The sequence below is a fragment of the Peromyscus leucopus genome, chromosome 2, assembly GCF_004664715.2.
Source record: "Peromyscus leucopus breed LL Stock chromosome 2, UCI_PerLeu_2.1, whole genome shotgun sequence".
In the NCBI taxonomy this organism is placed as follows: Eukaryota; Metazoa; Chordata; class Mammalia; order Rodentia; family Cricetidae; genus Peromyscus; species Peromyscus leucopus.
In genome coordinates, this window is record NC_051064.1 from 147,476,730 (window position 1) to 147,585,820 (window position 109,091).

The following is a 109,091-nucleotide window of genomic DNA, read 5'->3' on the forward strand; positions in this document are numbered from 1 at the left end:
GAAACTGATCTGGGTAGTTTCGTTCGTACGTTATCGTTGAAGAGTTTAAGCTGTTTTATTGTGAAAGTAAAAAAGGACGCTGATCAGAGATGCGAGTGCTTGCTGTATTGTGTATTCATAGGGAGAAAATGATGAAAGAAAGCAGGAGTGAGGAGCATGAAGCCTGATTTTGTCTGACAGGAGTTTATCTGGATTATAGATGGTCTAGTCAGAGCTTTGCTTACGTGGAAGCAGCCGGTAAAGGTGTTTGGGATTGAGTAATGAATGGTCAGCAGGTTTAAGTACCGTGTGGCCGTTTTGAACGGTTGTGATGCAGTTTCTCATAGGGGGGGGGGGGGGGGGGGCGGTGTGCGATGAAGGTCGGAGACCAAGACGTCAGGACTTGGAATGCCAGCCAGACTGACTAGTTACTGAGGGACGGGGCCGCTGCCCTCGTTTAAATCAAGACAAATTGGCAACGAGAAGGGCGGTGAAAGGGCAAGCGTGCCTGTATCTCTGACATTAATGCGCAGGCAAATGAAGCAATCGTAGCCTGTGCTGCGTGAAAGAACTAGTTGCGTCCAACGTACCGACCGTTACTCAAAGAGTTGTGTGCAGCTACCGACGCGGCTGCTTCGGTATTACGTGCATGGATGCGTGCTCCTCTGACGGGAGTGCATTCAGGTTCCGACAGAAGAACGCGAGACGAATGGCTGGAGGAGGTGGGTCGACAGCATCAGGGAGCTGGCTTTTTGCAGGAGGTCTGTGGTGTTGCTTCCGTCAGGTACGCCGCGACGGTGGCTCACAGCCAGCTTTATTAACATCCAGGGGGATCTGATGCCCTCTCCTGACCCAAGGGCACTGGCATGCGACATTGGAGACACGACATACAATGCAGGTAAAAAATCATACAGCAAAATAAAAAAAAGAAAAAGGAAACTGCTTATGAGCGCAGATATAGTGGCAACCACGATGATGTCTAGCGATTTGGAGCAGGAGGCTAGGAGATTCCTTGAGTTGAAAAGGCCATCCTGTTTTCTAGCATAGCGAAATTCTCCACGGCCCCGCCGAGGAAGGTAGACAACAGGACGGAGAAAGAAAAGATACCCCCGAAAGGGGCGGAAAATAAAGGCCAAGGGGGAGGAGAAAGAAAGAAGCGGCCCCCTTAAAGACATAATAGCCTAGGCTAAGCTAGCAGAAGAGAGAAAAGGAAGAATAAAGAAGAAGAACAGACAAGGCCCAAAGATGAGGCCAGAAACAAGGCCCACAAAGGACAAAGAAAAAAGAAAGAACCAGCGGGGCAGAGAAAGCCAGGGCTAAACAGCCAGAGCCAGAGACAGTCCAAAAAAGACAAGAGGAAGAGAAATAAGGCCCCCCAGGAAGAGGAAGAGGAAGAGAGGGCAGGAAGGAAGGGGGCCCCCCCACAGGAGAAAAAAGAAAAAGGACCAAGAGGGCAGAAAAAAGAAGGGGCCGAAAGCCCCCAGAGAGCCAGAGGAAAGGAGATGTCAGCAAGGCCCCAGGCTGGGCTACATAGTGAGATCTTATCTTCAAAAAGAAAAGAACTGCAGAGACAGATATAGTCTGAATAATTCGTCTTGGTGACTGTCAGGTGGAAGTGTCCAGATATGCAAGGTGAACGGGGTTTTGTAGGGCCCTGTTCTTCCACCGGGTTGTGGAGTACACATTCCTTGCTGTGGTTTGTGTTTCCTTGTGAACTTGTTGAAGCTCTTTGCAGGGTAGATCTCTTAATTCATCAGCATCATTAGCATCCGGGTCAAATTAGTGTGTGAGACCAGCTGGCCTGAGCAGGGGTAGTGAGGGCCGGGAAGGTGGGACAGGGGAGTTTTGTTCTGAGGAGGCAGTCGGAGATTTGGAAACACTGACTGGTTGCAGGGTCCCCATTGGAACCCTGGCCTGCCCTAGAGCACAGAGGGCTGTGGATAAACAGTTGCAGCCCTGCATGGCTTTCCTGGGGAGAGTCTCAGCCATATCTCAGGGAATTAGGAGTCATCCGTGAGATGCTTGTGAGTGAGCGTCAATGGCAAAGCAAAGAAAGAGCCGGGGCCTCTCGCTGCTGCCGTTGACGAGGGAGAGCTGCAGTTGGGTCCCTACCACGGGGGTGTTGAGAGGACTCTTCAGACAAAACCCCCCACTCAGGCTGAGGAACTTCCCCAGGTGACCTCTGCTCCTGAGCTTCCTCCATACCAGTTGTGATTGATTCTCTGCTGGGGAGAAGGGCCCAGCTGGGTCAGTCAGCCTGCCTCAGCCTCCAGGGCTGGGCCAGAAGCTGCACCAGGCAGTCCTTCTCTCCCGCCATTCTGTGGTGTCCACAGCAGGGTGGCTCTTTGCTCTCTCCTGCCCTCATCTTCAGGAATGAGAATTTCCAGTTTCCGTCCTTTGCTGGCTCCAGAGACTGACACCCGAGATTCTCTCCTCACTCCCAACTGTGGGGGACCAGCCCTCACATGTATTTACCCCAGGGACTCTTGAGGAATGAGGGATAAGAGACTTAGAGGGAAGAGAAACAGAGAGAAACACAGAGTGGGCCTGAATCCTTATCTACCAGCCCAGAACTTTATTCCAAAGGGCTATTTTTAACAGTGCCAAGGGGCAGGGCAAAATGTAGACCCTTACAAACACCTGGTACCCAGGCCGTGGTCCAGTCAACCTCCCATGCAGTTCTGCTGGGTCCAGCCACCAGGAAACCTAGTGGGCCACAACACCCAACCTCCTTGATTCCTTTTCTTTTCTTTTTTTTTTTTTTAGTTTTCCGAGACAGGGTTTCACTGTGTAGCTTTACGCCTTTCCTAGAACTCGCTCTGTAGCCCAGGCTGGCCTCGAAACTCACAGAGATCCGCCTGCCTCTGCCTCCCGAGTGCTGGGATTAAAGGCGTAAGCCACCACCGCCGGCTCTTGATTCCTTTTCATACCTCACACTTAATCCCAGAAGCGGTTCTCAGCAGACAGTGGAAGTCACAGCCTGAGGCAGGCTGGAGAGGTTGGTGAAATCTCAGAGGAAATTGGACCCCACCCACCTGAGTCAGAGACACCCCAGTTGCTTGGGATGTGACCTGCAAACGTCAGACACCATCTTATGTACCCTCTGTGGGTATGCTGGACTCAGGGAAGAGCCTGTTCTGTTCCCAGAGATGCTGTAGCTCAGGGTGTGGCTCCTGCATCTCTGCTAGAGTATGTCCCAGTCGGGACGCAAGGAGAGCCAAGGCCAAGGACTTCTGTGACCCAGGGGCACTTTTACTTGCACCTTCCCAGCCTACAGCCAAATTCAGAGGGAGATTTCTATTTCCTCACCGTTGAAGGCGGGCCTTCCTACACTCCTGCCTGTCACCGTAGGCAGTGTTTAGAGAGTGGCGCAGGGACCTTGGGACCTTTGTTAGGTTTGCAGCGCTTGGGTCCACTGTAGCCAGAGCAGTGTAAGAGCTGCTGCTGCTGCTGGATGCCCTACCTGCTGCAGCGGGTCTCTGGGTGCTGGCTCCCGCTGCAGCACATTGAATCTACTACTAAACATCACCTTCTATGAAGGTCTCAGTGATAGAAAATCGAGCTAAACGGGCAACCTTTGCTGCTGCTGTTGGTGGTGCCTGGGACAGAGGCCAGGGTCTGTCCATGCCAGATTCAGGCTTTGCCACAAGCCACATCCTTACCAACACTGTAAGCATTAAAAAATTTGTTAAGCCGGAATGTGGTAGCACAAACTTTTATCCCCAGCATCTGGGAGGCAGAGGTAGGCAGAGCTCTGTGTGTTTTAGGCCAGCCTGGTCTACAGAGTGAGTAACTTGGGTCCACATGCTTGTAAGGCAAGCACTTTGGCAACTGAACCATCTCCCAAGTTCCCCTTCCTGTAGATTCTCCTGGGTCTCCTCACTGGCTGCGTGCCGTGCCGTGCACAAAGCCTAGGAACAACACCACAGCTTAATTCAGCTCCTTGTTTCTCTTCTCCCCTGCGGTGTCTCCGCTCGGTCTCCTGCCGCCCAGCCCTGGCCAGCTGCCTTCCCTCACCTGCAGGGCCAGGCAGGACGCTTCTTGCTTCTTCCCACATCCCATCCTCTGCAGTTCGTGTGGGAGAAGTCCTGGGGACTCTTCTCATCCTCCAGTCCCCCTGCTCTCCCTTGCAGTCATTTCCTGACATGAGACGCACAGTGCAGCTCTTCTGGTCTCACAGAGTCAACCTACCCCTGGTGACAGGTTTCAAGCCCATGAGCCCCTAAAGGGCCAGATCTGACTCTGCTGTGGTTAAAGCCACTATTGCCTTGTAGAAAACTGGGCCTCGATGGCTGGTGGTGGCACACATCTTTAATCTCAGCACTCGGGAGGCAGAGCCAGGCAGATCTCTGTGAGTTCGAGGCCAGCCTGGTCTGCAGAGCGAGTTCCAGGACAGGCTTCAAAGCTACAGAGAAACCCAGTCTCGAAAAACAAAAACAAACGAGAGAAGGAAAGAAGGAAGGAAGGAAGGAAGGAAGGAAGGAAGGAAGGAAGGAAGGAAGGAAGGAAAGAAAAGAAAGAGAAAGAAAGAAGGAAATTGGGTGGGCCTCTTACGACCCAGTGTCACAAACGTGCTTTTCATGGACAAAGTGAGTAACCACAGCTGCCTTTCTCTCCTTCCTTTGAACTCTTGATGTGGCCCTGTGACAGGTGCTCTGTCCACGGAGCCATCTCCCAGCCCCTTCTCTGTGCTCGTTAGTAAGAAAACCAAGCTCCGATTTGTGTGACTTAATTTATTGTATATTGCGTGTTTTTATTTTTATAATTCACACTGATTTAACACACATGGATGACACAGTTGGCTGTTTTAAAATGTGCAGGTGACTTTGATGTGGAAAACATTGCTCTTCTCAGTGAGGTGGGTCCAAGTCGCCTCGCCCTCTAGGGAAGAGGACTGGGATTCGCCCTAGAGGACTTTCGACTCTGGTGGAGACAGACTGTGGTTGACTTAACCAGGAAGGTGCTGGGCACCTAGCGTTCCGAGGGCTAGCACCGCGCGTTTCATTAGGAGGCCTGTTCTTTTTCATATTGCTTTCCGTTTTATGATGTTTTGCCAGCATGTGGAGAAGCACCAGGTGTGTGCTAGGCCCCCAGAGGCCGAAAGAGCGAAACACCAGGCTGCCTCCCCGGCCCCAGTGTTGAGTTTTAGGGGGATCGCTCTGAATAACTTGAAAACATTTTACACAGTCAGAGAGAACTGATGTGTGACTGAGCCTGTGGCTGGGGAAAAACTGAGGAGCGGTGACAAGGACTTCAGGGGTTCTCAACCTTCCTGACACTGTAACCCTTTAATACAGTTCCTCATGCTGTGCTGACCATAAAGTTACTAATTCTGCTACTGTTATGAATTGTAATGTGCACAGCTGATAGTGTGGGGGTCATGACCCACAGGTTGAGAACCACTGCCCTGAAGGATTGACACTGTGGATTCACTTCTGCTTGAGTTGAGCTAATGGCGGTTTGAGGAATTGCTAATGGGGGGGGGGGTCCTGGACTTATCTCCCAGTCTGGGAGGCGGCCTGAGAAGTCTGGTCCTGTCTGAGACAGATCTTACAGCCCTCAGAGGTTTGTGGAGGCTCCCTAAGTGGGCGCTTCATTCCTCCACTCCAGCACCTCCCTAGCACATGTGAGGCCCTGGGTACCAAACCACCTCTGCAAAAAGAAAGAAATGAAAGAGAGTCGCCTTTGCCCCCGCACCCACCCCATGCCGTTCTGCCAGGCAGAGCAGAATTTGCACAGTGACCTCATTCATCCCCAGTCCAGGCCTCCTGCCTCTTCTGCCCTCCTGCTCTTTTTTAACCTCACTGCAGGCCAGGCTGGGGCACGTGCCTTTAACCCCAGTGTTTGCTCTGTAGATCTAGCTGGCCTGGAACTCACTCTGTAGACCAGGCTGGCCTCAAACCCACAGAGGCCCACCTGCCTCTGCCTCTCAAGTGCTGGGAGAAAGGCGTGCGCCACCATGTCTAGCTTACATGAACTTTGACTTAGTGGACTCAGTGGTCCTTTTTTTTTGGGGGGGGCACCTGTTTAGAGGTCTCTGTTTATACTTCTGGGTCCAGATACCTGGTGGAATTACAGTTCCTCAGGCTTCGGCTCCTGACTGGTTCTGGCCCGTAAGTTCTGAGAAGCAATGGCTTGTGTATCTCTGGAGGGGGAGATCTTGCTTGCTCTCACTTGACCTTTGGTAGGGGAGTGGGCACATTTGTGTCGGCAGCTGCCTTGGCATGTTGGTATGAAGCTGCCCTCACTCAGCTTGGGCTCACTACCACACTTGGAGGGCACTGTCAACAGAGCCAAAGTGTTTGGGAGTGCAGATGCATTTTTATGTTTGTGTTCTGCCCAAGTCTTCTGAGAGCCCAGCATCTGCACCCTGCCTTCTGCATGGGAGGGGAAGACTGCTTGGAACACGTAACTCTGAGATGTTAAAGACCTGTGACATTCGGAAGGACCACAGATGGTCTGTGCTGAACAGAGTTTGTGATTGGAGACAGTACTCAGTCTGAGAGTGTGTCTTCTATTTTTACATATCATTATTAATATTATTGGTGTGTGTGTGTTTGTGAATGTGTGTGCATCACAGTGTACGTGTGGAGGTCAGAGGACAACGTGCCAATCAGAGGCTAACTTGCTGGAGCTGGTTCTCTCCTTCCATTGTGGTTCTTGGGCAGAAACCACAGGCTTGGCAGGCTTGGCAGTAGACGCTTCTATTTGCTAATTTATCTGTCTTTCTGTCTGCCTGCCTACCTTCCTTCCTTCCTTCCTTCCTTCCTTCCTTCCTTCCTTCCTTCCTTCCTTCCTTCCTTCCGAGACAGGATTTTTCTGTGTAACAGCCAGCTGTCCTGGAACTCATTCCGTAGACCAGGCTGCCTCTGCCTCCAAGTGCTGGGATTAAAGGTGTGCACCATCACCACCTGGCTTATTTTTATTATTTTAAATTATGAGTGTATGTGTGTTTGTGTGTGGGTATGTGCACATAAGTACAGGTGCCCAAGGAGGCCAGAGGTGTAGGATCACCCTGGAACTGGAATTAGGTTTGTTGTGAGCTGCCTGACTAAAGTGTTGGGAATCAAACTCAGGTCCTCTGAAGAGCAGTTCCTGCTCTTACTGGTGAATCCTGGGTGAGTCTCCAGCCCTGAGAGTGCATCGTTTGCATTTCCAGTTTGCAACTGTGCAAATATCCTGTCAGCTTTCTGTTGCTGGGAAAAATGCGTGAGAAAATCACCTTAAATGAGGAAGGGTGTGTTGGTTGTAGCCTGTGGTCTGTGGGCTCTTGGTTTTGGGCCTGTGGGGAAGGTACACCACTGCATGAAATGTGTAATGGAGGCCTCTCAGTGATGGGAAGCGGAGAGAAAATAGTGAGCAGGACAGAGGGAGTGGCCCACTATCCTGGCCACACCCCCAAATGACCTAACTTCCTTCCATCTGGTCCTACCTATAGCACCTCAGGTTGGTGAGCAAGTTAGGGCATCTTGGCCTTTGTCCAGACTGTACCAGCCTGTTCAGTGTTCTGGATTATGTTTTATTCTTCGTGCGTGAGTGTTGTTTGCATGTATTCTGTACACCATGTGTGTACCTGGTGTCCACACAGAGGTCAGAAAAGGGTGTCAGGTCCCCTGGAACTGGAGTTATGGATGGCTGTGAGCTCCTGTGGGAGCTGAGAACCGAACTCAGGTCCTCTGCAGGAGTAACAAATGCTCCTAACTGCTGAGCCGCCTCTCCAGCCTCACCCCTCCCCGTTCCAGTGCTTTTGAGGAAAGAATCAGCTAGAGACTTACTTTATTGCTTATTTTGAATATTTATTTATTTCTGACAGGTCTCACTATGTAGCCCTTGCTGGCCTAGAGCTCACTGTGTAGTCCAGCCTGACTGACCTTGAACTTGTGATCCTCTTGCCGCTGCCTCCTGGGCACGTGACACTGTCTAATTAGGAATTTTAAACCTAGTTAGTTGCCTTTTCCACACCTATCATCTTACTGGGGGGCTATTGATTCTCCTTTAGTAACCGGGGGATGGGCTAGAAGTTGTTTTTTATTTATTTTAACTTTTTATTCATTTTTTGTGGCTTTCACATGTAGAGATTATTATATATATATATATATATTTGGTTTTTTGAGACAGGGTTTCTCTGTGTAGCTTTATGCCTTTCCTGGAACTCACTTGGTAGCCCAGGCTGGCCTCGAACTCACAGAGATCCGCCTGGCTCTGCCTCCCGAGTGCTGGGATTAAAGGCGTGAGCCACGACCACCTGGCCTATTATTATATTTTTTAATCAAGCAAAATTTGAAGGATTCACACCCAAGCACCTGCTGCCACCTGGTGGCAATATCTCAGGATTGCAGGACCTTTCGATGGACCAGAATTCAGTTTGTTTTGAATTTTATAGGTTCAGTTTGTAGTCAGTGCATTTATTACAGATGTACAGCAAGACCAGCTTAGGTATGTGCAAGCCGGAGGCATACATCCAAGTCTTATTTGCAAACCATGAGTTTCTGCTTACAGAGATGTAGACGAGAAGGCTGTGCAGTGTGTGATCAACGGACAGCAGACTCTGTAGTGCACCGTGGGTCCTAGACCAACCTGCCAGCATCTCTTGCTTCTGTGACTGAGGCAGGAGAGCAGCCTTCTTTAGCTCACAGAATTGGGATGTACCTGGGACAAACCTTTCATATTTCAAGTTAACCCAGGCTTCACTGTTCATACTGATTTTTTTTTTAATGTGCATTGGTTTTTTGCCTGCATGTATGTCTGTGTGAGGGTGTCACGTCTTGTAGTTACAGACAGTTGTGAGCTGCTGGGTGAGTGATGGGAATTGAACGTAGATCCTCCAGAAGAGCAGTCAGTATTTTTTTTTTCTTTTTTCGAGACAGGTTTCTCTGTGAAACAGTCCTGGCTGTCGTGGAACTCACTCTGTAGACCAGGCTGGCCTCAGACTCACAGAAATCCACCTGCCTCTGCCTCCTGAGTGCTGGGATTACAGGCTTTTGCCACCACTGCCCGGCTGCAGTCGGTGCTCTTTAACTGCTGGGCCATCTCTCCAAACCCCCTCCTATTGATTTTTAAATCAAGTTTCTAATGATTAAATTCTGGAGTCAAAAATTATTTTCATCTGAAAGTAACTCCAAAAAAAACCCCAAACCAAACCAAAACAAAAAAACCCTACACTTACCGGTTTGATTGCTAGCTTTGCTGTTTGAGATGTAGCTGCATTTGATCTGGAGTGTAATGGTGTGAGTGTGGTGTAAGATCGTGCCATAGCTGATGTGTTCCTGGACGTACAACCTACAGTGTGTAGGACTGTGTCATGGCTGATGCATTCTTGGGCTTACAGCCTACAGTGTGTGTAGGACTGTGTCATGGATGATGTGTTCCTGGACTTACAGCCTACAGTGTGTAGGACTGTGTCATGGCCGATGCGTTCCTGGACTTATAGTCCATAATCTTCTGGTGGTTTTGGAGAGAGGATGATTACTAAAACATCAATCATTTGTTTCTATAAATGTTTCATAATGCAAATTGAATGTGATGAAATATTAAAAATATCATTCATTAATTATTGAAAAGTTCAGTCTCTGGAAATGGCCGTATTTCTCATTATACTGCCAGCTTAAAGGAGCAGTCGAGAAATTTTGGATTATAAAATTAGAATGCTGGGATGGTGGTGGAATGAATTGCCACAAAGTTATTTTCTCCTCTGAAACGTGTTAACCGTTTTCAGCTGCAGCCTTTCCGTTAGGGCGGCAGCAGGTCCACTCGGTTAGGACACGGCAGGTGCCCTGCGCTTTGCTTGGCTTCATGGTTTTGCATTCCTGTTGTGTTGGAAAAAACAAGGTGATGTCCTCATTTTAAGCCAAGAGTTTTATGGACTCAAATGCTGCAATAAAATTCAATTTTACTTTTCTAAGCTTGTAATTTTATTAGTAAAACCAAGTATTAATACAAGTTAGCATGAAATCTTACTATTACTTGCAAATCAGACTAGAAGTTTGCCTTGTGAAATGTGAGACTGGAGTATGATGCAGTGGTGTGCAGCTGTGATCCCAGCAGTTTGGGAGGCAGAAGCAGGAGGATTGAATTTGAGGCCAGCCAACCTGGGCTACATAGCCTGGCGAGGCGGGGGTAGGGGAAGAGAACACTAAAATTAGAGGTTGTTGAGAAGTGACAGGCTGTTCAGAGTTTGTGAGTAATTCACAGTGCCATTTGCCTCCCCCAGGTGTGGCCCAGCCTCCCTCCTAGTATGGTTTGTGTGAAAAGCTTGTGGGGAAGAGACCGGGATGTCGGCAGTGGGTGAAGCAGGGGCCCGGCCCATTGCGTGGCAGAGGTGCCCTCTGTTGGATGAACCCTGTGATAGCAGGCTGGCCGATGCCGCTTGTGAGCCTTCCTCCGTTCCATCCTGCTGCTGCCGTCGGGGAGGAGGGTGGGCAGGCTGACCTAGCTGAGTCCTCCTCTGTGTCAGAGCTCCTGCCCCAGGAGTAGCTTGTGGAGGGAAGGCGTCAATTTTTGTCTCTGTGATCTGGGTTAGATTTGATGTGGGGTCTTCCCATCATCAAGCCGCAGTTCATCTTTTCCAGAGGATCAATCTCTTTTGACCTTATTGATGTATGTGCCTGTGGCTTTTCTTCACATGCGCACATGCATGTGTGTGGAAGCCAGACCCATGTTCGTCTTCCGAGGCGGCACGTGTTAGAGCAGCCATCCGAGTCTCACCGGCATCTCTCTTTGTCCCCACGCAGTTAACAAGCACAAGCCACAGCTGGAGCCCACCTACCACGGGATAGTCACTGAGAACGACAACACAGTGCTGCTCGACCCCCCGCTCATCGCCCTGGATAAAGATTCACCGCTGCGGTTTGCAGGTACGGTGGCCGGCTGTTCGCTGTCTCAAGCTTGGCCTGCATAGGAAGCAGCTTACATCTGGCCGGATGACTGGACCTTCAGGAAGTGTTTTGGTAGCTGAGAGCTGCTTGTGGCTCCAGGCGCCACATGTTCTCCTTTTAATAGTCGGGGTAGCTGACGCGGAGCTGTTGTGCTGGTTGACAGGGAATGCTTAACTTAATTGCATCATTACGTGCTCTGCCCTGTGCAGATAGGCAGATACCGTCTAGACAAGGGCAGCCAGACAGAGCACGCCAGACCACGTGAGCGCTGTTCAGTCCAGTGTCCATGTGGAGGGCCGGGGACTCATATCCAGGGCTCGGACGGCTGCGTCGCTTCATTCCACGCACCCTTTGTTCCCTTGTCTGCACAGACTCACGAAAAGTTGAGCCGTCTCTGCGAGGAAATACTTTTGGCCTAGATTTACTTTCTTTTTCTCAGTCTTTAAATTTTACTGAATTAATTTTTTTCTATAGATTTATGTGTATGAATGTTTTGCCTGCATGTATGTGTGTGGAGCATGTGCATGCCTGGTGCCCACAGAGGTCAGAAGAGGGCACCAGAGCCCCTGGAACTGGAGCTGTGGATGCTGGGATTCAAACCTAGCTCCTCTGCAAAAGCAGCAAGTGCTCTTAACCACGGAGCCATGTCTCCTGCCCCTTTCTGTGGTTTAAAATCGTGTATGGTATTGTGTAATTTGAGGGACATACATTGCATCCTGAGCACAGTCTCCATTTGTGTGTGTGTGTGTGTGTGTGTGTGTGTGTGTGTGTGTGTGTGTTGTTTTTTGGGGGTTTTTGTTTGTTTGTTGTTTGTTTTTTGAGACACAGTTTCTCTGTGTAGCCCTGGCTATCCTGGAACTAATACTATAGACCAGGCTGGCCTCGAATTCACAGAGATCTGCCTGGCTCTGTCTCCGGAGTGCTGGGATTAAAGGCGTGTGCCACCACTGCCCAGTATTTGTTTATTTATTTATTTTTTTAACAGGCATGTACCACCATGTCCAGCTTACTGGATTTACTTTAAAAAAAAAAAAAAATTTACTTTTACTTTATTTTTGTGCATATGGGTGTTTTACCTGCGCACCACATGTATGCAGCACCAAGGAGAACAACAGCGACGGGTATTAGACCCCCTGGAACTGGACTTAGAGATGGTTGTAAGCGACCGTGCAAGTGCTGGGAACCAGACCCAGGACCTCTGCAAGAGCAGCCAGGACCCTTAACCACTGAGCCACCTCTCCAGCCCACTATTTTGTTTGTTTGTTTATTTGTTTTTGTTTTGAGACAGGTTTTGCTGTCTGGCATCAAACTTGTCATCCTCCTGCCTCAGCCTTCTGAGGGCTGAGATGGCAGGCATGCACAACATCTGGCTTACTAAAGTTAACAAATGTTTAATTTGAGTTATTTGGTAAGATTGTATCCTGTGTCTTTGCAGAGAAGAATCTGTAGGATAGTGCCAGCGATTTTGATCGTGTGATAACTTTCCTACGTTGCTGACATTTAGTGGCATTTTCTAGTCAGGTCTTTTCCGCAATCATGTCAGCCTGGACTGGTGGAGGGCAGGACTTTCTCAGTCCCAGAGTTATACAAACACTGGAATTACAACTGCATGTGTAAGGCTGTGTTCAGCTTTTAAAGTTTTCTTTTTTTCTTTTCAGTTTGTTTTTAATGCATTAGCGAGGGGAAGAGTGTTTATTTATTATTATGTATACAGTGTTCTGCCTGCATGTATACCTGCTGGCCAGAAGAGGGCACCAGATCTCATTATAGATGGTTGTGAGCCACCATGTAGTTGCTGGGGATTGAACTCAGGTCCTCTGGAAAAGCAGCCAGTGCTCTTAACCTCTGAGCCATCTCTCCAGCCCTCTTTTCAGTTTTTTAAAACTTTATGTATATGAGTGTTTTGCTTGCATGTGTGTGCAAGTGTGTTAGGCCAGAAGAGGGTGTCAGGTCCCCCGGAACTGGAGTTACAGGTGTTTGTCAGCTGCCATGAGGGTGCTGGGAATTGAACCCAGGTCCTCTGCAAGAGCTCTTAACCGCTGAGCCAGCTCTTCAGCCCTGTGTCCAGGCTTTCTTGTGGGTTCTGGGAATCCAAACCTTCGATCGTCAACTTCTTTACCCACTGAACCATTCTCCAGCCCAGGACAACCTTTTGCACATGAGTGCAGGTACCTGCAGAGGCCAGGAGAGAGTCTTGGATTTTGAAGTCGGAGTTCTAGGCACCCAGCTCCCCTGTGTTTTTTAAGTAATTACAGTTGTTCTTCATGTGGGTGACATTTAGAGCTACATCACAGTCTGAGTGTGGCTGCCTAGGATGTCCTTTGAGTGGATTTATACACACTCCTGCACACTTAAGAAGTGGTGTAGAGGCCTGAGGATATGGCTCAGTGCTTAAGAACACCTTTTGCTGTTGTGGAATATCAGGGTTCAGTTCCCAGCACCACATGGTGACTCACAACTGGAACTCCAGGTCCAGGGAATATGGGAATACAGTGCCCTCTTCTGGCCTCTGAGGGCATCAGGCATACACATGGTGCACAGACATACATGTAAGCAAAAACACTCTTATACATAAAATAAAAACAAAATGTTTCTAAAAGAATAAAATTTAAAAAAAGAGAGTAGTACTCGGACTGGGAATGAGCTTGCTTGCAGCACAAACCTTGAATTCACATCCCAGAGCCATGGAACATGTTACGGTGGCACATGCTTTCAGTTCCCTCAGCATTTGTGAGGTAGAGGCAGGAGGAGTCAGTGGTCAGGGGCATCCTCTGCTATGCAGTAAGTTTGAGGAAGTCCAGCGTGCGCTATATGAGACCCTCTCTCAAGACATAAACAATGAAGAAATGACTGCAGTTGTGGGTTCTGCATTGTCTCCTCCTGCCTTGATTTACCAAGTGTGGCCAGCTGTGTGCGGTCTGTCGGTGGGGCTCAGTCCTACTACACGGCTAATAATACATTTGCGCCTAAGCATCAAGAATAGATTCCAGGCACAACTCCAAGTGCTTTATAAATAAAAATCTGTATTTAATTCTCCACCACTTGAAGGAAGGATGTTTTCTGCCAGCCTCATTTTAAAGAGATGAGGTCGGGGGTTGGAGAGATGCTCAGTGGTTAAGAGCACAGGCTGCTCTTCCAGAGGAGCCTGGTTTATTCCCAGAGCCCGAACAGTAGCTCGCTCCCACCATCTGTAACTGGTTCCCAGGGATCTGATGCTCTCTTCTGGCCTCTGTGGGTCCCAGGCACACACTGGTGCACAAACATGCATGGAAAGAAACACACACCACATAAAATAACAAGAAGTGTTTTTAAAGAGAGAGAGAGGGAGTTGAGGCCCAGAGCAGTTAAATTGTCCACTCTGCTTTAGAGGTGAGCTTCTAACTCAGGCTGGGCAGCGAGCGGACACTTTGTCACAGTGATGCTTATAACTACAGATAGTCAGAAAGGGAGAGAGATAAACTAGACATCACATACTAACCGAAGGGAAGCTGATGTAAGACGTCTTCTTTTATTTATTGTTATTATTTTTATTTGGGTGTGGGTTTGTTTGTTTGTTTGTTTGTTTGGTTGGTTGGTTGGTTGGTTTTTATTTTTTGAAACAGGGTTTCGATGTGTAGCCCTGGCTGTCTTGAAAATCTCAATGTAGATCAGGCTGTCCTTGAACTCACAGAGATCTGCCTGCCTCTGCTAGGATTACAAGTATGTGCCACCAAGCCCAGTATGATTTAATTTTACTGCCAAGCGGTGGTGGCACACACCTTTAATCCCAGTACTCGGGAGGCAGAGGCAGGTGGATCTCTGAGTTCGAGGCCAGCCTGGTCTACAGAGCAAGTTCTAGGACAGGCAGAGCTATACAGAGAAACCTTGTCTTGAAAACCACCCCCCAAAAAAGATTTAATTTTATTGTATCATTTATCAAATGTATTTGGAATGAAGCAATATGGTTTCAGGGATCCTTGGTTATTTTTTTATTGACACATAAAAATTATAAGTTAAGATAAACTATTCAGAGAAGCAGTTTAGAACCAAACTGTGGTATGTGTAATTGGACTGACCTTCTGCAGGAGATATATATGTCGCCCTTTCTCTCCTGGAGATCTTCGGGAAGCACCATTATTTATAGATTCATTTTTGTTTTGAGAGGGGGAGGGGTCTCACTGTGTAGCCCTGGCTGTCCTGGAACTCACTTTATGTAGCCCAGGCTGGCCTTGAACTCTCAGAGATCCGCCTGCCTCTGCATCTTAAGTGCTGGGATTAAAGGCGTGTGCCCTACAGCTGATCTTTTTTCTTTTTCTTTTTTTAAACATGTAATTCATGTACCATAAAAGTCACCCTTTATAATTCACTGAATTTTAAAATACTATGTTCACAAGACTGTTCAGTCATCTCCTTCAAGAACATTTTCATTATTTCAAGAAGCAACCCTTGCCCCAATTAACAACCCTCCACAGTGTCCTCTTGGCCCCTGGCAACTGCCATGGGTTTCCTTGTTCTGGCTGTTTCCTATGTGGTTATCTCCGGTGTTTAGTAACTGCTACATTCTGCTGGTCCACTGCTGTGGATACCACTCTATATAAATAAAACACTGATGGCCAGTGACCAGGCAGGAAGTATAGGCGGGACAAAGAGAGAGGAGAATTGGGGAAACAGGAAGAAGGAGGAGAGACACTGCAGCCACCGCCAGGACAAGCAGCATGTGAAGACGCTGGTAAGCCACCAGCCACGTGGCAAGGTATAGATTTATAGAAATGGGTTAATTTAAGATAAAAGAACAGTTAACAAGAAGCCTGCCACGGCCATACAGTTTATAAGTGATATAAGCGTCTGAGTGATTATTTTATAAGTGGATTGTGGGACTGCGGGGCTTGGGGAACCTGGAGAGAAGCTCTCCAACAACAGTCCACTCATCCATTGGTAGACATTTGCATTATTCCACATTTTGGCTATTATGTGGATATGTACTATTGACTGCAGCATGGGCCTTGACCTTGTGCCTGAGGCCTGAGCAGGTGTGTGGTGTGTGGAAGGGAGCACCCGCCCAGCCATTCTCCCTCTTGGGTAGCCTTGTGCCTGTCCATCATGTCACAGAATGTTGCCCTGGTGAGGCTGAGCAGACAGGTACGTGAAGAACACAGACTTTAGAGCCAGTGGGTGGCACTTGAACCCTGGCCATGCTGCAGGTGGTTCTGTGACCTTCAGCCACTTATTTACTCCACAATTTTTTTTTAAAAATTTTTTTTAAATGAATTCTTTTTTTTTTAAGATTTATTTATTTATTATGTATACAGCATGTGTGACTGCAGGCCAGAAGAGGGCACCTCTGGAAGAGCAGTCAGTGCTCTTAACCTCTGAGCCATCTCTCCAGCCCTTTACTCCACAATTTTTATCATCTGTAAACGGATAGAAGTTTAATATACTACGGGATGGGGGCTGGTGTTAGCCCTGTCTCAAAAAAGCAGGGAAAAAAACCCAAAACTATTTAACACCCTTTGGTCTGGGGAATATGAGTTTGTCTATAGGCAGGCATCAGAGAGCTTAAATTCACAGGTGGTTTCTCAGTGGAAGAGCACCTGCCTAACGTGCATAAGGGTCAATCCTGACCGCCCCCCCCCCAATCCATACACTAGTGATAATAATAAAAACGAAACCCCATCTAAACCAGTGAAGCTGTGCCTGCTAGAGAGTGTTCTATGGAATGTCGGCTGCTTCAGTGTTAACAATGGAATCATATTTAACATATTTAAAAAATACGTTTTCATGGGCCAGCAAGACGGTTTAGTGAGCAAAGGCACGTACCACTAGTTTGGGTCCCTGATCTGTGCTGGAAGGAAGAAACGGACTCCTGAATTGTCCTTTGACGAGTGTGCTCACACACACACACACACACACACACACACACACACACACACACACACACACACCCAAACCCCCACACACAAAATAGATGAAATTTTGTTTTGTCTTGTTTTGGTCTCACTACCTAGCCCTAGCTGTCTTGGAACTCTCTCTACAGACCAGGCTGGCCTCAAACTAACAGAGATCCTCCTGCCTCTGCCTCCCAAGTGCTGAGATTAAAGGTATGCGCAATAAGTATAATTTTTAAAGATGTCAGTGTATATTCTTCAATTTAATATTCTGTGGAAAATAAGTTTCTGTCTTTTTACATAAGTCTTTGGTATCTGATATCCTCACACTTCTTTAAAATTATTTTTGTGTTAGAGCAAGGCCAGACCTGGAGACTTATTCTGGGATCGTTTTGGCAGTGACTCTGGGTTTGTTATAGTAACTGATTGAGATGGCTGAGGGGTGACAGCAGCTCACTCTCAGCAAGCTGGCGGTGCCCCAGCTTGTCCCGGGGCTCTTTGTGGGCCACTGATCCCTACCGCTTGCACAAGTCAGGTGCCAGCACTCCCACATTCCCCTGGTGGGGAAACTGGCCCCCAGTGTCATTCACGACAGCAGTGATGACCTTGTCCACCTTTGTCCTTAGTCCCCTAGCTAGGTCAGTACTTGGGACACACCCCATGTGTGTATGTGGAGGGGACAAACGAGTTTGTCTGAAGCCACACGTCACTAACACTGGAGTTGCTTTTCGGCCAGGCCGTCTGGCTGCAGCCTGGATTTGCTATGATGGCTCTCCGAGACGTTGTATTTCAGAGTTGGGGACATTCTGGTTTGTGTTCCCAGCCCCTTGTGGGGTATGTATAGGTAAGCGCTGAGCTCACTTGACAGAGCTCTGAAGCAGACACGTGTATGATATGGAGCATTTTATCCCCAATGCCCCTGGAAATGTCATCAGTGTCAGACGCTTGAGATCGCATGGCAAGTCCAGATTGTTTGCTTGGGGTGAACTAAGTTGATTGGAAGGACGGCAGTGCACCAGGGAGTTCGTTGATATTTGCTGCAGGGGTCCATCTCTTAGACAATGATGACTCTGATGACTCCCGTCTTTACCCTTCTTCTGTTTTTTTTAAGATTTATTATTATTTTATGTCTGTTTCTGGCCATTCTCAAGTCTCTTTCTCTGGTCTACAGTCAGGTGTGAGTGTTTTGCCTGCATGTATAAATGTGTACCACTTAGTGCCTGGTGCCCTCAGAGGTCAGAGAGGTCATCAGATCCCCTGGAACTCACAGATGCTTGTGAGCCACCATGTGGGTGCTTGGAACCAAACCTGGGTCCTCTGCAAGAGCAGCCGGTGCTCTTAACCACTGCATCATCTCCAGGCATCTGAACTCTGTTTGATTAAACATGTTTTACTTCACAAGCAGCTTATGGTCCAGTTTCAGAAGTTCAGAAATCCTGATTTACAAGGTAGAAGAATCAAAATGGGAAACCGCTCCCTTTGCTAGACCGGAAGGGATCTGAGAGCTGGTGACGAAGCAGAGGCAGGAAGAAAGCAGAGGCAGGAAGGCCCTGCCCGGGCACAGCATCGCAGGGCCTCATAGGTCTCCTCGGTGTCCTAAGCTAGCAGTTGGAGATTTTAGCTCAGGGGTAAAGCACTTGGCCTAGCGGACACCAGGCCCTGTGTTCAGTTCTGAACATAAGGGGAGGTGTGCGGGGAGGGGCGGGTTCCAGATTGCTGCTTCTAAGTCCCCATGCAAAAGAATTCTCTAGTCTGTGCTGGTGGAAGAGAATTTAGGAAAAGGAGGACAAAATGGAGCCCAGTCCTGTGGCTGTGATGACAGCCGGTTGATCCTAGGCTGGTACAACCAGATCTCCTGCTGGTTATGGGGTGCCTCAAGGCTGAGTGGGTGACGTGTGACTGGTGGTGCACAGTCAGGCCGAATAGCCAGGTGTAAGGCAAGCGGTGCGGGCCAGAAGCCCTTGCGGAGAGAGAAGACAAGTGTGGTGTCCAGGCACCTTACCCCATGTCCATTATAAGCAGTCTTTTTTCTTAATGTCCCCTGGCCCCTGTAGAGCAGTGTCCCCAGCCAGTCACCCATCTGGTGTGTGCACACGTTGAGCTAGGCTGAGTGATGAGCAGGGTGGCAGAGAGGATGGAGTTTGTGGACCTTTCCCCCCTGGCTGGGGGGCTCAGCTGTGGGTCTGTGGCCCTCGTACTATGTCCGAGCTGCCATGGTTTCTGGCTGTTCTCGTCTCCTTCTCTGGTCTAAAGTCAAGTCCATGGGTTCCCAGTGGCGTTTCAACCAATCCTCTTGAATACGCCAGAATGGATTCTGTTGTTCCTGAAGCCCAAAGCTGGCATCAGTGACTTCCAGGAAGAGTGGACGGACAGTTGGAGTGTGAGAGCAGGAGTCCCCGAGGCTTGGAGACTGCCCATTGAGGGAAGAGGGCTAGCGTTCCTCCAGACAGGGAGGGGCCACGGAAGGACAGTGGGCCCAGCTTGAAACTGGACTTCCACATAACTTGGGATCACCGGAAGTCAAATCTAGACTCTGTTGGGTTTGTCTTCTTTTTATATTTTGTCTTTAAAGAATTCTTTAGGGGGAGGCTGGAGAGGGTGGCTCAGCGGTTGAAAGCACAGGCTGCTCTTCCGGAGGACCCAGATTTGGTTTCCCAGCGCCCACATGGCAGCTCACAACTGTCTGTAACTCCAAGATCTGACACCCTCACACGGACTTACATGTAGGCAAAACACCAGTGCACATAAAATAAATAAATTTAAAAAAAAGAAGAATTCTTTAGGGAAAAAGGTTTCCCCTGGCACTTGTAGATAATCTTACTGTGGAATAAAGGGGAGAAAGAGATCGGTGGCGAGAAGTAGCTTAGGAGAATGATGGGCCTGGATGGTTCTGACTGGGTCCTAGGTTGGCATAGCTGGGGATCTGATTCTCCACAAGGAAGACAGGATTTGGGGAGACTTCCTGCTGCAACGCCATTGTATGGAGTCTGCATGGAACAGAAGGGGCCAGGGCAGAGAGGAAATGGCATGTGAGGCGATTCTGAGAGGTTCTCGCTGCAGTGTGTGAGGTCCAGGGAATAGCCGAGGGGTGGAGATGCCAGTGTGACTCCAGAGGATGCTGGTGACTTCTGTGCATAAAATGGAGGAAGGAAGGAGGCGAGAAGTCAGCGTCAACTAGACAGATAAATAAATAAACCAGCGGTTCTCAGCCTGAGGGTCGCCACCCCTTTAGGTCTCAAAGGACAGTGGGAAAACACAGACATTCACACTGCAACTCATAAAAGCAAAATTACAGTTGGGAAGTAGCAACAAAATAATTTTATGGTTGGGGATTCCCCACAACATGAAGAACTGTATTAAAGGGTTGCAGCATTAGGAAGGTTGAGAGCCACTGAAACAAATATTAGCTCCTGGGGGAGAGGAATGTGAGCGACGTAAGTCCGAGTTAGGGAAGGAAGATCATAAATCTTTGTGTAAAAGTCCAGAGACGGTAGCCATTGTCATTTGGCTGTGATAGACCCTTGTGGCTCCGTTAAACAGAGATAGATATTGAGTGTTGTGGAGGAAACCCTGTCATGCCTGGGATTTGATGTAAAATTCTCCATGCAAGCCCGAAGATGGTGAGGATAAATGATGTAAGCCAAGTCACACACACACAGACACACACCACACACACAGACATATCATGCACACACAGACATGTCATACACACACACACACACACACCACCCAGAGAGACACACAGACACAGACACACCACACACACTGACATATGTACACAGACATATCATATACATACATACACAACGGAGAGAGACACACACAGATATACCACACACACAGACATACACAGAGACACAACAGAGAGAAACAGACACAACCACACACATATACACAGCACACACAGACACATCATACACACACATATACACAACAGAGAGACACACATACTCAACACACATATAGACATACACACAACAGAGAGACAGAGACACACATAGACACACCACACACACACATATACACAACAGAGAGAAACACACACCCAGACATACCACACACACAGAGACACACATGTACACAACAGAGAGAGACAGACACACACAGACACACCACACACACACACATATACACAACAGAGAGACACACATACCCAGACATAACACACACAGAGAGACACACATGTACACAACAGAGAGACACACACAGACACACCACACACACATATACACAACAGAGAGACACACACACCCAGATATACCACACACAGAGAGACACACACACTCAGCATACACACAGAGCCACATGTATACACAACACACAGAGAGAGACACACACACTCAGCATACACACAGAGCCACATGTATACACAACAGAGAGAGAGACAGAGACACACTGAGGCCACAGAGCCGAGATCCTAACCCCAGACCTAACTTCTGTTTCTTCCAATTGGTCCTCCCTGAATGTCCCTAAGTACTTCCTGCTGACCCCGCCTTTATTAGGCCTTCTTACCACTCACCTCCAGGGCTGCAGGGCCTCTCACCGCCCACTTGCCTGCCTTGTGTCCATCAGATGGATCCAGCTACTTCATTAAAATCACCGCTGTGGGCTAGGTGAACAGATAACACTCATATGAGGTCGTCTGCTGGCTGCCTCTGCTGAAGCCCCCGACAGCCCAGCCTGTAAAAGGGTAAATCCCCTTCCCTGTGCAGCTGCTGAGGCTTCAGGTCATTGAGGCAGAGGCCCAGCAGACTAGCCTTTGAATAAGCTCTAGGAGGTTTCTAAAGCCGTTGATGGAGCCTGTTAAAGTAGCCAGCTGCAATACTCAGAATCAGTGGGGATCTGTGGGAAAGACAGTTACAGACTTTTGCTGGTCTCGTTACAAATGATCAGACCAGTCTTTTGGAGGGCAGCATAATGTGCTTACAAGTCTTTTATGTCCTTATGCTTGTTAACTGCCTTTGAAGGCACTCTTACATAACCCCACCCCCCATCACATTGCAGAACGCACCCATGTTTAAAGCTAACACACTAATTCCTAGTCTTCCAGACAGACCTTCCCTCCCTATACTTTTCCAAATCAGTAAAGGCTTAGTTTCTCAGTTACACCCTGACCCCATTGACCTTACCTTTAAAATTCTTCCTGTCTGGGGTTATAGCCCTTGAACATGACTGATCTCTTCTAAAATACCCCTGAGAGGCTGGAGAGGTGGCTTAGGTTAAGAGCACTGGCTGCTCTTGCAGAGGACCGGGGTTCAGTTCGCAGCACCCACATGGCTCACAACCTCCTGTAACTCCAGTTCTGGGGTTCCAACACCCTCTCTGGCCTCCACAGGACTGCACATGCATGGCACACATAAATTCGTGCAGACTAATATACATGTACATAAATAAAATTAAAACAAAAGCCTCTTCTCGAACGTGAACTTTGCCCACTCCTTGCCAGCTGGGTCTGGTCCCCAGCATCTCTTGCTGGGGTGAACCAGGTGACCATGTTTGCAGAGGCAGCCTTGTGTTACCAGAGCCAAGGAAGGCCCCTTCATCCAAGCGGCTGCTCATTTCCTTCTCTCTTGATAGAAATCCTTGCATCAGTCTGAGAGGATGATGCAGTGTCGCTTCCCAGCCTACTGTGGAGCCTGAGGCAGAGGATCGCTTGAGCCCAGGCGTTCAAGACCAGCTTGAGCAACAGAGTGAAGCCCTGCCTCAGTTTTTTTTTTTTTTCATTCCTTCTTTAAATGTGCAGCATTAGTGGTAGCACTGGAAATGTCATACCAGAGGTCCTGGTCTGTATTTACCGCAGGGCTAGTGGCCTTGCCAGGAACGCACAGTCCCTGTTGGAACACCAGCTCACGAGATACAGAGCTGCCTCCCTTGCCCTGTGCTCTGCAGAAACGTGAACTCCAGTCGGAAATTGGGACATTTACATTGAATGAAAGCTTGGCAGTTGGGATCATTTCACAACGTATTTTTTCAGTGCTGGAGAGATGGCTCATCAGTTAAGAGCACACACAATTCCCAGACCCGGTGTTGGGTGACTCACAGTCTCCTGTAACTCCAGCTCCCCTGGGATCGATGGCTCTGGCTTCTATGGCACCATTACTCATGTGCATATACACATACAAGTAAAAGTAATGAAAATAAACTATAAAAATAATGCTAATAATCAAAGTATATTCATAATACAGCTTATTAGCACATCCTAGGATGCTATTTGGTATCATGTGTCATCCAGCAGTTCTAACTTGGGACCATATCTCTAAGGATCAGTAAACTTTTCCTTGACAGGGAGTGTTTAGGTTGGGTGGTCCACAGGGTCTCTTGCAATAGTGTAAATTGACAGGAAACTTGGCCATCACAGTGAGGAAATGGCCCGAGACCTACGCCCATGAGCATGTTTGTGGTCCAGCCACACATCATTTATGAAGACCGATGTTTGAATTTTAGTATAATTTTCTCATGCTGCGAAACACCATTTAAAAAGGTAAGAATTAGCTAGGTGTGGTGGGGCACTGCTGTAATCCATGCACCCAGGAGCCAAAGCAGGAGGATCATGGACTGGCTTGGACTATAGAGTTAAGTTCCAGGCCAGCCTGGAGCTCGTAGTGAGACCCTGTCTCTGCCTGATGAAGTACTTTTAAAAAGGTAAAACCATTATTTAAGCACACTGGCCTTTCAAAAAGAGGGGCAGCCTGAATCTGGCCCAGACTCCACGGTCTGCAGAGCCAGCCCCTGCAGTAGCCCGGCCCCGCAGTAGCCCGGCCCCCCGCAGTAGCCCGGCCCTGCAGTAGCCACGCTGTGGTGCTGCACTGGGTTGTATTCTCTGTGCGGTGTTGTCAGCCTTGTGTGGCCCTTGTGACTGAGAAATTGAAGGTTTAATGTTATTTAATTTTAATGTGGATTTTAGTTTAATTTTTTTTTCCTAGACAGGGTTTCTCTGTGTAGCTTTGGAGCCTGTCCTGGAACTCACTCTGTTAGACCAGGCTGGCCTCGAACTCACAGAGATCCTCCTGACTTTGCCTTCCGAGTGCTGGGGTTAAAGGCGTGCGCCACCGCCGCCCAGCTGGTTTAAATTTGAACATCCCCCGTGGCCAGCATCTACCATATTGGGCAGCACTCATCCATGGAAGTCTTGGGCAGGAGACATGGGTGGAAATGCTTCCTGCCACGTGTTCCCAGGCAGCGAAAGGCCTGAAAGTGTGCCGTGTGCAGCGTGGAGAGTGCCTGAAGTAACAGCCATGTTTGCGGAGTGCTTTCTGTATGCCAAGCAAGGTCTGAAGCACTTTACAGGTTCCAACTCACTAGATTCTTACTGCCTGTCACTCAGGAGGACAGATAAGCCACAGACTCACACATTAGTGGGGACAAGTGAGCTCTGGGTCATGGGGTTGTGTGAAATTCAAGGCACAAAAACCATCTTCCATGCTAATGCTATCTTTAAAACCTTAAAGACAAGCAAAATGAAACAGTATTTTTTTTTTTCAGGGAAAATTATATGGTAAAACCACTTAAAAGAAGGGGCATTTCTGTAAGGCTGCAGTCCCAGAAATGGCATCTAGTCTGTGGTGGGCACAGGGTGGCAGGCTGGGTTGGTGCTGATGAGGTGACATCTTGTCAACACAGAGGTCCTCACGGCGTGGCTGACCTAGCATCTGTTTCCTGAAGAGGCACTTCTGCCCGTTGCTCTGCTCATGTACTTAGTCACAGTTTACCAGTGGGAGCAAAGACTCAAACCCCTTAGCTCCAGATTTTTGTTTCAGTAAAGCTAATGTTGAATGTTTCTAGAATCTTATTTAGAGAACAAGGTTTAAAAATAAGAATACAGGTCAGACATGGTGGTGCAAGCCCTTGATCCCAGTACTCAGGAGGCAGAGACAGGTGGATCTCTGTGAGTTCCAGGCCAGCCTGGGCTACAGAGTGAGACAGTGTTTCCAAAACAAACAAATGAGAATAGTAGGTTTACTTACTGTCACCCACGGAAAGGTCCTAAGGCCACCTGGGGTGTCGGAAAACCCTAACACATTCCACCAGTGTGTTCCCCAGAGTGAGTTCACGAGCAGAGTTACCTAATAGCTTATGGTAAGTAGGGTTCAAAGTGGCCGTGGGGTCAAGGACCAGGTTTCTCCTCCGTCACGTTCTGGCGGCTGTCTCCTGAGTGTGTGTTAGGGATGTGTCGAGCTTTTCTAAGGGATGTGTTACATCTTTGACGATTTCCTTGTTCCGTCTTCCGTCTTTCCTGAATTACTGACATGGGTTTATCTTTTCTCCCTTTAGAGAGTTTTGAGGTGACAGTCACCAGAGAAGGTGATGAAGGGCTCTTTGTCTTCCTCTCATGATATTAACCCACTAACTTGTTGATAAAATTGGGAATCAGCCGTTAAACAGAAGCAACTGCCATTTCCCCATTTATTCTCCTAGTTTTGTTTTGTTTTCTTTAAGTGTATTTATGGAAATTGTATGTAACCAGACCCTTGGTTAGAAATACCTAGAACTCAGACATCCATTTGAACTACGTGCACAGGACCACGTGTTTGTTTACGTCAGCTTGCCTGGTACCATTTTTCTATTCACTGGACTCATGGAAATGAGCAGTCTTATTTTTATGTGAAATAATAAGACCTATTATGTGCATCTAAACGTTAAACTTGCTCTCCCAAGGACAAGCATGGAGCCATGGATCTTTCTAATCAGGACAGTTTAGCTGTAGTGAAGTTCCCGGCTGGTATCCCTCTGAGGCTTGGTAAAGCCCGGAACTAAGGAATTCTAGCAGACCCCTCCCTCCCTGTAGTGGATGTCAGCTGTTGAAATGGATGCCTGAAAACTTGGTACTTCTACCCCTCTTTAGCAGTTTGTTTTGATTCCCTAATTTTAGCCAGGCTCATTGCACAGGAAGACTTGATCTTTTTTTTCCTTGACAGAATTTCTGTAATTATGATGCTGGTCCCACACGTCACACTTCTACTCTCAACGCTTAGCTGTGCATTTTACCCTCTCTCTGGTCCAAACCCGAAGAGCTGCCCAGTGCTCAGGTGGCCTGGGAGGCTGGTGTGCTCAGGCCGTGGCTGTTGCTTATGAGACTCTTTTCACCCTGAGCCGTCTAAGTGCTCCTGTGGAATGCCTGTCTATGTTCTCTCTCTTGTATCCCTGCATGAATGGATGCAAAGTAAACCAATTGCTTGGAAAGCCAGAATCCGCTTCTAATAAAGCCCCAGAACTCACCCGTGTTACAGCACAGTGCCCCCGCTTTGTCCACGGACCCTCCGAACCCCCTGGCTGCTAAGTGGTTGTTGTCTATTTTCTTTGGGGGTGGAGGGCATTGTGCGGAAGGTTCAGTGGCAGACACACTAACCTGTTCTGCTTTACTCCCCAGGTGAGATTTGTGGCTTTAAAATCCACGGGCAGAATGTCCCTTTTGATGCTGTGGTAGTGGATAAGTCCACGGGTGAGGGGGTAATCCGCTCCAAAGAGAAACTGGACTGTGAGCTTCAGAAAGACTACACCTTCACCATCCAGGCCTACGACTGCGGGAAGGGACCTGACGGCACGGGTGTGAAAAAATCTCACAAGTAAGTGGACTGGACGGAGGGCAAAGAGCACCGCCCAGGAGATGAGTGTGCGTGGGGAGCGACAGCGGACCTGGCCCCCGGGTGCTCCGTGTTTTGAAATGGAGGCGGAAGAGTTCTGCAGGGTCACAGATGGGTTGTGAGGGTCTTTGAGGGTGGGACTCCAGCCTGTGTGTCCTCTTTTGTGTCCAGCTTTTAGGAAGAGGCCGATGGGTAACAGGTTTCAAAAAGGAATGACTGGTTTTATCCCACTGAGTATTCTTGGTAAAGAAACCAAAGCTCCACCAAAACGGTGACCCGTCCTGTTACCAAGGCACTTGGAAGGCTGAGGTAGTCAAGGACAGCCGGGTAACGAAGCAAGACCGTCTCTCCTGGGGGCGGGGCTGGGGTGGGGTGGACATAGACAGACACACACAGACACTCACACTCACACTCCTATTCATGCATGGCCCTATAGTGAACTTTTTCCTGAGGAAAATGATTTTGTTACTCTTTTTTTTTTTTTTCCTTCGAGACAGTGTTTCTCTGTGTAGCCCTGACTGTCCTGGATCTCACTCTGTAGACCAGGCTGGATCTGCCTGCCTCTGCCTCCCGAGTGCTGGGATTACAGGCATGCACCACCACTGCTGGGCTGATTTGTTATTTTCTTTTCCTGTAAACTAGTGAACTCTGTTATTGTGTGTGGAATCCACACACCTGCCAGCTGAGAGCTTCTAGAACCCTCTCTGATGGCATGAGGTTCTCAGCTGGCAGAAGGGGTGTGGACTCCACACACAGTCACAGAGGGACACCAGCCAGGAACTTCACTACAGCTAAACTGTCCTGATTAGAAGATCCATGGCTCCATGCTTGCCCATGGGAGAGCAAGTTTAACGTTCAGATGCCTCTTGAGCTCTGAGATTACAGAGGCGCCACCACTGGCCTCACATTTTTGTGGTGCTGGGGCTCAGAACTCCATCTTCAGACTTGTGTGGCAAGTACTTCATCCCCTGAGCCTTCTATCTACCTCAGGATTTGGTTTAACTAGATAATGAGAACTTTTCTCTATTTTTTTAAAAACAGGAAGCAGAGAGAGAGAGAGAGAGAGAGAGAGAGAGAGAGAGAGAACTATATTTTATTTTTATGTGCGTTTATGTTTTGCCATGGGTGTTGGGGTCCCCTGAAACTGGAGATACAAACAGGTGTGAGCTGCCATGTGGTTGCTGGGAATTGAACTCGAATCCTCTGGAAGAGCAGTCAGTGCTCTTAACCCCTGAGCCATCTCTCCAGCCCCCCTTTTCTCTGTTTCTAACCCTTCTCCCTTTGGCTGTGAGTTTTTACAATTCTTTGATAATGTATCTTAACCTTATGACCAAGAGTAAGTACGTGTTTGATGACTTCCTCTTCCTCTTCATGCCCCGCCCCACTTTGAAAGAAAATTCAGTCTCTTTAGTTACATCACTGATTTTCTAAATCTGCTGCCTTACTTTTAGGGCATAGAAAAATCAGCCCAAGTCCCGGTTTTAGCTTCCCCGTGGCTCCATGCCAAACTAAAAGGAATGTAATTTCGTGTATATTTTGGCTTCGTTGTAGGAAGCTCATGAAACAGTATCAGGAAAAGGAAATTTAGAAATGGGCAGAATTGTCGCCTTTTGGGTAAAAGACAGAACCAAAGCCCCTCAACAGCTTTCCCCTTCTCGTCTAGAGCGACTGTCCACATCCAGGTGAACGACGTGAATGAGTACGCACCTGTGTTCAAGGAGAAGTCCTACAAGGCGGCCGTGGCAGAAGGGAAGCAGCATGGGAGCATCCTCAGGGTGGAGGCTGTGGACGCAGACTGCTCCCCTCAGTTCAGCCAGATCTGCAGCTATGAGATCCTCACCCCAGACGTGCCGTTCACGGTGGACAAAGACGGTAAGGACGGAGGGGCCTGGTGTGTCAGTGAGGCCGCTGGCCCGTCTAATGAGATCAGCAGTGACCTGGGCTTCCCAGTGCTCCCAGAGCATCAGTGCGTCTGCAGGCCGCCCGGGGCCCTGCCTAGTGCTGTGGCTCATGTTTGACTCGACTCCCTGGTCTGACAGCTTCTCTGGAAGTCTGGGCTCTTGGGAGCTCTTTCTCCTTTCCTACCCAAATCGAGTAAAGGCCTCGTTGGACACGAATCTTCTTGCTTTGATTTATGTGCAGCTGAGTGTGTTGTCCCTTTAGTTAGACGTGGTTTTAGTTCTCCGTTTGATGAGAACCTTTTGCTCCTCCGTGCTTTTGGTGATGCTGGGGATCCAGTCCAGGGCTTCGTGCATGTTAGGCAAATGTCCTCCCACTGGGCTACATACACCTTTAGCCCTTCTGCCCCATCTTAAACGTGAGTGTTCATTCATTCATTCTTCTTCTTCTTCTTCTTTTTTTTTTTTTTTTTTTTTTTTTTGGTTTTTTGAGACAGGGTTTCTCTGTGTAGCTTTGTGCCTTTCCTGGGACTCACTTGGTAGCCCAGGCTGGCCTCGAACTCACAGAGATCTGCCTGCTTCTGCCTCTCGAGTGCTGGGATTAAAGGCGTGTGCCACCACCGCCGCCGCCGCCGCCGCCGCCACTACCACCACCCAGCTCATTCTTTCTTTTAAAGAATTATTTTTAGTTCTGTGTCTCTGTGTGGGTGTGTGCACGTGAGTGCAGATGCACACAAGGCCAGAGGTGTTGGGTCCCCTGGAGCTGGAGTTAGAGGCAGTTGCGAGCCACTTGCCGTGTGGGGCACTTGGAATGGAACTGCCGTCCTCGGGAAGAGCAGTGCGTGCTCCTAACTGCTGAGCCGTCTCTGAGCCCTCGGTCATTTTTTTTTTTTTTTTTTTTGAGACAGAGTCTTCCTGTGCAGTGTGCAGCCTGGGCTGGCCTCACATTTGTCATCCTCCTGCCTCGACCCTCTGGTCACTGGGATTATAGCTAAGATGAGGATTTATGCCGCATACTTCTGCCAGGACCTTTATCCTGAGTAATTGACAGAAACAACACAGGAGCTCAGCTTCTTTGTGTGGCGATTCTTTGTTGTTGTTGGTTTTGTTGGTTTTCGAGAACAGGCTTCTCTGTGGAGCCCTGGCTGTCCTGGAACTCACTCTGTAGACCAGGCTGACCTTGAACTCAGAGATCCTCCTGCCTCTGCCTTCCAAGTGCTGGGATTAAAGGCATGCACCCCCACTGGCCAGCCCTGGTAATAACTTCTTAATGTCTCCATTACAAATTAGTGCACACTGCAGTCTTTGATGGAATTGTGGGTGTGTGAGGCTCTGGGGCTGGAGAGAGGGTTCTGTGGCTGCAGCACTTGATGCTGGTGGAGAGGACCTGGATTCAGTGTTCAGTGCTCTCATCTGGCTGCTTACGACTACCTGTAACTCAGGTCCAGGGGATCCAACCCCCTCTTCTGGCATCTAAGGGGACCAGACATGCATGTGGTTTACATACATACATACATGCAGGTACTCACACATACACACAAACTAAAAACAAATCTTAAAAAAAAAAAAGACACAATAAATAAATAAAGACATCTACACTCACATTAGAACAGAAGGATGCCTCTTTCTAAGCAAGAGGATCAAGGAAGGAATTCCCTCCCTCCCTCTCCCTCCTACCCCTCCCTTCCCCTTCTTCTCTCTCTCCCCCCCCCCTTCCTTTGGTGCTAGGATAGAATCTGGGGTCACAAATGTTAAATCTGTGTCCCACTGAGTCATCCCCAAGCCTAACCTTAGTTGTTTTCGATTTGTTTGTTTGAGAGAAGATGGAATTTCTTGTAGTCCAAGCTAGCTCTGAATTTGGCATGTGGCTCAGGATGACCCTGAACTTCTCATCCTCCTGCCTCGGCCTCCCGAGTGCTGGGATGACAGGCATGCACCAGCACCCCTGGTTTGGAGCGCTGGGGATCAAAACTAGTGCTGTCATTCACCAACCAAAGCAGATCCTCAGCCCTCAACTTTTTCCCTTTAACATAATTAATCTCTCAGCAGAAGTATTTAATGAAGCCTGGCCTCATTTTTAGTATTTGAGGTATTTAAACTGTTTGTCTTTTTTTATTCTTGCATGCAAAGTAGTAAATGTTACTATAAAATCAGGTCAGCAAAAGTGGCCCAGGCAGAAGCACCTGCCACGTAATCCTGATGACCTAATTTCAATCCCCAAAACAATGGTGCGAGGAGAGAGCTTAATTCTAAAAGATGTCCTTTGACTTCCACACATGTGAGGAAGCACATACGTACCCACACATACACCCGAATAAAAATGTGTTTAGAAAGCTGGCTGTGGGGCTGGAGAGATAGCTCAGTGGTTAAGAGCACTGGCTCCTCTTCCAGAGGTCCTGAGTTCAATTCCCAGCAACCACATGGTGATTCACAACCATCTATAATGAGATCTGGTGCCCTCTTCAGGTCAAAAGAACACTGTATACATAATAAATCTTTAAAAAAAAATTTTTTTTTTTTAAAGACCAGTGTAGAAACTCCAGGAGTAAGTGGCTGGCTGGCTATGTGGATTCAAACTGGGCTTGGCCACTTGAGTGTGGACTCAGTGAGGGAAGAAGAAGAGATGTTATGATCTCAGGTTGTGTCAGTCTTGCGTAGCACAAGTGAAGATGGTTCTCATCGTTGTTTCCTCTTCTGCCAGGTTATATTACAAACACAGAGAAGCTAAACTACGGCAAAGAGCACCAATATAAGCTCACCGTCACGGCCTATGACTGTGGGAAGAAAAGAGCCACCGAAGACGTTCTGGTGAAGATCAGCGTCAAGCCCACCTGCAACCCTGGGTGGCAAGGTGAGCTGAAGTCTTGCCTGCTCCTCTGTCCATTCTGAAAATGTACGTGCCATAAAAACATAAGCGTGAGCTGTCTTTTTTCCTCCTGCACCCATCCGTGGGCCCACACAGGCTGGAGCAGCAGGGTTGAATATGAGCCAGGCACTGGTGCTCTGGCCGTCTTCCCGAGCATCCACTTGGAGACCTGTGATGAGCCTGTCGCCTCAGTGCAGGCCACCGTGGAGCTGGAGACCAGCCACATAGGGAAAGGCTGCGACCGAGACACCTACTCTGAGAAGTCCCTTCACCGGCTCTGTGGTAAGGAGGTCTGGTGTCTGGAGCCCTCAGTCTTCAGGAAAGGCAGGAGCCCATAGGACCCTGGCCCCTGTGGCTTGGTCTGTAAAAAAATAAGCAGCAGAACAAACACAATGTTCTGAAGTGGTCTTTGCTGCCTTGCTGGCTGGTTTTCATTCAGGACAGGCACGAGGGAATGAGTATTCACCCTGCAGAATCTATTCGGAATGCTGTGTGTGTACACTGAAGAGCCCATAGTTTGAAGAATGTAAGATATCCAAGTATGAATGACATAAGAATAAGGAACTGGGCTTGGGAATGTGCCCTGCAGCCCAGCTACTCAGAAGATTGAAGCAGGGGATCATTTGAACCCCGGAGTTCTGGTCTAGCCTGGGCAACACAGGGCACACTGTTTCAAAGGCACATGATTTTGCTAATGCATGAGGCTCTGAGTTCAATCCCCAACACCAGGAAGAAAGAGCAAAATACTTAACCTGACAGCTGTAAAATCTCTCTATTCTTTTTTACATTGCATTTATTTATTTTGTATGTGTGGGTACCTGTGTGCCACAGTGGTCTGTGGAAGTCAGAGGGTAGGTAACGTGGTCATCGGTTTTTTCCGTCCTGGGGATTGAACTCAGGAGTCAGGTTTGGTGTCAGGTGCTTTTACCAACACTGGGCTGTCTCCCGGTCTCCCTTTTCCTGCTCTTTGACTCAGTTATTCCAACTCTAGAAGTTTATCCTGAGATGAGAGTCATCGCACACGCAGGTGCTCCCTGAGGAGAGGTGTGAGTGGGTAAGGCAGGGGGACGGTCAGCGCCCACCAGGGGGAGGACCAGGACGTTCCGTGGTGTCTGTGCAGGGACATGTTTAGCCGTCGCTTTAAGGTACGCTGCTGAAGGAGGAGGAGAATATATGTACATACCGCAGCCACAGCAGGACTCCAGCTAATTGAAAAATACTGTGTGAGCTGGAGGTGACTCGGTGGTTAAGCACACTGGCTGTTCTAGGTTTGGATCCCAGCACCCACATGGCAGCTGACTGCTGTCTGTAACTCCAGTTCCAGGGAGTTACGCCTTCTTCTGACCTCCTTGGGCATAAGGTATCCAAGTAGTACACAGACATACATGCAGAAAAAACACTTGTACACATAAAATCAAAACAAACAGACAACTTTATGGGCTAGACAGATGGCTCAGTGGGTAAAGCAAGTGTGAGGACCAGGGTTCAGATCCCCAGAACCCACTAAATGCCAGGTGGGGGTAGTGGCCCACCTGTAATTCTGGCTTAGTAGGAGACAGGTGATCCACAGAGCAAGCCAGCTATTGAGACTAGTCATGGGTAGCTCTGGGTTTGATTGAGAGACCCTGCCTCATTGAGTAAGGTATTTGGGGATGATTCCTCCACATGTGTGCACACCCATACACATTGGCCCAGACACATGCAAACATGCACACACACACAAGCACACACCACTAACAGATGAAAATGAAGAAAATACTTTATGTATTCATTAACAAAGGACTGAAGTGTTTATACACAAAAATGGTGTTTATTTGGGTGGGAGCATAAGTTACTTTGTTGTTGTTTGTTTGTTTTGAGACAGGGTCTCACTACATAGCTCTGGCTAGCCTGGCACTCACAGAGATCTGCCTCTAAGTGCATGGAACTGAGCCTCGTGTCTCTGTGGTTTCAGGGGCTGCTGCTGGCACCTCCGAGCTGCTTCCTTCCCCAAGCAGCTCCTTGAACTGGACTGTTGGCCTCCCCACCGACAATGGCCATGACAGTGACCAGGTCTTTGAGTTCAATGGCACTCAGGCGGTGAGGATCCCGGATGGCGTTGTGTCCCTTGACCCCAAAGAGCCCTTTACTATTTCTGTGTGGATGCGGCATGGGCCTTTTGGCCGGAAGAAGGAGACGATTCTCTGTAGTTCAGACAAAACAGGTTGGTTGCGCCGCTGGACCCTCTTCAGTGTCCCTTCCAGAGACTAGTTCCTCATAGATACTGCTATTTCATGCTGGGGACACTGTCCTCAGAGAGACAGCACCAGCCTGGGGGATTTATTAGTTTTACTCCGTGGATTGTCATGAGTTCTCAGTAAAACTCATGGGTGCTTCTTCCTAAATCCTGTCCTGGTCCAACTAGAGGATTCATTTATGCAGATAAACGTGTCTTTAAATCCATTCGGAAACAGTTCTTACTACCCCAGGGACGTGAAGTTGGCAATTTACCCATAGATGCTGTCTTTGCAGAAATGAACCGACACCATTATTCGCTGTATGTCCATGGGTGCAGACTCATTTTCCTCCTCCGTCAGGACCCGTCTGAGGAGAAGAAATACAGGCCTGCAGAGTTCCACTGGAAGTTGAACCAGGTGAGTAAATGGAAACCTGGCCAGGTGTTGTCATATCTAGGGATGTGACAGCCTGCAGGACATCATGCTTTGTGCATCTGTTGGTTACAGGATAGCAAATCGGGTCCACTTAACTCCTTCCCACCAAAGCCTACCTTTCCCCCGTGTGCACTTTATGAACAAAATAATAACATAAATATTACCTTCTTTTTGGGCCAGAAGAACTCACCAGGTGTAAGGGTCTTGCCACCGGGCTTGACAACCTGATTTTGATCCCCAGAATGCACGCCCATGATGGAAGGAGAGAACTACCTCCCACAAGTTATCCTCTGATGTGCACACACATACACATTTCAAATGTGAAAAAGAATATGTGTTTTAAACAGAAAATACAGTTATGATCTGTTGAAATAGAGTACTGTCTGGGGTGATGGCAGTGAAGCCCTCATGTTTAACTTACCCATCACTGTTAAACCTGCACCAAGGACTGCTAGGTTGAGTTAGCAGTTCAGAGGTACCGGGATGCCTTGAATATTCAAGTAGCTACAATCTTGGTATCTTTCAGATGCCACACAGACGGCTAGCTCAAGGTAGCTTATGGCTCTGGCAGAGACCACATAGCATTCCTCTGGTGATGTTGTGTAGGCAGAAGTTTCTGTGTCTGGCCAGCAACTCCCAAATACCTGGCAGCCGCTTCCCAAATAATTGATTCAGAGGCTTAATATTACTTATAAATGTTCAGCCAGTAGCTCAGGCTTATTACTAGCTAACTCTTACACTTAAATTAACCCATAATTCTTACCTATGTTTAGCTACATGGGTTGGTATCTTTTCTCAAAACAACATTCTCATCTTGCTTCCTTTGTGTCTGGCTGGTGACTCCTGACTCCGCCCTTCCTCTTCCTAGAATTCTCCTTGTCTGCTCATCCTACCTATACTTCCTGCCTGGCTACAGGCCAATTAGCGTCTTATTAAACCAATTCGAGTGACAGGTCTTTACAGTGTACAAGAGCGTTATCCCACAGCCATGTTGTGTCTTTGGGGAGCTGATTTTCCCGCATCCCTGTGACAAGCACTTGGGAGGAGGGCTGCTGTTAAAATGCCTCTGATAAGGACATGGAGCCAGTGTGTGCTGTAAACTGAGAATCAAAACAGCTTGCCAAGGAGAGTGACCAGAAGAGAAAGCTCTGGTCTTAGCTGAGAGGACCTGGCTCATGGAGTTAGGGGCAAAGGCTGACAGATCGTTAGATGGGCTGGGTTTGCTAAAATGGAACACTGTCTAAAACAGTTTTGAGATCCATAAAGGGCCAAGGTGTACATGAGACTGAAATACAACCTGTGATTTGTCTTTCTTTCTGGGGTGGCTTTTTATTTACATAAACAGTCCTTTCTCAGAAACTCTTACCATATTTTCCCCAAGGAACTAGAGAAAAGTATGCTGTAGAAAAAAATAATTCGCAACATACATGGGTTCAACAACCAGCCGCTCATCCCCCCTGCAAAAGAAAAAAAAAAGAGAGAGAGAGAGAGAAAGGGAAAGAAAAGGAAAAAGAACAGTAATTCTTAATATGCAGTCAATGTTCAAATTTCAAGTTGTTTTACAAGTATTTTTATTTGGCTCAGAGAGAGTCTCTATAGTTTGTTTGAATCTGGATTCCATAAGGAACAGACTGAGTTAGGTTGATATGTTCAAAGTGCCCATTCACCACTGTAAAAGAATTCAGTTTGCTTTGCCATGCAGTCTGAGTTACATTTCTTTTGTTTGTTTGTTTGTTTGTTTGTTTGTTTTGAGACAGGATTTCTCTGTGTAGTTCTGGTGCCTGTTCTGGATCTCACTCTGTAGACCAGGCTGGCCTCAAACTCACAGAGATCCTCCTGCCTCCTGAGTGCTGGGATTAAAGGTGTGTGCCACCACCGCCCGGCAGAGTTACATTTCCTATTCGTTTATTTAGTTGTTTATTTATTTATTTTATTTTATTTTTTTGGAGGCAGGGTCTGTGTAGTCCCGGCTGAACTTCTGTGTAGACCAGTCTAACCTCGAACTCAGAGAGCCTGCCCTTTGCTTTGTCCCCTCCCCTCCCCTCCCCTGGATTCATGTAGTCCAGGTTGGCCTCAAACTCTGGAAAGCCAAGGATGGTCTTGAACTCCTGATCTTCTGCTTTACCTCCCAAGGGTTTTCAGCAGGCGCCACTGTGTGGTTCTGTGTGGTTCTGGGGATTGCTCCCAGGGCCTTACGCATGGACACTTCCTTCCACCTGTGTGCTCCTGTTTGGATGAGCAGTTGACAGAACATGTACACTCCCTGTCACACGCCTTTTCCTGAGGCTGATGATGATTATCATTTTGACCCGGAAATGAATGACGGGTACTCAGGAGTAGAGGCAGATGTCACCGAGTTCTAGGACAGTCAGGGCTACCTAGTGAAACCCTGCCTCAGAAACGGGGCAAGGGAATAGCTAGTTGATAACCCCACCGAGTTTGAAAATGTCCAGCCTGCTGCTGGACAGACTTGTGCATGCCATGCTCATGGGGGATTGTGCAGCCCCTTGTTAGCAGTCCCTGGCCTGTGGATGGTGCTGGTGTGAAATGCCCTAGCCATGATGAAATTGACCTACCCCTTTCTGGTGGGATGTGTCTACAAAATACTTTGTTGCTAGATGTTTTTAAATCCTTTTTTTTTTTTTTTTTTTTTTTTAGGAAGCCATTCCTTACACATGACTCATTTTCCACATCCTGCTGCCACTCAGGGTTGTGTCTTTGGGTGAGCAGCTGGTTGACATGTCACGCTTCCTTTGCCTTGGCTAGGTCTGCGATGAGGACTGGCACCACTTTGTCCTTAACGTGGAGTTCCCAAGTGTGACTCTCTATGTGGATGGCGTTTCTCACGAGCCTTTCTCGGTAACAGAGGACTACCCACTTCATCCAACTGGGATAGAGACTCAGCTCGTGGTTGGAGCTTGCTGGCAAGGTAACAGTTGCTGGCCTCCTAGGAGGTGTGAGTTAGTTCCCACCTCCTGCTGTATTGTTACTGTATCGGGGATGAGATTCTCAGTAGCTCTCTTCCTCACCCACGTGTCCTTGTATCTGTGTGTAGCCTTTTAGAGGACAGGACTGGGGCTGGAGAGATGGCTCAGCAGTTAAGAGCACTGACTGGTCTTCCTAGAGGTCCTGAGTTCAATTCCCAGCAACAACATGGTGGCTCACAACCACCTATGAGATCTGGCGCCCTCTTCTGGCCTGCAGGCATATATGCAGGCAGAACACTGTATACATAGTAAATAAAATCTTTAAAAAAAAAAAAAAGGATAGAGGACAGGACTGATGTCATCCATGGTTGTTTAGTAAAGTTATGTTATGGACAACAGTCCACCATCACCCTTCCTGAACCTGAGAACAGTGACACACAGAGGGAAAGTATGATTAGGAAACTGCATATAAATCAGTCTGTCTATTGATTATTGATGTCTATAAAGCCAGAGGTAAGAGTGAGCCAAGATACAGAAATATAAAGGACACAGAAGTGTCCGGGCCTCTCCCATAGCTCTTAGCCCTTGACAACTTGGTAGGAACCTGATGAGTGGGGGAGCGTTTGGAGTGGACTCTGGAAAGCTTTGCTGAAGGATAATATAATCCCCATGGCCAAGTTGAAAACCACTGCCTTAAGCAATATATTGGTTCTTTGTGGGATCTTAGGGAGCCAGTCAAATTGAAATAGTGACCAGCATACTGAAGGATTGCCTCGGTAAACTTGTGCCACGATACCCCTGGTGCCCTGTCAATGGTGAGACAAAGCTTCAGTGGCAGGGCCAGAAGAGACCATAAATTTGAATGAAGAGCTTTGAGGTGGTGTGCGGACCCCTGCTCTGCTGTGCAGTGATGAGAAAACACCCATGATTCTGCTGGTGACAGGGTCACAGTTACCGCCCACTGCTGTGGTTTATGGTCTATATTTATAACCAAAGGAAATAAGTTAGTGGAAATAAACAATAACCGTTCTTGTCCAAGTTCACAGAGCACCAGTCTGCCTCAGAGGGTCATGCACCCTCCATTGGACCCTTGGACCCCCACGTCATTTCAGGTCACTGCACCATCACTGTGTGCTAGATGTCCAGACTTTAGATACATATTTCTCCCCATGGGAAGATAATAGCTTGACTTCGGTTAGAAAGGTATAAACGAATCTAATTCCCAAGACAGATTTGTTTATTTTAGGAGAATTTGGATTTTCTAGTTTCTAAACTCTTTCAGACACAAAGGAGTAAGCCAGCACGCTGGGGTGACCCTCTCCAGCGGGCCCCCACGGTTACTGGTGCTTCACAAAACTACCTGTGAAGACCAAAGGCTGGGTCTCAAGGCATGCAGGCAGCTTTCAGCTGATGCCCAGGTTCTTTTTTTTTTTTTTTTGGTTTCGAGACAGGGTTTCTCTGTGTAGTTTGTGCCTTTCCTGGAGCTCACTTGGTAGCCCAGGCTGGCCTTGAATAGCAAATGCCTTTCATCTTTCCTCTCTTTTGACCTCAGCTCTCGACTTTTTCAACCTGACAGCAATTTCCACACCAAATGAGCACAAATTCTTTTTTTTTTCTGATTTTTAACATCTTCTGTGTCAGGGATATTTTGACCTGTATGTACCAGGTGCATGCCTGGTGCCTGTGGAAGCTAGAAGAGGTCTGATCCCCTGGAATCCATGTCACAGATGGTTGTGAGCCACCACAGGGGTCCTGGGAAATGAACTCGGATCCTCTGGAAGAGCAGTAGTGCTCTTAACCACTGAGCCATACTTGAGCTTCTACCAACACAAGTATAAAATTCAGTTCATACAGAGGAAGGTGCCCTTTGCCTTTTGGTGAATGTGGAAACCTCCTCGCTGCTGACTTACAGTGGGAGGGTGGGCCATAGGCAGCAGTGTTAGAGAGAGATCCCAGTGGGTGCGTGTGGAGATGCAAAATGGCTTCACAGGTCTGGCCGCACCCCAAAACACATCTCCACACTTGTTGCATGGGAGATACCTGTAGTGGCCAGTTGCCAGGAGGCTTTCCTCCACAATGCCGTGCAGAGTATGCGGGCTCTGTGCACAGCCATGGTGTGCTGTCCACCAGCCAGGCTGCAGAGTCCGGGCCTCATCTGCAGCTGTAGAGACTGTGACTGGTGAGCGTCCAGACCTGCTGCAGGTGGTTTATCTGGGTGAGACCCTCAGCCAGCCTCCTCCTGACCATGCTCTTTTCTCTGTCATTTAAAATCCAGGAAGCACAGGCTCACGTGTTCCCATGTGCCACACTCTGGACCCTGGTACGGGCCGGCCCTCCCGCTCTGTCTGTGTGTTCTGCTTCCCTGTTTGGAGGGAAGAAGACGGTGGTCTAGGAGCTGAATGTTTATTTACGTCTGCTCCGGCACCACCCCCGGCCAGGCCTCCCGGGAGCGCACTATAACACGGGCTAAACAGATAATGAATGGTGTACCTGGTTTTGTCTTCATTTGAGTCTGATTTGTGTTCGGCAAGGAGAATAGGCGATGATGTATAAAAGAAAAACCCCAAAGGAAGCATTGGAGGGGGTCGCTTCTGGGAAAAGGTCATCAAGAGTAAGCGTGCATCCAGGTGAAACATGTCCCGGATGTCAAGAGGGACTTTGTTCTCTGGGGCTCGCGTTTGGCTCCCTCAGCATTTGACTGAGGTCCAGTGTGAAGGCCTAACCTCTTGGTCTTTTCTGCTGTCTCTGTCTTGCTTTTCAGAGTATTCAGGAGTCGAAAGAGACAATGAGACCGAGCCTGTGACTGTGGCCTCTGCAGGTTGCTGGATACCCCCCCCTCACTCCCCATTCACTATAGTGTTTCCTTTAAAGCTGAGGCATTGATTCATTCCACATGTCGCATGAGATGAGCAAATTGCATTTGATCTGGACACCATTTCAGCTGCTTGCCTGCATCGAGCTTCCCCATTTCCTCCTGGGACTTCCTTTCCTGCCCCTCTCGCCCTGCACACCCCCGTGGGCTGCACTTGTGGGATTGTAGTGCCTCCAGTCCCCCAAGTCCACTGCACGAGGCGCCTACTACAATTCCTCAAGCTGGGTTTGGGGGCCACTTCGTGGTGCTCATGTGGCTAAGCCATGGGACAGGAAAAGAGTTTCTGTGTTTTCTGATTGATACTAAATTCTGAACAGAAATAGCACTCCCCAGGGATGGCTTGCCATGCCAGGCCCTGTTCTTCAGTAATGTGAAAGCGAGCTCTAGTCTGTGACTCTTTGCTGTGGTCTGTCAAGGTCCACCGCCTGGGGTTACTTCTTCCCTGCCTGTCATCCTTGGAGACAGAACTCAACCAAAGAGCTTCCTGAGAGCAGAGTTGACTCCATGTGTGAGGTGCTCGCTGTGCGAGCTTGGAGAGGAGAGTTCAGATCCCTAGTTCCTATGTAAATGCCAACGGGGCCCGGCCCCCAATTGTAATTCTAGTGATTGGAAGGCAGACCAGATTGCCTGAGGACTAGCTAGCCAGCCAGCTCTGGGTTCACCAAGAGGCCTGCCTCAGTGAATAAGGTGGGAGAGCAGTGGAGGATGATTTCCAGCATCAACCTCAGGTCTGCCCACACACGTGCACACACACACGTACCCATACTTATATGAGCATGCGTATACACATGCATACTGTACACATATATGTGCACAGACCACATGCATATGCATGTGGATACTGTATATGTACAGTGTACACACAAATCTCCCTGGAAGGCCTTCAAGGCTTTTCCGTGGGGACTCTAAGCGGCTCAGAGTTCCTGCCATGCTTATGATCGAGTCTTCCCCCGGCCCCTACTCCTGTGTCCTCAGTCAGGGAGCATCCCACGGTGTGCTCAGCCAGGTAGGTGGTAGTGGTTGAACAGGCGGTGCTGAGGAGACGGTGTCTCTGCGCACCCTGCTGATAGTACTGGGTTAGCCTCCATCATCAGGGAGTGGCCGGATGTATAAAGAGGGGCCCCGGGCATCCAGGCTCCGGGTGAGGGAACCCCCACCCCAAGCTCCTCTCTTCTCCAGGCCATGTGCATGACCATAAACAATTTAATTTTTCACTGCACTTCCATGTAGACTGCAAGGCTAACAGGGTTTGCTCTGAACTAACGTGCATGTCCCTTCATCAAGCTGCCACCACTGGTAACACAGCCGTGACAGATACCCAGGAGCCCCTGAGCTATGAGCCTAACTTCTCTCCTCCTCCTGTTCCCAAGGCGGTGACCTGCACATGACACAGTTTTTCCGGGGTAACCTGGCTGGCCTCACCATCCGTTCTGGGAAACTGGCGGATAAGAAAGTGATTGACTGTCTGTACACCTGCAAGGAGGGGCTGGAGCTGCAGGTCCCTGAGGAGGGCAGCAGAGGCGTGCAGGTGAGCACTCGCCTGAACTCACTCTCAGCCTCGCCCGCTAAGAGTGGGGCTGGCAGGGTAAGGCAGAGATGGGGTGAAGGGATTTTTTGTTTGTTTTTGTTCGAGACAGGGTTTCTCTGTGTAGAAACCCTGGCTGTCCTGGAACTCACTCTGTAGCCCAGGCTGGCCTTGAACTCACAGAGCTCTACCTGCCTCTGCCTCCCGAGTGCTGGAATTAAAGGCGTGCGCCACCACCGCCCGGCTGGGGTGGGGGTGAAGGGACTTTACACTGTGTAGAGAGCCTTGTTCACGGGGACTGAAGAGCTCAGTGTTCAGTCCGGTCTGTTCACTGCACCCCTCTCATGGCTTTGGCTCCTCTCGGCTGGGACCTTGTTCCAACTCTAGTACGATGATTTCAGATCCACGCAAGCTCCAGTCACGCAGTGTTAACCTTGGAGGGAGACGATGTTGGAGAGCTGGATAAGGCCATGCAGCACGTTTCTTACCTGAATTCAAGGCAGTTCCCCACACCCGGCATCCGCAGGCTGAAAATCACCAGCACGGTCAAGTATGTCCTGATCTGTGGCAATGAATGTATTTCCACCCGCTGACCCTTGGGCAGAATGTGGGTGTGCCCTTGGATTTGCCCTCCCCTCTAAGGGAAGGTGAGTCATCACTTGATCTTGCAAAGCCTGAGTGAGGGATTAAGTTTCCCCGACCACAATGGGAAGTGCATCCCTGGAGTGGCCACCCTCTGTCCACAAGCCTCTGATAGGTGGCCGCCTCACAGCCCTCAAAGCCTTCAGCCTTCTCTCCCCGCCCCCCTCTTGCTTCCCTGACAGGTGTTTTAACGAGGCGGCTTGCATCGAGGTGCCTCCGGTTGAAGGCTACGTGATGGTTTTGCAGCCAGAAGAGCCCAAGATCAGCCTGAGTGGGGTCCACCACTTTGCCCGGGCGGCTTCTGAGTTTGAGAGCCCAGAGGGTGTCTCCCTCTTCCCTGAGCTTCGAATCATCAGCACCATCACCAGAGAAGTGGAGCCTGAGGGGGACGGGGCCGAGGACCCCACAGGTAATAGCTGTCTTGGGCCTGCCAGCCCCCTCATGGGCCCTTTTTCTCTGTGGGTTCTGGGAGTTGTAATGTTTTAGTACTTGGCTCTGTTTCTGGAACTTGACTGTGGATGGAGTCTCTACATCTCTTTGGTTGGACATCAGATTTTAAGACGTAGCTTGAGGGCCAGCCCACAGGAGGACAATGTCCCCACCATTCTTACTGGGGACTGACCAAGTACTATTTATTGACGGAGCTGTTTCTGGGACCTGGGCCTTCCGTATGCTAGCCATATACTCCTCCACTGACTACACTTCAGCCCTCCAGGGCTTGATGGTGACTCCTTGCTTCAGTCTCAGCCTTAGACTCTCTGAGCCTGAGATAGGGCTGGGCATTAGGGTTGACTGGCCTCTGCTATTTCTGGTTGACCATTTTTGCAGTTCAAGAGTCCCTGGTGTCAGAGGAAATTGTACATGACCTGGACACCTGCGAGGTCACAGTGGAAGGGGAGGAGCTGAACCCGGAGCAGGAGAGCCTGGAGGTGGACATGGCCCGCCTCCAGCAGAAGGGCATCGAAGTGAGCCACTCGGACCTGGGCGTGGTCTTTACAGGTGAGGGCTTGTAAAGCAGAGGGTAAGAAGGCAAGGTGAAGGCTCTTGCCTGTCTGCTGCCTGCAGATGTGAACTAGCATTCACTCCACACTGGTGCCTGCAGATGTGGACTAACATTCACTGCACACTGCTGTCTGCAGATGTGGACTAGCATTCACTCCACACTGGTGCCCTGCTGCACAAGGAGGAGGACATGGGGACTGGTGGGGAACGGGACATAGGCAGTGCTTTATGAGGGTGGCGTGGGCACATGATGACACATGCCCCTGGATGGAGAAATGCTCCTACTTGGTGGCTCAAAAAGCCACAAAGGCGTGGCCATTGGCTCAACTGACCCAAGTGCATGACTTTAGCTACCTGGGTCCCCTAGGCTCCAGACTTAAGCCTCTCACCTTCGACACCCTACAGGTGTGGACACCATGGCAAGCTATGAGGAGGTTTTGCACCTTCTGCGCTATCGGAATTGGCACACCAGGTCCCTGCTTGACCGGAAGTTCAAGCTCGTTTGCTCAGAACTAAATGGTCGCTACCTCAGCAATGAATTCAAGGTGGAGGTGAGTCCAGGGTGCCCACCCAACAGGGCCAACAGTAGAGGAAATCAAGTGTCCTGATCCCTGGTCCCCAAGGCTTCAGACATTCAACTCTATAGGCTCATACCAGGGGCGGCTTTGTCACACTGTGGTCTGCCGACAGGGTAGATGTGCAGGCTTGGAGTGGCTTGGAGACCTTGGAGAGAGGTGAAGAGTGAGTGTATGTCTTTAGGAGGGACAAGGTCGTTCCTTGGGTTTCATATGTGAAAGAACCCCCCAGGGAACCAAATGGTCTTCGAAGCTGTGTCCGGTCACCGGCGGGGTGTGCTAACATGGCCGAGGTCACGCTGAGGTCACAGCAGCTGGAGGACAGTGCACTCCGCTCTGAAACCTCCAGCAGCCTCCGCTGCCACCGCCGCCTTTATCGACCAGGGCCTCTGTGGTCTGGAGACTGGAGAAATGCGCTCAGCTGTTCTGAGCCGTCCACTGTCTCCACCATGACCTAAGTGGTGGGCCGAGGCTGCAGTTAGAACGCTGACAGTGTTCTACTTGAGCCAAAGGGTGGCTGGCTGGCTTGAAAATGGTGATTCGTGCCCTCTCTCCTCTGGCCAGGTTAGGGGGAAAGTGGTCTGTGCCGGGCATTTCCAAGTGATCTGGGTTTGTTTTCCTGGCTGATGCAATGTGTTCTTTTATAAGCTACCCTATAAATAAATCATTAGACAAGCACTGTTTGTGGGACGTGGGACACTGTCACACTGTTAGACCAGGTGACAGGTTCTCACTGTTGATTTTTTTCTGGTCACTGGCGTACCGTACCCTGTTTGTTCCCAGCCTGGAGGCCTTGAAACAACCAGCACGGCTTTGCCAGTGACTGACTCCATGGTCACCTGTCAGGTACACTTGGGACGCCAGCCTTAGCGATGTCTCTCTGTCCACTGCAGGTGAATGTGATCCACACAGCCGACCCTGTGGAACACGCCAATCACATGGCTGCCCAGCCACAGTTTGTCCAGCCTGAACATCGCTCCTTTGTTGACCTGTCTGGTCACAACCTGGCCAGTCCTCACCCATTCGCAGGTAGGGCTGTTGGGAAGAACGTGGTCAAGATGCTGTGGCGCCAGGTGGTGGTGGCGCATGTCTTTAATCCCAGCACTCAGGAGGCAGAGCCAGGCGGATCTCTGTGAGTTCGAGACCAGCCTGGTCTACAGAGCTAGATCCAGGACAGGAACCAAAACTACACAGAGAAACCCTGTCTCAAAACAAACAAACAAAACCAAAAAAATCTGCTATGGGATCCAAGTAGGGTCCAGATGGGTCCCCCCGCCCCCCGCCACCAAACCTGGCACAGCTCACAGCCACTGCCTGTCACCCTTACTGTCACATGTAGAAGGGCGTTCACCACAGCCACAGAGCAGGTGAGCAAACCCGGCTGCTGTGGTGTTTCCTCCTAGTCCCTGAGGGTCAGGTGCAGCACTCTGGCATGTTGATTCCGACCTCAAGTAGTTGAGGACGCCAGGGATGGGATTGCTGTCTGGATAAGCAGTGTCACAGAAAGTCCGGTCTCCAAATCTCTTGGCAGTGGTCCCCAGCACGGCGACTGTTGTGATTGTGGTGTGTGTCAGCTTCCTGGTTTTCATGATCATCCTGGGGGTGTTTCGGATCCGAGCTGCACATCAGCGTACGATGCGGGACCAGGACACCGGGAAGGAGAATGAGATGGACTGGGATGACTCTGCCTTGACCATCACCGTAAACCCCATGGAGGTAGGTCCAGAGGGGCCCCAGACTGCCAAGCGCCCGGAGACCTGTGGTGGTGGAGCCATGGCCGCTTGAGTCCTTGTACCTGTATCACATACTGTGCACACTGGGTCTGTGGGATTAGGGGGTCCTCTTCAGTTGAGGAAGCTGGCTGAAGGTCACACTGATTAGCATAAGTAGGCAATTGGTGCTCTCTGCTTCTTGACCCCAAGATGTTTCTGGTGTAACAGGACTAAGCTTCATCCCTCAGCATCGAGCGCCTCTCCCTAGCGCATGGATTCCGAGTTGCTGGTGAGCGCTTCACCTGCCCTGGCACTTTGCTCAGGCAGCTCCCAGTGCTGCTCAGCCCTTCTTGTTTTTTCCTCTGTGGCTTCTGGGAGGTGGACATTGGGTCATGGGGTCACCAGCTAGACTCAGACCATCATCTCTTTCCCAGACATATGAGGACCAGCACAGCAGTGAGGAGGAGGAAGAGGAAGAGGAGGAGGAGGAGAGTGAAGATGGGGAGGAGGAGGAGGAGGACATCACCAGCGCCGAGTCCGAGAGCAGTGAAGAGGAGGAAGGCGGCCCCGGGGACGGCCAGAACGCCACGCGGCAGCAGCAGCTGGAATGGGACGACTCCACGCTCAGCTACTGAACACGCGTGCGACACCTGCTCTCCAGAACTCTCTCCCAGCCATCTCCCAGCCCCACGGGTCCACGATGTACAAAATCATTTCGGCCAGCAGGTCTGCAGACCCCTCCCCCTCGCTGCCCATCCGCCTGCGCTTGGTGTGTGGGACCACAGGCTCCACCCTCCGCCCTCCCAGCCCATCACAGTTTTGCTAGGAGCTGGCACTTCCTCCCTGGCCACATCTGGGTGCAGTGGCCCCGCAGCACCTCGGACCCCATATGTGGCTGGAGTCCCCAGTCAGTCCAGGAGAGGACACCAGCGCCTCCAGCCTCCAGAGAGGCTGTGATGACTGGGCTTGCTGACCAAGGGTAAAAATTCCTCCCACCCAGTGATCATTTTTCTTCTTTATTTTTCAAAGTTTTTATTTTTCTCCAAACTAGTGCATGTATAAAGTGGGAGAATGGGGTTACTGTGTAGATGACCAACTGACTTTTTAATATTTTGTAAATAAACTGGGATTCTCTGTGTCTTCTGTGCTAGTGTAGGCCAGGACAGGAATGTAAAGTGGAGTCGGAACACAGGCCCAGGAGGAACTCTCCTCCCTCTCGTCCACCTTCCTCACAAGAATCCAGGTTGGAGAGGTCCAGGTCACTGGGGCCCTGGCTGGGGTCTCTGTACAGCCTGTGGCAAGGGGCCCCAGGCTCTGAGTGCTGCTTAGGGACCAGACCCGAGCACCAACCACGTTGGAGGCTGGGAAGAGCCGAGTGGCAGCCAAGGCCCCTGGCCTCCCTCACACTCCTGTGGCTGGCAGCCACCCTGCGTGCAGCCACGTGGTTTCTGCTTTTTAAATGTGTCTCCCTGTTGGTGCAAACCTGTCGTCATGGGAACTGACATCAGTTCTGCAAGACAGTCAGGCTCCACCACACTACAGCATCCAAAAGGAGATCCTGAGGCCCAAAGACAAAGTGCTAGAATGTTCCAAAACAGTCTGTTTTCTCTCCTCCCCGGAGGCTCCGTGGGATGCCCCCTTGCTGTCCTGGTGTGGGGTGAGACTCAAGCCCCAGTAGTTAGGAGTCTTGCTGCTTGGTGGAAGGGTTGGAGACGCAGTGTGACCCCACACAGCCCCCAGCTTGTCACTTACAATCACAGTGTGGACCTCTCCAGCTGCGGATCTCTGGCCCTCGCTGCTGGTGTGAAGGATGCCGACGGCTGTGCTGTCTGTGGGGGCCCCTCCCCCCGGCCCCCCATGTCCTGTCCCTGTAGCTGTTTTATTAGACGATGGAAAGAGGCTAATGCGGAGAGGGACATTTTCATGTGTCGGTAGCTGCAGCGTCTGTCTGTCCCCTTCAATACGTGTATATTGACGCTAGGTCGGGAAGTGTATGCACTATAATAAAGTTCTGGTTCTAACTCTAGCCTGAGTGGGATTTATTCTGTCACTTTCTTTTTTTGGGGGGGAGGGAGTATGGTTGAGACAAGATCTGTTATGTAGCTCTGGCAGGCTAGCCTGGAACTGGAACTTCCTGTCTAGACCAGGCTGCTCTCGAACTTACAGCAATCCTCCTGCCTCTGCCTGTTCACTGCTGGGATTACAGGTGCCGACCACACCCGTGCCACGATTTGTTTTGGTTGTTATGGTATGGAAGAATGTATCCAGCCTCACATCCCCAGGCCGGCCCTGCTTCTTTTTGAGCCGAGAATGTAAGAACATAAAAAGGCTTTTATTTCTTTTCACCTGTCTTTACCGATCATGTCAAGGTTGCACAAATGTCTCAGCCCACATCAGTGAAAGGAAGCCCACTTTCCCCACACAAACATGAAATGACTTAAAAAAATAGAAAATATTCTTATAGCCAGGTGTATAGACCATACACCCAACTCGAAGGCGGACCGCGTGCAGTCTGCAGCCACACCAGGGAGCACCTAGACTCACTTCAATAAATAACTTGATGCACGCACACGCTAGCACACACACACACACACACACACACTTCCTATCTCAGAGGTGGTGGGGCAGACAGGGTTCCAGCACTCCTGTGAACCAAGCAGGTGGTTTGTGGAGGTACAGACTGCTGCGAGCCCCTCAGCTCGTCAACACGGGGGAGCTGGCGCCTGGCCTCCTGGAACCGTGCTCGGGGTTCCAGGAGCAGCACAGCAGTGACGCTTCTCAAGTCTCAGAATGCTGCTGAGAGATCCAGGCCCTGAGGTGGCAGCCGGCACATCAAGATGTGCTCGGGACAGCACATAAGCACACGCTGTACCGTTGAGCTGTGTCCCCAGATCCCGGAGCGCACCTAGCTCTAGCCAGCGAGGCTTTGGGATGTCCGGGAGGAGGCTCAGACCTGCTTTTCTAGAGTCGCTCTGATCCATTCCTTTTCAAGGAAAAACGCCCCGGCTACTTTAATTTCACTCTTGCCCTCAACTTCAGAACCTGGCTCCCCAGCTGCCTTTCAAGGGCACAGCTCCAGGAGAGATCAGTCCTGCCCTTCATACAGCTGCCTTCGGGTACGGCTCACACTCATTGCAGAGGACTCCACTCCAGCTTGCCTTGTCTTGACTGGTGACCACACTGAGCTCAATCAGTCGCCGGTTCTTGAGTGTTTTGAGGCCTGACAACTATACATAGTGGGGTGCAGGTCCTTCTCCCCAGCTGCCGAGTTCTGTACATCGTTTGGCTATCATTTTCTTACCCGAAATAAAAGGTGAGGGTGTCCCCATATCCAAGAGGTCACTTCAACAGTGCAGAGCAAGTGTGCCTGAGTCTAGAGGGTGCCCTGGCTTCCTCGGGAGCTGCCGGAGGCTTGGTTGGTGGAGGTCGCCGAAGGTGGGCCACACAGAGGTGGCGGAGGTGAGCTGAGGATTGAGGTGTCCTGTCTGGATGGGAGGCACCAGGCTTGCTGCAGGCAGCCTGCTGGGGAGCCTGGGAAGAAGGCCCCAAGAGCTGTCTGCTGGGCCAAGATCCACAGGTTGGAAGACTTGGGGTGCAGTCCTCAGGGCACTGCCTACAGTGCTGACGGGTGGGGTGGGGGTGTCTCACGAGGACCACCCCTCCCCTCCACAAAGACAGTTCCGTTTATGGCTGTTCTGTTCCTTAAACATTTTGAGTCATAAATAAATAACCAGTGTAAACAAGAGGCAGTTGTGTGGTTCTTCCCCATGAGGAACAGTGCCGGTGTTGGGGCCTCCGATGACCACTGAGTGTGCCCTGTCCCCAGAACTGACAGTTTACCTCTAGTCCTGAGAGCCAGGAGGGAACGGTGAGGCGACCAGGAGAGGGCCCCTTATTGCCTGTTATCCTTGGACACATTGTGTGCCAGCCAGTTGACTTTGGTTTTCCAGCTCTCCCGTAGGGCTTCATTGAACTTCACCCGGAAGTGTTTGAGTGCCTCTTCCTCAGTCTTCCCTAGTGCCAGAGAGTCCTGGACAAACACCACAGCAGGGCGACACTGAGGGGCCCTGATCTCTCTCATATAATCTGTACTGAAGCCTAATGGGCTGTTAAATCCTCTCTGGAAGGGAAAGCTCTTTACTCAGACCCCAGGCCCACCCCATTGACTCAGATGCCAGAAGCCTTGGAGTGCTAGCAGGCCCGGATGTTCTGTGCCTTCAGAGAATGCCCTGGCTAGCTCTGTGGTCTGTCACCACCTCACTCTGCTCCACTTACCACAAACTGAGAATGTGGGAAGGAAGCATTTTCTAAGATGTGGAAGAAACCTTAGCTCACACAGATCACACACGAGTGTGTGTGTGTGTGTGTGTGTGTGTGTGTGTGTGTGTGTGTGTGAAGGCACCTGTGAGGGACATGTGGATTAACTAAGGAAGGACACCACATCTCAACCCAGCACAATTAAGCCCAGCAAACCGGACCACGCTGTGAAGACAAGGATGGCATGAAGCCCCCACGAGCGTGAGTACCCCCAAGAAGTCCACCAGTGGGGCCCTGCTAGGACCCAGACTGCCCAGGCAGGCCTTGGGAAACAGAGCCCGGAGTAGGTCCTGACTCAGCTCTGGCTTAATCTACTGTGTTGGTTAGTTTTTTTGTCAATTTGACACAAATTAGAGTCACCTGAGATGGAGAGATGACTGAGGAAAGGCCTCCATCAGGTTGCCTGTAGTTAAGTCTGTGAGGCCTTTTCTTAATCAAGACTGGTGTTGGATGGCCCAGCCCACTGTGAATGATGCCACCCCTGGGCAGGTGGTCCTGGATTGTATAAGAAAGCAGGCTGAGCAAGCCATGGCTTCTGCCCCAATGCTCACTTTATTTATTTATTTATTTTTATTTTATGTGCATTGGTCTTTTGCCTGCATGTGTGTCTGTGTGAGGGTGTTAGGTCCCCTAGAAATGGAGCTCCAGACAGTTGTGAGCCACTATGTGGGTGCTGAGAATTGAACTTGGGTCCTCTGGAAGAGCAGTCTGTGCTCTTAACCACTGAGCCATCTCTCCAGCCCCTCATTGCCCACTCTTGACTTCCCTTCATGATGGACTACAACTGTAAGCTGAAATAAATCCCTTTCTCCCCAAGTTGCTTTTGGTCATGGTTTATATTGCAGCAATAAGAACCCCATAAGGACGCCGGGCAGTGGTGGCGCACGCCTTTAATCCCAGCACTTGGGAGGCAGAGGCAGGCGGATCTCTGTGAGTTCGAGGCCAGCCTGGGCTACCAAGTGAGTTTCAGGAAAGGCGCAAAGCTACACAGAGAAACCCTGTCTCGAAAAATAAATAAATAAAAAACAAACAAAGAACCCCATAAGGACACTTGCCTTGAGATACTGGATATCTTTGGAGCAGCTAAGCTCAGGCAGACCTGCAGCACGCATCAGGGCAAAGAGATGGAGGAAGAGCAGCCCATGGCGCCGCAGGATGGTGTAGGCTCGTTCACAGTAGCCACGGAACCTGCAGGTGAGGGAGACGGGGCAGGTGAGGTCCCGGATTCTCTGTAGCACTCCCAGCCCGAGGGTGGGGGGGTGGGGGGTGTTTCCCAAGCTGCTGCTCCATGATGGCTATACAAAAACCCCCGCTGACCTCCTCACCCTGCCTCCTACAAAAGACCACCCCCCACGGGAGGCGCCAGGAGACAGCGGTCTCGGTCTCTGTCCCTGTCCCTTCACCTAGGGACCCTGTTGTCCAGGGTGGCAGCACCCTCACCTTTCAAATTTCTCACTATTATTAGTCTTCCCCTGCTGGATCACGTGGACAAAGTCATAGGTGAGGATGAAGGGGACTCGTTCCCGGTTGATTCCAAACTTGGTCTTGAAGTTCCCCAGAAAGTGGCCAAAATCAATGTGGAACAGCTGAAGGGGAGGGAAGGCACAGAATGAGAAGCCACAAAGGAGGAACTTGGGTGTGGCTCAAGAGTGGAGCCCTAGCCTAGTGTGAGCTGGTTCAAACCCCAGGAACCCAGGGAGGAGGAAAAAGCAGAGAACAGAGCTGCTGCAGTTCCTCAGAGTCCCAGGCAGAGGAGACACCTGGCGGGGCTCACGGCATCATCTGGGATCCTGAATACAGGGCAGAGGGGCCAGCAGGCCAGGAGCGGACGTTAGGCCGCCCATGGGGAGCCACCCACCCACACCTCCCTACCTGCCCACTCTCTCGGATCATGATGTTGTCGCTATGTCGGTCACCAATGCCCAGCACATACGTGGCCACACAGTAGCCAGCACAGGAGAGGGTGAATTCCTCGATGGCTCGATCCAGGGCCTCCCTGAGTGGGGAAGATTGAAGGTCATGACCACACCGTACTGCAGCTCCTTCCTCAGGAGGTAGAGTATGCTTCTTTCCTCTTTGAGTCCAGCCTTTCAGCTTGCTTTACTCAACAGAACGTAGAATACACCGTTCCAGAGCCTAGGCCTAGGCTACCTCCCTGATCTTGAACCTCTCTCACGAGCACCATGGGAGAAGCTGGGGGCTGACCTACTATGTGAGCAGAGGCCAGGAGGAGAGGTAGGGCTCCAGGCATTCAATGGAATCCATCTTAGACCCTCAGACCTTGGCAAAAGTCCCAGATGGTTTTTGAGTTGTCCCAAGCAACCAACGCATGTCGAATATCCCAGGTGAGTCCACTTGAGCCCACTCAGAATGGACGTCCTGAGGCCCTAAGCTTGAGTGGCGTCACACAGCTATCGGGAACCGGCACACGGGAACAGCCTGGCTGACTGAGACGCAGGCCGGCCCCACAGCTGAGCCCAAGGGAGAAGGTGGAAGTCCTCCTTCTTGCCTCGTCTCTGACAGGCTGACCCTTCCCACATCACACCTCCCAGGAAGGAGAAGACCTGAAGCCTACCCAGGGTTCTTGGACTTGAGCCAGTTGAGCAGGGCGTCCTTGTTGAAGGCAGCTGTGGCTGCCATGTTGCTCTTGTTCAGCTGGATGTTGGCAATGGTGTCCGAGTGAAGGACCACCTCAATGAGGCCTGTGCGGTCTCCAGTGGGGAGGCAGCCATAGGGCGTCATCCTACGTGCAGGGGAGGAGAGCCGGCAGAACGTAATGACCCCAGGCTGTCCCCGGGAGACAGTGGAAAGAGCCACAGGGGATGCCACACCCGGGTTGCTGAGGAGGGGAAGGACTTGGGAGGCTCCAGCGCTGGCCCCCAAGATGACGAGTGGGAAGAGACTGCTGCTTCCTAAGATGGCCAGGAGGCCAGGAAGTGCAGAGGGGGCAAGGCGGACGCTTGGGCAGCCTCCCCCGCCCTCTCCTAGCTTTCCGTTGTCTCCCTCTACTGAGAACAGTCCCTTCCCCAACTGACACAGCAATGGTAACTTTGGTGCCCTTCAGGATGGGCCCCCACCTCAGGTCCAGGCCCTCCTGCTTCCACAGGACGTCCATGAGCTGGATCATCTGCAGAGTCAGCATGTCCTGGCGGAGGTCTGTAGCGTGGGAAGAAGGGAGACCCCAAGTGTCTGGGAGGTTCTGCATTCCCTAAGGGTGTGTGGGCCCTTAGGTCCCAGGATACTTTCTCAATTCATTTCTCCAGGACCACCCCTCGGGACAGCACAGGGATGGGTAAGGCCTCAGCAGGGTCCCCAGCCCGCCCGCCCGCTCACCATCCCCGTTCTTAAAGATGATGCCCACGCTGCCGGCACTGCCCGCCTCCTCGCTGCTGTACATGATCCACAGTGGCTTCATCTTGGAGTCCATGAAGGTGCATTGCTCCACGCTGCGGGCCAGAGAGTGGGGTCCACAGGTGCTCCTCCGCAGGCCGGAGAGCTGGGAGGAGCCGCCCTGGTGGGGCCAGGCATGGGGCTCACCAGACTTCCTCCAGCAGGGTGCTGGGGTCCAGCGGAGACTGCAGGTGGGACAGGGCCTCCATGTAGGTCTCCTGGCGCATGCACATATGCATCATCTCCTTGGTCTGGGGCTTGGTGGTCTTCTGAGAGCTCACCTTCACAAAGTCGTTCAGTGCCTTCAGCTTGCTCAGTGCTTCCCCCTGGTGGTGAAAGTGGTAAGGCACTGGTAGGCGCCAGCCTCTCAGGTGGCAGGATGGTGTCGGGAGGGGGCCAGGCGCAGCATTCTAAAACCTGGACTTAGAGCCTGGCCAAGCCTTACCTGCTTCATCAGCACCTTCATGTGGTGGGTGCTGCCTCTGCAGTAGGCCTCCATGATGAGGCCAAATCGCAGGGCCACGGATGGTACATGCATCTCAGAGCTGGAAAAAAAAAAATGGTACCGAGTCTTGCCCAGTTCCTCACCACACGTCCCCTCCTCAGCCTGTGTGGCACCCAGGGCACCCAGAACATCTGGGCCTGCTAGAAAGGTAAGGTCAGCAAGCCTGAGGTCTCCCTTCCCTGTGGCCCTCATGGGGTTTCCAAGGAACAGGCTGGGGTGCATTTAGCTACCGGAGGTGCCAGAAGAGGAAGTGGCCGATCTTGCGGTTAGCCAGGGCTCGGTCCAGCAAGAATTTGGTCAACTCGCAGTCCAGGTAGGACTCGTATTTGAGCACCTGCACAAGCTGCAGAAGGTACTGGAAAAGTTCATCATCCCTGTGGAGAAAGGGCTGATGGTCTCCAGCAGGCAGGGGGCAGAGGCCAGGTTCATCCCAACCCAGTACCCACTTCTGGGTGGTTGGGACAAAGCTGCCTTCTGGAAGAGAAAGGAGTCTGTGTCCCCAGAGGCAGCCCCCAGCCGGGACTCACGTCAGCTTCCGCAGGGACTTGATGGCGAAGGAGCCCACGTAGCAGTCGGGAAAGCTGAAGTCCAGCAGTTCCAGGGCGCTCAGCACAGGCAGCTCGGGCCAGGAGCACAGCAGATAGAGCATCTGGGACAGCTTGGTGGTCAGGTGAGGGTGGGCGGCAGCTGTCCATCCGCCCCGGCCCTTTCCCCAGACTCCCCTCCCTACTCACCTGGGCCACATCCTCATGTTTATTCCACTTGGTGACCAGGAGCAGGCGGGCCAGAGCCTCTGGGAAACGCTCCTGGACTTCATGCCGCAGCTTCCACACCAGGTCCTTCTCATGTTCATACAGCTCCCCAGACCCCCTCCGCTCCAGGATCTCCCTCAGCTGCAGCTGCTGAAGGGTGCAGACTGAGGCCTTCAGCTCCACACTGGACCCCAGCTCTGCCCTCCGGGACCCACACTCACCTCCTCCTCTGTGACGCGCCCGCGCTCCCCGTGACGCCCCAGCTCCAGGATCTGCAACAAGTGTCCGCTGTCAACATCCTGGGCGTGGGGCAGCCCCTGCAGGGCCCCAAAGCAGGCCATCTACACCTCAGACCTAGCACTCGTCACTCTCATGTATGGTAACCGTCTTGTGCACTGCACAGCTCCACGAGCATCCTAGCTTGTACCCACACCACGCCAGGAGCATCTTTCCCACACCAGACGTTACCCGATGGCAGCCCACGTGGCTCTTGGAAACCCCTGAATTGGCATAAGACATATACCCTAGCAACGGACAAATCCCAGAGTGGCCAGGGTCTATTCTTTGAAGAACCGTGGAACTGGGGTGAGAAAGGTCTAGAACAATGGTTCTCAACCCATGGGTCACAACCCCTTTGGGAGATGAACGACCCGTTCACAGGGTCACCTAAGACCATCGGAAAACGTAGATATTTGTATTACAATTCATAACAGTAGTAAAGTTATGAGCAACAAAAATAATTTTATGGCTGGGGCTCACCACAACATGAGGAAGTGTATTAAAGGGTCACAGTGTGAGGCAGGTTGAGAACCACTGGTCTGGAAGGACAGGGCCCTCACTGACCTTCTCCAGGGCAGGGAAGTACACAGGATGGGGCGCCACCTCAGGCAGGCAGATGACCAGGGCCGCAGCACTTTCTGTGTTGGGGTTGCTACGCACTGTACCCGCAGGGTTCAACAGCTCTCCTTTCTCATCTGAACACAGGGACAGGTGGCGTTATATGTGTAAGGCCCCTCGCTTCAGGACCTCCACCCATACTAGCTGTCCCCTTGGGGCCCGGCCCACCTGGGACGGAGGGCCACATGTAAAGGCGGCATTCCCCAGTCTTGAGCTGGTCTTTGTAGTCGAAGAGCATGAGGTTGGCCCAGGCGATGGGGCAGTCCTAGGGAAGGACACCAGTGGGTTAGGGCCAGTCACAAAAGCTCCCTCTGCTGGTCGCAGAGTCGGACAGACCTGAAGGCCCCGTGGGAGAAAGGGACTGGGCTCCAAGGGAGGACTCCCAGGAGGACTCAAGGGAAGACCCTGTTTGAAAAGAGGGAGGACCACCTGCCTTGTCCTAGTGAGAAAACCTGCGTAGCCTGTGTCTGCTCCTGGCTCAGAGAAACCAGAGCCAGTGCAGCACCTGGCTCGGCTCCCAGGGCGCACCAGCAGGACGAGGGCCCGTTCACATCCTGGAAGTGTGATGGGGGACCCGGCCACTCGAGGCAACAGCTGCCCAGACCCTTTAGTTTCACTGAGGCCACTTTCCACCCAGACAGCTGCCTGCCAAAGCCCACGGACTCCAGGTCCAGAGCGGATGTTCCCAATCTGTCCCTTTAATAGGTAGGAATGCAGACTTAGCAGAGGCTTTAGTGTCTCCGGCCCCCAGGACCGCTGTCCTCAGTCTGCCCGCCTGTGGGGCACTGCAGGGGGGCCTAGGTTCCCCCAGTCAGCCCCACTCACCGCCTTCTTGGACTTCTTCTTCGTAGAGCGCGCCTTCTTAGCCTTCTCCACAACGGCATAGAGTGCGAAGCAGAGGCGGGCCATGCGCGGCAGGTCACAGACGCTGATGTCGAACTCCAGCCGCTGTTTCCACACGGGCTCCGAGCACACGCTCACCTCTGAGCTGGACACCGTCTTGCACAGCATCTCATTGCCATGGAAGAGCCCGGCCTGTACAACCAGCTGGGGGTGGGGAGGGGGGCCAGACACAGAGTAAGGGGAGCAGGGGCCCCGGGCCACCTCTTCCCTCTCCTCACCAGCTTCTCCCACCAATGTTCTCCCCAAATGTCCTCATTCTTAATTAAGTAGGTCTGAATCTACTTCCTCATGGAGTCGGGGGGAGGGTGTCCCTCAGAGGGAAAGCCACTGGCCAAACAGGACAAGAAGTCGTGGGGCATCACAGTGGTGGCGCACTCGGGAGGCAGAGCCAGGAGGATCTCTCTGAGTTCAGGGCCAGCCTGGGCTACAGAGCGAGATCCAGGACAAGCACTAAAACGTCATGGGGCCTGGGAGCTCACACAGACTGTGCACTGACCACTCAAGGCATTTCCCTTCCCACTCCAGGCCTCAGCTTCTTCAACAGGAGGTGGTAACTCCACAGCTCCCTGGCTCTTACATCCTGAGGCTCCCTGCCTTTGGGAATCTTATGGGCTCCTAGCCAGGTGCACCACCAGTTCATCATCCCGGGGACACAGGTACCCAGCCCTCCAAGCTTGTAAAACTATAGCACTAGGAAGGAAACCCAGGCTCTCTGTGGGCTTCCCGGTCCACAGAAGGAACAGTAACACCTCCACCTGAGGGCAGAGGTGAGGAAAGAGGATGTGAGGCTTGTGAGCATGTTTTAAAAGCCAAAGAGCGTGGAGCCCCTAACACTACCTTCACAACCCGAAGGGAGCTCGGGCCCCAGGGGATGAGACAGCTACCCGTCCATGCTCGCCCTGACCAGATGCAGCCAGCTCTTCCTTGCTCCTCACACCTCCCCAGACACCTCTTTCATCCCCACAACCTCCACCAAAGTCAAATACGCAGAAATCGGCTCTGCCCGGTTTCCACGAATCAGTCTCTGGCTGGCTGGCCCACCCCACTCCCCTCTTCCTGTTTTGAAGCGGCTTACAACCACTCCAGTCAGGGACGCTGGGTAATGTGGTCAGGTGGCTTTTCGTGTGACATCTTCCCACTCCCTCTTCCGCTGCTGCCTCCCCTCCTGGCCACAGCCACCTTGTTTGTGTAGAAAACAGCGGCTCCCTCCCCTGGCCCAGGAGTCCCTACCTTCATCCGCTCATCTGCATTCACTTTGCTGCCCTCGATCAGCTCAATGCAGAAGGGCTGCTCTAGGGACCACAGGGACACAGAGGAGGGCTGGGGAAGCAAGGAGGCAGGGTTGGTGGCGAGGCTCCGACACTTGTCCCCAACACTGTCTTTTACCAGAACGCCTGCTGTGCAGATGCACAAGGGCCCCCAGATCCACAAGGGGGCAATGGAGGCTCCCCACAGTTCACACAGATCCCAACAGGACACTGGTCACCCACCAAGGGCCCCTGAGCCCAGGTCCTCCTGCTGTGCCTCCCAGCTGACCGTGGGACACTGGGGAGGAAGCACATTGTCTCACCTTCTTAGCAGGGATTGGGGGAGGTTTGGTGCGTGGTTTCTGGACTTGGGGGGCAGGGTTGCTCTGCTCATCCCGCATGGCGAGGATGGAGGAGGAGTGGACCATGGTCAGGTGGGGGGTCAGTCCGCTGTGCAGGCAGCTGCAGATGTACTGGGATGGAGGTGCAGGGTGAGGTGATGACGGGTGGCCCCCTCTCATTTCCTGGACAACTGGCTACCAGGAACTCCCCAAGCTGATACTGCCTATCTCAAACCCCAGGAGGGGCCGCCTGTTGGTTCTCCCTAAAGATGGGGGTCCCTCCTCACAGAGGACCAGTTCAGCAAAGGGGATGTTCTCATGGTAACTACAAAGGCCTCCCTTGTCAGACTCAAGAGAGGCTAAATCCCGTTCCCCGTCCCGTGATGCTCCGGGGCCACATGCAGGTGGCAGGGAGTGCCACACCAGGGGCTCACCTGGAACTGGCACAGCGGGTAGCTGCCATAGAGGTACTCATGCCTCCCGTTCACCTGAAGTGCATAGTCTTCAGGCTGCTCCACCAGAGGCTGCCGGAACACTGTGGCCTTCTTTCGGAGGGCACAGGCCATCAGTGCCAGGGGCATGTCATTGGTGGATACCTGGAAGGTGAAGCTCTCCTGTAGGGAGAAGGGTGTCAGCCTTCTTCTGTGCAGTCCCTGTGGCTCCTGGGGCACAGAGGCAGGGCCGCCTATGAGAGAGCCCCACCTGTAAAACATGTCTGGGTGTTCACTGATCAAGGCATCCCAGGAAACACTGGGAGGGCGGGTGGCTGACACCATTGGGTCACTCTGCATTGTCAAATCTGTCTAGTGAGGGACAGGTCTTGGTGAGTATTTGCTGCTCTTGCAGAGGACCTGGGTTCGGTTCCCAGCACCCACATAGTAGCTCACAACCATCTATAACTCCACTTCTAGGGAATCTAATGCTGTCTTCTGACCTCTGTAGTCACCATACATGTATGTGGTACACTTACATACCTGAGGCAGAACATTCATACACATAAAATAGAGTAAAATAAATCCAAATTTGCCTGGTGAGACAATCAGCTAAGCCCTTTGGCATGCACGGGGACCTGGCGAATGCCATCTTATACTATTGGGAGAAGGAACAGGGAGCTTTGGATGACTAGGGAATTTTACAGGAGGAAGTCCCTCATGGGCACGGCAGGCTGGATGAAGCACCCCGGCTAGCTTTTGAAGTCACGGCTCACCTCGCTGCCCTCGAACTTCACATTGACCAGCAGGGCTCGGTGGGTGACGCGCAGTATGCCGGCCCGCCAGCTCCTTGCTGAGGGCTCCAGCTGCAGGGGGAAGCTGTATTGCAGCCAGTCCTCCCAGCCCAGCTGCTGGCGGTAGCAGCAACCTCTTCACAGAACTGGCGCATCTTAGTGCGGAAGTCGTTCACTTCCGGGTCCCGCAGGGAATCAAACTCATGGAGACCTTTGGGGATGCCGAGGAGGAAGTCAGCACACGCCGGCCACGTGGGGTCAGCCTAAGCAACCCCTACCCCCAGCAAGTATACCTTTGCCAATGAGGAGGCTGATCTGGGAGTTGATGAGCTTCTTGACGCGGTCGCCCTCTCGGGCCACCAGCCGCAGCACTGGCAGGAAGGGCTGGATGTCACACAATCTCCTCTGCTCATCCTCCAACTCCTGCTGCTCGGCTGTCTGGTTCACGCAGGTGAACACGTAAGCCTCAGGGCCACTGAGCATGTGGAATAGTGGCTCATACTGTGCACGATGCCACAGCACCTGGGAGAGAGGGTCACAGTCAGCCCCTACCAGACACCCACAGAGGCAGAGGGAGACCCTAAGCAAACAAAAGCTCACCCCCGAGACTGGCCACATGCCAATAAACTTCCTATCTCTACCCCCTGTGCAAGGTGTCAGAGTTTGCTGAGACTGGGGGGCTGGGCAGTGGGTCCTACATCTCCTCCATGGGGTTCATGGATGGCCTTTGACCACCCAGAGGGACAACCAGGTGTGACTTTTGAATACTCCCACCCAATGGTCCCTATGGATATCACTATGATCATTCACTTTGTAGACCTGGCTACTCCTCATTCCTCTGCCTCTGCTTCCCAAGTGCTGGGACCACAGGCAGGAACTGCCAATTGGAATGTTTTATATGATGTTTAGAGCCAACATCAAGCTGTTACAATGTCCATTCAGAAAGGAGAGAGAGAGAGAGAGAGAGAGAGAGAGAGAGAGAGAGAGAGAGAGAGAGAGAGAGAGAGAGAGATACAAGGGGGCTGGAGGGATGTCTCCGAGGTTAAGAGCACTTGTTGCTCTTGCAGAGGACCTGGGTTCAGTTCCTAGTACTCACATGGCAGCTCACAACCCCCCTGGAACTCCAGTTCCGGGGGACCCAAGACCCTCTACTGGCCTGTGTGAGCACTCAGCACACAGAGTGCACATACATATTTGCATGCAAAAAAAATCATACACATTAAAAAATCTTTTAAAAAAGAGAAAGATACAAAAGCTCATCATCAGAACTGTCCTAAGACTCAAAGAACAGGTCCAAACGGAGTTGGGGGCTGAGGAGACGGCACAGCAGGTGGACACGCTGTCACCAAGCCGACAACCTGAGCTTGGTCCCCAGAACACACGATAGGAGATGCCAGATCCTGCAAGTTGTTCTCTGATCTCCAAATGCATACCATGGCATACGCATGCCCACACACATACATGAAAGATACATACACAAACAAACAAATGTGAAGTTTTAATTAAAAAGTGAAGCCAGGAACTAGTCCAGGTGTTGACAGTAATTGCTTCATACGGCTCAATCACAGGCAGTTGGGTTTTTTTTTTTTCTTCTTTCTCTATTTTGAAACATCCTTTTATTTATTTATTGTGCCAGAGGAGGCCACTCTACTGGTGCAGATGTGGAGGTCAGGGGACAGTTTAGAGGAGCTGATTCGCTCCTTCCACCATGTGGGTTCTGGGGATCGAACTCAGATCTTCTCACCAGCCAGTCTACCTGCTTCCTTTCCTTTTTTGAGACAGGAGGCCAGAATGTCCTTGAACTCACTGTGTGGCTGAGGATGACCCAGAACTTCTGAACTGCCAGTCTCCCGGTATTGGGATTACAGGTGTGTATTAACACACCTGGCTAATGATGTGCTGGGAATTGAACCCAAGGTAGCATGCATTTTAGGCAAGCCCCTAACTAACTGAACTACACTCCCAATGTCCTTTTTCTTAGTTTCCAAAATTTTAATGTATCTACATTGTTTTCATAGTGGAAAAAATCAGTATTAAAGGAAATCTCTCAGGAAAGCAGGGACCACAGACTTCGACAGCTGACTTTCTATTTACGGCTTTTAAAATCCTGAGGCAAGATCGGGGTGTGGTGGTGCACACCTTTAATCCCAGCACTCAGGAGGCAGGTGATCTCTTTGAGTTCGAGGCCAGCCTGGTCTACAGAGTGAGTTCCAGGACAAGCCAGGGCTACACAGAGAAACCCTGTCTGAAAAACAAAACCAAACAAAAATTCTGAGAGAAGGTCTCAGCCTTTGGTAGCTCAAAACCTAACGCAGTAAACGCCACCGTACTTAGCAGGTCACATGAGCCCTTGCACAGTCAGACAGCGACTACCAAATGCAATCCAGATGGGTGTAATTCATTAATCCCCCGAAAATGATTCAATAACACCCAACGCCCTTTCGAACATCGGTGCTTACTGGCGTGGTGACAGCTGGGAACAGGAAAAGGCCATAGATAGAGTGGTTCCAAAAAATGACCACAGTCACGGGTGGAGGAGAGCCCAGCCAGAGGCCGCCTGGACACCGCTTGCGATCTAGCGATCTAGTGAAGGGAAGTGCACGCTGTCAGGGGGAAGCTGACTTTGGGATGATAAGTGGAGTTTAACCACAAGTTTTTAAACAATTCTCAGTCACTCTATCTTGTAAAATTCACATCTGAGGGCTCAGGGCGATAGCTCAGTTGGTAAATTGCTTGTCTTGCACTTTACTGAAGTCAGTCACTCAGAACCCACAATTGGGGGGCGGGGCTGGAGAGATGGCTCAGCAGAGAAGAGCATGGGCTGTTCTTCCAGAGGTCCTGGGTTCAGTTCCCAGCATCCACGTGGTGGCTCACAACCATCTGAAACTCCAGTTTCAGGGGATCCAAAGCCCCTTTCTGGCCCCTGGTGGGCACCAGGCATACACATGGTGGATACCCATACACATAAAATATTTTTATTTTGCTGGGCGGTGGTGGCGCACGCCTTTATGCACTCGGAGCAGAGCCAGGCGGATCTCTGTGAGTTCGAGCCAGCCTGGGCTACCAAGTGAGCTCCAGAAAGCACAAAGCTACACAGAAACCTTAAAAAAAAAAAAAAAAAAATAATAAAATAAAATATTTTTATTTTATTTATATATTTTATATTTTTTATTTTTAAGTCTTTTTTTGTTTTTTTTTTGTTTGTTTTGTTTTGTTTTGTTTTTTGTTTTTATTTTTTCAAGACAGGGTTTCTCTGTGTAGCTTTTGGAGCTTGTCCTGGAACTCACTTTGTAGACTAGGCTGGCCTTGAACTCACAGAGATCTGGCCACCACTGCCTCCCGAGGGTGCTGGAATTAAAGGTGTGAGCCACCAATGCTTGCCAATAAAAGTTAGTGTTTTGTTTTTTTTTGTTTTGTTTGTTTGTTTGTTTGTTTGTTTTTCAAGACAGGGCTTCTCTGTGAAGCAGTCCTGGAACTTCTCTGTAGACCAGGCTGGCCTTGAACTCAGAGATTCCCTGCCTCTGCCTCCTCAGTGCTGGGATTAAAGGGGTATGGTATCACCACCCGGCAAAGTAAGTAAATCGTAAAACAAAACAAAACTGGCAGCTGGGTATGATGACACCCTTCTGGAATCCCAAAGCTGAAGAGGCTGAGAAAGGTCAGCCAACCTAATCTACTCCAATGAGATCCTGTATGAAAAAACCAAAAGAAAACAAAAACAAGGTGTATGGACCCTGAGAAATGATAGCCCAGGCTACCCTCTGGCTGACACACATGCACACAGTTTACCCCCAGGGATTCTGTCAGGCACAGGGTTTGAGAACTGGCCTTCAGGTGGAGGCTGTACCTGCTTGATGGTGCTGAGGTTGGCATTTCGGGACACGGGGAAGTTCAGGTAGACCCCCGTGGGCAGCAAGAAGTCAACAGCCACGCTCTGGCTCTCCTCTTTGGTCCAGAAGTCCATGGGGCAGTCCACCCCAGGGGGCATTCTGTTGCCTTACTGCTCTGAGGCCTGTTCTCCTGAGGGAAAGGCAGAGACAGAATGAGCTGACCCTGCTGTGCTGGGCAAGGACTTTAGAAAGTGGGGTGGCCAGATCTGGGGACACACAGAGCTTCACACACACACACACACACACACACACACACACACACACACACACACACGAGGCCCCATCCTGTGGGCTGAGGTACCTCTCATTACAGGTGGAGTTGCCATAAGCCAGAGGACCTCATGATGGTAACAGATGACCCAGAGGGAGACAGGAAGAATGGCCAGACATCTGAGAGATGAAGACCAAAGTCTACAGTTCTTAGAAACTTCAAGTCAAAAACCAATTCCAATACCTGGGAGGTGAAGGGCGCTGATCAGGAGTTCAAGGCTAGTCTCAGCTACATAGTAAGTTGAAAACCTGCTTGGGGGTCCATGAGATCTCTCTCTCTCTCTCTCTCTCTCTCTCTCTCTCTCTCTCTCTCTCTCTCTGTCTCACACACACACACCACACACACACACACACACAAACGACTTTAAGATTTTATAGTATCTGTCATGCCAACCCCTCCGTCACCCCCTACCCCCACCACAGTATCACAGTACTAACAAAACTTTATAGATAACAGGACACAGGGTGTGTGTGTGTGTGTGTGTGTGTGCGCGCGCGCGCGCGCACCACCCACACTCCAAGTCACCAAATCCCTCCCCACCACCAGCAGCTTCTCCCTTCTAGGTCACCACAACCTGGAATCCAGCCACTTATCATTCTTATGCTTGTTTTTATATTCTTACTGCTAGTATGTATCCACAAACAATTCCTAGGATTTTCTGCATGCTTTAAACTTCCGGTTAGTGAGTCTTCGCGGCCTCTGGCCGCCCAGCCACAGTGACATGCTGCCAAACCCTGTCTGTGCACATCTTATGCAAGTAACCTGCTGCCACTGGGGGGTTCACAGATGCAGCGGCTGCGTCATATCAAGAAAGCATCATTTCACAACCTCCTCAACACTCTTGGGCTTTCACAGTGTTCTTGCTACCCCCACCACACAGCCTGGGGTGAGGGTGGGGGATGCTACAGATTTCCAGTTTCAGGCTGAGTAGTAAGCAGAAGGGTTAATGTTTATACAACCAAATTTGTTCATCTTTTTTTTTTTTTTTTTTTAAACAGGGTTTCTCTGTGTAGCTTTGGTGCCTTTCCTGGAACTTGTTCTGTAGACCAGGCTGGCTTCGAACTCACAGAGATCCCCCTGCTCTGCCTCCTGGGTGCTGGGATTAAAGGCGTGCGCCACCACTGCCCGGCTTTGTTCATTATTTTATGTGTTTTTTGGTTTTGTTTTGTTTTGTTCTGTTGAGACAGGGTCTCACTGTGTAGACCAGGCTGGCCTCAAGCTCACAGAGATCTGCCTGCCTCTGCCTCTTGAATGCTGGGATTAAAGGAGTGCACCATTGTACCCATCCAATTTTTATTCTTTTTTTTTTGTTTTTATTATTAATAAAATTTCTATTCATTTTACACACCAACCACAGATCCCCCTCCTTCCTGTTCCTGCCACCACAATTTTTATTCTTTAAAAAAAAAAAAAGTTTTGCCAGACAGTGGTGGCACACACCTTTAATCCCAGCACTTGGGAGGCAGAGGCAGGTGGATCTCTGTGAGTTCAGGCCAGCCTGGGCTACCAAGCAAGTTCCAGGAAAGGCGCAAAGCTACACAGGGAAACCCTGTCTCGAAAAACCAAAAAAAAAAAAAAAAAAAAAAAAAAAAAAAAAAAAATTCTAGGCTGAGAGTGTGGTTCAGTTGGTAAAGCACTACCCAGCGTCCACAAAGCCCTGCATTCAATTCCCAGCACCACATGAACAAACTGGGTTTGGTTGTGTACAATGTTACTACATTGCAAGTTCAAGGCCAGCCTGGACTACATGAGACCCTATCAAAGAAAAAAGAAAAGAAAAGAAAGAAAGAAAGAAAAAGAAAAAAGAAAAGGAAAGAAAAGACAAGACTTCTGAGTTGGGGCGTGTGGCTGAGGAAAGGACACATGTTTAGCATGCTTGAGGCCATGAATTGGAGCCCAATACCAAAACAAAACAGAACATTTCCGTGCCTACCACAAGGTCACATTCTTCTGGACTGAAATGACATGTTTCCGAGGGTGGTACTCACTGGGCGGGGCCTAACTCACCGGACAGGACAGCGGCAGCCAGCATCTGCTCCATGCATCAAGCTGCCTCCTGCACCCCACCCCCCCCACACCACCACACACCACACACACACACACACACACACACACACACACCCGCTGCCGCTGGTAGTCACTTCCTCTGAGTGCGAAACCACGTCCTACTTGGGGTTCCTCTTTCTGAGGCCAAAGTCTTCCTTTTTTATTTAAAATGGGGGAGGGGGTGAGGTCAGGAATCTGAGGGGTTACATCTATAATGCTAAGCATTCTTTCCAAGCTTGGGAAGTCAGGGTGCTTTTGGTCACATGAACACAGAGGCATGCGTTTCTGAGGACCCTGAGGTCTGGGTCTGAGGAAAGCGAACACTTTGCTTTCTTGCCCCTCAGCCTTGTGGAAAGGAAGTTTCAGCTGCATTACCCAGATGGTGGTAGAGCATTAAGTCTATAAACAACCTCATTCAACCATGGGGAAGACCCCGAGGTGTGCATGGCCCATCATCGAGACAGGAGAAAAGGGGAACCCCTTCTCTCTTCCTTAGAAGAAGTCTAGAACCTTCCCTTTCCAGTAGGATGTGACAGAGAGAAGCAGGTCCAGGGATGTTAGAACTACCCCAAGAATTCACACGGTACAGCCACTGAGGCAAACTGTTGGGCTTTACTCAAGTGGAACATGCCTGTACCCTGGGACCAAGCCAATTGTAGTCTATGCCCAGGCACACACCCAACAGAACTTGAGTACAGACATTGCCAAAGATACACATATGGTTTTAAAACTGTGGTGATATTTTGTGATCTAACAAATAAAGCTTGCCTGAAGATCAGAGTGTGGAGCTAAGCCACTAGTTAGCCATAGAGGGCAGGCAGTGGTGGCTCACACCTTTAATCCCAGCACTTGAGATCTCATGCCTTTAATCCCAGCACTAGGGAGGTAGAGACAGGAAGTGATATGGCTGGGCAGAGAGAGGACTATAAGGTGGGAGGAGACAGGAGCTGTGGCCCTTTTGGCTGAGGATTTCGTAGAGGTAAGAACTAGCGGGTCTGCTTCTCTAATTTCTCAGCATTTACCCTGATATCTGACTCTGGGTTTTCATTATTAAGACCACTTAGGATTCATGCTACATGAAGCATCATTGTACAGTCACCCACAGGACACCTCTCAGGTACAGATCAGTGGCAGAATGCAAGCTATCCTTTCCCAATGGACTATGGTGGCAGCAAAGAATCTACAGATATACACCGTGATGACGACACATCTCATGGACAGAAAGCTGAGCAAGAGAAGCTCGGAATGAAAACCAATACACGTTCAAGGCCAGCTTGGGACATATGAGACACTGTCCCCCCAAAAAAGATGATATTCACATCACCCAGGCTTGCCCTCCCATGGAGTCTGTCCTCCATCATCTCTATCTCCTGAGTACTGGGTTTGGAGGCAGGCACCATCATTCCCGTTTCTGTAACGATGGGGAGGGAACTGAGGGTTTCTCCCTCTCTCTTTTTGAATATTTTTGAAATATGGGTATTGTGCATGGCTGTGGTGGGTATGGACACATGAGTGCCTATGCCCTTGGAGGGCAGAGCCACCAGATTCCCTAGACCTGGAGTTACAGGCAGCTGTGAACCATTCGAATGGGTGCCGGACACTGAACTTGGCCCGATGTGAGACAGGATTCACTTAATTGCTGAGTCAGCTCTCTGGCCCCCAGCACCAACCCTCCAGCCCCGACCCCAAGACACCTTTGAGCCTCTAGATTGAGCCTCTCAGCCACATTAGCAGCCAATTCTGTTTCTTTCAGGGGACCTGTTTTAATTTACAGCATTTGAATTTTTTTTTTTTTAATTAGCCAGAAGGCAGAGGTGGATGAATCTCTGAGGAGCATTCAAAGCCAGCCTGGTCTACATAGCAAGTTCTAGGCCAGCCAGGTAGACACAAGGAAAGCCTGTCTTTAAGACAATTAATTACACCAGGCAGTGGTGGCGCACGCCTTTAATCCCAGAACTCAGGAGGCAGAGCCAGGCGGATCTCTGTGAGTTCAAGACCAGCCTGGTCTACAGAGCAAGTTCCAGGACAGGCTCCAAACTACAGCAAAACCCTGTCTTGAAAAGACAAAACAAAAACCCGGAAAAGTGATTACATTGCTTATTTATTATCTGGTCTGGTGTTCTGTTGCGCTGCATTACCAAGCACCATGGTGAGGGAGCCCACAGCCACTTCCGTTTCTCCTCCCCCTCCTTCCAGTTCCCACTGCAGGCCACTTTTCACATGGCTTCCAGGGACCCAAACTCAAGGTGTCAGGCTCACATGGCTGTCACTCCTGCCCACCAGACCATGCCGACCACACGTAGTCGGTTTCTCTGATCCCTCCTCCAGAAAGTATCTTTTTCCGTGAATGAAGCAATACCTTCCCCTTTCACTGTCCATGTCTAGAGAGTTCCTGCCTTGCAAGCTGGCTGCCTCCGACAGACAATCTCTGCCCCCTGTGCCGTCATTGGGGGAGGAGCCAGAAGGGTGGGTGAAACAGCTTAGACAAAGGGTCAGTGGCGGCCAGGACTGTCCCAAGTCACCGGGAGAGGAGCCATTGCCAGACAGCAGGAGCAATTCGCAATCCTCAGACAGTCCTGGCTTCTCTGTCTACACCTAAGTCCCTCAGGAGCGTCCGGGAAATCTTCACAGGACCTGGCTCCGTTCTTTCAACCTCTCCAACTGGTGCCACAGGAGCCACAAAATCAGCTATGGGACAGTGCTATGGTAGATCTCTGAGTCTCCCATCAACTTGCCCAGATGTCCCAAATCAGTTTTCTCTAGCCCAAAATGGACATGTAGGATCTGACCTCTGAGTCCTAAAGATCCAACAGAGATGGGATCTGGGGAGAGGCTCAGCTGCCTTACAAGCCTGAGACCCTGAGGCCTCCTCAGACCCAACAGCAAAAGCTGAGCACAGCAAAAACTTGTAATACCAGAGCTGGCAACATGGGGCAGGAGGAGCGGCAGCGAAACCTAGAGCTCACTGGTCAGCTGGTGAAGTCACCTGGTGAAGCTGCTGGTGGAAGCCTTCCTAGAGAACAACACCCGAGATTGTCCTCTGACTTCCACACACATCTGTGTACATGTATACATGTGTGTGGACACAGGTACAGATCCAGGAGAATTTTCTCCAAAGACTTTAACAGACATATCTGGTCTACTCTCAGGATTCAGGATGCTTCAGGGGCCCTAGGAGGCTTCTAGGAGACCTGCAAGCAAGGATTGCCCTGGGCCGGGAGCCCTGCTGGCTGGAGTCTTGGTCCAAACTTGGGACTCCTGGGGAGTTCTTTGCCTTTTGAGGGGAGGGGGGTTCAAGTCAGGGTTTCTCTGTATAACAGCCTTGGCTGTCCTGGAACTCAATTCTTTGCCATGTTCTCTGCGTCTCTTTTGAGACTCTCAGTGGCCAGAATCTCTGGACTATTAACTCCACCTCTTATCCGGGTCCTTGGCCAATATACCCACTTTTCCCCAGTCTTTGTCAACATAAAGGCAATTTTTGGGGTCCTGCAGTCATGAGTCCTGGGGAATGGCTTCCTACCAGAACACATGAGTCACTTCGGCAGGCCACATTGGGGACAGGCAACAAGGAGAAGAAGGGAAGTGGCCTCCTGCTTCTCTGGGTGATAGCCATCTTTCTCCCTGAGGCAGGGAGCCCTGGGAAGGCTGTCAGGCTCCTTCAGGGCGGCTGCATCGGGGACCCAGAGTCACTTCAGAAAGAGTTCTAGAGTGCAAAGACTCCCCTGGGAGCCATCCCTACGTGTCTGTGGAGAGATAGAACACTCATACTCCGAGCCCACAGATAAACCATCTGTCCAAAGCCTGGATTTCAGAGTCAAAATGACAATTTAATTAGTCCAAGATCTGAGCCACAGAAACTTCTAGAAGGTGAGTACGCATAAGTTAAGTGTCCATAACCCTCAGACTGAAGATCTAATTCTGGCATCCACCTCAACCATGAATAGAGAAGGCATCACACAAAGACACTTGTGCGGCAGGGTCCCGTGGATGCTGAGCCCAGCAGCGTGGGCAAGGGGCCGGTTTGCAGGAGCCCCTCAACCTCAGCAAGCCCCTTCAAATCCAGGCGCCCATTTCTCAGTCCCATCAACCTGTACGGACAACCAGCACAGGTGTGCACATCAGAGCGGAGTCCAAAAGTGTGGCCCCTTTTACCCAAAAGATCACCTCACAGCCAGTCCCTAAGGACACTCCCTAAGAAGGGACATCCTTGAGACAGTTACCCTGCTGTGGATGCCCACACGGCCCTGGAGGCCCCCGGACGGGGCCGTGAAGAGCTACCTTTCTCCATTCATTTACACTGAGTTTATTTTCACAGGTCCTGCAGACAGCTGACGGGCATCATCGAGGCTCTTATGGTAATTTTAGTCTAATGGAAGGAGATGGAAGGAAATAGAGTGAACAAGATGGTTTCATGGAGCCAAAGAGCTAGACTGAAACAAAAAGGGACTTGCAGGGAGGTGTCCTGTAGATGGAGGGGGGTGGAATGATCCTTGGGTGAGCCACATTAACGGGAAGGCTCCAGTGAGTGAAGGAGTCAGGATGATGGGTCAAACAGAGACCAGGTGTAGGAACATGGTAGGAAGAGGCACAGAGGCCCTGAGGCAGGAACCAGGTGACAGTCCCAGATCCTCAGGGAAACAGTCAGGAAAGGAGAGCTTAGCCCCGCCCCTCACTCTGGCTTCCGGTTCAGTGCTAGGATCTCTCCCCCTGCTCTAGCTCCTGCTGCAAAGCCATCCAGCATTAGGTTCCGAGGCTGAACCAATAACTGAGCAATGACCTTGGACCTTCAGCCCCCGAGACTATGGACTGAATAAACATCTTTTCTTTGTAAGCAGCCTGCCACGGGTGTTTAGTTATAGTAATTGAAAACAAAACAGCATAGTAGTGTTTTCTAGTCATTCTCAAGCCTCAAAGAAAGCAATGCAAACACTAAAAGCCATTGGGCCGTCCAGCCAAATGAGAAATGGATACAGTTGTACATTGTTTCCATTTGCTTGTTTCAGTTTTCCTTCTGGCTTTGGAGCCCGGGTTGACCTCTGTCTCGGCTCCCCAGTGTTGAGATACAGGTAGGGATGCCTGGTTCACATTCTTTGTTTTTTTCTTACATTAGTGGAAGACTTTCTTCCATCAACTTCCTCAAAAAGACATAAAAAGGTTATGTGTCACATATTGAAAATTCACATTTAAAAAAATGCCTTAAAGGAACCAGACACAACGGCATACCCCTATAAGCCTAGCACCAAGGAGGCAGAAGCAGGAGGGCCATGAGTTCAAGGTCAGCCTGGGCTATTTAGTGAGACCCTGCCTCTAAAAATGAACAAAGCCTAGGCACAGGGATTCACAGCTGTAATCATAACACTTAGGAAGCTGAGGCAGGAGGACTGTCCCAAGTTCATGGCCAACTGGTACGCACCTAGACCAGTCAGAATTACACAGTGAGACCCTCTTTCAAAAAAACCGCAAACCAGGGGCTGGGGAGATGGTTCGTGGTTAAGAGCATTTGCTGCTCTTCTCGAGGACCAGAGTTTGGTTCCCAGAACCCACACTGGGTGGCTCTCAAACACCTCTAATTCCAGCTCCAGGGGATCTGAAGCCTCTGACCTGGATCCAAGGCCATTGCATTCATGTGCACACAGACAGACAGACAGACAGACAGACACACACACACACACACACACACACACACACACAATCTGTAATAATAAAGCTGGGTACAATGGCTCACACCTTTAATCCCATCACTTAGGAGGCAATGGTAGGTGACTCTCTGTGTGAGTTCGAAGTCAGCTTAGACTGCACAGAAAGCCCCTGTCTCAAAAAGAAAAAAGTAATAATCTTTTTAAAAAATCATTTCAAGCCGGGGCAGTGGAGGCACATGCCTTTAATCCCAGCACTCGGGAGGCAGTGGCAGGTGGATCTCTGTGAGTTTGAGGCCAGCCTGGTCTACAGAGTGAGATCCAGGACAGGCTCCAAAGCTACACAGAGAAATCGTGTCTCAAAACAAACAAACAAACAAATAAACAAACAAATCATCATTTCTGATGCCATAGGGGTTTGTTTGAGACAGACTCTCAAGGTAGCCTGGAACTAACTCACTATGTAGCTAAGACTGACCTTGAACTTGTGATTCTCCTGCTTCCCAAATGCCCCACCAACCCTTGTTTATGCACTGCGGGGGACTGGACTGGGGTTCAGGCATCCTGGTCAAGTACTCCGCCAACTGAGCTACATCACAGCCCCCCCCCCCTAGTTTTAATACACAAGAGCATTTTGCAGAGACAACAAACAGCCATGTGGGAACATCCTGTTTTCTTTTTCTGTCTGGGTGGTTCCTGCTAAGAACTTAACTGCATTGAACCATCCAGGGCTGCCAGGTCAAATGTAGGCGCAAGGCACTGGACCAGCTACTTTTGCTTTGCTGTGACAAAATACCTCGCAGAAATGTCTTAGGAAGGAAAGACTTATTTTGGCCCAGTTCCAGGGGGTCTCAGCTCATCACAGCTGGGGAGGTGTGGTGGGGCGGCTAGTTCATGGATGCAGGAGCCTGCAGAAAGACTGTTCACATCACGGCGCCCCAAGAAACAGAGAGCACAGCAAAATCCCGGGGCAAGTACCACCCTCACCCCTTAAGCTTCCACAGCCTCCCAGAAGAGTGCCACCAGTTGGGGACAAATGTTTGAAACATGATACTAAGTGTGACTTCTTGGAGTCATACCACCACAAGCCACTAGCCCCATTTGAACACTGGGAGGGCTCACTGTGTAAAGAGCTTCAGGGGTCAGCAATAAATGTCAGGATGTCGTAGTCACTGTCCTTGTGAGGTCAAAGTCAGGATTTGCAAGGCCCTGCCTGGCTACTGGGTGGAAGCCACGCTGCTATATTTCCATCATTCTGTGCCAAGTGTCTGGGTCTTACAACTTTTTTTTTTAAATCTCCCTCCAACTCCTGTCCAATTCCAACTCCCTCCTCCACACCAGCCCTTTTCCCTGACTTGTGACTCTTGGTTTTGTTTTCTGATCCATTTAATGTCGCCAGAACAACAGTACTCACTGGAGCCTGGTAGTGAGCTGAGGGCTATGACTCCCCCTTTCCCTGGATCTACCCGTAGCAAATAGTCCAGCAGTGACAGGTAAAGTCCCCGCGCCCCTCCTCCAGCCATGCCTGACTACGGACAGGCTCATTCTTGTGCAGACCCACTGTGGGCAATCACAGCTGCTGTGAGTTCATATCATAACGGCCATATAGTTGCCAGAAGATGTGTAACTCCAGTTTCAGGGAATCTAGTGCCCTCCCCTGGCCTCCATGTGTACTGTGAGCACATGGTGCACATACACACATGCAGGCAAACACTCAGATACACAAAATAAAAACATATATTTTGTTGTTATTGTTTTTTGAGACAGGGTCTTTCTGTGTAGCCCTGGCTGTCCTGAAACTTGCTATGTAGACCAAGCTGGCCTCAAAATCACAGAGATCAGCCTGCCTCTGCCTCCTGAGTGCTGGGATTAAAGGCGTGCTGCTAAAATTATCATTAAAGGTATTTCCTGAGCTATGGAGATGAAGGTAAAGGAGTCTGCTGTGCAGGGGTGGCCACCTGAGTTCACTCCTCTCAACCCACATAGAGATGAAACGAAAAACAAAATTATCCTCTGACCTCTGTACACACACCATCATGGCATACGTGTGCCCAAATAGGCACACTAATAACAAGTGTAAAAAAAAAAAATTAAGGCAGTTTGGAAAAATAAGTTTCCACTGTGGTGATTCTGTTTCTGCCTCCTAACAGCTTTAAAATTTTGCCTAATACTTTAATTTTGAAAGAGATTCACAACCAATAAGGAGGTTTAGCAAACAACAAGAAAGACCTAGAGATGATGAGGTGGAGGCTGAGGGAAGCTTCACAGATGACACTGGCCCCACCTGATCTAAACGACAGCAACTTCTCAGGCAGAATGTTCTCCATGTACAAAGAATAACCACGTACCCACAAAGACTGCAAGGGAACCCCAGACTTCCCCATCACAGAGCTTAGTACCCACACCCAACTGCCAATTGCCTGGACAGGGGTGTCTTCGTTACTCGTCTATTGCTGTGGCACGACACCATAACAAGGCGAGCTGGAGGGAAGTTTATTTGAGGCTCACGATTTCAGAGGTCAAAGTTCATGACCATGATGGTGGGGAGCAGGCAGCAGGCTGGCAGGCACTGTGCTGGGGAGCTGAGGGCACACATCTTGAGACACAACCATGAGGCAGAAAGAGACACCAGGAATGGCCTCAACCTCTGCTCCCAGTGACACATTCCTCCAACAAGGCGACATCTCCAAATCCTCCCCAAACAATTCCACAAACTGGGGACCAAGGATTCAAACATACACCATTCTTCTTCCAAGTCAGTGGCTCCGAAAGAGAATCCTAACTTGATCTTGTGACCATCCAAGACTCTGTAGACCCAGAGGTCCCTACTTAATGCTGCCACCCACTACACCCTCAGGCCCCATTCGCTTCCTTTGAGAATGCTCGTCCCACAGACAAGTCAGAGAGGGTCGATTTTCTTCCACATTCCTATCTGTAATACAATATCTCTTCCTTCCTCTACATATCTCTCCCTTCCCCCAACCTACCTTTTTGGGATGGGCCAAGAAAGACGACCAGCCAAGGCCCTTCTGCCTGGGAGATTAAAGGGGCTTTGCCATCAGTGAACTTCATCCCACTTTTGGGGACCCTCAGCTCCTCATATGTCTGAAAAGATGAGAGGAGGAAAGCACATTTTAAACACAGAAGTTCAGAAACCAGGTATGGGATGTATCTCAGGGCAGTGGGTATAGCTCCATGGGAGTGCTTGCCTAACATGCAAAAAGCCCCCAGCACCGAAGGGAGCCATTTCATCTGCTTCCCTTCTTGTAAACCAACCCCATGTTGCTGGGTCGCCCCTTCTTACAGCACCCCCGCTCCCTGTGATGCACAGAAGCATTTCCAGACCTGAAGCAGGTGACTCGGATGTTTGCCGGTTTTCTTTTCTTTTCTTTTTTTAGAGCAAAGTTAATTGATCTGAGCCATGCCTGAGTTTGAATTTCATCTCATGGCTGCAAAAGAAGTAGGCTCCTGAACTTTAGACCTTGACTCTCCATGTAGATCTGCTTTCAAAGTCAAGACTAAAGGAAAAGCCATCCCTATTGGGCTAGAGGTGGAAAGGAGGGCTGTGAGAAGAGGGGAGCACCCCTACTAAGAACCTGACCCCTAGTCCTGGGCACCTGTACAGTGGGGTGCCTTGAGCCTCCATCCCATTAGGTAGAGCGGGAAGGGCTCACGAACTACTGGCTTCTCCCTAAGACAAAAGCAAAGCCCGTAGGAGTCCACTATAAACACACATTCCCCAGGGTCCAAGCTGGAGTCCTCCAGTCTGCCAGCACAGGCCCTGAAAGGATGCTCAGCAACCCTGCTGCAGGAGCCTGGGTGGGTGTGAATACACCCTTCAGGTCGGCATCCAGGGAGGGGACCACTAGGGCTTTCCAAGAAACTATCAGCAGAGTCACTCCAGGCTTTGGCCAAAGACTAAAAGAAGAAATAACTTACATGCTGACCAGTGAAAATAGCAAACAGTAGTAGGACGGACCATGGAACCTGAAGTGAGTGCAGAAAGAAAGCGCTTTGAAAACCGGAAAGACAAAGCAGAAAGCATGATGGAGCTCAGAGGATTGCATCCTCAGGAATTCGGGACCGGAGATAAGGAGCCAGGAAAAAAATGCACCAGGGTTCGAAGGAAGGAGTAAGTCCCACGGCGGAAGATAGACAGGAACTCCAGGCCTGGGTATGACTTCTGTTAGCCCCTCTTGGTTCAAGGGCAAAGCTAGGGAGGGACGGATCGTGCCGACTGCTGGGCTGAGAATCGGGGACAGAGGGAGGGGGGGACGGGGGAGCGCGCACCGAACTGCTTTGGTTCCTGAGAAGTAAACAGCTCAGCTCGTCCTAAGCAAACGCGACCTCGTCCCCCCTGGTCGGGAGCCCACTGAGGGTCCGGCTCATCCCACCAAGGGCGGCAGAAGACACACCCAGGATTCCATCCTCATAGTCACAAAAAGATGCAACTCAGCACTCTCCCACTACCACCACCACCACACCACCACACACAGAGACCAGGGAATCCCAGGCAGGAGACCCTACGTAAGGGTCGACTTTTCCAGCGGGGTGCTATTGCCTCTGATGCTCCTGCCTCTCCTAAGCCGCTCCACCCTGGACTCCTGATGACCTCCTGCCCTGCCCCCCCAAACCCAGGCCGACAAAGCCCAGTGCTGGGCGGGGCAGAGCATCTGGCCAGTGGGGGTGGGGGGAGGCACAGGGACCCCACAGACGCCCGCACAGGTGGGTTTCGTACCCGGTGTCGGTGGCAGGGGCGGGCTCCGTCTCCCTGGAGACAGTTGCCCAGGGGACACGGCGGGAGGGTCCCCGAGTGACCGGAGGGCGCCAGCCTCCTGGCGGCCGTGTGCAGCCCGCAGGGGTGGCGGTGAGTGAGCGAGCGAGCTGGGCATCGGCAGAGGGGCGCGGCCGGGGCGGGGCTCAACAACGGGCTGGAGAGGGCAGCCAGGCGGGGCGGGGCGGGGCGCGGTCGGAGGCGGAGCATCCCCGGGATGGGGCGGGGCCAGAGCCCGCTGTACCACTGCACAGTCCGCAAGCGTTAATACCCCAGGTTTGGGGAGGAGGAAGGAATAGCCGCCTGGGTGGTATGAAGTGGAGACGCCTTGGTTACTCTTGCAGGAAGCCAGGGGCTAAGGCAGGGGTCTTCAGGGTTCTCCTCATCTCCCCACCACGGAGCCCCAGAACAGCAGAATGATCCGAGATGACAGGTATAGGCAGTCCTGGCTAGGGTCTCTTACAATCAGTGGATAGAAGGCGCTATTTATAAAGGGAGATCTATCCAGCGTCTTTCTGTCTTAGTTGTCTTTTTATGGCTGTGATAAAAGCATGACAAAAAGCAACTTGAAGGGGAAAGGGTTTATTTGGCTTACATATCCCTGTCACAGTCTAGTGGGGGAAACCGAGGCAGGAACCTAGAGGCAGGAACTGAAGCAGAAACCACGGAGGAATACTACTTATAGACTCACTACTCTCCATGTCTTGCTCAGCCTACTTTCTGAGGACCACTGGGGACCACCTGCTCAAGTGTGGCACTGCCCCCAGGGAACTTGGTCCCATCAATCATTAGTCAAGAAAATACCCCACAGACTTACCTACAGGCAATATGTGGGAGGTGTTTTCTCAATTAAGGTTCCTCTGCCCAGATAAGTCTGGGTTGTGTCAAGTTGTCAAACAACAACAACAACAACAAACCCCACTTAACAGCACTCTCCCCTTGGTTCCCAGGGCATCACCAGGAAGGGCAGAACACTCCAACCTGAGTCAGACCTGGAGTTGCTGTCCCCCAAGTGTACCATGAGTCTGGACTCTGGGCTCAGATCCAGCATGCTGGCTGTGTCTGTCAGTGGGAATTCCCCCACACGGAATTAACAACAAGCGATTTATCCAAGACTTTCACTCACACATCTAAGTTCCTTCCAACAGCTATGCTGTGCCAGGGCTGGGGTTCCATCCTGGAACCTCTATGGTAAGCAGCTATTGTTCTCTCTGGGGTGGTAAATGAGGGAACCCAGGGTACTGTCCCATGTACACACAATCCTCACAGCTTTTCTGTTATGCTTTGTTTTAGTATTGGGGAATTGCATTTAGAGCCTCAGGCATGCGGAGTAAGCACTCTTATCATTGAGTTATATCCCTAGCCCTTTATTTTTTATTTATTTATTTTGAAACAGGGTCTTGTGTAGCCCTGGCTGGCCGGGAACTCATTACATAGACCAGGCTAGCCTTGAACTCAGAAATCTGCTTTCTACTGCCTCCCAGGTTTTGAGACAGTCTCACTAAGTTGCCCAGGCTGACCCTGAACTCTCCATCCTCAGCGTCCTCAGCAGCTGGGGCTAGAGGCCCAGCTCACACAGCAGAACTAGTATGGAACCAGTTTGGTTCTGCACTGGACCTCCTGTTTTGCCCTGTCCTCTTACCATGTTCTTAGAATTAATAATGCTTTGTAGCTGGGCGGTGGTGGCGCACACCTTTAATCCCAGCACTTGGAAGGCAGAGGCAGGTGGATCTACGCTAGCCTGGTCTACAGAGCAAATTTCAGAACAGCCAAGACTACACAGGGAAAACCTATTTCAAAAAACAAACCAACCAACCAACAAACAAAAAAAAAGAGTCCTAGGAAGGTCCCTGGAGTTAGTGAAGAGTGAAAAGACAAAAGCCGAGCCAGAAGTTCCCAGGAATTACTAAACCCAGCATGGGAGGACTAAGCCAGGATGAGATGACCAGGATGTGGGAGGTCCCCAGGCAAGAGTCAAAAAGCCCAGGCCAGGAGCTTCCCACGGCCCCCAGCAGCCCTGCCTGGGGCCTTGGTGCTGGAGCACCCTAGGAGGAGAGTTAGACAGGCAGGATGCAATTCATTCCCAGTATCATGTCTAGATGTCCCACATATCTTCACTCTCGGCATGGTGGCACTTTAATCCCAGCACTCAGGAGGCAGAGGCAGGTAGATCTTTGTGAGTTCAAGACCATCCTTGTCTATAAAGGGAGTTCCAGGCAGTCAAGGCCACAGAGTGAGACCCTGTCTCTAAATAACAAAACAAAAGCAACACACCTCCTGGGGTGCTATTTATGTAAACACACTGGCTGTGTTTGCCGGAGGATTCAAGCAACTGGCTGTGCTGCTCACAAACTGACCTCTGCAGCAAATGGAACCAGGGACACTGGGTGTGGCCAGCCTGATGATAATGTGGGGACGGCCCCAGGGTCCTGCCCCTCGGAGCCATCTGTGCCTGCAAGCAAGTCTGGGAGCAGAGCCATCTTCTATGGGCGACCTGGAGATTCTGAACCCACCTAAATTCTCCAAGTGTGAAGCCTGGGTCTCCTAGGCCACTCAGACCCCAGAGCCCAAGAAAAGTCATGGCTCTATCTTGAAGAGTAGACAGGGAGGAGGGGAATTCAGACAGCCACCTGGGTGCAGAGGAGAGATACCTCTCACAGGTTAATGACTCCCACTGTCAGCCACCAAAAAGATTTTCCAAAGCAGAAAAACTCCAAGGACCTCTACCCTCTCTTTTCCATGTGTGGGGGCTCCCCGCACTCCACAGGAGCCATGCATAGTGTTTTCCTTCCCCCCAATTCCACTTTTTTTCTGATGGAGTAGGTCTGAGTGAATTCCAGATTCAATGACAAGATCCCCATTAACAATGAACCCCAGTGACCGGCTTGGGGTACAAACTGAACAGTCAGGTACTAATTTCTCTTAGAGTCCAGGGGGGGGGAAAATAAGATTTCTTTGAAATGGCAAAACCCACCAAAAGGTGACGTGTCTGTATCACAAAAATATGCTAGAACTGTGCTGGCAAATATGGGAAAGTCAGAAACCATTTAAAAACTTGCATAGTCCAGAGAGATAGCCCAATGGGTAAAGGGGCTTCCTCTGCAGACCTGACAACCTGGTCTGCCCCAGAAGCTTGTCAAGGTGGAAGGGAGGAGAAAGCCAACTCCACAGAGTGCTCTCTGACCTCCACACACGCACAGCGGCCTGGGCCCCACTCCCAACAGCAGCAATACAACCAAGTTTTCAAAAGCATTTCGAGAGAAGCCAGGCTTGGAGGTGCATGCCTGTAAAACTTCAAAGATGAGGAAGGTACCCATTGTTGACCTCTGACCTCCACATGTACCCCCACACACATGAACACGCATACACACTTAGGAGTTTCACTATTGTCAAAACTCAAGAGTAAATAGAAAAATTAGATTTCCACCCCTCTGTTTGCCACTGCCCAAAGGAGCCAATTCTCTGTAAGCACTCTAGCCTAAGAACAGGAAACCAAACACTCCCACTCATAGGAGCCCTGTTCCACTCAAGAAGTTTATTTGCTCCATCCATCACTCCTCCCCTCCTGTCCTGACACTTCCAGGTCACCATACTGTGATGTCATCCCACCTCTTTCAGCTGCCTGCCCATGTCCCAACTGCCTTGCTTCTTCCTTCTCAAAGCGGCATCAGCATTCCTAGGAGTGGTCAGACACAACAAGACTAGAGAGGATATTACCTTTAACTTTGTCAACCTGGCACAGCCCAGGGTTATCTGAGAAGGGAATAGATATGTTCATGGTGGATGGTCTAGATTGCCAGCCCACTATGGATGGCACCATTCCCTGGGCAGGTGGTCCTGGGTTACATAAGAAAACTAGCTAAACATGAGCCTGTGAGTAAGCAAATAAGAGGAAAACCAGCAAGCAGCATTTCTCCATGGTTCCCTGAGTTCCTGCCCTGACTTCCCTCAATGATGGACTACGTGATAGAAATTCTTGGTTGTCAACTGGACTACATATGGAACTAAAGCCCCAAGGTGGGAGACACACCTCTAATCTGGGCCACACCTGCTGGAAGCCTCTATGAGGGCTTGGAAGAAGGAAGCTTTTGCTCTTTGACTGCTTGCTCTCACCTTGCTAGCAAGTCCATTCCTTCACTGGCATTAGAGTCTACTTCTTCGGGATTCCAGCATCTACTGAAGCCTTGCAGACTGAGCAACTGCTAGATTCTTGGACTTTCTGTTCACAGCCAGCCATTGTTGGATTAGCTGGACTACAGCCTGCAACTTGTTTTAATAAATTCCCTTTATATAGAGATTCGTTCTATAAATTCTGTTAATCTAAAGAACCATGACTAATACACATCGTAATAATGCCACTCCCTGGTAACCAAGCATTCAAATCTATGAGCCTATGGGAGCCAATCTTATTCAAACCACCACATAGGTCGTGGTGTTTGTCACAGCAACAGAATGAAAATACAGCAGGGACTAAAGTTGGGGGGAAATCAGATACAACTAACAATAAAACATGTTAAATGTGTATTTTAAATTCTAACTGGAAAATAGGAGGACAGTGCAGAATTATCTCCCAAAGGGACAAGATTCCCTATTTATTTACATAATCTCACTATTGCTTTGTCCCCTTGATAGACTGTTTTGTTTCGTTTAGAAATAGGGTCTTTGCTGCATCGCCCAGACTGGCTTCTGGCTTCTGAGTGCCAGCGATCCTGCTGCCGTAGCTGGGACTAGAGAGAGGTACAGGCCTGCCCCTGTGCTGCTCTGGTCTTTTGATACTTTTATGGGGGACCCTAATTACAAGAGCCCTCTCTCTGCCACCATCTTTACATGTTCTTATTAATCTTTGAATTCTCACCCTCCAGTTAACTAAAAATGTCACTCAACTGTACTTAAAAAGCCAAGCTAATTAGGACCTGGAGCTTCCATCTCCTCTGGGGTCAGTTCCCTAAGCTCTGATTACATGTCTATCTTAGTTGAGGCTTCCAGAGTTTGTGACTTAGAGCATAGAAAGGGGTGGGTAGGCCGAGGAAAATGATGCTTGAATCGGCCCTGTTCATTCCTTCATGTGTCTACCAAAAAAGCTTTAGTGTTTCCAGGAGCAAAGCTCTGGAATATTCTTGGCTAATCTCTCCACAGTTTAGGATGGGAAAACCAGCACACAGGGTTGACCTTGGGATCAGAAGCAAGGATCAATCAGACAGATAGCACACACTGGCAGCTTCTAGGAGTATTCACAGGGGAGTATCTGTCACAGTTTCTGGGAGTCTCAGGTTCCCAATGAGAGCCTGTGAACCTGAGTTCTTTGTGTTGTCCACAAATGGGAAGAAGCACTCTGTTGTGGAAAAGGCCCACTGTGAATATTTACTAAGGCAAAAGTTAGAATAATGGGCCAAATAGGATGTTGCAAGTTCCTCACAAAAGGCACTGGGGTCAGGGTGGGTTTCTGGCCCTAATTTTCTAGAATCACCTTAGAGATGTGTTGTGGCAACTGTTGAGGACCAAGTGAGAAGACAATTTTAAGAAAATGAACTTGGCAGCATTACGCTAACAAAGTTGTCCTTAGAGAGCAGGCAAGTTTCCCGAGTCACAAAGCAATAGCAGTAAGTAGCCTGTGTTAAATGCGGGATAGCAGAGAGACAGTGCCATGGATCAGGCCCAGGGTTAAAAGCCTGGTCCCTAGCCTGGTGACATACCTAAATACCTCTTTCTCCCCCACTTTCTCTTTTCTCCCCTCTCCCCCACCCACGTAATGGCTCTTAAGTGCCTACGACTCTAGTTTCAGGGGATCTAATGCCTTCTTCTGGCCTCTGTGGGTACCTCCTGCACACACATGGTACACATATATACACTCAGACATACACACAAGCACATAAAATAAATAAATCATCAAATAACATAAAACTCAACCAGCAAAGCTTCAGCAAGGTCCAAGGTGCTAGTTTTAAAGCATGATATATATCCATGTTAGTGAGACTGTATCCTCCCCCTCAAGACAGTCTTATGGATCAGCCAAGGAAAGCCGATGGCTCTTGAACCTCTGTAGGATGGCATGACCCACTTCGAGGTTGACGGAGTTTAAAGGGGTGAACAGACTGTCTCCCCCACTCTACTTTCCCACCAAGCTGACTTGGGAGATGTGATGAGTTTGCCACACACCAAGCAGCCAGTGGATTCTGTAGTGGGGAGATACCAGCTGATCGTCGTCTACTTCACCTACGACAACGTCGAGCTGGAGGTGAGGCAGAGGCCGCTGTTCCACTTGCAGGGACAATTGCAATGCCCAGCTTCTCTGACTCAGGCCTTACAGAGGGTTCCTATGACCCTCCCTCGGGTTACGGCCCTCCGAGAGCAGCATCAGCACTCAGGGCAATGATTACCTGTACTTCTCAGTGTATCACAAGTGACTCTCCAGAGGCTTCTAAGGAGCGCCTGCCAGAGTGAGGACAGAGGTGAGAGGGGTGTGGTGTGTCACACCCAAATGAGGGTGCTACTCTCCAGGACTCTGCCCATACGCAGCCATTTGAAGCAAACACTGAACTCTACGATTTTATTTTATTTATTTATGTATTTATTTTTGTTTTTTTCAATAGGGTCTTACTACCTCTCCCTGGTTAGCCTGGAACTTGCATTTAGAAACTGCTTTTGTTTTAAAAAGCACTGACTAAGGAAAGAAGGAAAGCCTAGTGTGTCCGCCTCATTTCCTATCTGTGTGTCTCTTTTACTCTGGCTGAAGACAGAGCTGCAGCCACCTTGGATTCCAGGAGAAGCAAAACCTCACAGACAGATCCCTTCCTACCCTCCCTTACACCCTCTAGATGAGGGCAGTCACCCAGGGAGTGACTAGAGGGGCAGTCATCATTTGACAGCCATCTTGTCCCCTCAAGCAATGAAGACTTTTCGGACCACCTTGTAGGACAAGAGCCGAGACAATGGAGACGCACACCTGTCTCTTCCAGCAACCCTTCCTGGTTTCAATAGGAAGTGAGTGCCTTAAAGACAAACCTGGGGGCCTGGAACCCCCTGTCTCCTCCTTTCCCCAGGGTGGCCGCACACACACACACATCTCACCATTCCTCTTGAATTGGTGTCATGGGAATGGGCGGCCTCTCCTAGCTTATTGAGGCTGTGTAAGAATCTGGTTACGCTTCATCTTGCCAGTGACTAGCCCCACTCCTGAATCTACTGAGGGAGCAGCTATCAGTCAACTCGTTACATGCAAAAAGACATTTATTAATTAGCAGGTTCCAAGGAGTTTTAGGAATTGTGTGACAAGACATAAGGAGGGGGAAAAAGGATCAAACAGACACTTCACAGTATCACAGCAACCCAGGGCTGCAGTAGGAACTACCAACTTCCACCCCACTGGGAAGGCCTGTTCTAAACAACGTTATTACTGATAACAAAAAGGAAAAGAAATGCCCAAACTGGCTCTTTGGTTCAATAGAAATGCAAATGAAACCCACAGACATCTGGCAAGACACATGATCCCTATAATGACCACACTAGCAGGTCGAAGCCATATCCTCAACTCCCTGACTGCAAACACAGAGGGATCAGTCATCCAGGTTTAAAGATGGAAGGGGAGACAGAGAGCGCCAAGGTGGTCCCCAGTGGATCCAGAGGTAGCACAGTAGCCCCTTCCAGAGGAAGCCGGGTGCTTCCTATGGCATCTCATGGGCATTTCCTATGTGACAGAGTCATACATCCATGTAGTCCCCACCTGGGAAATCAAGCCTACATTGATTTTTATTTTGTCATTTTTCTTATTTGTACTTTCCAAGTTTTTATAAGTAACTTGCATTAAAATCTGTATAATAAAAATATGTACTATACATGTACAAATGTCACTGATGACTTTATAACTATATATATAACATACATATATATTATCTAAAATACAATATAGAAGATCTCAGTCTGTAAGTCTTAGAAGATGTGGCCACTCCAACCTCCACATCCCTGTGATATTTAGTATCTTTTAAAATTGCAAATTCTCAAGGCAGGCTTGGTGCTGTGAGTTTGAGGCTAAAATGACCCACACTCCAGGTCGGCTGAGGCTACATAGTGAGACCTCTTCTCAATCCTCCCTCCCCCCAAAAAAACCCTACAAATTCTCAATTTCTCTCTCTGTGTATGTGTGTGTGTGGGGGGGGGTATGGGATAAGGGAGATGTGTATGGGATGTGTGTGGTGTGTGTATGTATGTGTGGTATGGGAAGCTATGGGGTGTGAGGTGTGGGGGAATATGCATGGAGTGTGGGGTATTGTGGGGGTGGTATGTGGTGATATATGGTGTGTGTGTGTGTGTGTGTGTGTGTGTGTGTGTGTGTGTGTGTGTGTACACGAGCTAGACATTGGTCCTGCTCTCAAGGGCCTTGGTTACTTGATGGTTCTCCTCACAGAGTGAGCCTTGAGGCTGGCTATCGACACTTAGACCCTCCTTCCTCATAGTCTCCTGAGACCCCATGTCTCACATAACTCTGCCCACTGAGACAAAGGAAGAAAAAAAGCCTTGGGGACACATCCCCACCCCCACTCCGCGCATACTCCATCCCATCATTTATCATGTATGCCCGTCTCTCCTTGGCAAGGATTCTGTGGCCCCTTCTTTCCCTGAGCAGGTCTCTAAGCCATTTCTGCCCTCAGAACCTGTAAAAAATCAGTTCAGTCTCTTTTTTGTAAGGACTAGGCATGGCCTTGGGGGCATGGTAGGCAACCTCATCACCAGGGCCTGATCCATCAGGCTGCTCACAACCACGAGGAATTCCAGTTTCAGTGGTACAATGCCCACTGTCCTCCTCCAGCACCCAGAACATGCGCAATGCAGACAAACTCATGTGACACACACATAAATCAAAATAAGGCCAGGCGGTGGTGGCGCACGCCTTTAATCCCAGCACTCGGAAGGCAGAGGCAGGAGGACCTCTGTGAGTTTGAGGCCAGCCTGGTCTGCAGAGTGAGATCCTGGACAGCCAGGACTACATAGAAAAACCCTGTCTCGAAAACCAGAAAATAAATAAATAAGAAATCTCTCTTTGAAAAGATCTATTCCTTGGGTTGAGGAGATGGTTCAGTGGGTGAGGTGTTTGCCTCACAAGTGCAAAGACAGAGTCTGGATTCCTAGAACCCCTGGTAAATGACGGGATGGAACTGCAGACTACTCTGTGATTTCAGTGGGCACAAGGCGAATACAGGGGATCCCCAGAGCAAGCTGGCTGGCTAGACTGCCTGATGGACAAGCTCCAGGTTCAACTGAGAGAAGCGGCTTTAAGGAATAAGGTAGTGATGGAAGATGGTTGACATGAACCTCAGGTCTCCACAGGTGCCCTCTTCTCACACACACACACACACACACACACACACACACACACACACGCACGCACGCACGCACGCGCACCCATGCCCATGCCTACCCACACGCACACACTCACACACACACACTCATACACATACCCCCCCACACCTCCCCTCATCCCCATACATGAGAACTTGCATCTATACACATGCACACACACCACACACCACATACACATGAGAGGAGAAAAAACTATATTTCTTGTCAAAATTCTGTCTCATATTCATATGATTTTTTTCATAATCCTCATGTTTTCAAATGAAGATTGAAGTCACTGCTGGGAGGAGAGGAAGCCACAGAAGGAAACATAAACATCTTTCTGGAGTAGCAATTTGACTCAAAAGTAGGGAGAAATATTCTTTATAGTAAAATAAACATGCACACATCATGGAAGAGAATGTAAAATTGATGTCAGTGTTAAAAATAGGGCTTGAGCTTCAAAGAAAGGTCACGGTTGGGGTGGGATGCTGTGGACTGGAGTTATACATCACATCTCCTCTGGCCAGAGGAGTGGGTGGGAAAGCTGGAGGAGAATGGTCCATGTGGGTCAAGGTTACTTCTGCCAGCTGTCCAGCCATTTCCCAGCCACTTCCCCACAAACCCAGTGCACAGGGATCCTGGGGGCCATTTTTGGAGTCCTCTGGCCCTACCCAGAGGCACTGACTTGTGTCGGTCCCAGCTGTACAGAGCTCAGTGGATCATTTCAGACACTTTATCACAGTTGTGAAAAGCTGATATTCACACCACACCACACAAGCAAGCTCCAGCCATAACCTGTGGCCTGGACACCTATCCCTCGAGAGCTGTTCCCTCCCAGAGCACGGGCCTCTAAGATTCAGACATCACATGACAGACAATTGGAGCTTTGCATGAAGCCCATAACCTGCTACAGGATTCAATTATTTCTGATTATTAGCACAAACCAGTGAGACACTGTCAATCTCAGTATTCTAGATGAAAGCCTGTTGGCGTAAGCACTCATTGTGTTCACATACATGCTAAGAACCACCAGCTTCTTGCTAAGTAGCCTAGATCAGCGTCAAACTCACAATCCTCTTGCCCCAGCCTCAAGTGCTAGGATTATAGATGTCTGCCACTATGCCCAGCCCATCTGTCCAATTCTTTTTAAAATTTTCAAATTACATTTACTTGTATGCGTATGCGTGTGTGTGTGTGTGTGTGTGTGTGTGTGTGTGTGTGTGTGTGTGTGTAGGCTCGAGAATGCCACAGAACAGGATGGAGGTCAGAGGACCTTTAGGAAACTGTTTTTTCTTTCCACCATGTGTTTCTAGAGTACAAACTCAGGTCGTCAGGCTTGGCAGCAAGCATCCTTAGCCACTGAGCTGTCTTATCAGGTCCAATTCTTTCTTTTTCTTCTTCAATGCTGGGGATCAAGCCCAGGGTCTCAGGCCATGTGAAGCCAGTGCTCTACCCCTGAACTTAATTGTGTAATCCAAAGGTCTTGCTTTGAACACTAACACGAAGCTGTTTACATTCATCTTTGCCAAGCACAGCCCACTAGACACCTGAAACCTCAAGCAATGGCAATGTCTCAGAAGCAGCCACTTGTTAGATGTGCCCCATTTAGCTGAAAAACAAACCACACTTCATTGGCTTCCAAACGACAGATGAGTTACCTCATTCAAATATTTGTCTCGCCACACAATAGGGAGAAAAGCTCATGGAGTGTGATTCACCCCTGACGAGGGAGCCCTCAGAAGGAGGAGGCCTGAACAATCCTTTTGTTGACTCTGAAAGTGGAGGATATTTATTTATTTATTTATTTGGAATTGTTTTTAGACCGACAAGTAAGGGGGAAAGTAGGGGGTTTTGGTGGTCTCCCCCTAGAAGAACTGTCTCAGGAAGCAGGTTATCTGAGACCAATATCCTGGTTGTATGCACTTCCTGAGCAGCAGCAGGTCAGCCTCGAGGAGGAAGGAACACCTGCGCATGCATTGCGTCGTCGCACACCCCGCCCACCTGCTTTGGTCCCCACTTGAGGCTGCCCTGGGCCACTTGAGATGAAAGCAGGGGGCCACTTCATTCTAGGAGGCTTCAGGAGCTGGAGCGATGGTTCAGTGGTTAGGAGCACATACTGCCTTTGCAGAGGACCGGAGTGCAGTTCCCAGCAACCCTGTCAGGCAGCTCACAGCTGTTCTGGAGCTCCAGCTCTGATCTGATGCCTCTGGCCTTTGAGGGTACATCACCCCCCATACCCACCCCTCCCACACACAGTTAAAAAGTAAGATCTTTTAAATATAAAATTAAGGGCTTTAGGTGGGTTGGGGGTGTGGTTCAGGAGTAGACAGGTTGCCTAGAATGTACAAAGACCTGAGGTCTGTCCCTAGCAATGAAAAAAAAAAAAAGTGTAGGGGAGGGCGTCAGTAATTACCACCATGGGCAAAAGGCCAGGCTGGTGCCCAAGTCCCAGGATCTGCTGTCTGAAGTCTCTGGGTCATCCACAGGGCTGCCTCTGTTTATGTTTTGCTTGTTTTTATTTTGAGACAAGGTTTCCTATAACCTAGGCCAGCCTTGACCTGGTTATGTAGCCAGGGTCTACAGGGTGACCTTGAACTTCTGATCTTCCTGTGTCTGTCTCCCAAGTTCTGGCACTACAGGAGTGCACCACTTTGCCAGGCTTATGTGGCAGTGGGAACGAACGCAGGGCTTCCGGCATGCTAGGCAAGCACTCCCAACCATGCCACTGCCCAGCCCTGACCCGAGCTTCTCAAACCACATAATGGAGTGTGAGCATGCAAAGAGCAGAACAGCTCCCAAGATGAATTTTGCTCTTCACAAGAGCCATTCATAATTTTTATTTCTATTTTCGACACCACAGAGGCTGCAGGACCACAGGGGACCCAGGCTCCCAGAGAAACAGACCAAAGTTCATCAAAACCCTTCACCTGCTCTGTGAGGCACACCTTGCTGCACCACAGGTCATTCATGTGCCTCAGAGCAACCACCATCCAAAACCAGCCAGATAGGCAAGGGCTAACCAAGAGGATGGTCAGAAAGGCTTTGCTGGCTCTCCCTCCAAAATCATCGACCTCCTTGGCAGTTGATGCCTCTGCATAAATCAGCCTTGAATTCAGAGATCTGCCAGCCCCTGCCTCCCAAGTGCTGGGATTAAAGGTATGTACTACCATGGCCTGGCTTTAAAGACCCTGTTTTAAGGGAATAAGAGAGAAAATGATAGAAGACAGTGTCCTCTTCTGGCCTCAACATGTGTTCACATGGGAGCACACACACACACACACACACACACACACACACACACACACACACACACAAAGCCAAACACAAAAGCACATGCCCAGCTGGGCATTGTGGGCACAGCCTGTCATCCCAGCCCTTGGGAGACACAGGCAAGGAGACCAGGAGTTCAAGATCATCCTCAAATATATAGTGAGTTTGAGGCCAACCTGGGCTACCTGAGACCCTGTCTAAAAGGTGAGGCTGTATTATTCTCTATTACTGTAGTACATACAGTAGTACCTAGAGCGGTGTCAAGTTTATAAAAACAAGAGAAGCTGTTGGGAGATAGAGGGGTGCAGTGTCATGCTTAGATAAAGGGATTCCCTCTCTCTGCTACTTTCCAGACATCGTCTGTCTTGCTGTGTCTACCCCCTCTGCCCATTCGTGACATTCTAAAACCTGATAGGTATTGCCATACCACTGTCTCAGCAACTGCCTCTGAGGCTCAGGGTTCAGCAGTTAACCCAAGGTCACTCAGCAGGCTCAGTGGTTAAGAGCACATCCCGCTCCTGGAGGGAACCCCTTAGGTTCCAGAACCCATGCAGGGTGACTCACATCACCTTAACTCCAGCTCCAAGGAAATAAGATATTTAACATACAATAAAAATAATTTTTTGACACATGGTCTATGTAGCCCTGGCTGTCCTGGAACTCACTCTGTAGACCAGGCTGGCCTTGAACTCAGAGATCCACCTGCCTCTTCCTCCTGAGTGCTGAAATTAAGGTGTGTGCCACTACACCCCACAAAAATAAGTAGTTTTTGTTTGTTTGTTTGTTTTAAAGTAGCTGAGGCTAAAACCCAGTTCTGGGGAGGGGATGCTACTCAGAGAGGGAGCTTGTCTCACAGATGAGCCTGGGTTCCACACTGAAACAAAAAAACCCAGCTGTGACTCTGAAGACAACATCTTTGCTACTGTGTGGAAATCCTGCCCTGCCCTGCATGCCTGGCCCCGAGCAGATATCTTCCTTCTCAAAGTCTCAACATGGCTCTGCTCTCCCTTCCTAGTAAGAACACTGCTCCAGCTTCCACAGAGAAAAGCAATGTCCCATCTAGGCCAAGAGAGTGGCCCAGCACTGCCAGGGCCCCTTGGGAGCCCACGACCTGCCACATTCCCCCTCGCTTCCTTTGGGGTTCAGTAATGGGGGCTCTCCAAATCCCTTCCAATACCACGAGCCCCATCTCATGAAATCTTTGTGTCAGGCAAATTACGGTCCCCAAGGAGGATGTGGGGGACTCAAGTGGCAAAACAAAACAAAACAAAAACAAAAACCCTGCCAGTCACCTCCTCAGATTGTGAAGAATGCCCCAGCCAGCAGGTGCTGAGAAGGAGAGAGAGAAGGGAAGTGTGTGGAGGGCACCCATTCTTCCCAGGGGTCCTAGACATCCTCTCTGCAGAACTGACTAGAAAGCTGCTGCGGGTCACAAAGCCAGAGAAAGGGAAGCAAGAGGGAGGCTTGGGAGGGCAGTGCAGCAGAGAGCACTGGAAACGGAAATACGGCCTGAGGTCACCCTGCGTAAGAGGCAGGACAGAGTCGGATGAAGGCATGTTCTTGGAAACTGTGGACAGAACACTCCCTTTGCACTGGTGAGCGATCCCCTCAAAGCTTTCCATGGGCACCTTTACCCTAGAACCTCGCCACTGATTGAAAAAAAATGTTCGAGTTTAGAAGCACATTGAGTATGAGTGTGTGTGCACGCATGCGTGAGTGGGGGGGAACAGATGACGACCTTGGTGCCATTCCTTGGCAATGCTGTCCACCTGCTTGAAAACAGGGAATTATTACTCAGGATTTTTAATTTTTGTCAGGTAGTGATGACGCACGCCTTTAATCCCAGCACTTGGGAGGCAGAGGCAAGCAGATCTCTGAGTTTATTAAGGCCAGCCTGGTCTACAGAGTAAGTTCCAGGACAGCCAAGGTTACACAGAGAAACCCTGTCTCAAAAACAAACAAAGAAACAAACATTATTTTTGATTTTAAAAAATGTATATGTGTCTGTGAATATATGTTGTGTGTTGCAGTGTGGTGGAAGCCAGAAGGGACAATGGATCCTCTGGAACTGGAATTACAGGCTGCTGTGAGCTGTCCATGGTGGGTGCTGGGACCCAAACACTGGTCCTCTGGAAAGCAGTAAATGCTCTTAATTACTGATCCATCTCTCCAGAACCCTACTATTTTTTTTTGGGGGGGGGGATTTCAAGACAAGGTTTCTCTGTGTAGTTTTTGGTGCCTGTCCTGGATCTCACTCTGTAGCCCAGGCTGGCCTTGGAACTCACAGAGATCCGCCTGGCTCTGCCTCCCGAAGTGCTGGGATTAAAGGCGAGCGCCGCCACTGCTCGGCTAACCCTATTATTTTTTATGTGTATGACGTAGGATATGGCACAGCACACGCACGGAGGTCAGGACACAACTCTGTGGAGACAGTTTCCTCCTTCTACCTGTACGTGGGTTCTGGGCCATCCTGCTTGCATCTTTGGGCAGCGAGCACCTTACTTGCTGAGCCGTCTTGACAGCTCAAGACAGGGTTTCTCCTTGGTAGGACTTGCCAACTAGGCCCAGCTTGCTGATCAGTAAACCCCTAGAGATCAGTGCCTGTCCTTGTCATCCCAATGTGGGACTGCCACACACACCAATTTCTTTCTTTTCTTTTTTTGAGACAGGGTTTCTCTGTGTAGCCCTGACAGTCCTAGAACTCACTTTGTAGACCAGGCTGGCCTTGAACTCACTGAGATCCACCTGCCTCTGCCTCCCGAATGCAGGGATTAAAGGTGTGCGTCACCACAGCCCGGCTTGTTTCTTTTTTTTTTTTTTTTTTTTTTTTTTTTGGTTTTTCAAGACAGGGTTTCTCTGTGTAGCTTTGCGCCTTTCCTGGAGCTCACTTGGTAGCCCAGGCTGGCCTCGAACTCACAGAGATCCGCCTGCCTCTGCCTCCCGAGTGCTGGGATTAAAGGCGTGCACCACCAACGCCCGGCGGCCCGGCTTGTTTCTAAACGTGGGTTGGTTCCTTGGCTAGAACTCAGGTAAAGTGCGCTCTGCTAAACTATCTCCCCAGTTCCCAAGAAAGGATCTTTGCATACATAAGCTAAGAATCTAAAAAGGACTTCCTCCTGAATTACCTGAGTAGCCCTATGCAGGGACAAGTGTTCTTGACAGAAAAAGGGGGTTGGAGAGACGGCTCAGCAGTTAACAGCACTAGCTGCTCTTCCAGAGGACCCCAGTTCAATTCCCAGCACCCACATGGCAGCTAACAACGGTCTATAACTCCAAGATCTGACCCCCTCACACAGACATACATGCAGGCAAAACATAAGAGTAAATAATTTTTAAAAATAGAAGGAAAAGAGACAGAAAAAGCCACAAAGATGGGTGGAGAAGGCATATGAGGACAGAGGCAGAGATAGGAGGAATGGAGTCATGAGCCAAGGGCCACTTGGAGTCCTTGGCAGCTAGAAGCGGCAAGGTCTCCCTTGGGGTTGGAGATGGCATGAATGGACACATTGGGACCCTGACTTCAGACTTATGGTTCCAGAATAGAAATCTGTTTGTCTGAAGGCACAAAACTTCTTTTCCTTTGCTACAGCAGCCACAGGAACCAACACAGCATCCCAACAGGACCTAAATTCCCAAGCAGGTTGCCGGGCCCCCCCCTCCCTACACCGGTTCTGGGCCTCTTCTCTGTTCCCCACTCCCACGGCTCTCCGCCCACCAGTAGTGGAGCTCCTGGCTGGAGCTCCACATCCATCAACCGACTGCAGATCACACCCAGCACAGGAAGCCAGTGCCCGTCTAAAGCACCCCTCTCCAGCAGCAGGCTGACCCTCACCCGTCCTCAAAGCTTTGAGGGTTTGCATGCATATTCAACCGGAAGGGGAACTTTCTTAGGCCCCAGGGACATCGCCGGAGGGTTAAGAGGGGCGGTGCAGAGTGGGTCATATTTTGGTTCACCCCACAGAAAGTCACACACAGTGTGTGGCTGCAAAGAGCGAGCAGGGAGGTTCCCGGATTGATGTTTTTTTCCACCTTGAAACTGGCAGCATTTCTGATATGATGGCTGGGGATTTCCATCAGCCACTTCAATGACCATTCAGTGTGAGGGCTGAATGCAGGACCAAGCAGAGATCAGCAATCTGTGCAGTTTAGCTGCTTCTGAGGCGCTGTTTCCAGAACAAAGCTGGTGTTTTCTTCACTGCCAAAACAAGCCTGGCTCCTGCTGTCCTCCAGGCTGGCAGCTAGTCAGTCATCACTACAACAGTGCCCTGCTACAGGGCTCTCCTTGCCCATCCTCCAGGGGCACTTGCCTTTGGGACAAGCTCCACCATCAGACCTCCTGGGAAGCACCGGTTCCCTGGGGAGTGGCGGAAGCTTTCCTAAGGTCCCATCTTAATGGACCCACAGAAAGGAGCTGGGGAAGTGCCCTCTAAACAAAAATAAGTTTTAAAAAATCAGTCAAAGGGGAATTGCTTCACACATTGCACATCGACTTCCCTCTCCTACTGTGCAGCTAAGAAAAACACAGCGAGCAGGAAGCAACCCTCACCATCCACAACCACCCTGGATTCTCTACTTGTGGACCGCTGTCCCATGATGACCACTACCCCCAGGCCCATCCCCAGAAGCCGCCGCTTTCCCTACCTGCCTTGTTCTTAGCACAGTCCCTAGCCCTGGTGGATCTCAGTGAGCCTCAGGACCATGCGGCTGAGGCAGAAAAGGGATGGAGCCCACAGCGGACTGCTCGGGCATGCTCTTGTATGTAAAACGGCTGAGTTTGTAGGGGAAAGTCCCAATGGTAGAAGTAAACTGCCGAGAACCCAGGGCCACCGTCAGCAACCCGTGGTGTCAGAAATGAGAACCCGGGGATTAGGTCCTTACTTTCAAAGTCCCCTTGGAGAGTAGCGAGTGGCTCCCTGACTAGAGAACGTGTGTCTCTGTCTGTCTCTCTCTCAACAAAGGCACACTCATTCCACATACAGGCAAGACTGTGCTCCAAGTCTCAGGTCATTTAGGCACGGGCTTCTTCTGTCCTGACAGTGTGGTAGGATCGCTGGCTGACAGGTCCCTGCTCCCCGCAGAGCCTGAACCCAGTGGAAACGGCTCAGAGGACCTCGGATTCCATCTACAAACTGAAGGAGTTTTAAGGGAGCTGGATGAGGCCCCAGTGTGTGGGCACTTCACACCCTGACATTGGAAAGTCCGTCTCCAGCCTCCACTTCCACCCCAGAGCTTGCATGTCCTTGCCTGCCATTGGTCTCATCCAGGGTCTCGCGTCTCTCCGCTTAAGGAAGTATACAGCCACTTTAGCAGCGCCCCCATCCTAGGACCCACAAAGGGCCTTCCCATTCCCCCCTATCTTTTAAGGATGAGGTGCAGAGGAGGAAGCCTAAATAAGAACAGGAAACTAAATTAAAAAAAAGAAAAAAAAGAAAAAAAAAAAAGAGCCCCATTCAGGCTGATTTACCGGCAAGAGTATTAAAAAAAAAAGTCCGGAAATGCAAAACTGGAGGCGGTTTTGCCGCCGTAACCCCTGCTCAGCTGCAGATCTGGAGAGTGATCTCGCTCGCTCGCCTGGGTCCAAAACTCAGCAAGGAGCAGCACCAGCAGAGAGGGGAGGGAGAGAAGGAGGGCCCAGAAACTTCAGTGTCTGCGGCTAGGCAGCCCTGACCCGTTTCGTGAAGAGGCTGCTGGGAGGATCGCAGGGCCAGGGTGCAGAGGATCTTGACGCACCCCTGTCCCCGCGCCTGGGCTGGCCTACCTGGGTAACCCTGCTCGGGCTCAGCCTCGCCGCGACCAAGCCCAGGAAGCCAGCACTATCCCGACACCTAAAGCGCTATCCCGACACCTAAAGCACCCTACTGCGGGGCGGGAGAGCCCTTGGTCCTTCGATTGAGGCGCGCCAGGACAGGCTTAGGGGAGATGCTAGTGCAGGGGAGATGCTGGCACAGGGGACATCTGGAGCCCCGAGGACAGCTCAGGTCCAGGTCCCAGCAGACCAGCTCCGAAGGGATCCACTGTCCGCTTGCCAGACTCCAGGAGGCGCCCAAAGTCAGGGTGCCGGGACACATGGGAGAGCCGGCCCCGCGCTGTCCGAACCCCCGACCCAGTCTTCCTCTGATGCAGCCCGTGGGGAGCACTTACCCGTCCCGGAGCGGAACAGCTAGGTCCCGTGGAGCTGGCAGCCTGGAGGCTGAGCGCGAGTGAGCCGGAGGCGGGGCGCGTGGCTGGACGGCCCGCCCACTGACAGCCCGCACACTCCACTTCCCACTTTGTTTCCTTTCTACAGATAACAGGAAAAACAACTGGTCCCCTAACCCCCTCCCTCACGCCTCACCAGCCCCGCCCCCAGTCCTGCGGTCCCTACAGGGACAGCATTGCAGGTGCCTCTGAACCACGCTACAGCTCGCACTGTTCAAAACTAAAGTCTTCTCTTGATGCAAAGGCACACAGATCTGGAGAGCCAGAAACACCATGGTCACTCAGAAAACAACAGAACAAAAACAAAACCTTGACAGGCCCGGATCTCTACAGGATGAGTGACTGCAGTCCTAGGCACCCAAGAAGTTAGTGCAGGCAACCACGCAAGAAGGAAGCAGCAGAATGACAGACAGCCTGGGAATCTCAAAGGTCCTTTAGGAACATTAGGTAGCCGGGCGGTGGTGGCGCACACCTTTAATCCAACACTTGGGAGGCAGAGGCTGGCAAATCACTGAGTTCTAGGCCAGCCTGGTCTACAGAGAAAGTTCCAGGATGGCCAGGGCCACACAAAGAAACCCCGACTCGAAAAACAAAACAGTACAGAACACTAGGTAGCAGCTGGGCATGGTTGAGAATGCCTTTAATCTCAGCACTTGAGAGATCGAGGCAGGTGGGTCCCTGAGTTCAAAACCAGCCTGGTCTACATAGTGAGTTCCAGGACAGCCAGGGCTGTATAAAGAGACCCTGCCTCAAAATAAGAACATCCAATGGTTGGCTGGGTGTAGTGGAGCTTGTCTTTAATCCCAGCACTCCAGAGGCAGAGCCAGGCAGATCTCTTTGAGTTTGAGGCTAGCCTGGTCTACATAGTGAGTTCCAGACCAGCCAGGGTACATGGTGAGACTCTGTCTCCAATAAACAAACAAATAAGTGAATGCAGTGGACAGCTAGGCTTCTCTCATAATTACCATAACTTCCTACTTTTCTGGGATCATGTGGGGAGGGTGAGCCTGCATAGTTAGTTGATCCCTTTCAGTTCAGGCTGGGAAGTAAATCATCTATTTTTAGTTTTTTGTTTGTTTTTAATTTTTGAGACAGGGTTTTTGAGACTGGAATTCATTCTGTAGACCAGCTGGCTTTGAACTCAAGAGATCCACCTGTGTCTGGCTTTTGACTGATGGATTTACAGGCCGGTGCCACCATGCCCAGAGGAAGCTCTTACTCTTATCATTAATTATTTTGGTGCTAGAACCTGGTGTTCTGCTGGTACAGCTCGCCCCTGCGAAAGCCTCATTCCTGGCTCTCCAAACCCCGACCTCTCAGAAAAACCACCAGAAGTTCAGGTCTGCCTTCCTGGTGATCGCATCGGCTCCTCCTCTGGAGCTGCCAGCTCAAGTCCCCACACAAAGCCTTATAATTGAGCACAAACCCAGCTTGTGGAGGACACATCCTTGTGGAGGACACATCACCACCCCACGCCTACAGGGTATTTAAGTCCCCTCCTTTAGATCGGCCATGTGATTTTTCCTGCCCCTCCCCCCTCCTTGATCTCTGGGGCTAGAGGAGTCACTCGGGAGATGCTTTGCTCAGAATAAACCTGGTCTCTTACTTTTTGAATTCAGCTTGATGTGGCTTACTGCGTCAGTGGAGAAATTATTATTGGGGTACAGAAAACCTATTACCTGGGGCCTTCAATGTGCTAAGAACCGGCTCTACCACGAGGTCCTTGCTCCCAGCCTCTCTTGAGACCGAAGAGTCAGGACCAGCACCAATCTGGATCATCAGACCCTGCTCCATTTCTGTCTGAGAGGAAAAAGGACTTGGTGCAAGTTACTGTGTGGGCCCAGCTGTCTCCGATGGATTCTGCAGGCTCTGGACTTAATTGGGGACTTTCAGAGGAGTCGTGTGCAAGGACAGGTCCCTTTGAGGGGAATGTCAGGTCTATTCTAGGGAATACAGCTGATGTCCTTCTTACTAGGACAGCCAAGCTTACAGCCTCACTTACACTGTCAGCCTGAGGATGGCAGAGGTTTCCACCCCAAGCCAAGGAGAACCTAGCAAAGCCAGGGAGGAAGGGAAGTGCAGGGAATGTGCCGGCTGAGACCACATACTGTGCCCACACCTGCCCCTAGGTCTGCTTTTGGCTAGGCTGCGTTTTAAACACTGCTCCCTGATAGAGTTCTTTGTGAGACTGTCAGATGAGGAATGCATTTGCAACTTCCAAAATAACTTCCCGGGAGCTGGAGCTGTGGCTCAGTAGGTAGAGTGTTTGCCTCACATACACGAAGTCCTGGGTTCAATCCCCAGCACCAGATAAACCGAACACGGCGGCACACACCTACCATCCCAGCACCCCGGAAGATCAGTACAAAGTCATCCTCAGCTATATAGCAAGTTCAAGACCAGCCTGGGCTTCATGACACCTTGTGTCTTAGTCAGGGTTACAATAGCTGTGATGAAACACCATGACCAAAGCAAGTTGGGGAGGAAAGGGCTTTCAATTGGCTTACATTTCCACAGCACTGGTTATAGGAAGTCAGGACCAGGAACTCAAACAGGACAGGAGCCTGAAGGCAGGAGCTGATGCAGAGGCCATGGAGGGTGCTCAGCCTGCTTTCTTATAGAAGCCAGGACCACCAGACTAGGGTAAGCCACACCCACAATGGGCTGGGCCCTCCCCCATCAATCACTAATTAAGAAAATGCCCCACAGGCTTGCCTACAGCCAGACCTAATGGAGGCATTTTCTCAGTTGAGGCTCCTTCCTCTCTGATGTCTCTAGCTTGTGTCAAGTTGACATAAAACTCGCCAAGACAGCTGACCACTTCTCAACTCGACACACAAATGCATCGCTGTTAAGCCACAACCTTTCCTTTCTTATTCATCCCCAAGATGAAACATTAATAAAGACATCACAATATAAAATAGTTTACAAACCTAAAGCATCCCCCAGCTTTACAAACTCCCTGGCATCTCCAAAATGCTGGGTCTTCATCTGCGGCTGGGCTGCTCTTGTACCACTAGGCTCTCCCGGGCTCTCCTCACAATGCCAGCCCTCAGCTTCTCTGCACAACCCAGTCCAGGCCTTCAATTGCTACTGAGGCTGCACCTTCACCAATGGCCTCTCCTGGCTTCTTACAGTGCCAAGGCTGAGCTGCTCTCCATGACCCCTTCAAAACGAGAATCACCTGGATGACTACCCAGGGCAAGGTATAACCTTGGCTGCCTTTGACCTCCAGTTCTGTGTGCTGACTCTCAGGAAACACTTCCCAGAAGAGTTCTCAATGATGCTGGTCTCTTTAATCACCGCTAATGTCTTAGCTCCGCCCGACCAGCATCAATTGTACCAGTAACACAAAGGCTTCACTTCGATAGTGCTGGTCTCTTGTTAATCACGGCTGACTCTTCAGCCCCAGCTGACCAGAACAACAGACTCCTAATTCAAAATAGCAAACAGCTCTGATAAAGTCTTTAAACTTCCCTCTGAAACCTCACAGGCTAGGCCTCCACCGTCTGCCCTGTTCTCAACATTCTTATCTTCCAAGCTCCTCAGAACATCCCACTGAGCTCTCAACACGCAACGGCTCTTCTAGCCCAAAGTTCCAAAGTCCTTCCTCAGTCCTCCCCAACACAGGGTCAGGTCTGTCACAGCAACACCCTGCTCCTGGTACCAACTTTTCTTAGTTAGGTTACTATTGCTATGCGGAGACCCCGTGACCGAAGCGGCTTAGGGAGGAAAGAGTTTATTTTGGCTTATGCCTCCAAAGCACTGTTCATCATCGTAGGAAGTCAGGACAGGAACCTGGAGGCAGCAGCTGATGCAGAAGTCACGGAAGAATGCTGCTCACATGGCGCACTCAGCCTGCTTTCTTATAGAAGCCAGAACCACCAGCCCAAAGTAGGCCACACCCACAATGGGCTGGGCCCTCCCCCATCAATCACTTATTAAGAAAATGCCCCATAGGCTTACCTATAGTCAGATCTTATGGAGGCATTTTCTCAATTGAGGCTCCTTCCTCTCTAATGACACTAGCTTGTGTCAGGTTGATGCAAAACTAGCCAGGACACTTTGTTTCAAAAAAGCAAAACAAAACAAAAAACAACAAAGCTGACTAGCAATTGAGTGGATTAAAGACACTTGCTACCAAGCTTGATGACCTGAGCTCAATCCTCAAAACTCATGTGGTGCAAAGAGAACTGACTCCCAAAAGCCTCCTCTGAACTTCATGCTTACATCATCATCACCACCATCATCATCACATCTCTCTCACACACATGTGCAAACAAAGATATTAACAATTTTAAGTGGATCTGTATGGGTGACAAGAATTCAAATTAATTATGCCTTCACTATGCAGGATGCTGCCATGGGCTAATATGTGCATTTCGTTCTTCTCTTGATCCCCAAGGCAGCCCAGGACAATTAATCTCATCATTAATAAGGACACTCCGTCACTTTAGGAGGCCACAGTCAGTAAACATCCAACTCACACCTCCCAACTTGCCTTGTCACTGTGAGTCTCTCTGCCTAAGAACATCCCACCTGCCTAGAAGCCCAGTACCCTGAGCCTAACCACAGGAACTGAGGGTGTCCCTCCTTTTCACTCAGGGTGCCACAAAACTCAAATTAAAGTTGACATTTGAGGAGAGTTGTCCTCATTCCTCAAGTTCCTGATAGCGTGGTGTCCTGCCTTCCCCTCTCTGGTTTCTGACCTCTCTCTCTCTATTTTTAACCATTGTCATGTGTGTGTTAGGGGAAGTTGTCTCAACTGTAAATATGATGAACCGGTTACGGTGGATAATTTAGATAATCCTAAGAGACCTCGGTACTCCAGACATGGGAAAGCCACTGTGACGGCTCACGTGAGTCCTTTTCTCTGGAATGAGTACTGCTAGAAGCATGCAGGCCCCGCTTGGTGGGAGGCGAAGGGAGTCATGGCCTGAAGGGTGGGGCTGCCCTGTGGAGAGCAGAGCCGGCTGGCACAGGCCTCCAGGCTGCACCCTTGGGTTCCCAGAAGCTTCTCCCTCAGAACTTCCCCTCTGAAGCCAGCCAGCTTCCGCAGCATCTCCTGGAGGCAGCAGAAGGCAAGCAAGCAGCTTTGATCGGCTCAAGCTCCAGTGGCTTCACCACGGACACCCACACATGCCCGCAGGCAGGGTTATCTCAGGGCAGCTCCTCTGAGCCCTGGGCACAGAGGTGGGGCAAGGAAGAGAAGTCCTTCCATGCCCCAGCCTCTCCGGATGCCCGCCTCACTGCAGAGCCCATCCTTCCTGGCAGGGTAGAAACTACCCAGATGGTGTCCTGACCCTTTGAGCAAGAAAAGTATGGTGAAGCAAAGCTGCATTTCAGTCAAGAGCAAGACTCTTCCCTGAGCCAGACTCGCCGGGCTGCCGCTGGGGTGCTGTGGAACTTCAGGCAAACGACTTAGCCTCTCTGTGCCGTCCCTTTTCTTTCTGTGATATGGCAATGCTAAAAATAGGCTCTACTTTCCTAACACTCCATAGGATTAAATTTCAATACACATAGAATGTTTATAATGTAGGCTGGGGAGGTGGCTCAGGGACAAAGAGCTTGCTCTGCAAGCCTGAGGGTCTGAGTTCAAATCCCCAGAACCCACATAAAAGCCAGACAATGGAGGGCACATCTATCATCTCCATGCTCACAAGGTGAGGGCGATGGGAGGCAGGTAGAGGAGAATCGCAGAAGCTCATGGGCCAGCTAGCAAGGAGTACACAGCTGTGAACAAGAGACTGTCTCAAAGCAAATGAAAGATGGTGAGAGGCCCTGAGCTTGTGCTCTGACCGCCACTGTGTGCTGCGGCATGTGTGCCCCGACATACACAAGTATTTACGAACATGCTATTTGTGACGCATCATGACCCCCAGAATGTGTTTTTGAATAATTATTATCATCTTAGCCATTCTAGAACTGTCTTTGGACGTTGCAGGATGGGCCAGATCTGCCCTAGAATGGTTCTTTTCAACAGTGGCACCATCAGGCGGTTGTCACATGTGCAGCCCTGGTCCGCAGCTTTTACACAAGCCGTGGTGCAGGACTACCATACTGGCTATGTAAGAGGCTGAGACAGGAGGATTACAAACCCAAGAGCAGTTTGGACTACAGAATGAGCTTGAGGCCAGCTTGGGCAATTTAGGCAGACACTGTCTCAAACTACAAAATAAAAAGGGTGGGCGCTGGGGACCCAGCTTAGTGGCAGAGCACTTACCCACCATGCTCAGCCCCATGGCCACACCAGCTCAATCCTCACTACCGTGAAAACGAAACAAAACACCTCCACAGCTCCAAAATCCCAGACCACCAGGTTCAAATCCCAGCCACCATCTTGGGGGGAGTTGCTTCAGCCTTAGTTTCCCCACTTATTCCCGGGGGACTGAAACTGTACTAGGATTGGGCACGTACGGGCTAAATCCATGGCCCCACTCTTGGGACTGAGGCCAGGAGTCAACAGTTAGGTCTGAAGAATCTGGTAACAGCTTTCCTAGTCCAGGAGTTGGGGGACCTGTGGGGTGGGGTCAGAGGGTGACCCAAGGTTCCAGAATCAGTCATACCCTCGGACTGACCCTGGATGTGTAACACTGACACTTTCCACTGACCTGTGAGTGCTGAGAGGGTGAAGAAACCTTGAAGACTAAAAGATACAGTATCTGACTGTAAGCTGAGGAGACCAGAAGGGCCCTCTGAGGTCAGGACTTTAAAAACACAACAAAACAACAACAAAACCATCTTTAAAACTGTTTTGTTTTTTAATCTCTCTGTTGCTCAAGCTGGCTTTGAACTAACAGAGACTTGCCTGCATCTGCCCCACAAGAGCTGGACTTAAAGACATGTGCCACCATGCCTGGCTATTTTATTGGGTTTATATATTTATTTATCCATGCCACAGCGCACATGTGAAGGCCAAAGGACAAGTTCACAGGAGCCAATTCTCTCCCTCTATCCCGTGGGGGCCTGAGGATCAAACTCCGGTCATCAAGCTTGGTGCGAGGGGTCTTTACCTGCTGAACCATCTTGTCAGCTCAGAGGTCAGAACCTTTGAGCGATGTCATGGCCTCAATAAGATGGGGTCATGAGGGTGTTTAAGTCCACAGCAGCCCAGGCTCTGAGAAGGCCCCCAGGGCAGCAAGCTGGGAGGTGGAGGCACAAAGGGTGCGGGAAGCAAGTGAGCAGGCTGGAAACAGCAAGGAGGATGGGGAGGAGGACAGAACAGAGAAGCTTCCAGTGGCCAAAGCTAGAGCAATGTGAGCCATGTGATAAATAAAGTACGTTGTTTATAAATCAAAGCAGAAAATGAACATCAAGGCAGCTGAACGGATGTCACTAAAAGCTACAGGTCTGTGGCTGTAGCTCAGAGATAAACGCTTGCCTAGCACGCACAGAGCTCTGGGTTCCATCTCTGGCACAGCATAAACTGGCATGGTGGCACACTGCTGTAATCCCGGCACTGGGGAGGGGAAGGCATAATGATCAGGAGTCCACCTGCATTTACAGAGCACGTTTGAGGCTAGCCTAGCTACGTGACGATGCCTAAAAAAAAGAAAAGAAAAGAAAAACCAAAAACACTCAGACCAAACCAAAATAAAACAAAAAGATCAAATACATATGGGGCTGGGCCTGCTGCTCAGTGGTAGGATGTTTGCCTGGCATTCATGAGGCCTTGGGCTCTGTCCCACAGTTCAATCTCTAGGTTCCATCCCTGGTACCCATCAGCAAAATCAAGAACCAGGGCCTGGGGAGATGGCTCAGTGGTTAAGAGCACTGACTGCTCTTCCAGAGGTCCTGAGTTCAATTCCCAGCAACCACATGGCAGCTCACACTATCTATAACTATAGTCCCATGGGATCCTAAACCCTCTTCTGCTGTGCAAATGCACTTGCAGACAATATGCCAATAAACATAAAAATAAAATAAAATCTTTAAAAAACAAATCAAGAACCAGGTTTGAAGACTGATGCACAGATCAAAGAAAATCAGTCAAGGTTCTTTCTCTTCCTTTTTTTTTTTTTTTTTTTTTTGTTTGTTTTTGTTTTTGTTTTGTTTGAGACAGGGTCCCACCATGTAGCTCTAACCTGGAATTTACTATGTAGACCAGGTTGGCTTCAAATTCACAGAGATCCACCTGTTTCTGCCTCACAAATGCTGGGATTAAAGGCGTGTGCCATCATGCCTTGCTAGCCAAGTGTCTTGTATAAAAGAATTCTGAGTAATTCATGTGATGCATTGTCCTTAAAAAGCCTCACTCCCCACAATGTGTGGGCAGTGCTCGGTGACTTCCCTATAGAAAGTACAGTAGAGGCGGAAGACAGAGCATGCAGAGGAAAAAAATTAAAACTGAAAAAAAAGAGAGAGATGCCGGGCGGTGGTGGCGCACGCCTTTAATCCCAGCACTCGGGAGGCAGAGCCAGGCGGATCTCTGTGAGTTCGAGGTCAGCCTGGGCTACACAGTGAGTTCCAGGAAAGGTGCAAAGCTACACAGAGGAACCCTGTCTCGAAAAACAAAAAACAAACAAACAAACAAAAGGCTCCCATAGGCCCAAAGGGAGCGGCATAATAATAGGAGGAAGTGAGTCACTAGGGGGTCGGCTTTGACGTCTCAGATGCTCAAGCTACTCCGGATGGGACATTCACTTCCTGCGGCCTGATGATCCTGATATAGAACTCTCAGCTCCTTCTCCAGCACCATGTCTGCCTGTCACCAAGACGATAATGGCTGGACCTCTGAACTGTAAGCCACCTCAATTAAATACTTTCCTTTATAAGTCATGATGTCTCTTCACAGCAATAAAATTTTAAGTAAGACAGGCCCTGTTTCCAATCTGAGGTTCTGAGAGAGTATTGCTTTTTTTTCTTCTGGGGGAAAGGACTATATAGTTCAACCCAGAAAAAGTTCTGCCTTGATAACCGCTGTCTGGAACTCACAATCTCAGTCGCTAAGGATATTAGTGTCCGGAGTGGGGTGTTATAGAAAGTTTGTCAAAGACAATGGGAAATTAGCTGACTTGAGACCAGGCAAGGGGCAGTGGAGAATTCCCTGTTCTGGGCTTGGAGGCTGGCCATTCACGTTACACGCTAATAGACCAGCTCTGCTAGGTTCATTGGTTTCCTGAAACTTCCAGGTTGTGGCAACCATTAAACAACTTCATATCAAGACATGCAGGCTCTGGCTTAACTTCACCAGCCTTCCAGGTGCTGTAAGACAAGCTTCCGTCTCACGCTATCTGTTCAAGAAAAGCAAACAGAGGACTGGGGTGTAGCTCTGTGGCACAGTGACTGCTTAGCATGCCCGAGACCCTGGCTTCCGTCTCCTGTGTCACAATGTGTCACAATGATTAAACAAATAAAAAAAGTCAACGGAGAGTGGTGTCATCCTACCCCTGTAATCCCAGTGCTTGGGAGGGACGCTGAGGCAGGAGGATGAAGAGTGAGATGGCTCAGTGGGAAAAGAGGTTGTCACCAAGCCTGATGACCCGAGTTTGACCCCAGGGACCCACAGGGTAGAAAGAGAGAACCATCTCCTGGGAGTTATCTCGGGGCTGTGTACATGCATCATAGCAAGCAGGTGTTCTCCCATATAAAATATATAAATAGATGTAATAAAAACATTTTTTTTTTTTTTTTGGTTTTTTGAGACAGGGTTTTTCTGTGAAGCAATCCTGGCTGTCCTGGAACTCACTCTGTAGACCAGGCTGGCCTTAAACTAAGAGATCCGCCTGTCTCTGCCTCCCAAGTACTGGGATTAAAGGCGTGCACCACCACTGCCTGGCACTAAAAACAATTTTTAAGAAGAGTTTTAGGATAGCCTGGGCTACATCCCAAATACCATATATTTAACTTTGTAAAGGAGAATTATTTTTCCCTATAGTCAGAGGCAACCAGAGGTCAAGTACCTACCTGCTTGCTGCATGGCAGACCTTAACCCTGTGTCACGAGCTGGTGCACTGCTCCTGGCCGGGGGACAGGTTTGTTTCCCTTAGGGGAACAGGGAGAGCCAGAGGGCTGGATGATTCTGACCGTCGGTCCCTATGAACTCTCTCCCCTTCTCAGACAAATGAGCCGGCTGCCTTCTGGCAATTGCATGAAGGCAGGCAGTGGGTGGGGAAGCCGTTTCCCAAGAAACAAAGAAAAAGCCTTCCACCCTCACCAGAACATGCTTTCTCATCCTACCCTTGAGCTGTAAGAGACCCTGACTCTTCCTCCCCTGCTAGGAAGTCCACACCCCAGGGCCCGGCCCACTTCAAGGCCAAGGGTTCGACTGGACGGGATTTGAAGGCATTGGTACAGACAACTGGCATGACTCCAACCGAAAATCGCACAGACGGCCTGGAGAGATGATTCTGACCTTAGGAGCCAGGACTGTTTTTGCAGAGGACCCAGGTTTGGTTCCCCCATGGGGCAGCTCATAACTTCCTGTGACTTCAGCTCCGGGGATCTGACACTCTTACGGCCTCTACAGGAATCTATATATAGACACACATATACACAGAACTTTCAATTTTTAAAAAAATGTATTTATTTTATTTCATATGTATGAGAGTTTTGCCTGCATTCATACTTGCACACACACACACACACACACACACACACACCTCACATGTGTGCCTGGTGAACATGGAGGTTGGAAGAGAACACCATGTGGGTGCTGGGAACCAAACTTGGCTCCTTTGCAGGAGCAGCCGGTGCTCTTAGCCACTGAGCTATTTCCCCAGCCCCTATATGCATAATTTTATTTTATTTATTTATTTATTTATTTATTTATTTAGTTAGTTAGTTAGTTAGTTAGTTAGTGTGCCATGTATGTATGTGTGTGTTGGGCAGGACCAGAACAGAATGAACTGACGTGGGCACAGTTAGCTTCTAGCTTGTTAGTCTGGCCTCTTTTCAGGCAGCGCTTCCCCATGTAACCATGTAACCGAGAGGGTAGGCATTCAGCAGACAAACTTGACTCATGGCCGTAACTGACTCAACCAGAATGGAGACCCTGACTGCAGTGAGGCCAGTCGAGTCCTTCCCAGAAACGTGGACTTGGGACCAGGGTGAGGGACCCAGGGGAGGTCAGCTTGGCAGGTGTGGCAAGTGGGGGCAGGTGAGCGGCATTGAGGGCTCCTCAGCCTCGGTGGGGCGGGCTCGGTTTCTTGAGAGCAGCCTGCACCTGGAATGCTGTGACAGGCATATTTGACCTTTGTCCCGTCTCGTGCAGCCAGCTCCTAACATCCTGGGGAACTCTGCAGAGGCATCTTTCTGTGGCCAGGGCTGATGGGTAGCCGAGGGCTGCTGGACAGGCTCAGGATGGGGCTGGCTGCCCCAGGGAAGTGGCCTTGTGATGAGGGTAGGGTCTTTCAGCCCTGCGTCCCCAGCCTACTGAGAAGAGAAGATGGTCTAGATGTCACCAGTCACTCCAACACAAATACTCAAGAGGACAGTGGGGGCTTTGTTGGTGTTTGTTTTGAGACAGGGTCTCACCTATCATAGACTGATCCCAAACTCACTACAGAGCTGGGGAGGACCTTAAACTTCCGATCCTCCTGCCTCCACCTCTGGAGCGCTGGGATGACAGACACCTGGTTTTATAGGGTACTAGTGCTTCCTGTGTGCTAGGCAAACACTCTACCACAGGAGGGCAGTGTCCTCTTGGTCACTAGAATCAAAACCGGCCCAGGAGAGTGGCCTTTGGGTAAGCCGTCCCCTGACCTCGGCCATTCATCTCTCCACTGTGTGATTTTTAGTCTTTTGTTATGAGTCAGAAAGAGCAACGGAACATTTCCCAGAGTTCTCAGAGCTGCTCCAGCAAGCTAGCAGAACCTGAAGAGGGGCCATGGGAACCGGGCCCTGTCACCAGCCCTCCCTCTAGAACACAGTGAAAGCTCCCGGGGTCTGTGGTGGGCATCCAAAGGATAAGGGCACCTACTATAAAGTCCCTCTCCTGTCCCAGTTAACAGGCTGATTTCTGATCGCAGCTTGGGAAACACACTGTGGACCGGGGTGCAGAGTGAGGCTGCAGGTTGAGAGGAAGATAGAGGAAAAATGGAGCTGCACACAGCCAGCCTCCCAGAGCCCTCTCCCTCTCAACCCGCCCTACCCACCCTGATGCTGTTCCGGATGGGGACTTGAAGGTCCATCTTCTCAGGCTTGCTGTGTGCTCTGTTGCACATACTGCCCCCCTTGTCTGGAGCACCCCTCTTTGCAACTGACTAGTCAGGAGAATTAGGCCCCCACTTTGCCCCGCTGTGTCCTTGCTTTGCAGTGCTCAGCGGCTCCCTCGGAGCAGGGCTCTACATGGATCCTTAATCACCTGCTCTCTGCCTGGCACCCAGACAGCACCGGAAGTGAGTATGTAGGAATGCCACTGAATGAATGAATGAATGAATGAATGAATGAATGACGTGATTTTGAATGGGCTGGTTGGGGGCTGTAGTCAACGAACACGAAGAATAAAGGACAGGGCCACCTCTAGCCATTGCAGGAATAATTGTGCCCTGCTTGCCAGGCGGTGGTGGCGCCCGCCTTTAATCCCAGCACTTGGGAGGCAGAGGCAGGCGGATCTCTGTGAGTTCGAGGCCAGCCTGAGCTACCAAGTGAGTCCCAGGAAAGGCGCAAAGCTACACAGAGAAACAGAGAAACCCTGTCTCGAAAAACCAAAAAAAAAAAAAAAAAAAAAAAATTGTGCCCTGCTTTTCAAGCTGGACTTTACACTCAGTGATTAAGGAGCCCAATGCTCATCCCTGACCGCAAAGAGGCTGGATTCGATGTTGTGTATAAGCCTGCACATGCATGTGTGTGTATATGTTTTGTGTGTGCATGTGGAAATGTCCATTTGTGTGTTTTGTATGTGTGTGTGCATATTGAAATGTCCATTTCCAATGTCTTCCCGTCTCTCTTCACCCTAGTTTTTGCAACAGGGACACTCCTTGAACGTGGAATTCACCAGTTCAGCCAACCAGCATGCCTCAAGGATCTGTCTGCGTCTGCCTCCGTAGCACAGGAATTACTCCTGGCCCAATGCACCCAGCTTTGTACGTGGGTGGGCACTGGGTACAGAAGTTAGATCCTCATGTTTTTTTGTCCCAAGTATTTTACCAGCTCAGAATCTCCTTCACCTCGTACTTGCTTTTCACAGTCCTCTGTGTCTCTGGAGAAGGGCCTGGGACAGTGCACCCTTAGCTCAGTTCTTGAATCCAGGGAGAGGCCACGGAGGGAAGCTGAGCAACCTGCTGATAGCCTCTGCCCAAGCGAGCCCAAAGCCAAAGCGCACCCCTCTAACAAGCCCGACAGCTCGGCTCCTCTGACCTCTAGGCTTCCTCCCCAGCCAGCGGCCTTTACCTTCACCTCCACCCCAGTCCCTTGATGAAAGCACCAGGGGCAAAATCTGCTGGCGGAGAAAAACAGGAAGTGGGGGACAGAGCCGAGGCGCAGAAGTTCCCAGGTAACTGTGGCAACACACCCCCACCCCACCCCCGCATGCCACAGCCCTATAGGAAAGGGATTTGGGGGTAGCCCTAGTCTGACTGTGGGCACACAGTGGGGTTAGGCAAGGCCCTGTGGTGAAGGGCTTTGTTTGTGGCCCCCATACCACACCTGTGCCTCAGTCTCACATTTTACCTCAGCTACCCACAACTGTCCAGTTTCCGGAACAGACAGAGAAGCTCATGCCTGGCCGGGGCTGCCTGACTTTTCCCATGGTGGTGTCAGCCCTCCTTGCTCACTTCTCAGACTGTGATTCTATCTGTGGTGTGCTTTTGTTCTAGCCTGTGAGTGTACAGTGGGTCGGGTCGGGGCAGGGTAGGGTACCGGTGCTGCTTCTGGACCCATCTCAGCACGTGGAGAGCAGACAGCTGAGGACTGGGCCTGAGACTCTGGTTCCCGAGCTGTGTCTACCAGGAGGTTCAGGGTCCAGTCTCGGCTGGAGCCAGGGAGAGGACACCGCCAGAGGAAGACACAGAGGCAAGGCGTAGCCTTCCAGACACAAGCTCAGCCATGCAGGTTCTTGGCAGGCTGGGGGACCAAAGAGCTGGGAAGTCCAGTGACTTCAGGATCCTCCGTCCTGTGCCAGAACCCAGGCAGCCCTAGGCTGTCAGTTATATGCTCTGACAGATAATCAGGCTGAGACCTCAAGGGGCAAGGGACTCAGGTGGCCTAAAGGAGATGCGGGTACAGCTCCCTCCCTGCTCAGGCTTCTGGTCACGAAATCTGCTCACCCTGCTTGTCTCATTCCAAGAGGCCAGGCTTCTGGGACCTTCCTCACAGAGTCCTACCACCAGGCCTTGCCGTGCCTGGGAGCCCGGAGGCCTCACGGCCTTGGGTACGCTACCCTCCTGAGCCCCCCAAGTCTTGTCCATCAGCACCCATCTTCCCCTTTGCCTATCACTTCAGTCTCTCCAGCAACCTCCAGACACCCCAACATTTAAGAGAGCCCTCAAGCCAAGTGTTAAACACCAGCTGCCCGGGCCCACCTGTCCTGGCCACTCACTGTCTCCCCTTCCCAGGGAGGACCTGCTGCCCAGACAGTCCCCAAGGTTGAGACTGGTGTCACTCTGGGCTCCCCTGCCCTCCATCCACACCCACCAGACCATCCTTTCTTCATGAGGCACCTCTCACAGACGCTCTCAAGGTGGTTCGGCCGAAAGCACATGCCAGCAGGTGCCTCTCCTTCCTCTTCAGGCCTCTGCTCCCTCTTGAGGAGGCCTCGTACCAGAATCAGGCAGGGCCGGCAGCCATGTCCCCTCTTCTCTACTCTCTCTGGATGAAGTCTACCTCAGCTGTGTGCAGCATTTAGGACCAGTAAGGAAGGTAGACATAAGGGAGGCCCTTCCTTTCCTTTTGAGAAAAGACTTGGCCCCTGGTCCCCATGTAGAAAGGAACTATAGAGAATTAATATGAGCTAGGTGGTGGTGGTGGTGGTGGCGGCGGCGGCGGCAGCGGCAGCGGCTGCGCACGCCTTTAATCCCAGTACTCAGGAGGCAGGTGGATCTCTGAGTTTGAGGCCAGCCTGGTCTACAGAGTGAGTTCTAGGACAGCCAGGGCTACACAGAGAAACCCTGTCTTGAAAATCAAAACCAGCTGGGCAGTGGTGGTGCACACCTTTAATCCCAGCACTTGAAAGGCAGTGGTAGGTGGAT

General features: G+C 50.4%; 2 protein-coding genes across 2 annotated transcripts; one reads left to right on the forward strand and one right to left on the reverse strand.

The window, feature by feature from the left end:
• Positions 1-10,250: 10,250 nt before the first annotated feature.
• Positions 10,251-46,994, forward strand: Clstn1 (calsyntenin 1). The gene is made up of 19 exons (XM_028858455.1): positions 10,251-10,393; positions 10,669-10,832; positions 24,989-25,018; positions 26,085-26,280; positions 27,962-28,170; positions 30,898-31,047; positions 31,159-31,344; positions 33,017-33,265; positions 33,574-33,695; positions 36,480-36,642; positions 39,402-39,458; positions 40,883-41,040; positions 41,439-41,587; positions 41,862-42,088; positions 42,508-42,678; positions 43,087-43,232; positions 44,150-44,285; positions 44,788-44,972; positions 45,403-46,994. The coding sequence occupies exons 1-19, from the start codon at positions 10,251-10,253 to the stop codon at positions 45,601-45,603; spliced, it is 3,042 nt and encodes a 1,013-aa protein (XP_028714288.1). The 3' UTR covers positions 45,604-46,994.
• Positions 46,995-47,279: 285 nt separating this feature from the next.
• Positions 47,280-94,011, reverse strand: Pik3cd (phosphatidylinositol-4,5-bisphosphate 3-kinase catalytic subunit delta). Its single transcript, XM_037203193.1, is given in 25 exon segments — positions 47,280-48,998; positions 50,341-50,473; positions 50,726-50,871; positions 51,158-51,281; positions 51,861-52,028; positions 52,363-52,441; positions 52,619-52,731; positions 52,823-53,001; positions 53,121-53,220; positions 53,411-53,554; positions 53,708-53,829; positions 53,915-54,082; positions 54,154-54,204; positions 54,776-54,906; positions 54,998-55,094; positions 55,655-55,876; positions 56,963-57,052; positions 57,303-57,452; positions 57,755-57,934; positions 58,528-58,670; positions 58,673-58,756; positions 58,839-59,067; positions 62,393-62,565; positions 73,376-73,493; positions 93,907-94,011. Coding segments are annotated over 23 exon segments (3,132 nt in total). The 5' UTR covers positions 62,534-62,565; positions 73,376-73,493; positions 93,907-94,011; the 3' UTR covers positions 47,280-48,860.
• Positions 94,012-109,091: the final 15,080 nt, after the last annotated feature.

Coding starts and splice junctions, on each gene's coding strand:
- Clstn1 (XM_028858455.1), top strand. CDS start 10,251: ATGTCGGCAGTGGGTGAAGCAGGGGCCCGGCCCATTGCGTGGCAGAGG. Junction 39,459..40,882: donor TGTGACTGTGGCCTCTGCAG/GTTGCTGGATAC, acceptor CCTGTTCCCAAG/GCGGTGACCTGCACATGACA. Junction 44,973..45,402: donor TCACCGTAAACCCCATGGAG/GTAGGTCCAGAG, acceptor TCTCTTTCCCAG/ACATATGAGGACCAGCACAG.